Genomic DNA, 144,179 nt, shown 5'->3' with positions numbered 1-144,179 from the left:
ATGTTCTGGAGCTAGCATGGATTATTTTACTTCTTTTAATTGGATTGTCAATTATTAAATTGTGACCTATCCATCGTAAGAAGGATAAACAAAACATCCTTATACTAGATGTCACCATGGTAGTGTGGGTTTTGGTGACATGGCATTATTGTAGCTGGAGACACCATATTTTTCACCATTGTAACTAAGACTTTCAGGGAGGAAGGTTGCTGCTGATCTAATTACTGACACCTGCAATGGCTTCTGGGTAAGTCAGGAGGTTATCCAAAGGCCTTGCTGATCTTTGGCTGCACAGGCTCCCATGTCTGGGGGTTGACTGGCTTCTCTGAGCTGGTCTCCGCTGCAGCAAATGGAGTGGCTTTGCTCTTCTCCATGCATTTCTTACCCACCAGCAGCCGGCCCAGCTATGTTCTTATGATTACAAAGAGCCCCGAGAGAGCAACTGAAAACAATGCCTGTCAGGCCTGAACTTAGAACTAGCACACCTTCATTCCCCCTTGTTCCATGAGTCAAAGTAAATGTCCTGGCAAAACACAGAGTCAGAGTTGGATGGGTGGGCCCTACAAAATGATAAGCCAAAGGGTGTACATACAGGTAGAGTTGAAGAATTGGGGCCAGCACTGCAATCTACCACGCTCCAATGAGCGTGTGGTGTGCCAGAATAGTTTTGGGTTTGGAGAATATAGTGATTCACACCTGATGATCCCAGCCAGAGGTCACTGTAGATGTATACGTAGATAATTCTGCGAGGAGCTAAAATAGAGGGAAGGAGGTGTGAGTAGAGAGCTCTGAGCTGGCTGTGATCCTTTCTAATGATGAAGTATGTGGTTGGAGGTATGAGGTTGAGATTGGAGGTTGGAGACTTGGAGGGCAGAGGTTGGAGGTTGAAGGGTAGAGATTGGAGGGTAGAGGTTGGATGATGGAGGCTGTAGGTTGGAGGGTAGAGGTTAGAGGTTGGAGGCTGGAGGGTAGAGGTTGGAGGTTGGTTGGTGGACAGTGGAGGGTGGAGGTTAAAGGTATAAGAAGGCTTCCTGGAGGAGACAGGCTTTGACTTGGATACTGAAAAAGAAGGTGGACTTTCCAGTGAGAATTTGTCACAGGTGGGGATAGGAAAGGATATTTTTGGCCAAGGCTAGGTTAGGAGGTCGAGAACATGATCAGGCCGGTTGGGCCTGGAGATAATGGAACTCATGAGTGAAAACTAAGACAGGAGAGGTGCTTTCAGGGCATGTCTTAGGGGATTTGGCTGGGATGTGGATGCTGGATATTAACCTGCAGGGGACTGGAGCCCATTGGTGATTTTGAGCAGGAAGACCCTGCTGTTGGCAGGGAGGGGCAGACGGAGGAGAACAGACCAGGGAGGCGGGAGGCAAGTCGGGCAGCGGTTAAGGCGACAACAAAGGCCAGAACTCGGCATTTTTACCAGGCTCAAGAGATGTGAGCACAACGTCAGAGAGCTTGTGGTGTGTCTGGTCTGTCTGAAACCCACGGAGCATGGCCAGAAAGGAGGGAAATCCTAAGAAAGTGTCTTCACCCCAGTTACATTTTCAGATCTGTGGTAAATGTGATTTTTTTAAAGATTTTACTTATTTATTTGAGAGAGAGCAAGAGAGAGCATGAGCTGGCGGAGAGGCAGAGGGAGAGGGAGAAGCAGGCCCCCCGCTGAGCAGGGAGCCCAATGCGGGGCTCAATCCCAGCACCCTGAGATCATGACCTGAGCCAAAGACAGACGCTTCACTGACTGAGCCACCCAGGCGTCCTGTGATAAATGTGATTAAAACATTTTAAGAAAAGGTTTCTTGTAACTTTTTCATTTCCCCTGTCCATTTCTCCACCCCATGTCAGAGCCCAGAGGAACCTAAAAAACATTTGTAGGGGAAGTTGGAGAATGGGGCCCGGAAGCCTCACTGGAAAGATGCGGGGGCGCCTAGGAAAGCACGAAAGTGTGTTCAATCCCTTGACCGTGCTGGAAAATGAAGGTCTGAGAATGAAATCCACAGAATCCACAGAGCTGGCGGTCACTTCAAGGGCCCCTGTTTCTTGAGAGGCTTCAGTGTGAACAGGTTTCCCTGTACCCCTTTCCACTCTCTCCATTCTTGCCTGGACCCCTCGATGGTGGCTCAGGTCACAGGTGAAGGGATGGATATCATCATGTTTTGACCTTTGGGAAAAAAAAAGCTCTAAAACTAGCCTGCTGATGAGTTCATGCACACGAGGACTTCGAACAGTATGCACAGAGAAAACACTCCATATCTGTTAGCTATGATTATTTTTATTTAGATTTAAATGGAAATACCATCTTCCAGCTCTAAAGGTGTCTGTCCAGCTTCCCCAACCCTCCAGCCAAGACAGCCCTAGATTTGCCCTGAGAAGGCAGATGAGCCTAGAGTTACCCTGGCTGACTTAAACTCGGGATCCCTTGCACCCAGAGTCTGGGTCTGTCTGTCATGCTGTTTTGCCTGGGTGAGTGGGCTTTGACTCAGGCCTGCTCTGTGCTCAGGCCCCTTGTTTAGCAGTGATGCCCTGTTCTGACCTCCAGACCACTTGGCTTGAGCTCTGACACCTGTTTGGCCTTAACAGCCTCTCCCCACACATTGATGCCATTCCCCAAACCGGGCAGCCTGCCCAGAGGCTGACCTAGCTTGACTGCCACTCCTAGGAGACTCCCCTGTCCTCCTCGGCCCCCAGATCCGACCTCTTTAGACATTCTTTCCGGACTGGCTCAGGCGCGGTCACCATTCCTCTCTCTCTCGCTACCCTACACGAGCCCTATCCCTTCCTGGCTGCGTCCTTTCCCACCAGACCTGAGCTTCTGACCTCCCAGCCTGACCCCATTCAAGGCATGATGCTATGGAATCTCAGAATTCCAAACTCCCTGCTTTAGAGATGGGGACCTGTATTCTGGGAGGGGACGTCCATTCCCCCACGTCACACCCTGAGTGTGTGACAGATGCAGGATCAAATCCTAGCCCCTGAGAAACATTTGTCTTGGAATATTGTTACAAGTCCAAAGAACCAAGGCTTGTGTTTCCTTGGCTTGTCCTCGTGCGACCTATGAGAGAACCTCTTTCCGAGACTATACTTAGCAGGTAATTCCTTCTCACAAAAGTAGTCAAGGTCCTCAGATTGAATACCCTGGCACTCAGGACTTGTCAGAGTATCATGGTCTGCCAGTAGCCTGCCGTGGCTGAAACGGGGAAAGAGAATAATCATTGGAATCCTTGAAGCAGAAAGAAACATCAGATGCTTCCCTTGGATTTCTGTGAGCTGGCAAAAGCAGGTATAGGACCAAGGCATCCCCGTAATTGTTTCAATTGTCCGCATCGTGTTGGCTCTGTGACAGAGTCTTGTAACTGACACACTGAGGTATTTGACACATCCATAGGCATCCTCGCGGTCGCTTCCAGAGCAGGGTGGGGATTCGCCAGGCAAACATACAGAAAGCCCCTGGATTTAGCAGGTCTGTGGCCCGCTGGGGCTTGGGGGTCCTTCTGCATTCCAGCGTGTGCTGTTAGACTATGCTCTCAATCCTGGGCATTTCTATCCTTGGTTTGTTCTGCATTAGGACAAAATAAAGCACCAGAGGAATGAGTTCTTCACCTGAAATAATTTTGAGTCCCACCTCTTCCGTCGGTTGGTGTGTGGTTTCCAAAGCACATAACCATGAACTGCAGTGTCCTGCTCATAAAATTTTAAAAAATAATAGAAAATAAACTTGACACACAGAATTCAACCATCTAGGTAGACCAATTATGCGAAGATGCTTTGCACATTGCAAACATGTAACAAAAGTGTTCAACTTCCTTTCCTAATATACAAGCCAGGTCCTCTGGGGACAACAGAAAACAGAGGATGTCAGATGAGGATGGGGAGTCGGAATACACAGGCTCAAACTTCCGATTCCTTCATCGGTAAAATGGAAGCAAGAGGAATGTCACTTGATAAGGATGTTTTAGGATTCCAAAGATAATGGTGGGTATATTATGACTATTTTAAAATACAAGTCAGGTTTTAATAACAGGAACCCTAGAATATTCCTGGCTGCCCCAGCTGCCCTTGGGAGGCATTTTTGCTGCCACCCCCAGAAATGACAAGGTGAGCTCATTCCTGGATTCAGTGGTGCTTTTGAGACGATTTTCTAAAGTTCGAACAAGGTTTTCTTAAGATCTGAAGGAAAGACCTCAACCGAAGTGAATAAACAGGTAAGAAATAAGCAGAAATGCCCACTTACAAGATGAGGGGACTTCCCTCCTTCAGCTTATAGTACAGAGCAAATGAGCCTCTTCCCAGGCCCCCCCACCCCTCCCCATGAAAGAGGCTGTCTGAACCCCTGAAACTCTAAGACATCACTTGTCCTCAAAAGCTGAAACCAAAGTGGAAAGACTGAGAGGTCCCTCGCCATGCTTCCTGAGATGGAATTTTCTAGCGAAGCACAGCCTGGTCCCCAGATGATTAACACCAGGTGTGCCTCCTTCCTTTGGGGGACACTAGGCCCACCCACAGGGACAAAGGTTTACCAGATAGACCTGAAGGGGTGACGATCAACTCTCTGAGGTATAGAATATGGACACACGGTGGAGGAGAGAAAGGCAGGTTCTCCAGAAGCAGAGGGCCAGGATCACTGTTGGGTGTTTGTTATTTCCTCTGCAAGAAATAAAAGTGGCAGAAAATAACTCCTTAGGGAGAAGTCCTATGTCCCAACCAAAAAAAAAAAAAAAAAAAATACAAATGGGGAGGAACAATAATAGAACCAAACGGCTAGAGGAAAAGGAGATCAGCCCTTCTGTTTAGGTTAAGCTATGCCCCCTGAGACAGGATAGCCCATCAGTGAGGAGCAGAAGACTTTGAGAAGACAAGCTCTGTGGAAGGATTTTTCCAGAATGAGCTAGAAATCCTCGGCGTAACTTCATTTACCTGCCCTCCCTAGCCAGGCTGGTCCCCATCTATGCGTGTGTGTATACATGTGTATGTAGGTCTGTCTTTTCTGCTAAGACAAGATAAAGGGAGAAAAGCGCTCCTGCCACAGAGCTTCACCTGCATAACATTCATAATAAAGACCCTGTCACTCATCAAAGAGGGCCTCCCTAGGCTCTCTGATCCAGCAGCGAGCTCAGGCTATAATTGCAAACACCCTGCCCCCGGGACGTGTCAGCTGATGTGAAGACACTCGGGTCTGCTGGTGTCTGTAAATGCAAGTTCAAGGGGACTTTTTAACATCAGAAGCAAAAATATGAGAGTCAAGAGACAAGTCCCCTGCGCCCTGTAGAGGATCACAGTCGAGATAAGAAGTAGGAGGCAATTGCTCTGAAGGTGGGAAAAATAATTTGAAGACAGCAGAACAGACACGAGGTAATTACCACTCAAACACAGCACAGGCAAGAGGCCCTTGGTTTTAGGAAAACAAGAAGGGAATCGAGCGAGGTGGGAGGAAAGGCCTGACTCTCCGGCGGAGGGTGTCTTCCTGATAGGAAGACAGGGAGCTTTGAACAATGACCCCCCCCCCCAGATGCCCTGTCATATTTAATGATTGTGTGAGCCAAGTTGGAGAAGACTTTTTCTCATTGTTCTTAACTTCTCTATTCTGTTTCAGAGGGATGGCACGTGTGTTTTGAGATGATAGAGGGGACATGAAGATTTGGGGGAAAGGGAACAAGAAAAAGACATCTAATGGGCTACATTCGGTCTGAACCCAACTACATGAGATTCTAGAAAAGACAAAGCTATGGAAATAGGGAAAAGATGAGTGGTTGCGGGGGCTTCGGGAGAGGGAGGGAAGGATGAACAGGTGGAGTCCCAGGGATCTTAGGGCAGTGGACCTCTCCGTATGAGACTGTAATGATGACCACTTGCCACCATACAATCATCAAATCCATGTAGCTACAACACCAAGAGCAAACCCTCGTGCAAACCATGAGCTGTAGTTATTGTAGTGATATATGAATAGTGGTTCATCAGCTGTAACAGGCGTGCCATACCAGTGCAAGGTGTTAGTGAGAAGAGAAACCCTGCGTGGCAGGGGAGAAGGAGGGTTTGAGAACTCTCGGCTTTCTGCTCCATTTTTCTGTCAACCTAAAACTATCCTAAAAAACAAAGTTTATAAATTAAAAAAAAGAGAGAGAGAGAAGACTATGTAGGTAAGAATGTGGGCTGAAACCTTTAAATAGTCCCTTCCCATTCCCACAAAAACTTGGTGGTTTTGTAACCAGAGGAAAATCAGATATTAGGGTCCAGGAAACGCCCTTGAAGTGACAAACTGAGAGTATCCGAAACTCAACTTCATTGTAATCTGATTTCATGAAAATCCAGAAGAGAGTTAAAATCATTCTACCCAGCAAAGAAAAAGAGGGGAACTTCACAGAGTATATTCCTGAAATCTCTCCGGTGAAGGGCTGGTTTCATGTGGTTGTTGTTTATTTTTTTTTTCATACCAACCCATTACTATCCAATATTTTAGTAAAATAAAAAAAAATTAGTTACTAGAGGAGATGGAGAATACACTTGGATATCAAATTCTTACTAAGGTTTATGAATACTTATTCTCAGTCTCTGTACTTGCCTCACAAAGGGCTGGTAACGAAAGTCTATGGACAAACCTCCATCACAAATAAGTTACACATTAAAATGCACTGCATCAGAGGAGAATAAATATACCCAAGGCCCAGGCACCCCACAAACCCAAGCCATTGGCAAACAGAAAGAAATCCAGCCAGGAAATATGGTTAGTAGTTATCAGCAAGGTCTCTTGAAAGCCAAGGGCACCATCTCTTGTCTGGACCATCATGTCATCCTCTAGCCATGTTCTCTTCCAATTCCGTTTCTCACTGCCATAAAATAAATCATTCCAAAATGCAAACACGATGTGGACTTTCTTACCTGACCTCAGGTTAGTGTTTCTGATTTCCCAGGATGCCCTGGGCACTCATTAGTACCTCATTCATAGCAAACTGGTTCCTACTTGCCTCAGTACTGCATGCCCCAATGAAGGGCCCAACTGAGCTGCTCGTAGTGAGCAGGAGACCTGACTCTGACCCACGGAGTCACGCCCAAAAGTCAGCTCCCCAGTCCACTAATATATATGACCAGATGTGTGTAGGTAAGTCTGATTTAAAAGCATAGAGTCAAGGACAGTTTCTTAAGGGGGTGGGAGGAGGGCAGTAGGGGTAGTAAGAAGAATCTGGGATTGTTCACCAAAGGAATTTCCTTTGAGATAAATGAAGGCATTCCAGGTAGAGGGACCAACAAAGGCAGAGAGCCTTTGGGCTATTCAGGAAATCTCAAGAAACTCTATATATTTCACATCAGGGAAGAGCCCCAAATCTTCTTTCAGGAAAGGGAATGGCAATAATTAATGTAGAAAGCCTCAATGTTTACTTTCTCTAAGCATCTGGAATGAAGATAAGCTCTTCGGCCTCAGATTGGAACAGTCAGAAGATATTGAATTCTAAGAACTTGCCAGAGACTAGGGGAAATTAACTGAGGAAAGAGAAGCCAAATATTCTGAGCTCCCTGGGCAAGGAGATTTAATCTTCACATCGATCCAGTGCTGTGGGCTTTCTCCTCCCTTTACAGATGAGAAGACTGAGGCTCAGAAAGGACAAGTCATCTCAGCCAGTCACAAAAATGGTATGCAACATCACTGAGCTTCCAACCAAGGTCTACCTGCCACTAGATACTCTGCACTTTGCACACAGTCAGCCTTGTTTGTGCTCCTGAGTGTGAGGAGCAGGTGGTTATGAAGAGGAAAGCAAAAGGCAGAAGGCAAAAAAGCAGAACATTTTAATCCAACATTTGCAAATATATATTAAAATCAAGCTACTTCATAAGAATTGGCTTCACCAAGTGTTTGGCATATCAGACACCGTCAGGTGATTTGTATGCATCATATGCTTAATTCCTACTGTAATTCTGCAAGGGGCTGTGGCAGATTGCACTCTTTCTCAACTATACACTCTCCCACTGTCAAGTAAATCATGGTGCTTCTTTGTAGACAGAATATACTTTCCTGTCCCAATAAGAAGGTGGTCCACATGACTTGCTTGGGTCAATGAGAACAGGTCTCCAGTTTAGGAAGTCTATGAAGCTCTAAGAGGCTTGCAGATTTCTGCCTTCTCTCTTGCCTCTGTCCCAAGAACAGCTGGTATGCTTACAGCCTGGGTCCTGGGATCATGGAGCAGAACCATAGCAGTCTACCTACAGCGGAGGAACAAATAAAAGTTTGTGGTAAGTCAATGAGATCTTGGAGATGTTTGTTACTGCATCCCAGCTGACTGATACAGTGGTGTTTTACAAATGAGGAACTGAAGCTGGGAGACACATCTCTCCCCAGCTCATACAACTCCTAATGGTGAGTCTTAGATTTAGACCCATTTTTATTGGATTTAAAAGTCTGTTCCCTCTTGCAAAGCCCAAAGAGTTTAATATAGCTCATATGGGGCTACCACCCATACAGGAACAGAGCACTGTCTCTAGAGTCCCGATTCTTTCCATGGTTCCCATGGCTTCTCAATCCTTCAAAGCCCTGCCAGGGGGTCTACACTCTTGGTGACGTTCATTTGGGCTTCTACCAGATCAGTGTCCCTTCCCTCTTCTCACCTCCTTAGTGCTTTTATTTCATGCCCCTCATTTCAAAGCCTGATAACTAATGCCTGTGTTTAGAAAACAGACCCAAACCAATGTGGTATTATACACAAGAGAACCACCCAATAAACAGGCAATTAATTGAGCAGGAGAGAAATGAGTCTTTGAACTTAGGAACAGATTTCAGCTTGCAACATCGACTTAGTTACTTTCCTAGTCTATTGAGTGCGAATACAATCTCTGAGCCTACCACCTCTTCTAAGCCACCATTATCTCTTCCCTAGCATTCTAGAACAACTTTATGGATGGTCTACCTGCTCCTGCTGTTCCCCCACAGATCCTTCCTTCTCCACCCTGCACTTAAGGAGGGCTTCTAAAAATGATCATGACATTCCCTGGTGGAAAACCTTCTGGTGGATGCTCACAGCTCTCAGAATCAAATCCTAAATGACCTGTCATAATTCATCTCATGGTGCTCTCCTCCTTGCTTGTTAGGTGCCAGACATAATGGCATCCTTTTCATCAACAAATAGGCCAAACGGCTTTCCCCAGCTTACAGCCTTTCCATGTGGGTTTCTTTCTATCTTGAAAGTTCTTCCATCTCATATTTATCTTCTCAGTTCAAATGTCAAAAGTGATGCTATGAATTACGTTTACCAAATCCTTTCTCCTAGGCCTCTTCTGGATCATCCAGGGAATGGCTTTCCAGGCTGCTTGTCATTACGTGTTCTTACGTGTCATTACGTGACCATGTGACTAACACTGGGCCAATGAAATGGAAAATGGAAGTGATGTGTGTTAAGCAATCTGGGCTGTACCACCTCTAGCCTCCTGCAGATCCTGACCACACCATCCATTTACATCTCTACCATGGCACTGTCTCTGCATCATTTGTAACATTTGTACCATCTGAAATTATCTTCGAAATTTACAGTTACCAGATCATTTCCTATCTTCCATGCAAGACTTCAAGATCTAAGAGGGCAGGACCCTTGTGCATTTTGTCCATAGTTGCACCCAGTACTCAGTGTAGTGTCAACCTATAATAGATGCTCAATTAGTATTTCTGAAATATATACACATACGAGCAAATAAATGGATAGAGCTCTTATATAAATAAAATGAGCTAATTGATAAAGGCAGTTAGCACCGTGCTTGATAGGGTATAAGCACTCAACAAATATACCTAATTAGAGGATAAAAAATTGAGTCCAAAGGCCTTTCCTTTTGTTTTTGTTTTTTTACCGTGGAGACGAAAGGAATAGAGAGGAGGTTAGGGCTTGAGACCAATGGTCCATAAGAGGCAGTCTCAGCCTTGAACATCAAAATCCCCCAGGCAGGCAGAATAGAAATTTGGAGAGGAGTCACAGGGGAGAGGTGGCCTGAGGGGGAGAATGGGCTCCACTCCACGAGTCCGAACTTTTCTTCCTAATAACAGCATGACCCTAGAATTGTTAGTAAGATCTGCGGTGGCGGGGCCAAGACATCACCCACGACCTGCATCAGCAGCACAAAGCCCTTGGAAGGAAGTACACCATACAACCCGAATGCACTTCTTGGGCTTAGAATCTGTGCCAGATTTTGGCTGGGTCCTGCAATTAAGAAATAAATACATCACCATCCCTGCTTTCAAGGATCCAGAGGGAGAGACAGACATGCATTCAAATAATTTAAAATAAAATATAATCAGTAGAATGAGAGAGGCATGGACAAGAGGAGGCTGGTGTAGAGAACACAAAAGGAGCACCTGTATCTAAGCACTCACGACGGCTGAGGAGACAACCTCTCCATTGGACCTAAAAAATGTCCAAGGTTCCCAGGAAGACATAGTCAGAAGGGCATTCTAGTCAGAGGGAACAGCATATGCAAGGCATGAAATCAAGAAAAACCTTCAATGATCTTGGGAAGAGCAAGAAGTCCTGGTGACTGAAGCGTAAGGTGAGTACATCTTGTATGTATTAGAATGTCTTGCCTTTTGCATTTAAATGACATGTGGGAAAGAGACACAATAAAAAAAAAATTGTAGACACAGAAAAAATTAATCTGCTGAAAAAAAAAGATTTACTAATTGTTTTTGGACATTTTGTTTTGTTTGTTTGTTTGTTCAAGCTGAAAATAGAGCTAATTTCTGAACTCCTATCTTCTTCTGGGTTCTTTTTAAAATGTATTGCTCAAGCAATGTAGTGCCAACGAAACAGAAAACTCAAAATTAGAAAAGAATGGCCCAGAATACCACTTCCCTAATAACCACGTGTTCATATTCCCATGTTCCTTCAAGGCTTTCCTTTGATTGGCCCATCCCCCTCTCAGGGGACGGAACAAATGGAAACAGGATCGGACTGCATTCTAATCATGGCAGAACACCGCAGGGCCCCCTGAAGGAGATGCATGGAATTCCTATCCCTGGAGAACTTAGACCAGAGATTGATTATGTATAAGCCTGCCTGAAAGAGGGCTGGCCATTGTCCACTCTTCAAGACATATATTTCCAGAATATGGAGAGTCAGTGTTAAGTCTCTAGTTCATAGATTTTCAGATCTTGGATCCCCCAAGACATATGATGCTCCCAGTCCATTGCAGTTGGGAGCGGGGGTCCCTAGAGGGTCTTCAGGAATCCAGGAGTCACCTGAAATTGTACACCAAAATTTTTGTAAGTACATAGGTGCATTTTCCAAGGAGAGGGTACCCTGCTTCTCAGAGAGTTGGTGTGTGATTTAAGTCTGACTTGGTGTGTGATTTAAGTCTGACTTTTTGCGTGGTTATTCCCCACACCACAGTGGATCAACACATTTCTAACTTACTGTTCTGGGATCTGAATAAAGTTGGCTCCTGGTTCTTGGCACAGGATTGAGCTCTTTTCTACACATTCCTTCAGAAAATCCAGGTGTCTCCACTTCCAAAACACACCTCAAACTTGACATGTGTCTCCATCCCCAACACCTAACCCTGGCCAGGCCACCATCACTGTCTCCCACCAGAACAAAGGTGACAGACATCAAGCAGGTTTCCCTGGCTGCAACCTAATTTTCATAGAGTCTCTCTCAAGTGCCTTATTTTTTTTTTAAAGAATAAAATTATGTCGGTGCCATACTGAAAAATCTCCAATGGTTTCTTATTTGCCTTCAGTATAATCCAGTTTCCTCAGCATGGCTCATAAAAAGCCCTACATGAACCATCTCCTTTCCACTTCTACAACCCCATCTGATGCCACCTTCCCCCACTCTCACTAGGACCTAACTGGGAGAAATTAAATTCTGCTCCTGAACTTACCCAACTATTTCTCACCCCAGGACCCACACCCACATTGTTCAATTTTCTGGAATGGTCTTTTCCTCTCTTCACATGGTTAGCTCCTTGCCATCACACAGGCAGGCCTCAGCTTAAAAATATCTCATCTAGATCTTTACTGACCATCCTTTCTTGGTGGATTACTATCTTCATCACATTAATTTTTCTATTATCAAATTTTATTCAATTGTCGTTAATAGTTACTTTTATTTTATTAAATTTTTTTATGTTATGTTAATCACCATACATTACATCATTAGTTTTTGATGTAGTGTTCCATGATTCATTGTTTGCGTATAACACCCAGTGTTCCATTCAATACGTGTCCTCTTTAATACCCATCACCAGGCTAACCCATCCCCCCACCCACCTCCCCTCTAGAACCCTCAGTTTGTTTCTCAGAGTCCATAGTCTCTCATGGTTTGTCTCCCCCTCCGATTTCCCCCCCTTAATAGTTACTTTTAGATTGAATTTTATTCTTGTGTATTTTTTTGTCTGCTTTCCCAACTAGACTCTAAGCTCCATGGGGGCACAGGCATTGACTCTCTTCTTCACAGATGCGTGCCCAGTCCTTGACACATATCTGCCAAATGGTAAGACTAAATGGTTGGATGGATAGAGCACTAGATGAATGAATGAATGAATGAATGATTGCCTTCCAAGCATCTTCATGCTCCATCCTTATGCATAGAACTAGTCAACGCTTTAGTACGCTATGTCCTCAGCTACGCAGGGATGGCCACAGCAGCCTCTAGGGATGTGAGTCAGTGCTCACAGAGCCAAGGAGGAGTGCTGGGAACAGTTAGAGGCTATCCATCACAGGTTGTGCCCTCAGTCCAAACCACCTGATCCTCAGGAGCTTGCTGTACCTGGGCTTAATTCAAAGCACCTTCTATAGCTCAGGGGACTCAGGGAAGGAGGCTGAAGCAAGAAGGAGAGCTTACAGACCTAGTGTAGCACACTAAAGTTTGAGAAGGGAAATTCGGAAGGTCTTCAGGGGACTTCCTTTGATAAGCCTCAGAGTAGTTTTAGAAGAGAAAAGAGGAGGAGTAGGGTGGGGTGGGAGTGGTGATGATCTGATATTTACCTAGGGCTCACCTCAAATGGCACAGGAATGAGTGGGTAAACTTTTCCTTTTCTTCTCCCCAACCTGACAAACCCACATGCCTCACAGTGGGACCCATGAGGCTCTCCCTCCCCCTCCTTTCTCCTTACTTCCTCCCTGCCCATTCCCATCAGTGTCAGCCTCAAATTCCCAACTCTGTCTGCCTAGCCCCTGTGTTCTGAAAACTGAAAGGCATGTTTGTCTGAGGTCCCGGGCTCCCTTAGCCCAGCTTGACCCATGCTCCCATCTTTAGTTCTCCCTCAAGGTGGGAAGTTTCTGTAATCCAGACTCTGACCCTTGGAGTCAAACCATCTTCAACCTGTGACCCAAAACCTAGTCAGTTCTGAGCAGTTCTGAAGGGAGGAATTGGGAGGCCTGTTCTTATTAATTTTTATAACTTTATACTTAGGGAGACAGTATAGCTCAGTGCTTAAAACCACGGGCTCTCGACCCATGGGTCATGCTCTTAACTCAAACCCCAGCGACTCTCCTGAAGTGCAACTTCAACCAAAGTGACTTCTCTCCAAACCCCAGTCTCCTATCTATAAAATGGGTATGAAGAGTTCCTTCCTCCTTGGGTTGCCATAAGGATGACGTGTGGTGACGCCATTGGTGCTCCACCCAGCCCCTTGGAGCTTTCAAGAGCTCAAGTGGATTTCTAGCTCCCACAACCTGCATCTACATACCTGAGGGTCAGGTTGCTTGTTTTTAAAATTTGGCCAAAACAGCAGAAAGTTTCACTGCGTGTGTGTGTGTGTGTGTGTGTGCACGCGGGCGCACATACAGGCACACGGAAGCCTGGAAATGCTACGGACTTGCACCTCCAGGAGCAGGCTTCAGCCAGAGACCTTGGTTCCCGGTGTGTAAATACCCCAGCTCCCTGACTCCTCAGGGGGGATGATTGTGGAGCACGTGTATCACACAGTGTTCCCAGAGCATCGCCGTGGGAGGAAGCGCCAGCCACCCACTCCGACAGCTGACACCGTCCCATACTTATTGCTGCCTTCTTTTCATACATCATTCCCCCATTTCGTCTGTGTTCAACTTCCCAAATAAGCTCCGTGTACTGGAATCTTGGTCTTGGGGCCTGCTTCTGGGAGAACCCATGCCGAGACCAAATTCTCAGCACAGGGCCAGGCTCTTGGTAAACCTTCAGTATTAAATGGCTCAGTCATTCTCGCTACAGAAGTTTACACCTCCGCTCAGTGGGAGAGACCTCACTCCATGCCACCCAAACACCCACCAAGGGGCCATGCCGCTCATCAGAGTGAATAATCAGCCCGGGCCTGCCAGCACATCACTCCTGTCTGCATGGATCACTGGCCAGGCTACCTCCTCATGCTGTGAGCTCAGCGCCTGCTCAGGGAGACCACCAAGGTGCTCCTCCCTGGCGCAACCCTCCAGCCTCCAGGGAAGCTGACTGCAGGCCTGTGAATAAACCTGTCTCTTCAGGTGAGGCAAGAAGCTTCCCTGACCCGCCCTGACTGGCCAGAACAGGTCTGGCCAGGTGCCGCTCCTTTGGTCCAGAAGCCAATGAAAGGCAATGCCAGGGCACTTTGTCCACCACTTGTATTAAGAGCCTCAGCTGGGCACAAACGACTCCTGTGAATGTGTCTGTACATCTCTCTTTGCCTCTTGTCCATTTTGCATCCTCAGAAGTCACTCCCTATAACTCTGTTGCCCATAAAGAGAACTGTAGGAGGTATCACCACCAAAGACCCTGTAATTTCGCAGACAGGTTGCAAACTCTGCTAACTGTGAGCCCAGCCCAGCCATCCTGGATGCACACTCTTTATTCCTCTGACAAGCCCTAAGGCTGGTTCTGGGCTGAGCACAAGCACACACAGGCTTTGCAGAAACACATAGGTTCTTGGCAAACTCCAGCCTCAGATCTTATGTACTCTCCCAGCGATCGCAGAGACAGCCACAAACCCTTTGGGCCGACCAGCTGGTTCCTGGCCACCATGAGTACTTTCAACTCTAAGGGCAAGGACTTTTCCACAGATTCATGCAAAGATTTAGGTCAAGAAAAACTTCAGTTCCTCTATGGTCTGCAGGCGTCTCAGCTTTCATTCTGAATGTGAAAACATTCCCGACGGCACATGCTCCCCATTCCCAGCCTGACTCCAGATTCTTCCCAGTCTTTTCATCCGTCCTGGAGAATGCTTCTTGTCCATTTCTCTGCCTGCCCTCCAAACTGATAACATGAATTAAAGTGGATCATAGTTTATTTGCATAAATGTAGCATCTAGTGCATGTTTAGCAATGCTTCAAGCGTCATAGGGTCACTAAGAGAGAAGCCTCTGCAGTCAGATTACCTGGCTTCAAATCCCTGTGCTGCTGCTTCTTCGCTCTGAAATCCTGGCCAGGTTAGTAAAACTCTCTGATACAGTTTTTAAAACATGGTACCCAGTTCTATGACCCTTCTCCCCGCTGAGAGTTGGAGACTTTGTCCCCTTCCCTCAAATCTGGGTGGACTTAAAAGGTCATACCATCTCTGCCTACTTCTCTAGGGACACTCACTCGTGGTGTCCTGGGCCGCCAGGTACAAAGGCTGACTATCCTGAGATCACCATGTGGAGTGACCATGGTAGATACTCTCATCTACACTTGCAGCTGAGCCCCGTTTCTGGCTCACCCAGCCCAAGCAGCAGGCATGGGAGTGAAGGAGACATCATAGAAGTGGATCCTCCACTCCACTGCTCCAAACCCCAGCTGTTCAGGTTACCCCAGCCCCCCCACCCCCCACCCTATGAAACCCCAGCCCAAGCCCCAGACATCAGAGAACAAGGGAAAACTGCCTTGCTGGGCCCTTTTCAAATTCCTGATCCACAATATCTGTGAGCTTCCCAAAATGGACGTTGTGTTACACTGTTAAGTTGTGTGATAGTTTGCTGTGTAGCAACAGCTAATCAGAACATTCCCTAAACCTCTCTTCCCGCATCTGTAAAATGGTGCCATGAATAGTGGCTACCTTATCGAGTTTAATGAGAAGTAAATGGCTGCCACAACCTGGCACCCTGTGAACGCTCAAATACTGTGATGATGATGATGATGATGGTCATTGTCACCTACCCTGTTCCCCTTAATTGAAGCACATATCGGTCACATATGAAGATCCCCCAATTATTCTTTGTGCAAACTGTCTCTTCTAATTAGAGGAATGCAAGATATTCAGAGAAAAAATGCTCCCAACTTTCAGCGAAAAATAATTTGCAAGGTTGCAGAATGTTATTCGTCCCTTCCAAGGTGCTAATATGGATTTGGTAAATGTATTTGTGGTGTGTGTTGGGGGGGTTAGTATCTGTGTGAATCTGGGACTTCACATTTGTTTCACATTCTCCGCAGGCAGAAGCTTACAACCTGGTGGGCACAGAGCTAAGCAGAGGCAGAAGGGTCATAAGGACTGACGCACATGCACACACAAGAGCTACGGGCAGGGCGCCTGGGTGGCTCAGTTGGTTAAGCGACTGCCTTCGGCTCAGGTCATGATCCTGGAGTCCCGGGATCGAGTCCCGCATCGGGCTCCCTGCTCGGCGGGGAGTCTGCTTCTCCCTCTGACCCTCCCCCATCTCATGCTCTCTCTCTCTCAAATAAATAAATAAAATCTTTAAAAAAAAAAAAAAAGAGCTACGGGCAGTGGGTGAATGCCCAAAGCAGTAACTGACACTCCCATTAGTGGACTTCAGGTTCCCTTCCAAGACTAAAAGCTTCTATTTTCTTGTGCACAAATCAATACGGCTGGTAGGGAAGTGTCTGTTGCAGCATCAGAACAGTGAGACTCTCGCGGGTAAGGGGGCCTCGGCCCCTCCTGGGGGCCCTGGGGCCCGGGCCTACTTGAGGAGGTGTCTGAGATGCGGGCCAGGCCCCACTTGAGCATCCAGCCGTCAGCGCACAAAATCAGATCTGATCGAGCCCGCGGAAGATAAATGAGCTGGAGTCCCCCAGCCCCAGATTTGGTCATCTCTTTATGAGCTCTGAAGGGCCTATTAGCAGCTCTGATGAGTTCTGGGGGAGATGAAGTGGGCCTCGAACAACGTTAGCTGGCAGAATCAAATCACTCCCGATGCCCCTAGGGAGAAGGACCAGCTGCCTTGCAGACACCGCGGCCTCCCATCTTGAGCGCCCAGAAGGTTTATATGAACACTCAGTGGGGAAAAAAAAAATGGTAAGCACTTTTTTTTCCCCCAGCAGAATCGCCTAAGAATTTGCTCATATATATAATAGCTTCTCCTCGGGCAATTTGATGTCCCTGCTTAGACAGGTGTGCTCGCGTTTCCCCCTCTCGGGCTCCCTTGCTTGGGAGGGTTTGTCACCATCCAGAGCAGACAGCGGAAGCCGGTCCCCTGGGCACCCTGTCCGAGCCCTTGTCCCACCTCAATCAGCCCTCTGGGTGCCAAGGCCTGCAGGTGTGGGGGCCCAGGACAGCTCTTCGTGCTGGACACCACGGGCCATCAACCCTCTCCGGCCTCAGTTAACTCCCATGTGAAACAGGACAGCCCGTGCCACCCCAATATGGTTGTAGTGAGGACGAAAGTGGATCACATGTGTACAGGTTGAGGAAGGAGCCTCCCAGTCCTCTGCTCTCGTCCAGCCTGTAGGCTGCACCTGAGAAAGGGGCTTCTGGAAGAGGCATCCGCCACCTCGAGGGTTTCTGCAACTAATCAAAGAGATAAAGAAGTGGTTCCATCTAGATCCCTGTGGGGAGAAGGAAACACCTCCCTGAAGAAAAGAAAACTGCAGGTGGATTAATACCTACTTTGCTGCTACCCCACATCTGCGGAGGGTCACGTGACAGAGACCAAGGAAGACGGACTTACCAGCTGTGGGACCATGGCCTGGTCACTCACCCTCTCTGATCCTCAGTGTCTTTCTCTATTGTAATTAAGAGTAATATCCGTGTTGAAAGGCTGTTGCGCAGAAAGTCTGTAACATACCTGATGGGGAGCTGGCACCTAGTGCGTGCTCCATCAATATCAGTCACCTTCTTCCTTCTTCCCCTACTTCTGTCTGTGCCATGTGGAAATGTTTGCCACCTGCCTTTCTCCGCGCTCTTGCTTCTCACTGTGTGTCTGTCCCTTTGACACTTGCTTTATTTTTCACCCGTTCTGGGGCCACCCTGAATCTGGCAGCCTTCTTGCTCAGTAATCCCACCAGTCCCCCGTTATTCAGACACACACCTGTCGCGTCTGATGTTGTGCTTGTGTGTCAGTCTGTCCCCTACTCGACTATGAGCTCCTTGAGGTCGGAAGCTCTTACCGATTAAATAACGATTTATTGAGAGGTCTTAAATGTTTGCCTTTAAAATCAAGAGACAGCTATGTACCAAGCACCATGCCAAGGAATGGAGAGAGCAAAGAATGAGACAGACGGGACCTGGCCTCTTAGGGGGTAAATTCAAGGCAGGGAGGGAAAGAGAAACCAAAACAAAATACAAAGTAAACAGTAAGATAATGAATATCTGTAATATGTCCTTCCAAGGACGGAGACCAAAAGATTGAGGCAAGAGAAACTGAAAGTAGATGTATTGGGTGGGAAAAACTTTCAAAAGAGGCTCCATTCAATGAGGATGTCCCATAAGCCACTAAGGATGGCATCTGAAGTGCTCTCATATGACCTTAAATAATGAAGAACCGTCTCTGTCAAATGGCAGGAGAAGAGAATTTCTTCAGGCAGAGGCAATAGGATATGCAAAGGTCCTGAGGCAGGAAAGAGCTTGGTGGTTCTTGGAATGGGGGAAGTTATTGTACTGGAGTGGAATGAATGGTAGGGAGAGCCATGTATGGGAAACACAATGAAGGAGGCAGGAAACGGGTTACAAGGGCTCAGTAGGACAAAGTAAGGTATTTTGATTCGAGGTCAGCAAACTGTGGTCCCTGCGCCAAGACTGGCCTGCTATCTGTTTTTATAAATAAAGTTTTATTAGTACACACATAACATACATTAGAATACATGTATTGTCTATGGCTGCTTCAAGCTACAACATCAGAGTTGAGCAGTTGGGATGGACCCCTCACAGCCCACAAAGCAGAAAATATACACTGTCTGGCCCTTTACAGAGAAAGCTGGAAGGCCCCTAGTTTGGATTATACAAAAAGATGCCGGTTTGAAGGGTTTTTAACTGAGGGGGGATGTGGTCTGATCAGATGCTCAGAAGAGTGCCTCGTGCAGACTAGATTCTCAAATGTGCTTGTTGAATGAATGAGTGGATACTTAGATAAATAATGCTTCATTATCCACAACCATATAATATTATCCCCTCTGGTAGCACAAATAATCGGGGGTTTACGGGACTGAGCAGGAGCCCCCCATCCATCCGGGCAGACTACGTTTTTCACAGTGCTAACAGCTGACAGATACTTAGAAAATTGAATGTTTTATGCAGCTTCAGATTGAAAATAGCAGTGTGGTTTTCACCACAGGGAACCCTCTTAATGTAAATCCAACCCAATTACGCACACACAGGGAGGTGCCGAAATTTGCAGCAAGGCTGAGTTTTGCCCAGCAGCAAATGAGGCACAGCTCGGGAGAGGGAAGGAAAGCCTGATGGGGAGGGCGCACCTCCACCCTGGGGGCCGCTGTGTGTGACTCATGTGTGGGGGTGCCGGGTGGCTTGCAGAGCCCGAAAGGAAAAGGATAAAGTGGCTTATGCAAATGCACAGGAGACTGCACTCTACAATTGCAAAATCGTGAATAGGGGAAATTGCTCGAAAACCATAACTAACTTCTGGCTCCTCTGGCCAGTTACAGATGACCAAAGTCTTGGAGGAAGTTAGAGACTGGGACTTTTTTTCCCCTCAATCATTGGCAACAAGCTTTGTGAGATTCATGCAAGATCAGACATGTAGAGTGCTGGGTGTTCTCATGCCGAGGTAGACTGCACACAGGGATCGGGTGCATTAGACATCTGTGCTGTGGCTGGTGTCCTTAGAAAGGCAGTGCCTCTCCAAGCACCGGAGGGCCCGCCACTCAACACCCCCTTCTGAAATAGAGACATGGGACCCTTGCTTCCACCTGCTAAGTATGTAGGGGGTCAAGGAGGTTGTATTCGTTTGTTAGGTCTGCCATAACAAATCATCATAAACTGGATGGCTTAAAACAGTAGAAATTCATTTTCTCCCAATTCTGGAAATGAAGTCTAACATCACAGTGTAGGCAGTGCCATGATTTTTGTCAAGACTCTAAGGGAGGATTGTCCTTATCTCTTCCCAGCTTCTGGTGGTGGCTGGCTTGATATTCCTTGGCTTATAGCTGCATCCAATCTCTGTTTTCTTTGTTAGCTGGCATTCTCATGTGGGTCTCTGTGCCTCTTTGTACAAGGGTACCAGTCTTTGGATCAGGATCCACCCTAATCCAATAGGACCCCCAAATGAACTTGATTATATCTGCAAAGACCCTATTTCCTAATAAAGTCATGTTCACAGGTGCCAGTGACTAGGACTTGAACATATCTTTTGGGGAGACACAATTCTACCCATAATAGATCTGTAAATTGAGATCTTATGGAAAGACCTTATGGTAGGAATAACCCACGCATGGGTTAGGAGTTATCCCCACTGACTAGAGACAACACTGGGGAAGGAAGTCATGTTCCCACTTCTGTGAAGGCTCTGGGTGTGGGTCATCTCAAGTGGCCACTTATAATAAAGACCAGAGCATAGAAGACTGGAACTCCAACCCAACATATGTGCTAGGCACCCAAATCCTCCTTTTCTCAGAGGCTTTTTTTTTTCTCAGCCCTTTCTCTCAAGAGCATCTCCCAAACAGACACCTCACTCTCTACCTCTTGCCAACTCTGGATCTCTGGCATTCAGACTCTGCCCTCTACTCTCCCGTCCTCCCCACCCTCTCTGCCTCTTACCCCCATCAAAGGTCAATTCTCTTCTTTTCCTTCTGTGGTCTTTGGTGGCCCATGGAAAAGCCAGATGATGCTCCAAACATGAGCCCAAACTGGTTCCCCTTCATCAAAAGTTAAGAAGGCCTCCAGCATTTTCTTAAGTCATAGAAATAAAAATAGCCATAAACTCGGACTGATCCATCTTCCTGGAGTGAAGACATTTTTTTTCCATCTTAGGGAAAGCATCTTTCTACCCAAGACATGTATGATCAACAATTTCTAAGGCAGCAAAGGAAAACAGATTGAGAATCACAGCAGTGAAGGTTGGAAGTTCCTTGCCCCTGCAAACCTTTGGCTAACAGTGTTCTAGGCACCTAACCTCAGAAATGTTATGCAGGCAGGTAACTCCCTGAAAGGCCTGTAACCTAATTTTAAATGGAAACGTCCACTCAAAGCTAAGGGATTGGAAAAAGAAAAAGCCATCTGCATCAGCATGTCTCAGTCTGTAATGTGCATACAGATCACCTGGGGATCTTGTTAAAATGCAGATTCTGATTTAGTAGGTCTGGGCTGGGGCCTGAGAGTCTACGTTCCTAACAAGATCCTGGATGAATATGAAATCACTCCCTGACCACACCTTAGTGTTAAGGATCTATATAAGCCCCTGGGAAAGGGATGATCCTTTTTATAATTGCTCACCCTAAAGCATGTGTGTTCAAGTCAGGAGGAGTCCAATTGTCATGCTGATCCCCCTTAGTCAATGCACGAAATTATCCAAGAAAAATGAAAATGCACTCCCCAGCCCCCACGGCATTCTCTAAAGCTATCTTCATCTTAAATATCGGGTAGGGTTTGTCAATATGTTTATGTTCTCCTAAACTGGCGCCTATGCCAACCAAGTTTCTGCCACGATATCTATATATCTATCTATAGAAACCTTTATAAAATCCTACCATTCTAGGAGAAATAAAGATTTTGTAATTGCACACTGAACCTGATTTTGGCAGGAAGTAGAAGAAAGTTTTCATATTGAGTTTGTGGACATGCGTTTGCATTTATCCCTCACTAAAACCAGCCAGGAAAGGTGAAGAAACAGAGGCCCAGGGAAGCTAAATCCAAAATTGGCTCTAAATGCCAAAAATTATTTCACTGGAATGTGTTGGCCCTCACAGTCTCTGAGGATTGGTTCCTTGTTGGTTTCCCCTCACTGACGCTCAGGCCTGGTTTCTCCTTGTGTGGACCCAATGTTGAGTCAGACAGAACCAAGTTTGCCTCCCTGCTCTCCCAAACCTCAGCTTGCTCACGTTAAAAAATGGGGATATCTGGGGGCACCTGAGTGGCTCAGTCAGTTAAGCATCAGATTCTTGATTTCAGCTCAGGTCATGATCTCAGGGTCGTGAGACCAAGCTCCAAGTCGGGCTCCGCACTCAGCTCAGAGTCTGCTTGGGATTCTCTCTCTCCCTCTTCCTCTGCCCCTCCCCCTGCTGGCAAGCACGCCTGCTCTCTTTCTAAAATAAAAATCAATCAATCAATCAATCAACTGCCCTGCATGGACCCCGAACAGAGGGATGTTGAATGCCTACTCTCCTCCCCTCCACACCACCATGGAGTCAGAAGGAAGGGAAGGGCAGGAGCCCACATCACTGTTCCTGGGGTCCCAGAAATCCACTGCGCAGTCATTTCCTGCATGTGCTAACTTCCTCTCCACAGCACCCAGTTACAGGGCTCCTCACCCATGACAACAGAACCGGGAGTGGCCAGGGCTGAAGCAAATCATGACTAACTTCTGAATAAACCATGGGGATGCCAGGATGAGGATCTCCACCCCCATCCCATATCTCCCTGACCTTTTCTGAGTGGGGGTGGAGGGCAAACCCCCCTGTGTCTGGGGTAACTGAACGTGCCTATCCCTTCTAAATTTGCACCTGCTTTGTTTTACTGGGGAAAACCTCAGCTCTGCAGCCTGGCAGGGAATCCGGGTGCAGGTGCATGACTTGGGGCAAAGTAATCAGCCTTTCTCTGTTCCGTTTTCTCATCTGTAAACTTCATAAAGTTGTAGTAAAGGGCACATGAATTAACCCACGTACTGCACTTACTTAAATCCTGGCTCAGGTGAGCGCTCAGTAGTAACAACAACTGATCTCATTTTTGCTCCATTATTATCATTGGCAGCCCTCCCTGGTGATACAGGCAATAACCTTTCCCTGTAACTCCTGTCTTTTTCACAGTCTGGGGTTTAGAGAAGCAAACTCTTCTTGAAACTATCATTTTCTTTTTGCCTTCTTTCCTCCAGTAAATGTAGTCAGGGCCCAGAGTTTTCTTTTTTTTTTTATGTATTTTATACTTATTTTAATTTGGCAGAAGACAAATACTATTTTCCCAGCTTTATTGAGACACAATTGACATATATCATCATGTAATTTAAGATATGAGACAATGATTTTATATAGATATAGACATAGATCTCCAGAGTTTTCAGATGGAATGGCCACTGGAAATAAATTCCTTTGACTTCTGGAATAGGTTAATCTTGAACAAAATAACAAGCAAATCTGGGGCGCCTGGGTGGCTCAGTCGTTAAGCATCTGCCTTCAGCTCAGGTCATGATCCCGGGGTCCTGGGAACAAGCCCCGCATCGGGCTCCCTGCTCCGCGGGAAGCCTGTTTCTCCCTCTCCCACTCCCCCTGCTTGTGTTCCCTCTCTCGCTGTGTCTCTCTCTGTCAAATAAATAAATAAAATCTAAAAAAAAACAAGCAAATCTGATCTTAAATGCTAAATCTTATAGGAAGGTGGTATGTTCCAGAAACATGGTGTTGAGAAAGATTCTGGGGTTTTACTTGAGATGAATGGCAAAAAAAAAAAAAAAAAGACAAAGAATATTAAAATTAAAATAATTAACTGGCGATGTCCAATATGGCTACAGAAAGGAGAAATTAGCAACAAAGCAAACGTGCTACTCATTTTGCTTTCCATGTGTTGCAGAAGACAGAGAACCAACCTTGGAGTCAAAATTATTGATTCAAATCCTGACTTTGTCCCTTCACAGATGGTGTGGCTTTGGACAACTTAGCTGACATTCCAGAGTTCGATTCTTAATTTTTATAAACAGGGGCTTCTCTGAATGTTCTATGATGATAATGCACATAATTTCATTTTAGACACAGAATGACAGTGGTATCTAGTCTCTCCCTCTCCCCCCTTTCCCCCCTCCTTCTTTCTTTTTCTCTTTATACTTTAACACTGACTAGTTCTCCCCATCCTTTCCCCATTGACCCATCTCCACACAATTTCCACTTGAGCAGGAATATTTCAGTCTTTCCCCCAGAGCATGTGTTGACCCCCAGTTCTAAACCTACAAGATGGGGAATCTTATCCCATTGCCGATAGCATGCCCTCAGCAGCCTTGCACAAAATGAGTAGTGCTGGTAAAGCTTAACCCCTCAATGTCCCTGCTAGTTGTTCTGGAAAACAGACAAGCCATTCAATCATTGATTGATTAAGCCCCTACATGCCAGCCCTGCTTTTGTCATTGGGGATACAGAAATGAAAGAGATCATCTTGTGATAGACATGCCAAGCAACTAAATTATCTTAGGGGCTGAAGGCAGGATTCCTAGAGGAGGTCACTGCTGAACCAGATCTTAAATTTATTTTAGCAGAGCAGGGAGAGGACATCAAAGGTGTGGGGACTCCCAAGCATAAAAGGATAGAATCCCTGGAAGTGTGTGCATTCCCCTTGGAGTGTCTTCTCCTCACTCCCAAGACCATCCTGCCCCCCACCCCCACGCCATTTCCTAGAATTCCCTCTATGCCTCCATCCAGGCTCACACCTCTGGTCCCTGGTCACCTCTGCCAGCATGAGTTACTACATCTGTGTTCCAGGCTCTCTGGCCTAACTGCCAAAGGGTGACCAAAGGGAACACCCACATCAGAATCTCCTCAAGAGCTTATGAAAAATGCAGTGTCTGGGACTCCAGCCATGACTGACTGAATCAGAGGAGCAGGACGAGACCTGAATGACAGACAGAAGTTTGCATTTTCTCAAGATCTCCCAATGACTCCACTGCACATCCAAGATTAGGAACCACGGACTCCATCCTTGCTAAGGGGACACTAGTCTATAACAGCTTATCTCTCCAAAAAGAATCTATTGAGCACCTTCTATAAGCCAGGCCTTCTGTGGGGAGCGTCCACTTACATCATCTCTTTAAAAGTGATCATGCCATTAATTTGTGCCCTGCTTTGAGCCAGGTTCAAACATCATTCACATTTAATTTTCTCAACAACTTCCTTGACAACGGCATGGAATAAGAGTGAACTCTCTAAGTCATCTCTTCCTCCTGGAAAGTTTGAAGCTGGAAAGCAACATGGATACTTCTGTGTCCCAGAGACTGACCATGTGAATCCACCCAGTCTGGGCAAAGAGCAGAGAAGAAGGGAAGGCAAAGCGATGTGGGTTGGGCAGGCACAAAAGGACTCAGACATTGTCCCCTACATGTTCTTTTCAGCCCGTGTTCCTGCATCTTTGACAAATGAAATAGATAATGGCAGGGAATATTCTTGGGAACCATCTGCCCATGCATGTAGCATGTGGGGTATCTGGTATAGGGTTCTTAGGAAAAGAGACTTGGGTTTAAAAACAGGCTCTGTCACTGCCTATCTGTGAGACCATGAGTGAGTCTGGTGAGATCTGTATGACACTGGATTTAATTTACCCCAAAGGGTTTGAGGAGGATTCAAGTCAATAATATATACAATGTATCCAGCACACTCCAGGGTTTCAACACACGCCATCACGAGGATGATGGTGGGCTTCATGGCCCCTCACGCTAACATTTCCCATCTGGCTACATTTCTGCCTGTGCTCAGAGAATCCCTACACTGAGACACCATTTGCCCATTTGCAGATCCCAGTGGTCTGCTTTCTCTTCTCTTTGTTTTCCCCGGAAGCTCAGACTTGCTGGGCAGGAAGGTGAACGGCCAGACAAGAGGCCCTCATTGCTTGGGGATCAGCATTAACTGAGAGAAATCCCAGAGGAGTACTGGCACGGCATTCAGTGGGCCTCAAGAGCTGGAGACAGAATGAGGTATGATGGGAACCAGCTCTCACTACCTGGTTCCCTTCAGCCTGGCTTTATAGAAATTGCAGTGCTGAGCCTCACGGGTGTTGACAAGAGTGCTGGTTAAAAGTGCATGGGTTGGGGAGGGTTTCAGCTGCTTCCAAGGGGCATGGCCAGCCTGATGAGATGGAAGTAGAGCCGAGAGACGTGCTAGGAAGGCAGAAAGAGCTCCTGCCGTTTGCCAGGAAAGCACACTGCTCCACCCCTGAGGCTCCAGCGTACACATGCACCGCTGTAGGTTATGAGGGTGGCTCTTCTCCACGATGGCAGGGAGCCTGTCCACCTGGTTTGCCATTCTAACCAGCTCAAAGAATGGTAGTTGAATGAATGAATGAATCCAAAGAACCAGAGGGATGCTCAGCCCTCGTTTCCGAAAGATCCTCCCAGTTCTAAAATGTCCTTGTTGAAGGGAAGAGAAGAATGTTGATGCCTCTGAGTGCCAAGCACTCCACTGGGAGATTTCCATACATTCCCTCACTTAATCTCCTCCTAACAGCATTACTAGGTGTACATCCCCACATTCATTGCACTCAGAGGAGGCTCACCTGCTTCTGAGAAGCAGCTACGAGTGCATGATGCTCTCCCTCCCAGGCTGGTACTTTCCCCACCCACCACCTCAAGGCATTGGAGACCCCTATGAACAGGTCACCAGTCAGGGGGATTCATTTTGCCCTTCTCATCTATTTATGCCCTAGAGAGAGCTCAAAGGATCTTTTTTTGTCTTTGTCTTATTGGACCATTTTCACCTAGTTAAACCCTAGATCAGTTCTATCCAATAGAAATACAATGCCAGCAAGTTAGGCTAGGTTAAATTTTTTAGGGGCTCCGTTAAAAAGACATCAAACAGCAAACAGGTAAAGTCCATTTTAATAATAGATTTTATTTAATCTAACGTAGCCAAAGTATTGTCAGCTCAACATGTAACCAATAAGGGACATTATTAACATTACTTATTTTGTACTAAGGTTTTGAAATTCAGTGTGTAACTTTATATTTGTAGCACATCTCCAGTGGAATGAGCCACCTTTCAAGTGCTCAAAAAGCCCATGTGCCTCGTGGCTGCCGTGTGGAACAGAGAATCTGGAAGTAGATTAGACAGAGGATCGGTCAGCGTTTAGGATCGAACGGAGAACAGCAAGGAGCCCGCAGCACTGTCGCTGGGAGTTCTGGTCTCAGGGAAGCTGCTACTGGTGGCCTTGGGTAAAGCCTGGTAGGTGCTGCAGGACCGCCCATTTCCCCACTGGAGTTTCTAAATCAGCCCAAGAGGTCTGTAATCCCAGCTGAGCTCCTTCCCTGGAGGGCAGGGTTTGTCCCTGTGGGCCTTTCCTTCTTCCCATCTGGGAAGCCACAGCCCCCTCTGCACCCCCCCGCAAGACACACACAGTGAATCCAGCTATATGGGCAGTCAAATGGCCCAGACCAGCAGGAGGGCTGTGAACTGGGGATCCTGGGCCCAAGCTAGCAAGGCAAGAATCCCTTCCTCCCCCGACTCCCCTCCGCACACACACACTGTCACTGCTGGAGCTTCCTGGCAGTGCTCAGCCCCGCCCTCCACACTGGAAGCTTTGGCTCACTCCTATCTCAGGCCTGGCTGGGCCTCTTTCTTGAGCCTCCATAGCTAGAGATGGGAAGATGCCAGGCTAAGCCCGGCCTGGCCAAGGAGCCTGGAAGCAGCCTGTCCCTTTGTTGGAGAGAGGAAGCACTTCAGGCTCATTTGCTGAGCTGCCATCCACGTCCTCCAGGCACCTGGCAGCTAATAGATTAATAACAACAACTGGATAATGTTTCCTGAGCACTTACTATAGTCTGGCTCTGGAGCAAAGTCCGTGACACGGATTACCTCACTTAATCCATTCCCTCTGTGGAAGCCTGAAGCTTTCTGAAACACAAAACTGATCATACAGCCCCTTAGCTGAAAGCACTTCAGTGAATTCCCAGTGTGCTTAGGATAAGGACCCAAACCCTTAGCCCCGCCTGCACCCCTGCCTGGCCCACTCTCCTCTCCTCCCTGCACTCCATGGACCACCCTTGCGGCTGCCGGGGGCCTTGGCAGGGCTGGGGGTGGGGTTGTGCTCACTCGGAGCCCACGGCAGAAGTTTGTGGGCTGTTTCGCATATTGACTGGCTGTCCCCACCTCCTTGCTTGTCACCCAGGGTGGAAAACACGAAGCGACCAATTATTATTCACTGTGACTTCACACACCGAACACCAGCACAGACACACGCCCGAACACTCAGCTTTTAAGCATCTTCAACGTGGCTCATCCTGTAACTCGCCAGAAATTCCCAGTGGGTTCTCCCAATTAGTATAGATCCCCTCTATAGGCATCACCGCCTTGCTCGCTGACAGAAGCACCCCACCCCCACCCCCGAATGAAAGGGACGCTTGCTGCCAGGGCCCCAGAGGCAACTTGCTCTCCACCTCCTCTCACCTGTGTGGAAAATGCTTTCACCTTCCCCTCCACCAGCCCCACAAGGCAGCCACGCCAATCCACAGTCCATTATTATGCCCGCTTCACAGATAAGGAACCCAGAGTTCAGAGAAATAAAGCAACCCACTCATAGGGTCAAGAAGCAAGGGAACCTGCACTTTGAACGTGTGTCAGCCTTGCAAGGTAAGGTGGGTTGTGCTTTGAAGGGTCTGGCTGGAGACGCTGTGCTAGGGGAGTGAGCCTGCTCGCCGAGCCCTGCCCTCCCGCGAGCTTCAGGGGCTGCGCTGTGCACTTGAGGGATTGCCTCCCAGCCCTTGCTGAGTAAGGGAGAGCAGGTTCAACCCTTTCTCCTGGCAACTCTGTGTCGCCTTGTATGGTTCTCAACTCCTTCTGTGCCCCAAGTTTTGAGCATAAGGTCCTTGCTTTCTCACCAAAGACCTCCCAGGTGACCCTGGGGTTCTGAGTGATTCATTGAAAAGACCCATTTCCAGGGTCAGTCCCTCAGAGGCCCCCACAAAGCCACAACCACCACGTGCTATCCACTCCATCTTCAAGGTGTTTCCAGTTAGTCTGCCCAAGACCTTGCCTGGTGCCCTACCCAGTCTGTGGGGTCTTCGAGCTGAGCTAGGGTCCCAGCCCCCCCTGGCCTCCCAGTCTCCAGCCTGGCCCCAGCCAGGCCAGCCAGGCCCCCTCTGTGCAGAGCTGGGACCGTGTGCACGGTCCGAGGCCCGGCTGATGCACAAGGTGGCGGATGCGGCCCCGCGAGCTGGACTCCCAGGATCTGGATGATTTGGGTCTCTCTTCCATGACTTACTCATTGAGCAAATTACTTTCTGGGACTCAGTTTCTTTGCCTATTAATTGAGAATAACTCTCTATTTTTTTTTTAATTAGAGTGGTTATGAGAATTAAATGGGTTAATAAGTCCTTAGAATAATGTCAGGTACTTAGTATGAGCTATTTTTTTTATCTCCCCTCCTAAAGCCTCCAGGCTGCTACTATAGTCCCATCATGCAGAAATTGCTCCTGATGATTGCTCCTCGCGCCCCCCTCCCCACATTCCTCTCCGCTCCAGCTCGTGTCTCACCACTGAAACCCCCGGAACGGAATCTCTCTGCCCAGCACCTGGTGATTCCTAACAGAGTTGTGATCACCCGTCTGGGGTTCTTATTCCGGGGCTCCCCCAACTCGCTGTTTCTCAGATGACCCCCTCAAGCGCTCTCATGCTAGCATACCCCACGCCCAGGATCCTGAGACCCCAGACCCTGCTCCTGCACCTGAGGGGAGGGAACCGCCCGAGCCCAAGCCCTGCATTCACTCTCCCTCACCTGTATCTCTGCTCTCCAGGGCTGCCTCTGACCACCTGCATGATGTCATCCAGGAGCTGGCAGAAAAGGTAGATTCCTGAGCCCCACTCTAGGGTGCTACATTTTTAACAAACTCACCAAGCAATCTGCAAGCCCATGGAGCCTGAGACCCCTAACCCACAAGCCCCTGTCATGGGATGCCACCCGATGCACGTGGTGGCTGGGTCCAACCTTGTTCCCCAACCTTGTTCCCCACCCTCATCTGCCCCACACACCCACGAAACACCACTTGAGCCCTCTGCCCAGGAGCCCATTCCTCTGTCTTCTGGGGAATGCCTGTCCTTCGTCCCAGGTACAGCTCCCTTGCCACCCCTTCTAGGACGACTCTCTGGCTCCACAAAGCCAAGCCCGTGCCTTCCTCTGTATATTTCACAGTTTGTCTATCATTGCATGATGTGCCCACATTCCTCACTGGGCCTGGACATCTGGAGCCACCCAGGCTGGGTCCCCTTCAGATCAGACAGGAGCGTAGGAAGATGTCAAGACAGTGACCTGAACAGAGGTGGCCTTTTCTGAGCAGCCATTATGCATATTTGCATCTTCTGATGGCTTCGATCCTTCTTTCTAAAGCTGAGGTAGGTGCTGTCCCTCAGAATTTGCAGACAAGGGCACTGGAGCTTGCAAAAGCAGAATGCAGAGCCTGCACTGCTGCTTAGTGGCCGAGGGACCTGCAGGGACAGTGAGGACGTTACTCGGAGCTGGTGTCATAAAACAGCTGATATAAAACCGGCCAAAGACCTTGAGTCTTCTGCTGTGCATGTTCAGTGCCCGAGGACCCACCTTTGCCTGCAGCACATCCGTGGCTCTGCGCCAGCCCTTAACCCAGGGTGACCCTGGTTGAACCCCAGCGTCATCATCACAAGTGTGGGACCCGCCCACCACCCGGAGTGAGAGGCTGGCTTCATACTCCTATAGAAATGCAGTGAGAAATGACCCTCGCAGCCGGCATCCATCAGAAACCTGGGTGACTTCCCTCTATCTTACAGGGACAGAGGGGTTGGCCAGAGAGGCGGAGGGCAGAGGCGGAGGAGAAATTGACTTGATGTCAGGTTTCCATTGCAGCACTGTTAATCTCAGTGACGATGTACCCTTGGACATACGGCTTTCCAAAAATTAGAAATATCCTCTTTTTCCAAAAGGCTGTTGGAGAGGAGATAATTACCCCAATACAATCTGTGCTTATTCTCATAGTTGTTTTTTTTTTTTTTTTTTGGTTTTTTTTTTTAACACGACAACATTTCCTACATGTGTTCAGTGAAGCTGAAAATGCTATTTTGATAATGGGCCCACAGAACGTTTAACAGGCCTGGATGACAATGTGAGACTTTCTTAAGGAAAGAGAAGGCAATGAAAAGCTATTATAGGAGTCATTAATGGGAACTGGGAGGTCTGCCGGAGACATCACTGCAATTCTCAGTTTTGCTGCTTTCTTAATAAGGCTCTTTGGAGATCAGATCTGAAGTGTGATCTATACAAAATCCGGAACCACTGGCCCTGTCCTTGCTCAGCCTGACCCTCCCCATTACCAAGATTGAACTTCCCTCCCTCACATCCCCTCCCCAATCACCATTTGATGAAAATTGACTGAGTAGCTATTCTGGGCCCATTTACCTATCATGTGCAGGCGTTAAGTTAAAAATTATCTTTGTCCCTGCACTTCACAGCCTTGAGGAAGGCAGACAAGAAAGGAGAACAGTGTGATGGGTTCTAGGATGGGGCAGCACAGCACTCTGTGGGAGTAGAGAGTGGGGAACAACTCCTAGTTCCTGGTCTCAAAAGATGAGTAAGACTTACCCAGTGTGAGAAACTGAGCCTTCTCGTCTGGCTTTAGTCCTGATCCAACCTTGAACCTGAGGCCGGAAATACGGGAGACATTCTGATTGGCCACATGGTCCCATGTCCTTCCTTGGAAATGAGAAGGAAGTCAACCCTTGGGAAGCTCATTGACTGAGTACAGGGGAAGAGTAGTTCCCCAAAGAATGTTGTGGTCCTATTACCAGAAGTAGGGGGAATGGATGCCAAACGGGCTGAAGGAACAGCCGTCCACTAAGCAGGTAGCCATTTCTTAGCCCCAACAGAAGTCATACCATCTTCCATGTTCAGTGGATATAGGAACCCACACCTCCAGGAACTTGTCCCCAGAGGGAGTTACTATCAGGCAAGCCAGCCTCAATAAAGCTCAGTCCTGAGCCGAAGGTCCTGATTCTCCCTGGGATCAAGGAGATCTTGCATCTCTGAGATTCATGGGCTTGGTTGTTCTTCCAGAGGGAAGAGAGGTGAAAATTACTTTGCCATTCTTTCTGATTTCCTACAATAATTAAACAGAGTTGAGTTTCTCAAGAAACTTTCCAGTCACACTAATAATTATAACCCAGCCAGGAAATAATACTCTGAAGTGTATACTCTTACTCTTGAAGCCTCGAGAAAAGAGTGATAAACTTTGCCATGAAATGAGTGAGGAGTCAAGTAAACTTACAGAGAAGAAGTCTTGCTAGGAGCCAGAATGTAATCCTTACAGAAATGAATTGTGATAAATGGGCCCAGGTTGGAAGAACTGATAAATGGCTGTTTATGCTTGGGGGTATCCAGAAACTCTCACACCCATGACTTCACTTAATGCTCCAAAGAAGCTTGAGAAGTGGGCAAGATTTCTACTTGAGCAAACTTGTAGCCCCAAGAAATAAAGTAAATTCCGAATTAGTTATGGGGGAGGGTAATGGAAACCATAACCGAGGGGATCCATTCGTGTCTATTGTATTGAAAGGATTGTAATGAGGTAGAAACCATTGCTATCCAACCAGTGGGAGTGAGAATTCCTTGGAGGGAAGTAACTATCTCTGTGTGGGAAAATCCTTGCTAAGTTCCTTGCAGGCTTGGACAACCCTAAGGTGGGGAGTTTGTTCTGCTTGAGGCAAGGGGGGTATGTATTAACTTTTCTTACAGCATGGAGGAGGGAGGGAGGGTAACGGGAGAAGGCAGAGTGTGGGGGGAGGAGGAGGGAAGAGGCAGCCTGAAGGATCCCAAAGAATTTGGGGAATGGAGCTTCTCTTATCCCTTTAAATTTGTTCTTGTTCCTGGGATGGAAACACTTCCTCTTCAGTTTGACCCAAGCACATGCCTGGGTGTTTGTTGTGGTTGTTTGGGTTTGTGTGTCCATGGATTTTGTTTGGTAAGAAGAAGTGAAGGAGGCTTGTCTGACGTAGAAATCAATATGGTTGGGAATGAAGACTGCAGATTTCGGAGCAGGAGGCCGTGAGTCAAAACGATTATGAGAACTGTGGGAGGCCCCAGAGAGAGCCATGGAAGTGGGATTTGAGGCCACCTTATCCCAGCCCCAAGGGGCTGGCTGACACCCAGGTTACAGAAATCAAAACAGAAGAAATGAAAGAACGACTATTTGTTCAAGGTCCTTTCCATTGTAACATATGGTATCTCCTGATAAAGCCAGGGAGCTTTTCTCTTCCCCCCCCCCCCCATATCAGGCTTCCTAGTATATAAACTCCCCACAGGTAACCAGGCCCTCCAGGCTCCCTCTTTACCTGGACAGACAATTCTTTCTGTCTTGTCCTGTTCTGCTTTCCATCCTGCTGGGCTTGCTATGGCAGCATCTGCCCCCAGACTTCCCGGAACACCTCTGCCCCCCTCACACATTCTCTTCGCCTTGCAGAACTGCAGAAAATCAGGAAGACGGAGGAGCCACAAGAGACTCAGGAGGATCCCAGGAAGGCTTCCATCTCCCAGGGTCAGAATGTGACCGCCCAGCCCCGAGCTCCACAAAGGCAGGAATCCTAGGTGTCTTGTCTTGAAATCTGAGACTCTGATGCCCCCCACACCTAGGAGAGGGGCTGCTGAAATGCAGAGCACTCGATACATGTTTCTCCAATGAATAAAGGAATGGACCACCTCCTCAGAGCCCCATGAATTAAGCTTTATGACTCATAGAGGCAAAGAAATTGAGGGGAGGTGGGTTTCCTCCAAGTCACAGAGCCCTGGGGCCAGGAGAGGAATTCAAGTGGGTTTGCCTGCAAAGCCTGTCTTGTGTCCCGTCTCCCATGCTACCCTTTCTTCCATTTTAAAGAGTCGTGCTTCCTGTTGCCCTGGCCCCCAACTTGCTGTTGGCAGTGAGCTCACCCTCAGCCCATTGCAACACTTACAGGGGTGGCTGGCCACCATTAGAAGGCCTTAGAGTCGCACGGAGAGTGGACAGACATGCAGGTGTCTGGGCTCCACCCCCAGAAATACCAGTGCCATCGTCTGTCTGAGAGCAGGGAATCTGCAGGTTTACCCTGGGTCCCGTGACATGACTATTCCCTTCATAGAAGAACCATTTGGGTGGTGCAGCCAGATCCTGGTCTGATCCCCTCTTATTGTTTATGGGTACCCCCCTTGGCTTCTGTGGTTCTTTTTTTCAGGGCACCACCCTTGGGCTGCATGAGCCCCCTCTTCCCACATACAGAGAAAGCTGGAAGTTCCTAGGAAACGCTGTCCCCCTGGGAAACTTGACACTGTGGTGGGAAGTTGTATGAAACCCTAACCCCCTTACTTCCAGTCAGGATGCCTCTGAGGCTTAACTATTGCTCCAGTGTGGTTGTGGGCTCAAGTCAAAGTCAATCTCTGCAAGACTTCGTCTGAGAACACACCCTCGCTTGGTTCCCTACCCTTTCCTCTCTGACTTCCCCCCCCTTACCAATTTCCCTTCGTCAGTCACCTACACGGGAATCCTCATCTCTGGGTCTCCTCTTGGCATAAGACCTAAGACATACTTCCTGCCCTTATCAGTTCTTTGTTGCTTATGCCCTGCCCATGGCCCTTCTCAGAGCTTGGTCTTCTCAGAGTTTGGTCTTCTCAGAGCTTGGTCTTACAGGAAGTTGAATACACAAAAACTCAACCCCAAATCAACACAACTTGAAGCTTAAAAGTGGGTTCTTCCCATACTTCCTGGGTTCCACACAGATTTTTTTTTTTTTTTAGTGGACAATCCTTGTCACAGAGGGAGACAAGCTGGAGGGTGGAAGGAGATGGGCCTCTTCCAGGAAGGCAGAAATCCTAGTTTCCACCTTCGGGGTCAGAAGAGTTGGGTCTGAACCGTCACCACCCATCTCCTTCTGGGAGAGCTCCCCTTCTGTCAGGCAAACCCGAAGTGAAGCTCCTCTGCAAAGACCCCTCTAGGTTTAGCTCCTGTTTCGCTCCCTGTCCCCTGTGGGAGACATGAGCATGACCTCCTCATAAAGACCCAGTTTTATCTGTCATATTTTCTGTGCTTTCAAAAAAGAATAGAGAGAAGAAAATGTATTTCTTCATAGGGAACCGTGTGACTGAGTGACACATCTCTCTGTTGTGAAATCTGAGCTATTGTCATAAAGATCTAGAAGAAACGGGAAGAAAGGGGCAAGGTGGCCTGAAGAGGAAGCAGCACTGTCGCTATGGATTTGCATTTCTATGGAAACGGCCTGGGGCAGACATGACCTTGGTCCTCTGCGGTCAGAGGAACATGAGGTCAGGGGCCTGGCAGCTGGTCAGAAGCTGCTGTAGTGGCGGTTTGCAAGGGACGGGTTGGCACAAGGGGACAGGCTCCGAAGGCTTCCAAACCTTCAACGGACAGGAACCAGGAACTCATGGGTTTCTCCCTCCGCGTGTCCGGATGGTCTTGTGACAGTCTCCTCCTGGGTGCACTTGCAAAGAGGCCCCCCTCTTCGTCCCCTCCCTCCTTCTGAAGAGACTGTGTCAGGGCACAGGGGAAGCAGGCATCAGAGAGAGAAGATAATGGATGACCACAGGACCAGAGGATGGGAGAGGAAGAGGCAAGTGTCTCATTGGTACCCAGTGGACCAGGTAGGGTTGATTCCAGGAATGCAAGGATGGTTGCCTATTATCAGTGTCAATCATGCAGATTAGTAGGTTAAAGCCAAAGAAAAAGAGAAGACCATGGGATCACCTTGAAAACTGCTAAAAAGAGAAAAACGAAGTTAATAAGTCAATTCCTCATAGGAAAAAACAAACAAACAAATCTTATAAAAGTAAAAATAGGGGGAAATTTTGAATATGATGATGCTACTAGAGTTTTACAAAGAAATCATACCTAATGACAAAATACCAGAATCATCCCACTGATGCAATGACAAGAGAGGCTGCCACCATATCATTAAGCATCCTTCTGAAAGCCCTAGTCCCCACTATAACATAAGAGAAGAAAACAAAAACGAAAACAGAGGTTTAACTATTGGTAAGGAATGGGCAAAATTATCACTATTTGCAGATGAAGCTATTTATATAAAAAATCCAAGAGATTTGGCTAAAAAATTGACATTTAAGAAGAGTAGAAAGAGATGTGGCTTAATATAAATATATTTGATTGCCAATTTTGTGCCTTTGCAACCTGATGTCTCATTTTAATCCTACCGCAAACCAGCAAGGTGGACACAACCTTCTATTCTTACAGATGCCAAAACTCAGCCCCAGAGAGGCTTAGTATCTTAGTCAAGGTCACACAGCTTCTAACTGCAGGAATGTGAACCCAGGGATGACTCCCTCCTAACTCACATTCTTTATGTGCTAGCCCAACCTGACTTTTCTTTTTAATATAAATGTTACTATGTTAACAATATCAAAATGTTTAAAAGCTACCTTTTTGTGCTCCATTTAGTGGCCCATACACTGCACTGTAAATGATTGATCTCTGTCTCCCCAAAGACCAGCCATGGTTCCTCAGAGTTTCCATGGTCAATGTACATTTTTTTCAATAAATAAAATTTTAATGCTATCAAATTGCTCACTTTCCCTAAATGTTATTATTAGTCATGTGTAATCCATGAGCAAAGAAGTATATCATTTGGAACCAGAATGGGTCAGAAATAATGAACACACTGAAATTTATAGATGTTTCACTTGATATCCTTAAGGAATTTTCAAGACATATACTATTTGTAAAGTTCAGACCAAGGAGACTAAGAAAAATAGAACATTTTGCCCAGTATTCCGTTGTTGGAGGCAAGATTCAAACCCAGATCTGCCCACCACCTCCTGGTCACATCTCAGTCAGCATGCTTCACTAGACTTCAGGCTCCCACCCCTTCCTAGAGCAAAACTGGGCATTTGGCCCAGAGCAGATGGGAGATCCTTTCCACACCCAAACATAATTACCCCAAACCACACCATCAGGGCCAGCTGCCATCTGCGGAGCATGCACTGTGTGTCGGGCACTGTGCCTACACAGCCTCATTTCATACTGCCAGCAGCCTTGACGGGGCACGCTGTTACTCTTCCCATTTTACAGCTGAGAAAGCTGAGACTGACGGAGGACAGGTGCCCTTCCTAAGATCACACACTGGGCGGCACAACCAAGGTTCATTATCTAGAACTATCGGAAGCCAAAACCAATTCGTCTGCACTCTGCTGGGATCCTAAAGTGTGCCGGCAAATTTGCTGAAAACTAACCTCCACCCCTGCTCCCAAACCCTGCCTCATACAGATTCCTCGGACCTCCATCCAGAGGTCTGGGAAAAACCCAGAAACCTGGAGCTTTACTCACGCCCCAGGTGATGGCCATGTTCATTAGCCATGAGACCCTCCGGCCTCGGGGCCTGGATCTGCTTAGGAAGATCCATCACCAGACAAGGAGTGAGTGAAGTCTACTTTGCTTTTCTCTGGAAAGAATAGCCTTTCGAATTCCCTGTCCGAGTGTGGCCAGGACATGTGCTTTGGAGACAAGGGCAAGAATGGAATAGTTACTGTGGAAAGACCGTGCCTTGAAAGATGCTCTCTCTCAGGACCTGGAGACATGGCTTGTGCTCTCCCTGAGGAAATGGCAGTTTACTTTTCCTACTCGACTGTGATGGCCAGGGAGAGAGGGGAACAAAGGAGCCAGCCGACCCAGAGAAGGGAGGTGGGGGCGAGGGAGGAAAGAGTCCCACCTAGGGCTTGGGAGAGCTGCCATCCATCTCAAATGTGCCCTGTTTCTTTGGCAAGTTCTGCTACTCAACAACCTCGTCTGCTCTCACCCCCCCCCCCCCCCCCGCTGAAGAATCCCTCATCCGCACTGTGGACCACCCACATCCTTCCTGTAATCCACCTCCTGCGAGAAGCAGAGCTTTCTCCTGGAAGTGAAGCCCGCCTCGCCATCTTGGCTGCCAGGTTGGCATGGGAAGAGTGGAATCTTGTAAGCTGCCACCCTCCCGAGAGATGCTGCCACGTCGTGCCTTTCGCTGGGGCCGCTGTTTCCAGCAAAACAAGCTGCCAGGGCGGCTCACTGCCCTGCCTGGCATGTCCGGGAGCAGGAAGGAAGTGCCCCCCCCACCCCTGCCAGAGTCCCCTGCCCTCCTCCCCTTCCTTCTCTGGGGAATTCCAACTCACCAGGCCTGGGACCCGGCTTTCAGGAAGGCCAGGAATATTCTGTAGAAGGGGATGGTTAAGGAAAATAGGGTGCATGTTGGTGCAGAGAACCCTTTCTAGGTGCTTTCCCTTAAAAACCTAGTGAGTGCACAGTATGTCCACAGACACGTCTACACCAGCAAGTGCTTCTTGTTGAACTCTTTCTAGCTGTTGATGGTTTCCTGCTCTGCACAATTAGTCTCTCTAAAGCTAGAGAGGAAGGCAAGGCCCCAGCTCTAAAAGCTCAGCTAAAAGTCTGTCAGATGCAGCCCCCCCTACGACCGCCGAAAAAAGAAAATGCACGCAGGTACATATGTATGGCTACTTTTCTAATGACAAGCTGCTACCTGCAGCCCTCCATACCAGGTCCTACCTTCCCAAATGGGCTTTGTACTCCAAGAATAGAGGTTGATGATAAATATCAGGATGGGGGTGGAGACCAGAGAGTCTGTTTCTACAGCGAGACTCTAGTTCACTCACTCATGTATTCATGCATTCACAAAGGCAATACATATTAATGAAACATGCCAGGTGAGCAAGATGGACGTCCATTCAGCGCGGTGAGGGTGTGTTAGATGATACAGCACTGCCTTTGGACCACAGAGGCTAAGCTAGCCTAGTTGTGGAGAATCAGGTAGGCTTCCTGGAGGGGGCAAACACCTACACTGAGAGCTGAAAAATGAAAAGAGCAATGCAAAGACCGGGGGTTGGCGGGGCATTCGAGGAGCTGGAAGACATTCAAGGTGGGCACAAGGTGGCATTATAAGAAGTCTTGTTAACTCCACAGAGGAAGCTTGACATCATATTGAGCCCAATGGGGACTCACTGAGATGTTTTATAGGAATGGTATGAACCAGTTGGATGCTTAGAAAGGCCACCTGGCTGCAGAGTGGAGAATTGACAGGAAGAGTGATCCAGGTACCAGGAACCTACTGAGCAGGATTTGCAATGACCTGAGGCAAAGGTAACAGGGAGCCCAACCATCTGGGGTCTATGGATGGAGAGAACTGGATGAATTATAACTTATTTCAGAGATATAGTTTTTTTTTTTTACTCGGACATACATATTTCCATTTGTGATGGCATGGAGGGCTGAATGATGGTCCCCAATCATGTCCACATCTTAATCCCCAGAACCTGTGAATTTGTTAATTTATAAGGCAAAAGGGACTTCAAAGACCCTTAAGGATCTTGAGATTAGGAGATTGTTAGATTATCTAGTTTTGCCCAATCTAATTATAAACATCCTTAAAAGGGAAACAGAGAGGCAGGAGAATCAGAGTGTAAGAGACAGAGATTTGAAGATGCTTTTCTATTGGCTTTGAAAATGGAGGAAGGGGGCCAAGAGCCCAGGAGTGCAGGTGGTTTCTGGAAGTTAGAAAAGTCAAGGAAACTGATTCTCTCCTAGAGCTTCCAGAAGGAATGCAGCCCTACCAACTCATTTTGGGCTTCTGACATCCAGAACTATAAAATAATAAATTGTGTCATTCTAAGTCACTGAGTTTGTGAGCATTTGTTATAGCACAATAGAAAACATGCCAAAAAAGAAACAAAGGCTTTACCCCAATAGGTTCTTAGTAATTATGTATTTAATTAAGCAATAAATGGGGTTTAGGAAGGTACAGGAGATCCTTTAAAGGAACAAGGATTGGAAGCCCTCAAACTCACACTTAAAGTTTAAAATAGTCTGATTCTGGTGGTTTCTCAAGGAGGAGAAGGGAGATGTACTTTTCACTATGTAACTCATCATACTGTCTGAATTTGTTACCTATCTTTAAAAAACTAATAACCCTTGCCTTCCGTCTAGGGGATGACAGGTCTATAGATCCAAATGGAAGAGACAGTGATCAGTACCCCAACTGGCACATTCTGAATGGATGTGGATATTACAACTCGGTATTTACTCACAGCCTCAATTGTCTAATAACTATATTTGTTGTTAATATACTCAATGCACTAAATCTGAGTTCCGGAACCTACCCACGCAAGCTACTCTCTGCCCACCCCCTCTTCCTTCCCCACCAAATGTTTAGCCCCAGGAAGAGTTCACATCTATACCACCCTCCCCCTTCTTATCCTTGGGAAATTTTACCTTTATTCCACTCCAGGCAAGATGCTCAGCTGCTCATCCTCGGAGGGAATAGTCCTTCATCGGGGACAGGGCATACGTTTAAGAGACATGAAATCTAGGTTTGAAGATTTGAACCCCATCTGCCACAGTAGGATGACCGAGAAAAATGTATTTAAACTCCCTGAGCCTTGGTTTCCCCATCTATGAGATAGGCATCATGGTATATTACAGGGATTTATTCATTTGTTTTTAAGAAGAACTCAATAAAGCAATATATGTCAAGCATCTGGCGCCGTATCGGCTGATAAAGAGTAGCTCCATTTTCTTCTTGTTGACCATAATATCCTTTTTCCACAGTAGCCCAAGCTCCTATCTTAGGCCCCATCTTCTTCAAACTTTCATGGTTCACATAAGATTTGATTTCTCTTTCTCATCCTCCCACTTTTCTCTCCCATTTTATTTTTTTAATCCTATAATTTGATATACATGCATCAAGATATAGCCACAGGCCTGGTTCTGAACCCAGGTGTTTTCAATGGCCTGAACCAGCATGTGCCCCAATTCCCCTCCCCAAGGGGCCTCAATCAGGGCACCGCACCCTGTTCATCCCAGGACAGTCTTCCCCGATCACCTGCATTTCTGCATCTCTGCCCACCCCCAATTACTTCCCAACCCCAAGCCCTTCTTACTCCCTAGGACTTATTCCTCTGCTTTCTGTCCCCTCCCACCAGATGCAAGTTCCATGCCCTTGACTGTCTCATTCCCACTCTTAACACTGTGTCTGACATGTAGTAGAAGCTCAGTAAATATGGTTGATTTATAAAATGAATGAATGAACATAAGCCTCACTGGGGAATGCCAGGTGGAGCTGACAGCCCATTCTGGAGTTCACGACCTCTGAGAGTGCTCTCCCCAGAACGGTTGTGGGACTCATGTAAAAGTGTGGGTTAAAATGCACAGACACCGTGGACGGGATAGGAGAGAATTAAGATGGTTTGGCCATCTGCGTTTTATTTCTGGCTCGACTGGTGAGTGATGGGCTTCCAACAAAAAAGGCATTTTTTTTCACTTGGTGATGAACACAGCCACAGGTAGCTTCTGATCGCGGTGAGAGGTAATTTCCATAGTACTCACCTGCCATGGGCTCATGACAGTGTGGGGGCCCTGTGCGGGGTGGGCACCCAGCCAAAGCCTTGTGTGTTGTGACCTGTCAACACTGCAAAAAAAGACCTGCTGGGGGGTGGGGGGTTGGGTGCCTGGGTGACTCAGTCGGTTAGGCATCTACCTTTGGCTCAGGTCATGATCTTGGAGTCCTGGGATTGAGCCCCACTTTGGGATCCCTGCTCAGTGGGGAGTCTGCTTCTCCCTCTCCCTCTGCCCCGCTCCCCACTAAGCTGCTCGTGCACTGTCTCTTCTCTCTCAAATAAATAAATAAATAAAATATTTTTTAAAAAAGACCTATTGGAGAAGCACTGGGCCAGTAGCTGGAGCCAGGCTGCAGCCACCACACTGCCAGGGAGGAGATGGGGGACTGGAAGGCCAAGACACAGTTCCTCTCAGGTCTCTGCTCTCCATTTTGGATGGGGGAGCCTTCTATAAAACAGTGCAACTGAAGATTGTCTTGGATATTTGAGACACTTAGGGCTGGGCTCATAGGCCTATCCTTCCATCTTGAGTGGGTTGTTTAATCTCACTCAGCCTTGGTTTTAACATGGGGACAATAATACCTTCATCATTTGAGGATTATATAGGATAACATACGTAAAACACCACCAATATAGTGTTTAAAACTGAATAAGGCTTCAATAAATGTTAGTTTCTGCTGTTGTCAACATTACCCTCTTTCCATACTCTTCTCTGTTTAAGAATTATTTATATACATCTTTACCTCATATCCTTCTCCATCCACCAATCCATCCATCCATCCATCCATCCATCCATCCTTCCATCTGTTCATCCATCCATTCGTCCATCCATCTATTCATCCAGTCAGAAAGAATTTGGCCTCAGTTCTCTGGGTTGAAGTTGAATTTCTGAATTTCCATAACTATTCAGGTGAGTTAGTCTACTTATTAGGCATTAAAAGAAGCATCTTTTCACACATTATATACCATTGTTCTTATTCAATAGATCTGTAAGAGTCATTCTATGGTTTTTAAGTCACACTAAAGTGTTCTGACTTCTTCCATTCATTCAATAAATATTGCCTTTAGTCAACAACTATGGGCCAAGTGTTCTGCCATGTCCTAAGATATAGAAAAAAGAAGTGGCTTCTATCCCCAAGAAGCTAATAGTCCAGGGGGAAATGGCCTAAGAAATAGACAATGATAGTACAGTGTGAAGAAATGTTGCAAAGTGAATATATGCTGTATGTTTTATATTAACTGACAGCATGCCCCTAAAGTTTAGTTTTTGAACAACGAATTATTTGGGTTGCCTCTAAAAAGAAAAAGCTCAGATTTTGCCTTATTATGATATTGGCACATTGAATATTTAGCCACCCCCTCTTAATTCCCCTCTATACACACACATTCGCACGCACACACACACACACACACACACAGAGTTTCCTGCATGTGAGTTCAGACTTGTGTGGGTCCCTACCAGGGGCAATTTTACCCCCAACCCAGGAGATATTTGGCAACATTTGGAGGCATTTGGGGTTATTGCTACTTTGCCCGGGGAAGTCACTGGCATCTGGTGGGTAGAGGCCAGAGATGCTCCTAAATACCCTGCAATGCACCCCACCCCACCACTCACAACAGAGTTTTCCAAATGTCAGTAAGTGTCAAGGTTGAGAACCCCGTCCTAGACCCAGAGACTTATGTATGTTTATAAGTACACACATGTCCAAGCCATGGCTGGACCCAAGGTTTATCTTATTTAGCCAACTCTCTAAACTCAGCTCACGGGTGTCCAGGGACCAGTCTTATTCTAGAAATCCCTATTTTTCAACTGTTTTGACACTTACTGGACAACCCCTCATGAAGCGAACACTTTCATCTCCATTCTCTTATTCAAGGAATGTTGCGAAATCCCATTTTACTAATGAGGAAGCTGAAACTCAGAGAAGTTAAGTCATTTGCCAGAGTTACACAGCTGGTTATTGCAAAGTCAGGGTTCAAGCATGGGTTTCACTAAATCATGCTCAGACGTCTTTCTTCTGGTCACTAGCACTTCACCTTCTTTTGAGTAGTTTTGTTTGAAAGCAGTTTTTCTCTGGAGCGCCCCAAGCCAACTTGGCTGCAGGTCGGTGCTCCAAAGAGCCCTCTTGTTCATTTGGCTTCCTTAAGCTCAGAGACAGAGGGAGCCACACTAAAAGGCAGACATGTTCACTGCCACAACGGAGAAGCTTCTATCTCTCCATGTGTTTTTGTCCCATTTTATTATTTGCATTTTTTTTTTTTTTGTAGTTTCTGTACTTTGTGCTTGCACAATCTGGAACAGTCCCAAAGCTCTTTTTCTAGCCCCAGTGCCTGTGACCGTGGAAGAAACCATCAACAGACTCCTAGATTCAGGAGGAGAGAAGACTTTCCTAGGAGGGTGTACCTAGAAGGATCCCTCACCCCAGGCCCCCAACACCCCAACACCTTCTTTTCCAGAGGTGTTCTCTTAGTCTTAAACAGGACAACGCCAGGGTAGCTAAAGTGACATCAAAAGTCTGCCTGCTGGGGCGCCTGGGTGGCTCAGTTGGTCAAGCAGCTGCCTTCGGCTCAGGTCATGATCCTGGAGTCCTGGAATCGAGCCCCACGTTGGGCTCCTTGCTCAGTGAGGAGTCTGCTTCTCCCTCTCCCTCTGCCTGCCACTCCCCCTGCTTGTGCTTGCTCTCTCTCTCTCGGTCAAATAAATAAATAAAATCTTAAAAAAAAAAAAAAGTCTGCCTGCCACCAGGAGCCATGACGACTCCCAGTCCCACTGAGTAAAATCTTTAACTCTTTCCTGCCCTCTATGTGCAAGTTACATCGCCAAACACACAGGCACAGGAGAAGTGCACAGTTAATCTTGCAAATAAGGTAACAAACAATAAGTGAGGTGTATGTACATACAAATAACCTGGAAGCCTTGATATTCCTGGAGGACTCGCTTTTTAAAGCCTTTCCCTTTGTTTAGCTCATCCATTCATTCAACAAATAATCCCCAAGCTTCTGTGAAGCTCCAAGCCCCGAGCTAGACCTATCTAGGAGAAAAGAAGATGAGCATAAGCAGGCAAGGCCCTGTCCTCACAGAGCTTACACTAGGTGGTGCCTCTGAATTTCGGTCTGGTCTTTTTTAATATATAATTATGAATCATATGAAATGATCTGAGAAAGCAGCGTGGGGTCACTAAGAGTGTTTATTGGGAGAACCTCACCAGGTCTGGCCGGGGCGGGTGGGGGGCGGGCAGGGAAATGTTCCATAAGGAGGGACCTCGGACTCAAGCTTAAGGGAAGATACTCCACAGTGTGCAAATGATCAATGGAGATCATGTCAATGGGCAGAGCTGGGCTGCCCTTACAGCGGCCAGGAACAGCGCCTTACAGCAGTGATCTTCAAGCTTGCTGCTTGCTCACTCACCAAAAGACTTTGCGAAGTCTGGTCCTTCCTTGCAAAAGGAACCTTTTCTGGTATATTGTGAATATTGACCATTTTTAGACAAAACTGTAAGAAGTATCCCATAGACTCTAAAAAAAAAAAATCATACCAATTTCATAACTACCTTCATCTATTTAAAAAGATGAACAAGCTCTTGTGTAACAATTTACATTTTTCTTTTTCTCCAAGAACTGATAGTTTCATTTCACTTCCCCCACAGAACTTTAAGCTCCTGTAATATACTTTGATGCTTGAAAATCCTTTATTGATCATATTTATCCACTACAAAAATATGTACATAAATTGACTTTTAAATTTGCTTTGTAATTCCTAGGGCTACACGGTTCTAAGTATTAAAAAGTATTTCTTCTATATGGAGATATCATTTTTATTATTACCAAGCCATGCATTATAACAAGATGGATACATTACAAATTTTGATAAATATTTATTAAGCAGAAATAATACAATCGTATTGGAAATGCATCTTTTAATGAGATGGATCCATGAAGCTGTTTATGTTTCTGGGGATGATTATGACTAACTACATGAAAGAAAGAGGATTCGGTATTGATTCTATTCCTTTTGTTTGTTTGTTTATCTGTCTTTATAGACATTAAATGCTTAGAAAATTTGTCCACAGAAACAAGTATATAGAAATGGAAGGGTTTTTTTTAACCATTGCTACTCAAGTTATTATTATAACTGAGTTACCACATAATCATCTAGCATAATAAAATATTTTTAATGTTTTGATTTATCCCTTTATTTGGTGCCCTGGAAGTTTTTCATGTGAGTGCAATGCACCATAATAAGACTCTCAATGGATAAAAGGTATTTTTTTTCATTTTTCATGAGAAACAGGAGATTATGACATAAAAAGGAGAAATTCAAGGAGCCTTCTCAGTTAGACAAATATTAGAACAATTCATATGGCAGTTGATGACCCAAAAACAAATTTGTTTATGTATCTTTCGGGAAAATATTTATTTTATAAACCTTCAGAGGTATATATACTTCAGGTTAAAGACCACTGGTTTTGAGGATCCGATAACACTCCACTCAACTTCAGAGGCTAATATCCTTGGTTTCGTTCCAACCTGCTGACCTCCCAAGATAGGGAGAAAGGCCATCTGGGTGGGTGTTGCTCAACCCCCTGCCTTTTTTTAGGCTGAAGGACTTCCCACCAGGATTCTTCAGACCACGCACCAGTGCAGAGAGGGGTCCTCTGCTGGGAATTAAATACCAGGAAGGGAACAGGCAGGTGGAATGGATTGCATCACTTGACCTTGGAGGTCAAGGAAAGCTTAGCTGAAAAAATGACATCCGATCTAAGATATAACAGATGAACAGAAGTCGACTAGGCCATGAGAGGAAGTGAGAGAGGGAGAACATTTTTGGCAAACCGGTACGTGGAAATGAACTGCAGAAGGAAAGATCATGAGGGGTCTTATAAGCTAGGGGGGAGAGGGCATATTTTCTTCTCAGTGCAATGGGAAGCCATCAAATGAGGTTTTTTAAATTTTTTTAAATGTAAGTATAGTTGACACACAGTGTTACGTTAGTTTCAGGCATAAAATGTTGTGATTCAACAACTCTGTGTAATATGCTCTGCTCACCACGAGGGTAGCCACCATCTGTCCCCATACAGCGCTAGTACAATACCACCGACGATGTTCCCTATGCTGTGCCTTTTATTCCCATGACTCATTCATTCCATAACTGGAAGCCTGTATTTCCCACTCCTCTGCCCTCATTTTGCTCATCCCTCTGCCTCTTTCCCCTCTGGCAATCATAAGTTCATTCTCTGTATTTATAGCTCTGATACTGCTTTTTGTTTGTCTATTCATTTGCTTTGTTTTTTAGATTCCACATAGGAGTGAAATCCTATGGTATTTGTCTTTCTCAGTCTGACTTACTTTACTTAGCGTAATACTCTCTCTGTCCATCCATGTTGTCACAAATGGCAAGATTCATCCTTTTCATGACTGTAATATTCCTGTGTGTGTGTGTGTGTGTGTGTGTGTGTACCACATCTTCTTTATCCATTTTTCTATTGATGGACACTTAGGTCGCTTCCATATCTTGGCTATTGTAAATATTGCTGCAATAAACATAGGGGTGCATATTGAATGGTTTTAAAGGAGGGACTGACATGATCAGATTTTCACTTCACTAAGGTCACTGGAAACTGCTGGTGGCCAAGCCCCAAAAAGAAGCACAAATCCAGAAAAGAGGTAGACTGGCCAGCCCAGAGCAACAAGGGACTGTCGCCTCCTCCATTCTAGACAGCAGACCTTGTTTTATGCAACCAAGATCATTGCTTAACTCTTTGCAATCCCTTCACACTGAACCCCAGCCCCTTGCCTCCTTCTATCTCTGTATTCTTTAGTCGCTTCCCCCCAAACCTGTCTGTGAACATTTATTTGCCTTTCTGTTCCCAGAATAGGAGTTTGCTGTTATACCTGAGCCCTGAGGGAATTCCAAAACTAGAAAAGACAGCCTGGTTCTCCTTCCCCTTTCACTCTGGCCACAGACTTGCAGCCAGCTGCTGGGGCTTCTACAGATTGATTCCCAAAGCCTACTGTCTCCTCATCTACTTCTGGCCTGGGCATGGGTATCTGAGAAAACCACTTTTTATAAATTTTCCAAGCTATGAAACATTTATAATAGAAAATTAAGATTCTGAAGGTGCCTGATATGAGGAATTCTTAATCTCAGGAAACAAACTGAGGGTTGCTGGAGTGGGGGGTGGGGTGGGAGGGATGGGGTGACTGGGTGATGGACACTGGGGAGGGTATGTGTTCTGGTAAGCGCTGTGAATTGTGCAAGACTGTTGAATCTCAGATCTGTACCTCTGAAACAAATAATGCAATATATGTTAAGAAAGAAAAAAAGAAGAAGAAGAATGTAGCAGGAGGGGAAGAATGAAGGGGGGGAATCGGAGGGGGAGAAGAACCAAGAGAGACGATGGACTCTGAAAAACAAGCTGGGGGTTCTAGAGGGGAGGGGGGTGGGAGGATGGGTTAGCCTGGTGATGGGTATTGAGGAGGGCACGTTCTGCATGGAGCACTGGGTGTTATGCACAAACAATGAATCATGGAACACTATATCTAAAACTAATGATGTAATGTATGGGGATTACCATAACAATAAAAAAATTAAAAAAAAAAAAAAGATTCTGAAGGTGCCATACAGACCTCCATCTCCATATCTTTATCTCTATTCCCCTCTTTCTCTCTCTCTCTCTCTCCCTCTCTCTCTCTCCCCATCACTTGATACACACACACACGCACACACACACACACACATACCCCAGATGGGGATTTCCAGCTCCACAAGAGATAGATGAAAATGATCAAACCCCCATTGTACACCCAGAGCTCTGAAAACACCACAGCTTCCCTAGAGACCTCTGGGCTCCCATTCCCACTGAATGCTTCAGTTTGGGGGACCCCCATCCCCTTAGGGCTGTACCCCACTCGTTCTGCGTAGACCCACACAACTATTTTAAATTTCCATCTAATTAAACAGTGCAAAGTGTGTGAGTGTATAAAAATCCTTGCTGGTAATTTGGGGAAGATGGAGAGATTTACATGATAGCAACACAAACAGCTTGAAGTTGATTTTGAATTGGTCAAGTTCCTAAAAATTACTAAAATTCTAAAACCTACACATCAGGCTCTTACCTTATGCCTTATTGCTTGGCATATTTCTTATCTTGACGGATTTCTTTCCTTGTTCTCTCTTCCCAAACCAAATTATTGATCTCTTCCTTTCTTTGATGACTGTTGTGCCTGATGAGAAATATATTTGGGTCTCATCTTCTCCACAAAAGCCTTTTCCAGATCCCCTCCCTTTCTAAGCCCAGTGCTGGTGTGAGCTGTTAAAATAACAAATACTTTCTACCCATTACACATATGATCATATGGCTCGATATGGTACATATGATATACTTTGTAATGTAACATAACCTAACCTATTATCTTATGCTAATCATAATATATCCACAAGAATGATTTATAGCCCTAAGCAACTATGTACATTAATAAAAATAATTGTGAAATGTGTATTTGACTACTAAAAACTCTTTTTGGATAGAATGATGTTGTGGGTTAAACTGCTTTAGTGTTTTATAATATATGATGAGAAGATGAGAAAAATGCCAGATTTGTGGAATGTGGATTGGTATTAAGTGACAAAATAATATATTGTAGAATAAGTCTGGAATGCCTGGGGTTGGGGGTGGGAGAAACATGATTTGTTTTCTTTCCTGTAAAACTTCCTAGAGTCCTTATTTTGTCACATGAGGATGTTTACAAACGTCTTGACATGATACGCAAAATTTTCCAAACATGTCTGACCACAGAACACTTTTACTCAAAGCATATTACTCAAAGCTCGTGTTCTTCAGAACACTCCTCAGAAAACACAGTAGCTGGGGGATTGCTCAAAATGTACTTACTTCCTAATGTCCTGGGATTCCCAGCCCCCACCTAAACCTGCTAGCGAACACCCTTTCTTGGCAAGAACACCCTTCTTTCCCTCTTCTACCTTCAAGCCATCCTTTCTGGCCACTTCCAGGGTAAAAATATTTGGTCCAAGTTCCAGTGATTTATATTGATAACCTCTGTGTATCAAAAGTCCATTTAAAACATGAAGTAGACTCAGTGAATAACTTTCTAGAGAAAATTGAATTGAATTGGATAATTTGAGCTCCTTATGAGTAGGACCCAAATCTTTGTGGCCAGCTTATGGTAAGCACTTAGTACTAACAGCTGTGAAATGAACGAATAGCAACTAACACACAAACTGCCTACCCTTTCCCTAAAACAGAAAATAAGGCATTGCATGAGTTTACATAATGTCATCTGGGGACTGACCTTGCAGTATTTACTGCAAATTTTCATGGGCAACCCCAGTCTGCATACACCATCAAGCCAGTCTTGGCATCTGTGAACTTCACGGCCATGTAGGACAGCATTCCAGTACTCCCACATCTTTCTGATTTCTTAGAAGTTACATTGGCCTTTGACCTGTTTACACCCGGTTCAAGTTCTAGGTAAATGATTCAGGATATTCCTTCTCCATTTTTTTTTTCACAAGTTCTTGGTCAATTAGGATTAGGAGTTTGAGAGCTGAACTGAGGAAGTAAAAATGTAACTTGAACGTCTGAAGAAAACCACTCTAGTTTCTAAATGCATTGACTTTCTTGAGTTACAGTAAAAAGGGAGAAAAGCACATCTTGGAAACTGCTGTGGGTGCACATTTGTACTTTGGAGCCCTCCACCCCAAGAAAGTCATGCAATGCATTTCCCAGAAGAGTGAAGATAGACAGAGCAACATGAAAGGGGTCCTCCTGGGCCACTGCCATGTGCCCTCTCTTAGCTCTTCAGCTGGGCGAGTTTCTTCTCCTCCAACCTGCTTAAAAAGGCACTTCATTCTTGAACAGACAATGTCTGGACGGGGACACTCTGCCCTGACTGCTTGGTATCTGTCTTGGGGCAGAAATGGGGATCACTATCACTTCGCCAAATAGGTATCTGGGACATCCTCATCTTTTCCAATGGGTTCTTACCATCTTCTCTGGAAAGCTGAGACATGCCTTCTAATGGCGGTCCCTCTCCTTGGCCATCTTTGGGCAACTGTCTGTAGCCATGTTCATGGGAGGTTGCAGGAGGAAGAAAATATAAGTATTTCCCTGAGGACCTCAGACCTGCTTACTACCCAGAAGAGGACTATTGAGACTTGGAACTGCACTTCAGCTCCCATGAACGTTGGGTCCTTTCCCCTCTAGCTCTGTCTGAGAAGGAGAATATACAAGAACACAAAATTTGGTCAAACAGACCTTAGTTCAATGCAGGTTCCACCATCTCCCAGGAGATCCTAGAATGTTCCAGATACAGTGGTCAGCGATAAGTTTACAAAGATGAATAGACAAAGCTCTGATCTCGAAATGCTTCCAGTCTAGTGGAAAAGGAAGGGATGTGAGAAAATGTTTTATAATAACTATGATAATAACATTTCAGAGGAAGACATCAATCTAGATTAACTTCATCTGTGATACTCAGGTGATCTAGACAGAGATGGGAATGTTTTAAGTGGGTTTGAAGCTTAAGTAGGGGTTTTGGTTAGAGTTGGCTATATTTTTCTACAAGAACAAAAATCCTCTAAATATAAATGGAAAACACAATAAAAGTTTATTCCCTGCACAGTTTACTTCCTCACAGTGACCTAGGTTCCCAGGCTACATGATTTAATTGGTTCTACTGTTCCCTAGGACCTCAGAACCCTTCTTCTGCATTTTCACTGGATCCTCTCCCTCTGTACAATGAAGACACAGAGCATCTCAAGCTTTGCACAATGAAGACATAGACCTCTCAAGAGGCTTTCAGGCCTAGTCAAAAATTGCCTTAAAACCCTCCTACACTGTTGGTGGGAATGCAAGCTGGTGCAGCCACTCTGGAAAACGGTATGGAGGTTCCTCAAAAAGTTGAAAATAGAGCTACCATATGATCCAGCAATTGCACTACTGGGTATTTACCCCAAAGATACAAAAGTAGGGACCCGAAAGGCTACATGCACCCCGATGTTTATAGCAGCAATGTCCACAATAGCCAAACTGTGGAAAGAGCCAAGATGTCCATCAACAGATGAATGGATAAAGATGTGGTATATATATACAATGGAATATTACGCAGCCATCAAAAGGAATGAGATCTTGCCATTTGCAACGACGTGGATGGAACTGGAGGGTATTATGCTGAGCAAAATAAGTCAAACAGAGAAAGGCATGTATCATATGACCTCACTGATATGAGGAATTCTTAATCTCAGGAAACAAACTGAGGGTTACTGGAGTGGGGGGTGGGGTGGGAGGGATGGGGTGACTGGGTGATGGACACTGGGGAGGGTATGTGTTCTGGTAAGCGCTGTGAATTGTGCAAGACTGTTGAATCTCGGATCTGTACCTCTGAAACAAATAATGCAATATATGTTAAGAAAGAAAAAAAGAAGAAGAAGAATGTAGCAGGAGGGGAAGAATGAAGGGGGGGAAATCGGAGGGGGAGAAGAACTATGAGAGACAATGGACTCTGAAAAACAAACTGAGGGTTCTAGAGGGGAGGGGGTTGGGAGGATGGGTTAGCCTGGTGATGGGTATTGAGGAGGGCACGTTCTGCATGGAGCACTGGGTGTTATGCACAAACAATGAATCATGGAACACTATATCTAAAACTAATGATGTAATGTATGGGGATTAACATAACAATAAAAAAAAATTTTTTTTAAAAAATTGCCTTACATCACTGCTATCCACATTATGCTAGCCAGAAAGTCATGGCTCCACTTAACTGCAAAGGAAGCTGGGAAATGTAGTTCTCCTGTATGCCCAGGAGAGTAGAGAAGTGGGTCTGGTTAATTCATAGTACTGAATGTGCCAGAGTAGGAGAAGGGAGAGACATTTCGTGGGAAAGGAGTAGGGATCTAGCCCTGGCAATATCAGGTGGGTGGTCACTCAATGGAAGCACTAAGCAGAACTTTTTTTCAAGAAAAGTATATTTGGAAACCAGTCAAGAAAATTAAAGGCAGAGCTTGAGATTTTATGCAACAGGGTTGAAAAGAGTAAAATGAAAAGTTGGTCTGGGGTCAGATGGGACACAAGCTGAGATATCCAACTGGGGTCAGCTCTTCCCTAAAGAGTATACACATTTGGCCTCTATTCCCTGCACAAAGGGACAAATCCCCAGAAAAGCTCCCACAAGGATGATTTGAGCTATTTAAAAACATGACCTTTTTCTTCCTCTTTTCCTTTCATATGTATAGACAGACCACAATGCCAGAGACCCAAAGACCTTCAAGTGAGCTCAGGGCATACCCTTCAGTGCAGTGGCTTTCACTCCTGCCCTGAATCCCAGGCAAACTGCCCACACTATTGTGGCCTAAAGTATCCAGCCCATGAGTCCAAGGTACAGAGAGTTTCCAAGTGGGTCCGGGATGTTGGGTTCAGAGAAGGGAACTTTGAAGAACAATGGAGGTGTGGTCTGAGATATAGGTAAGGAGCCTGCATGGGAGAATTCTAAAAGAAGAAGCAGACTTTGGCAACCAGAGCTGATGCCTACTGTCTTCTCACCCATCTTTGGCAGGTTTTGAGACCAGATGTGCTAACGGACCCTAATTTCTTTTCTAAACAATCTGTCAAAGAGCATGTATTTTTTAAAGTTTAAATGATTTTTGACTTTAATTTGTCTTGATAAATTATTACAAAAACCACAAAATTTCATGTAATACAAAAAAATTTTTGTTACCTAAAATCTCACCACTTAAAAATTGAGCATTAAATGAACATTTTCCTAGACCTCTCTCTCTCTCTCTTTTTTTTTTAAAGATTTTATTTATCTATTTGAGAGAGAGAGAGAGAAAGCGTGAGCAGGGGGAGGAGCAGGTGGGGATGTGGGGGAAGAATCTCAAGCAAACTCCACACCAAGCATGGAGCCCAACGCAGGGCTCGATCTCATGACCCTGAGATCACGACCTGAGCTGAAACCAAGAGTTGGATGCTTAACTGACTGAGCCACCCAGGCACCCTCTAGACTTCTCTTTATACATAAAGATAGATGGATAGAAGGAAGGAAGAGAAAGAGGGGGGAGGGAGGAAGGATAAGAATATATTATAATGGGGGCACCTGGTGGCTCAGTCGGTTAAGTGTCTGCCTTCAACTCAGGTCGTGATCTTGGGGTCCTGGGATCGAGCCCCATGTCGGGCTCCCTGCTCAGTGGGGAGTTTGCTTCTCCCTCTCCTTCTAACCCTACTCCCCACTTGTGCTATCTCTCTCTCTCTCTGTCTCAAATAAATAGATAAAATATTTTTTAAAAAGAATATATTATAGTGGAACTATACATCCCAGTGTAGTACTTTCATACTTTAAAGAAAAGCAATGATATTTATTGATTATTCAAAACACACACACACACAACCTCAAAGAAACTGTTTACAACTCATCCCTCATGGTAATAAGAATTCCTCCACCTAAGAAGTCTCCTTAGCCACTGAAGCCACTGTGCTACCCATCACTCCTCAACCCTTCTTAATTTCTTCATTGACCAGACATTTATTGAGGACCTATCATGAGCCAGGCATTAGGCCAGTGCAGGGAATAAGCAGTGAGCAAGACCAACACAGTCCCCATCCCCATAGAACTTAGGTGCAGAAGAGTGTTTCTTTGAGTATGGTTCAACATCTTAGGGCATCTGGCTTCATGGTATAGTGTGAGGTCCAGGAACCTGCATTTTCAACAGCTGTCCAGGTGATTTGGATGCACTCTGCGGTTTAAAACCACTTTGCTAGTAGGGCATTGCTCAAAAAAGGCATGGCAAGTACACATGACTGGCCCAAGACAGTGATCCAGGTCAAGAGAAGGTGATGGGTCAGGCGGATGAGGCACACATTTTGGACAAACCCATGGTGTGATTATGGGTCTCACCTAACTTACGGGCAGATCAGAGTTACCACGGAAATGGGGGGACATTTTTTTTTTTTTTCACAGAAAGCATCCTCTCTGCAGGTAATGGACTTTGGCAGATGTTTAAGGCAGGTTACATCCTTTGGGTAATCTGGTGGACACGTTTTCAAGAATTTTGATGCAGAAATGTTAACCCCAATTTCTATGAATATCTGCTACCCATGACTTCTTTGTTCCCTGACAATTGTCATGAGGACTTAGAATCTTTACACAAAGATTCCCAGAGGAAGAAACAGTGAATGGCTAAGGATGAGAGTCAACATTCTGCTAAAAGCTGAGTGTCCCCCTTGAAATATGCAGTTAGAAGATTTCTTTTTCCTTCACTATTTGTCTGAAAGTTTCAGATCTACACTAAAGGTGCAAGAAAGGTTATTACACAATATGGATCCCGAGACCACGTGAAGAAAGGTCTAGGGGAGAGGAAGCTGTGCTTTCCACATTTAAATGACACTGTTTAGCACAGTGACATGAGACCAGGTGGGAATCCGCTCACAGGATTCACGCAATTATGTAAATTGAATGAATACACTATTTGGAAGATATATAATATTCAGATGGCAACATTCAATTTTTAATCACCCTCCAGCCCTTTAAAGATACGGTTTACTAAAAACTAATTATAAATATTATTTTATAAAATGCTGAAGTCATGGGGGTCTGCATAAACCTCTATTACATAATTACGTTTATTATTTCAATGAGTGAGTGAATGAATGAGAAAATAAAATTAAAAGACTGGAAATTGGCCTTCAAAAATCTCTGAAATGTTAAAATAATTATCACAAACTCAATATCTTTTTCCATGATAGCCTATAATCTTTGTGTATACATATTACCAACAAGATTTAGTGTCTCATTTTTTTTACTGACATCAGGTTAGGCAGAAGAAAAGTTTGGTGTTCTTAGACTCTGGGAAAATAAATATTAATTGCCACAGGGGGTTTAATTGATGGCCCGATAATTAGGAAAAAAAAGAAAAAAATGAAAAAACCCACAGATTTAAAATTCTAAAATCACAGATTTCTGGTGCCATTCTGTATAGAGACAAGCAACCCTGAATATCCTCAGTAGTTTTGATAATAATTAATTATTAATATTCATACCAATGACTTCAAGTTATCAAGAAGGTTTTAGGATACATCCATATATTCCAGCTCAAAAGATGGAGAGATATCTGATACAATTAACATTTCCTTCATGGTTACTTTTTAAAGTTTTGGTATTTTATGGGTTTGGCTTCCATCATGGGTAAAATTCACTTGGCCAGAAAACCTCTTTCTCCAATGACTAGGGTTGCCAGATTTAGCAAATAAAAGTACAGGATGTGCAGTTACATTTGAATTTCAGATAAACAACAATCACTTTTTGGTATAAATTCATATTGCATCCAATATTGGGGACATACTTATGTCCCATGCAATATTTGGGACACACTTATACTAAAAAAAAAATGTTGTTTACTTGGAATTTAAATTTAATTGGGTGTTTTGTGTTTTATCTGGCAACCCTACCAATGACTCAAAATGAACCCGGTGCTGCATCTCAGGGTTAGTACATTCTGGAATTGTTGCACTTGAGAAAGCCTGGCTGATTCTATGAGTCAGTTCCATCCAGCTTTTCAGAAGAAATCTGTAAACGTTAGGACAAAATAACTTCTTAGGATAATAAGCTCCCTCTGAAAGTCTCAGGTCAAGTGGGATCAAGGCTTGAGTCAGACCTGCAGGAGGTATGTAGATAAATAGAGGTAAGTTCTAGGGAAGCAGGTTTTAAGAAGTAAGTTCATTCCATAAGGCCCCTGGCAAAATCACTCCATGGAACGGAGTTCTGTGGTGAAGCCGTCAGGTTGTATTGAAGGAAGCTGCAGGAAAGGGCATCATGACCCCATTACTTTTTTTTAATTTTTTTTTTACTAACATATAATGTATTATTTGTTTCAGGGGTACAGGTCTGTGATTCATCAGTCTTACACAATTCACAGCGTTCACCATAGTACTTACCCTCCCCAATGTCCATCACCTAGCCACCCCATCCCTCCCCCCCCCACCACTCCAGCAACCCTCAGTTTGTTTCCTGAGATTAAGAGTCTCTTATGGTTTGTCTCCCTCTCTGGTTTTGTCTTGTTTCATTTTCCCCTCCCTTCCCTTATGATCCTCTGTCTTGTTTCTCAAATTCCTCATATCAGTGAGATCATATGATACTTGTCTTTCTCTGATTGACTTATTTCACTTAGCGTAATACCCTCTAGCTCTATCCATGTATCATGACCCCATTACTAAAGCTGCTACAGAATGTTGAGAATCCTCAGTCCTCTGCTTCCCTCCTTTGGGCCTGACCTGTCTGGAAGTCTTGTCTACCTCTCCTACACTTCTCCCTTCTCTGGAAGTTTCCATCTTAGACCTATCTTTGTGTTTCTGTAATGGTCTGTGTTGTTCTCTGCGATATTGTGATTTATAATAAAAGATATATACTTGGTCTTCGCCCCCATTTCTGACACAGAGCTCCTAAGACCCTTGGAATTTCCTAAGTGATGAGAGTGACAAAGGTGTCTTATGTTAATGAGGTGACTTTTGGACCTCATGGAAGGATGAGGGCTGGTTGCCAGGAGAACCATCCAGGTGACTGGAGGGATGTAACTTTCAGTCCCACCCCCAGACCTCCTGGGAGGGGAGGGGAGCTGCAGGTTGAATCGATCACTAATGGCCAATGATTTAATCCACTGTGCTTACATAATGAAGCCTCCCTAAAAACCCAAAGGACAAGGTTGGGAGAGCTTCTGGGATGGTGAACATATGGAGGCGCTGGGAGAGCGGCGCTCCTGGCGAAGGTATGGAAGTTCAGTGCCCCTTCCCCACACCACACACACACACACACACACACACACAGAATTGGGTCCAGGACCCCAAAAGTTTCTCTCCCTAGATTCTGTAAAGGATAGGGAATGTATCTTTTAACTTTATCTTCCCAGGATTGAACACTGCCTGGCCTGCAGTAAGCACACAATATGTGTTTACATGGATGGAAGAGAGGTTGGATGGATGGATGATACTGTTGAAAATATTCCACTGAGTTCTCCAAGAGGAAAAAATGAGCTCTTCTCCTTGTACAGAAATAGACATAGTCACTTGATTCATATCAGCCAAAAACTGAAAAAAGCCCCTGTGTCCCCATTATGGGTGAACACACTGTGTTGTATTAACCCAGTGGAACCCTACTTAGCAATCAAAAGTAATGAAGCTCTAAGGCACACAATAGGAATAAACTTCCAAAATATTATGCAGAGGGATAGAAAACCTACAAGAGACTACATAACATATGATTCCATTTTTGAGAAGATCCAAACAGACAAAACTAACCTAGGGCAGAAAAATACAGGAACAAAGTTTGGGAGGTGGAAAGGGTGGGGATTGACTGGGGAGGGTCATGAGAACTTTCTGGGTGATGAGGCTTCTGCATCCTGATAGTTATTCAGATGGCCTACAGCCGTAAGCCTTTGTCAAAACTCAATCAATGTACGTTTGAGATTTGTGTGTCTCATTGTAAGTAAATTTTACCTTATAAGAAGAAATACCTGTAAACAGATCTCGAAATCTAGTTACACACAAAAGTATTTAGAGGGAGTGTAATGATAGCTGCAATTTGCTTTGAAATGCATCCAAAGAGCAAAATGGATTGATGGCTGGATAGAGGAATACCCAGATGGAAGATGAAGCAGGCATAGTAAGATGTTAGCAGCAGAATCCAAGCAGTGAGCCTATAGGTGTTCACCAGAAAATCCTGTCAATTTTGCTATAGGTTTGAAATTTTTCATAATAAAATGTTGACATAAAAAGAAACTTCTGACTCACCTAACAGTCCGAGTGGTTCACACGAGAAAGAACTCTGACGTTCTCAGGATATTTGAGAAGCTTTCTTAGGTGAGCAGTTACCTCCGAGGCATTTGGGGAACTGGCCCCTCTCTAAGGAGCCCCACACATACCAGGTGGCCAAACCGGGTACAACCGGTGAGAATTCTACTCTGGTTATTTTTCATCACCTTGTCTGTTCCTGCCCTTTCTCCCCTGAAAACACTGCTCGTTTATTTCAAAATAGGAAGAAACGCACCCCCAGGGCTCCCCTTTCTCCTGCACCCAGCCTCATGGGTCTTCGCTCTTTAACCCTTTAGTGTCTGCCTCTTTCAAAAGTCCATCAGAGGCACCTGACTCCGCAGGTTCCCGGCGGCCTCAGCTGCTCCCTCCTGCAGAAGCAGTGCCTAAGGATCACTCTCCCTGACACGTTTCTGCAGCTGCTGAAGAAGAGCATTTACTGGGGTGAAATGTAAGCCCGAGGGGAACTTGAACATCATGCCCACGATTAGAAGTGACATGTGACCCAGGATTAAAAAGCTGCCTGCCAGAGAAAGGAGCGAGCTGATTCTTTTGCGGGGGTCAGATTCAGAAAAACTGCCCGTGTAGGTCCAGAGACTTCTCAGTTTGATCAGTTAAAAGAAGAAAGAGAGAGAGACAGAGAGAGAGAGATGATGATGATAAGGAATCCCTTTTAAAAACAAAAACAAAAAAAATTGTCAGAGGCACCCTGTAAAGCGAAGGGAGGAGGGTGGAGAGATCAGTTCGGCTGGAAATGTCTGTGACTTTGTGTCACCTCCTGGCTGCAGGATGTGGGAGATAAGTCACAGCTGAACGCCTCACTCTTCAACTGCAGGGTCTCCCCAGCCAGGAAGTTGCAAGAATCAAGCAGCTATGATGCTGGGTGTTCCAGCCCTCTTGTCGGGAGTTCTGGGGCCAGTGACCTACTCAGAAACAGATACAAACTCTACCCACTGATACAAGGTGAGGAAGTGTGTTCCTCATCCCTGGAGGTATTCAAACTGACACTGGACCAGATTATGAGGGATCACTAAAGACAATTAAAGGATAGAGTGCTTTTATGGGCTGAATTATGTCCCCCACTTCCAAATTCACATGTTGAATTGCCAACCCCCAATATCTCAGAACGTAACCGTATAAGGTTATTGGAAATAACCTTTAAAGAAGTAATTACATTAAGTGGTGACATTAGTGTGGGGTTCTAGTCATGACTGGTATCCTTACATGAAAAGGGGGAGACACCAGGGCCATGTGCACAGACAGATGATCAATGAAGAACTAACGAGAGGGCCGCCACCTGTACACCGAGAAGGGCCTCAGAGGAAACCAACCATGCTGACACCTTGATCTTGGACTTCCGGCCTCCAGAGCTATGAAAAAACAAATTTCAGTTATCTAAGCCCCGCAGTCTGGGTTATTTTGTTATGGCAGCTCGAACAAGCTAAGAGTAGATGGTTTTCCAACTTCCAAATCTTTGCATGTAAGCTAGGTGGTGGTGAGATCTTTGACTTGTTCACTGGAGGATTCCAAACACCTGCTACAGTCCATGATGGAGAGTAGGCCTTCTGCGAGTAATTGTTGAATGAATGAATCTTATTAGACTTTCTCAAGAGTTCTGTGTTAACTGGAAGTTCATAGCCAAGCACAGTGCCTTTTAAGCTTACACGTTGGCCCTTGCTATAGTTCTATTACATTTATTATATATAGCATGTCATATTTCTCCAGTTTGAGTTTAGAAAATGTGGGAAATACAGGCATTAAAAGAGAAAATAAAAGTCTTCTGAAATCCCAGCCCTAATATGTAACTATTGTGAACATTTGGATCACTTTTGTCATTCATAAAAATATACACATACATAAGTTTAAGACAAATTGTAAATGCAATATTTTTTCTTCTTTTCACAGAAGATTGTAGTATATTTTCCTGTCTTATTACATATTTTCTCAAATAGGATCTGTCAGGTATGCATATTATTCTACATGAGAATGGAGTATTGTTTAATCATCTAAAAACTGAGTTAAGTATAACAGAAAAAAATGAAATAAATTTACTTGTTCAAAAAAACATTAATTTTTGAAATGGCATTTAAGGAAGCAATGTATTTTCCCATATTTTAATTGGCTATTTGAACATTTTGTCCTTCTTTTATGATTTTTCTATTGTTTCATGTTTGGAAAAAATTTCCCCATGTCCAAAACAGTTAATCAATCACTTCCATTTTCTATGGGGACATTTCCGTTACCAAACCAATATATGCTCATGATACAAATTTTGAAAATACATGAGAGTTAGAAGAATAAAAAAAAGTCATCTCTAATACTCTGACCTTTTATTGTTTTCCTTCCCACCAATTTTCAATGTATATTTTTACATATTGGTTATCATATAGTACCTATAAAATTTTATATGTTAATTTAAAATTTATCTATATGATTATAAAAAACATCTGATCACTGTATAAAATCTAGAGACTACATACACAGTGTTACTTGGAGAAAATGAAAACAAGTAAATCTGATCCCCCAGGCAGAACCACTGTTAACATTTAGTATACAACATTTCCTTCCAGTTTATTGTACATATTTTTACACAATTGCAGATGTGCAATATGCACAAAATTGCACTAATTTTAATTGTTTTTTCATCTAAAATTAATACATACTCATGGTAGAAAACTGTGTATCCAAATGCATAAAATAGGAAATTAAAATCAGGAATAATGGTACCATTCAAGAGAATCACCATTAATAACTTTGCATATTACCTTACAGAATAATATTCACATGTGTTCTTTGAAAGTAACAAAAGAATATACATATAAATCATATATATGTATATGTGATACATATAAGGCAATATTCATAGGTTTGCTATGTAAGATTATAAGCTTAATAATTAGTATAAACTAATCAAGTCATTTAATGTTTGTTATTTTCATCTGTATTTTGAGAGTTCTCAACTTTGACCTCCAAGTTACTGATCTGATTTTCTGCAGAGCAGTTCTACCCTTTACTCCCGCCAATGATGATTTTAATTATCTTTTTGCAAATTCTCTTCCTATGTCAATCAGCAAGTCCCCATTTTTTTCCACTGATTTCTCTCATGGTTTTCTGCTCATCATTCAGGACTTATATGAGGACTTCGGTTTTTTTTTTTTTTGAAATTTTCTCTGGTTTATTCATTGTTGTTTCTTAATTGGACTTTTTTATTTTTGATAATTGTAGTTCACATGCAGTTTTAAGAAATAATGCAGAGACCCCATGTACAATTTCCAGGTTCCCCCAATGGTAACATCTTATAAAACTATAGTCCAATATCACAACCAGTATACTGACATTGATACGGTCAAGATACAGAACTTTTCTGTATCCTTCTTGTTCCTTATACTCACACTTATCACTGTCACACTCTCTTTGCCTCCCTTTGTCCTTAACCCCTGGCAACCATTAATCTGTTCTGCATTTCTATAATTCTGTCATTATAAGAATGTTATATAAATGACATAATGTATTACACAACTTTTTGGGGTTCGTTTTTTCACACAACATGATTTCCTGGACAGTCAACCAAATTGTTTTGTGTTTTTATGTTTTGAGACATTTACATAAATGATAAAAATTTTGGTGAACAGACCTTCATGTGGTTCCCATAATCACCACTCCCTGGTATTCATACATTTGTGTCATTCTTCTTGTGTATGAGACCTGCACCTTGCTTCTAACCCATGAAATGACATAAAAAATGATGCAATATATGTGATCATGTTTATGGGATTATGTAAGAGTGCAACGCCATCTTGTTAGAGTCTCTTTATCCCTTGCTTTGTTTTTTTTTTTAAGATTTTGTTTATTTATTTGAGAATAAGAGAGAGAGAGTGATTGAGAGCATGAGCGGGGGAGGGACAGAGGGAGAGGGAGAAGCAGACTCTGCGCTGAGCACAGAGCCCGACACAGGGCTTGATCCCAGGACCCTGAGATCATGACCTGAGCTGAAATCAACAGTCTGATGTTTAACCAACTGAGCCACCCAGATGGCCTATCCCTTGCTTTAAAGAAGCAATCTGCCATGGAGCAAGTGGCCATATGAGGAAGCTCGTGTGGCAAGCAATCTTAGATGGCTTCTCAGAGCTAAGGATGACCTCCTGACAAAACTGAAGCCTTCCATCCTGCAGCCACAAGAAAATGGATTCTACAACATTCTAAGGGAGTTTAGAAGCAACTCCTTCACCAGTAGAGCTTCTGATGAGACCACAGCCCTCACTGAGGCTAGGAACGCAGCTTGGTGACATAATGAAGCAGAGAATCCAGCTAAGCCATGCCCAGACTTCTGACCTCCACATACTGTGTGACAATAACTGTGTATTATTTTAAGCCACTGAGTTTGTGGTAAAATAAATACCATAATCTATTACAACTCACCTTTTTTCACTCAACATTGTTTTTGAGATTTGATATATCATATTATTGAATTGCTTTATAGAATTTTAACATATACAAACCACAACTTCTCATTCCACCATTAAAAAAGGATGTATCTTCACTTCTTAGACATTAAAAAACAAGTGCTATAGAGAATATCTTTATACTTCCTCAGTACATATACAACAGACTTCTCTAGAAAATGTATCTCAAAGTAAAATTTCTGGGTCAAAATATATGTGCATCTTTAACATTACTATGTATTGTCAATTTGCTCTCAAAAGTGGTTGCATAATTTTTGCACAGGAGAGTTCCTGATTCTCTACATCTTCACCAACACTTGATACGATCAGACTACATCATTTTTACTAATTTAATCTTATGAAATGACTGATTTTTGTTCCATTTCATTAATTACAGTGAGGTTGAGCTTTTCATATATTAATTGATCATTTGGGTTTTCTCTTATATGTAGATTACCTATTCATGTTCTTTGCCTATTTTTCTATTGATAAGTTTTTATTTATCTTATTGATTTGTAGGAAGCTGCTTTGCATTCTAGATTTTTATCTTTCATTAACAATGAATTGACATAAAATTCTTCTAGTTTATAAATGATCTTTCAAGTTTGTTTATGGTATTTTATTTATAAAATTCTAAGGTCAATTTTAAGGTCAAATACATCCATATTTTTCTTTATACTTTGTACATTTTGTATCCTGTAAAAATGTTTTCCCTTCCTCAAAGTCATAAAGATATTATTCTACATGGCTTCTAAATCTTTTCAGGTTTGCTTTCATAATTGTGTCATTATACACTTAGAATTTATAGTTTCATCGTGAATATTATTCAGGCATGTAAAGAGGAAAATCCTGCCACTCGCAACAACATGGATGAACCTGGAGGACATTATGCTAAGTGAAATAAACCAAATAGGAAAGACAAATATGTATGAGCTCACATATATATGGAATCTAAATACAGTTGAAGTCCCAGAAACAGAAAATAAAATGGTGGTTGCCAGGGGCAGGGGGAAATGAGGAGATGTTAGTGAAAGTGTACAAACTTTCAGTTATAAGATGAATAAGTTCTGGGTATTTAATATACAACACAGTGACTATACTGTTAATAATAATAATATGATACTGTATTGTATACTCCAAATTTGCAAAGATCATAAATCTTAAGTGTTTTCACCACCAAAACAAACAAACAAACAAACCACCAAAATGACTATGTGAGGTGATGGATGAGTTAATTAGCTTGATTATGGTAATCTTTCACAATGTCTATATATATCAAGTCATCACATTGTACACCTTAAATATACACAATTTTTATTTGTCAATCATGCCTCAGTAAAGCTGGAAAATAATGCCATTTATACCAGACATACTCCTTTGATAACTGGCGTAAAGCTATGTTGTGTGTGCATAAGAGCATAAGCTTTCTTAGAACTATTTCAACACAGCTACACAAATCTAGAGAATCCAGTGGAGTATTACACTCAGTGAATTGTTTTACATAGCATTTCACTGATTACCCTTCAACTTATTCTAAACAGTTTCCAAAGTTTGTCACCATTTTATAGATGGTAAAACAGACGAGGCATAAGTGAAAGGCATTTCAGAGTTTCCCTCACTCCTTGACCATATCGGTTCATTTCTGCTTTATTTTTTCAAAAGTCTATCTTCTTTGTGACCATGCTGAATTCTCTGATGACAGGTTAATGCTGCCAAGCTGGCAACTTGAAATGAAGTAATTTTAAAACCTGCATTCTAATAACAGGAGTCGCGCACTTTTAAGCCTATAACTAATTCAAAAGCAATTGAAGTCTCCCAAGGAGAGCCCACTGTAGTGGGTAGCAATCCCCCGGGCTCCAGAGTGAAGCTGTGAGACGGGCTAACTCCATCAGGCAAATATGCAGGCAGGCAGGCTGTCTCCTGGAAAAGAGAGAGCCCAAAATAGAATAAGGATAGAGTTGATCACACCACAGTCAGGCTACCTGATCAACTCCCTTAAAAGTCCATATTCCTACAAACAAACTAACCCTGTTGCATTGCCCTGATTGCAAGCAGGACTTGTACATTGTGCATACATTTCTCAATAAATGCTAACAGAATAGTACCATTTAAATGTGGGGCATCTGTTATGCACTGAACACTAGAAAACATAACTGCTCTATAGTTTTGAGCAGCACACAGTGGTTTCTTTGAACATGAACTGAATGACCTCAGTGTGTTTGATGCGGTGGTGGGCATGCTTCTCCTATCAGTGTTGAGATTCCATGAGGATGCACACATGTAAAATAACGATGACGACTAAATGGAAGTGTCACTGGGACACCTGGGTGGTGCAGTCAGCTAAGTGTCTGACTGTTGGTTTTGGCTCAGGTCTTGATCTCAGGGTTGTGAGATCAAGCCCTGCTTCAGGCTCTGTCCTCAGTGCAGTATCTGCTTGAGACTCTCTCATTCTCCCTCTGGCCCTCATGGTTGTGCTCTCTTTCTCTCTCAAATAAATAAATCTTTAAAATAATCAATTAATTAATTAATTAAAAGTGTCACTAACAAAGTATACAAAAAGAATGGGAAAAAATGGCTCTGTCAGAGTAAATGTGTGATGACTTAGAAAAAAGGGAGATGTTACTCAAATGGGATAATTCCCAACAGTTATGAAAAGTGGGGAAATACCAACTGATTTGGGGATTTTGTTTCTCTGCAGTCCTTCATCCACGTGGCTGGTTTACTCCCAAGAAAGGGAAGGCAGAACAGTCAATAAAACTAAAAGACAACCTACTGAACAGGAGAAGATACTTGCAAATGACATATTCAATAAAGGGTTAGTATCCAAAATATATAAAGAACTTATACAGTTCAACACCTAAAAGACAAATAATCCAATTAAAAAATGGGCAGAAGATATGAACAGATGCTCCTCCAAAGAAGACATAAAGATGGCTGACACACGAAAATATGCTCAACATCACTTGTTATCAGGGAAATGCAAATCAAAACTACAAAGAGATATCACTTCACACCTGTCAGAATGGCTAAAATCAAAACCGCAAGAAACAACAGGTGTTGGCGAGGATGTGGAGAAAGGGGAACCCTTGTGCACTGTTGGTGGGAATGCAAACTGGTGCAGCCACTGTGGAAAACGGTATGGGGTTTCCTCAAAAAATTAAAAATAGAACTACCCTGCGGGGCGCCTGGGTGGCTCAGTCGTTAGGCGTCTGCCTTCGGCTCAGGTCATGATCCCAGGGTCCTGGGATGGAGCCCCGCATCGGGCTCCCTGCTCAGCGGGAAGCCTGCTTCTCTCTCTCCCACTCCCCCTGCTTGTGTTCCCTCTCTCACTGTGTCTCTCTCTGTCAAATAAATAAATAAAATCTTTAAAAAAAAAAAAAAAAAAGAACTACCCTGCGATCCAGTAATCACACTACTGGGTATTTACCCAAAGAATACAAAAACACTAACTTGAAAAGATATATACACCCCTCTTTATTGCAGCATTATTGACAATAACCAAATTATGGAAGCAGTCCAAATGTCTAACAATAAATGAATGAATTGAGATGATGTGGTGCAGATATATATATATGTACAATGGAATATTATTCAGCCATATAAATAATGAAATCTTGCCATTTGCAACAACATGGATGGAGCTAGAGAGTATAATGCTAAGTGAACTAGTCAGAGAAAGAGATGATACTGTATGATTTCACTCATATGTGGAATTTAAGAAACAAAACAAATGAGCAAAGGGGAAAAAAGAGGGAGAGGGAGACAAATCAAGAAACAGACTCTTAACTATAGACAACAAACTGATGGTTAGCAGAGGGGGTTTGGGTGAGGGGCTGGGTAAAATAGGTGATAGCAATTAAAGAGGACACTTACCAGGATGAGCACTGAGTAATGTACAGAATTGTTGAAAAAAAGAAAAGAAAGGGAGGACAATTTTCAGTGCTTAGCTCCGAATTTCAATCTAGACTTAAAAGTCCACAGCAGGTAGTCTTGAGAGGTAGATTTCCAAAAAGAGAAAAGGATTTTCTTAGACTTCCCCAAACTAGATGTTTACATATCAGGAAGTAAAGCTTGGAAGGAATCACCATGTGGTAAATCTTGGGCAAACACAGGCATAAAAATGGTGAAGGGAACTGTCTCCACACAGGAAGGCTTAAGCCATCCCTGTGCTAGAGGAGGGCACAAGAAACTGAAGAGCACAAGATGAAAGACTAACACCTCCCTCCCCACACCTTGGAGGATGGGTAAACCCCAGTGGGCAGGAGTTGAAACATCCAGATGAGGATGCCAGATGTCATTCTCCCAATGCCACAAGGAAGCACAGATTCTCCACTATGCCCATATACTATCTTAGCAGGGAGGCAACCGGCTGGGGGGGGAGGGGGAGGAGGTGGATAATAAAACCCTGACTGCAAGGGGAAAAGAGAATGACTGAGTCATTGACCTAAAGACAGAGAGATCAGGTTTCAAATGGATGATATATCTTTGATGGGTAAGACCAAGTACTTTTCATCAAAAGAAATCCTGGCAATTTGAAAGCAAGAGAGTTCAGTTATAGAGATAGTTGTAAAGGTAGTTACATTCACTTAAAGATAAGAAATGACCAATTTAAAAGCCAAAGTAGGATGTTAGAAATATTGGTGAAATAGGGGAGCTCTTTATGGTATTATGGCAAGGGAACCTTAAAGTATCTGGATACTTAACCAATCAAAACATCCCTTCCTTTGGTTTCCCTAAAGAACAGAAGTACCCAGGATCATAACAGTAGGTGGAAAACCCATTTCTTGGCCTTAAACCACAAACCAGAATCACATTAACTGGTGCTGCGTCAGGTGGAGAATACTTTTTTTAGAGATGATTAGTTCTGATTGGTTTCACACTTAACCACATCACTGGGATAAAACAAAAGGTGACCAAAACACTAGGGAATTCCCAGGAGAGTGTGCATCAGTTCCCAGTGCCCAGGGCTGAGTTAGTCCAGGGTGGACAGAGGCAGCGACCCTTCTGGCTGTCATGTATAAGGCAGGGAGGGAGAAGGCTGTGATGGTGAGAACACATATTCTCAACAGGAGACAGTTGGGCCATAATGGAAGCCCCTGCTGCATGGAAGAGTAAGAAAGCCAAGCCCGCTCCCTATAACTCATCTAATGCACAATGACTCCATGCACCATTGTTTCCAAAGATAGCCCCTGCTCTTTTGCTAAATGAATGTGAATTTCCTCCCCATCAAGAGGTGTTTATTTTCCCTACCCCTGAGTCAGGCTGGCTTTGAGATAGCTTTGACCAATAGAATGCCTGGTAATGGGTATTAAAGAGGGCACGTACTGCATGGAGCACTGGGTGTTATACAAAAACAATGAATCATGGAACACTACATCAAAAACTAATGATGTACTATATTGACTAACATAACATAATTAAATTAAATTAAATTAAAAAAAAAAAAGAATGTCAATGGAAGTGATACCGTGCATGAGCCTGGCCCAAGCCTCAGTAGACCTTACATTTTCTGTCTTTATGCTCTTGGGACCACCATGTAGACCACCAGTCTAGCCTACTAAAGGTGAAAGTTCACATGCAAGTAAACCAGGTCATACTGGACAATAGTCAGCACCAACCGCCAGACTTAAGAATGAGGCCATGTTGCAGACCCCAGCCCCACTGAGCCCCCAGCTGAAGGCAGCCACTTGTGTGAGCTCGGCTGAAGCCAGCAGAGGAACTTCCCAGCCCACACACAGAATTATAAGAAAAAATAAATTGTTCCTGTTTTAAGTCACTAAGTTTTTTTATTGTGTAGGAATAGATAAATAAAACAAAAAGCCAACATGGTCTGTTCCTCCTCTTGGACCTGTGCGATCAGCATCTTGGATTCTGGAGGGTAATAGCCCCAGCAGAGCTAGGAAGATATATGGGGGAGGGTAAAGCAAAGCAGCCACCTCCGCCTAGGAGATCAAGCAGGGACAGATTGAGGATTAACCAATTGATGCTGATCCCCTGGGTTTTGCATTGGAACAAGCTCAAGCTTCCCTTTCACTTTGCTTGCTGATGAGTGCAAAGAGAGAGACACAAGCCTGGGTGCCAGGATCTGTGGGTTCTAATTACTCACTGTGACTTTTAGATGTATTGCTTAAGCCACCTGGGCCTCAGTGTCATCACCAGTAGAATGTCCTTAACCGCCCTGCCTATTTCACAGCAAGGGATGCTGTGAGGATCCAAAGAGAAAAGCACTCTGGAAACTCTGAAGCATGATGTCAACATGAGACATTTCTATAAATAGGATTCAATGCTATTAATTAGATCCATTGTCATTTATTGAATCCGCGGCCCCCTCAAATTATTTGATGAGATAAAAGGAAACATTTTATGGCTGGAAGTCATCACTACCATCATCTCACAAATACACGCTTTTACAAAAAGGTGTGTCCAGCACTGAAACCCAGAGCACATAGAGCAAAGTGTCCCAGAAGGATCCTTAAGAAAGGATGAATACCCAACTTTTACATCAACATGGATGGGACTGGAGGAGATTATGCTAAGTGAAATAAGTCAAGCAGAGAAAGTCAATTATCATATGGTTTCACTTATTTGTGGAACATAAGGAATAGCATGGAGGACATGAGGAGAAGGAAGGGAAAAATGAAGGGAGGGAAATCGGAGGGAGAGATGAACCATGAGATACTATGGACTCTGAGAAACAAACAGGGTTTTAGAGGGGAGGAGAGAGGGGGGATGGGTTAGCCCGGTGATGGGTATTAAGGAGGGCACGTACTGCATGGAGCTCTGGGTGTTATATGAAAACAATGGATCGTGGATCACCACATCAAAAACTAATGATGTATTGTATGGTGACTAACATAACGTAATAAAATTTAAAAAATTAAAAAAAAAAAAAAAAAAGAAGGATCCCTAAACCACAGAAAAAGAGGGAAATGCAGAGTAACATGAATCATCTCGGTCTCCTGGCCTCATTTCCAGATCTACAAAACTGGAAAACGTAGAGCACTATTTACCAAGCTCTTAACATGTTCTAGGGGTAGAAAATGAAGAGAATTAGCCATCACTCATCACCTGCCATGTGCCCGGTACTCCATGAAGATATTTTCTATGTGTACTCTTTATGATTCCTTTCAACCATCCCATGAGATACAGAAAAGGAAACTGATTTTCAAGGAGATAAGCAATATTATAAGGTACAAAGGAGGACGATGATAAGATTAAGAAAGTTTCTACTGATGACAGAGAATATGTGATAGTTTCAAAGAACAGATAAAATTTTAAGTTAAAAAAAAGGCAAAATGTGCTAGAGAAAAAACAGGTGTGAGGTATAATGTGAGAAAAGAGGATTCTTCTGGAGGTGTAGTTTGGCTGGAGCATAGCTGTGTATAGATAGTACAGGAAGATGAGATTAGAACATGGGGCTGAGACTCTCCATCAACAAGGGTTCAATCAGAACAGCAAAGCCAGTAGGATATATATGGGTTCACTACAGGGAAATTCTCACGCAATTGTGGAAGCCAGTTAAATAGTCTCCATAAGGCTGTTGTATTTGCGTCTGATGCTGGTGCTTAAAATCCACAGGGCAGGCAGTTAGGAAGAGAAGGTCAAGAGCAGGCTGGAACTTTCATAACCCAATAATACAAAGAAAACTAAGCCAATTTAAAAATGGGTAAAGTATCTGCATAGACATTTCTCCAAATAAGCTATATAGTCAATACGTACATGAAATGATGCTCAACAGCAGTAGACATTAGGGGATTTAAATCAAGACCACAGTGAGATACCCCTTCACAAACACTATGACAGCTACAATCAAAAAGACGGATAATAATAAACGCTGGCAAAGATGTAGAGAAATTAGAATCCTCGTGAATTGCTGCTGGGAATGTAAAGTGGATCGTTTGGCAGTTTTTCCAAATGAGTTACCATATGACCCAGTGATTCCACCCTTAAGTGTATATACCAAAGAGAAATGAAAACATATGTCCACAAAAAACTTGTACACAGATGTTCATAGCAGTATTGTTCATGGTAGCCAAAAGGTGGTACCAATGTAAAGGAAAAAATAAACAGAAGGTGGTACATCCATACACCAGAATATCATTCACCAGTAAAAAAAAAAAAAAGAATGAAGCACTAACACATGCTACAACATGGGTGAATCTTGAAAACATTTGCTAAAGGGAAAGAAGCAGGACACATATTGTATGTTTCCATATATATGAAAAGTCCAGAATAAGCAAATCTATAGAAACAGAAAGTAGGGCTAGAGGTGAGGGGCAGGAATATGGGAATAGGGAGTGACTGTCTTGGGTATGGAGTTTCTTTTTGGGATGATGAATATTCTACAATTAATTGTAGTGAAAGTTGTGCACCTCTGTGAATATACTAAAAAAAACAATGAATTGTACGTTCAAATGTGTGAAATGTATGGTATATGAATTATATCTCAGTAGATCTGTTAAAAAAATAAAAACCATGCATGAGCTGGAATCTGATAAGGACGGACTGAAACCCTTTTCCATTCTTATTTCTAACCTTCAAAACAAGGGAATCCTGCAGAAGCTGGGTGTCTTCATCATGGAGCTACCCTTGCATGCTTGGCTTAGGAGTCAGAGAAACTAAAGGAAGATCCAGGGGAAGGTAAAGCAATTCAGGCCCAGACACTGCTTACTGCCAGCAAGGTGAGCCAGCAGATCACTAGCAATGTGTGCACACTACAAAATGGCAGCCACTTCCCTTCTGCCCTCCAGGCCTCACGAGAGCCTCCCTGGTGGCTCATGCTAGCTGGACACAGAAGAGAAGGGACCTCTGGGAAATGTAGTTCAGCCTGGACAAGCTGAAACATTCTCAGGCCTTCAGCTTGGACTGAATTACACCGCTGGCTTTCCTGGGTCTCCAGCTTGCTGACAACAGATCGTGGGACTGCTCAGCCTCCATAATCACGTGAGCCAATTCCTCATAATAAATCTCTTTATATATATCCCATTGGTTCTCTTTCTCTGGAGAACCCTGGCTAATACAGTGATGTTTCAAGGAGTGGTAGGTAATTACTTCCAAAAAATGAAGGCAGAAGCAAAGAGAAACTGTTGTCAGAACAGCAACTAGATTGGGGCCAGAAATGCTATAGAATAAGAAGTAGATTTTTTTTTTTTTATCAAGTCTTTCATTAAAGAGTTGAGCCCCAGGTTCATAAATACAGAGTGAGTAGACAAGGTGAGCAAGGTAGAGTGTGCATTATTCCAAAAGCAAAGGAAAATATACTCCAACAGGTGATTTTGTGAGTGTTGTCCGTAACCATGGTTTCCCTGGGTGGAATTTCTGAAGGCCAGTTAAGGAGGGATCCAGATCTGGCTCTGATACCAATTGTGGCAGCAACTTTAAAGACATTTCACAGAAAACACAAGTAGCAAGACAGACAATTGCTCAGAGTTCTCAAGAGCTGCAGGGCAGTTTTGTAGGATGGAAGAGAGTTGACTATATTGGCAGCCATCAGAACGGACATCACTCAACACAGAACTGGGATGATATAGTCTCATTCTGGAAGAATGTTGTGGATCTGTCAGAGAAGCTAGTAAGATGGCAAAGATGAGGAACCCTGGGAAGATATCAGGGTCCCTGGCATTCCTGTTTGTGCTTATCACCTACCCAGAAGGTTCAAGTCACCCGCTGAACAGGAGAGCTTCGAGTCCTGTTTGCCTCAAGGGGAAGCCATTTTGCCAAGGAAGTCATTCCTCCCTGAAAATTCCTGATCCTGATTCCCTCCATTTCCCTAGAAATGACATCTTAATTGATTTTTAATTATTTTCATTTCTCAAAGTTAATTACCCTCCAAAGTTATCATCATGGCCAAATCGCTCTGCCTGCATCTGTGTACGTGTGTGATGGGGGTGTATGGGCGTGTGGTTTGTGGGGGTAAACATGTACATGGACTTAGTCATCTGTGATTGTCTTTCTTGGTCAAAGATAATTGTCACAATCTTGATATTACATGTGTGACAACAGCTGAGAACAGCCCATTGGTACAGGAGAAAACAACAACTGAGAAATGTCTTCATGCTTGTGTCCAGGATGGAATTTCACACATTTTCTCAGCTCATGACATGCTGGGTATCTCAGTAATCTTTTATTTTCATGGCAACCCTAGGCCAAAAGAAAAACCTGTTCCCTTTATTAAGTAGTTAGGCCCAAAGAACTTAATAAGTAGTTATGTCCTAACAACTTAGCAGCCATTTGAAAAAAATAATGCACATAAATGAAGGGAGGGTCCCAATCACCCCCACCATCTGCATCCTCAATCACCCCATCTTTGTTCAGCCACTCCTCCCATCCTGAAGTATCCGCCCGCCCGGTTCTCTCCCCACACACAGTTTCTGTCTTCATGAAACACTCAAGTATTACCCTACCCACCTGTCACGCCCTCCCCCCACTCTGCCGTGAGAATTGCTCACACTTTCCTCCATGCTTCCAGAGGACTCTGTCCGTGCCCTTAACACAGTATCAGTTATTCACTGGTGATAGACTGCTTATGTTAAAGTGAGGAAATGTGTTTAATTCATGGCTCCCTCTTCAGCTCCTAATGGGGTCTGCCAACTTGTAATTGCTTAATACACGTTTATTCACTGAATGAATGATCGATGTTCACAATCTCGCCAAGAAACCTGTAGGTGACACTGTGTGAGAACCCTAGGTGCCAGCCTGCATATAAATGCACAGCCCTATATATATATGTGTGTGTGTGTGTATGCAAGTCTACATACACATGTGCAAGTCTACGTATACATTTGCACTTATAATTATATATGCATTGTGCCTAAACATCCTCCTACATCCCGGCTTCCTGAATATTGATTCTGGATCCTCATTCTGGGCAGAACACAGAGAGATTAAATTACTCACTCAAGGTCACACAGCTAGTACATGGCAGAATTAGAATTTAAACCCAGGTAATTTAGCTCCATGTTCTTAACTGATACGCTCTCCTGCCTCTCATTCCTCCTGGCTGAATTCTTTCATAGGAGTACGTCTACAACAATGAAGTCTTTCCCAAAACAAGTGAAGTGAACTGCTTATATTTTGTCCCCCAAACTCACCCCTGCTGCCCACTACTTCCTCAGACACCCATCCATCATCATAAAATCTAGGAATTCAATAAATTCAGCAAACAAATAAGTAGTGCCCTAATCTGTACCAGACACTGGGGTAGAGCATGGCCCCTACCATGGCTGAAAAGAGAAAACACAAGCATCACAGACCATAAGAGGAAAATAGACAAGGTGTATAGGACTATGGAATAGGATGTAGCACCTCATGCTGTTAAGAAAATCACAAAAAGGGCACCTGGGTGGCTCAATCGGTTGGGTATCTGCCTTTGGCTCAGGTCATGATCCCGGGGTCCTGGGATCAAGCCCCACATTGGGCTCCCTGTTCAGTGGGGAGCCTACTTGTCCCTCTCCTTCTGCATCTCCCCCTGCTTGTGCTCTCTAGCTCTCTCTCTCAAATAAATAAAATCTTTTTAAAAAATCACAAAAGACCCCAGAGGAGGACACCAGGCTCCCAGAAAGTAGGGTTTCTATTCAAACCAGTCAGATTGAATTCATTCCAAAATAAATAGTCAAATTCTGAGTGAGGCTGGTGCATTTGAGGCAGCACCATGCTGCCCCAAGACAAGGAGACAAGGGAGCGTACACACTCAACTCTACTGAAGCCTTAGGCAAGCCATTCCCCAAGTCCGTGACTTGGTATCCTCCTCTGCAGGTGCTCCATGGACCAGGCTGAACTCAATAGACTATCTTTAGCTCCAAAACCTCAGCCCATCCTATATTAGGTTCCAAATATGTGATAAAATATTCATAATAGTTCTCCAAAAATAAGTAGAAAGAATAGAATTTAAAGTAGACGCAGTTATTTTAACTTTTGGCAAAATAACCTAGAGACCAATGGCCAGTGGCCGCCGAACCCATAGGGATATAGAGTCTTTCATCCCTGACCCATCATTCTTCTTGAATACCAGAGCAACAACACTCAGATCACTCTCTGCTGCCCCTCATACTCTGAAACTTGCCCTGTTGATAAGCAATATTTAATATCACTGAGCACTACCTTGTGCCCAGAATTGTACTAGACCCTCCCTGTCTATAGCCTTACTTCACCTTCTTAGCAACACTATGAAGACAGACTAGCATACTACTTTCGTGGATGAGAAAACAGACTCAGAGAAGATAAGTCATTTGCCTAAGGTCACACAGCAAAAGCCAGTTGAGAATATTATTCTACATTTAATGCCCCTTCCACTCTGTGTACATAGCTGGCTTTGACAGTGCGTAGTAGAGTAGAGGAGGCAAAATAAGAAATGATTCAATAATAAGGGATATGTTCTGAAGACAAAGCCCAGAAAACCAAAAGGTTATATTACATCAAAGTTTTCAAGGCATATTCATCCTCTGTTAAAAACACAGCATGTAAACCCTGTGAATATTTAACTTACCTAAAAAGAAGAGAACCTGTATTATTTCTTTTCCTTGCCTGTTTGCTGCTATCTTGCTTGCTCTCAGTTGCTCTCCACAACTGATTTTTGTCCCCTTCCTTTTTTCAAATTTGCTCCAGAAAATGCCTCTGCTGGATATAAACACTGAGAAGGGCAGCTCCTGGTTCCTTTGAGCATAGGATAAAGTATTCTGAACGTCACACTTACGTCCAGCCACTTGAGAGCCAAAGCAGTGTGCATCGGTTTATGACTGCTGAGAAGCAGGCACCAAGATGGAATTAGACACACAAGAGATTGGTTGGGTGAAATACCTGTAAAGATAAAAGGAAGAGAGAATGGGAGTAGATTGGAGAGAATCTTCAGACTGTAATGCATTTCTGACACCAGTGAAGAGAAGGAAGGGAAGGAAGGAGAAAGGGAGAAAGGGAGGAAGAGTGGGAAGGAGGGAGGGAGGGAGGGAGGGTGGAAGGAAGGAAGGAAGGAAGGAAGGAAGGAAGGAAGGAAGGAAGGAAGGAAGGAAGGAAGGAAGGAGGGAAGACCATCCACCAAAAGGATAGGTCTGTGGAGAATCATCATCTGCCACAAAATTCTCCATATAAAAGATACTCACTTAAATTGAGAGAATGAATGAACCATCTCCATATTTAAGCTACTAACCTATGCTTTAATGTCTCCCCTTTGAGGTCTTTCATTCAGCAAATAGATACATGCATCTACTACCTACCAGACATTATACTGGGTACTAGGGATGCTGGTATTCATGGTTCCTGCCTGCAAGAGATGAATAGTAATCAGAAATATGAGCAAATACTTATTTTTCTAAGTGCTCTAATAGCAGGATACACAAGGCACTTAGATGATTGCTATGGTTAGTATGTGTCTGTTGTAAGGAACATCAAACCCCCCAGGAACTGACTTAAATAGGATGGTTATTGCTTCCCATAATTGCTCTTACAACAAAGTTATGTTTTCCTCTCTTTCTGTGTTCAGAAAGGGTGTCTGTAACCTAAAAATTTATCTTTACGGGACCTCCATATCTATGCACTAATATCTCTATTTTTTTCTACCAAGTCCACTAAATGCTACAATCTTGATAGTCTCTTTCACAAGGTGTAAGAGGCAGCTGATTAACCAAGTGGAACCCTCTACTGTGCCCTTCATCCCATCTCAACGAATTCCACACTTGAGAGTGTTATTAACAATGCCTCAATTTCTGCTACCAAGGTCGCCATAATTTGAGATGCCTTGAGTTGTGAATAATAAAAAAAAATAATAATAATAAAATAATAAATATTTAAAAAATAATAAAAATAATAATAAAAAAATTAACTCAAAGTAGTTCCCTACAAAGAGGCTATATGGGTGAATAATGAAGATCTTGATGTAGGGAAGTGTTGGTCTGATGCGGCAGCTCCATAATATCATCACATCCATCTCTCTTCTGTTTACCATGGTGCCAGCTTCATCCACACGCAGGTTGCCCTTCATGGCTACAAGATGGCTGCCAACAGCTACCACGCTCTCTTGGACCATATCAAGAGAGAGGGGAAGGGCATTACTACTAGAAGCTCTCTGAGAAAAATGAGGAAGTGCAATCCCAGAAACACCTAGAAAACAATTCTCATTTCATTGGTCCCAGGGGACCATAAGCACAGCCCTGAATCAATCACCATGGCCAGGAAATGCGATTTTTACTAATTAAAATTGTCCTGAACCATGTGTGAGGGTTCAATCTTCTTCCCTCAAAGCACATGTATTTGAATAGGAGGGGTGTTTATATCTGAATAAAAACTGGGGTTTTTCTAAAAACAGGTACTGGGGCTACAAAAACAATTTCCTGTATGATGATCATGATGGTGGCAGCAAACATTTACTGAACCTTCTCTGCATGGGGCCTTGCTAAGTAAGCTGATGAACCCTAGAATGGACGCATCCCTGCTCACAGCATGTCTCCAAGAAATCCAGCCAGAGAAGCTTGAGCCTAACCCTTCTGAAGCAAAAACCCAGCCAGGCTCAGTTGAAACTCTGTCACCCCTTTCCCTATCTCTGAGCACCCTTATTTCACTGTTTTGTTTGCTTAAAGCCTGAGGCAGACAATTACTAAATTTAGGCAAGATCCTGACAGGACCCAAAGGTCTTTTTACTCAAACAGAAGTCATTTGTTCTGATGAGCCCCACTCATCATGTCCTGACCTTGGAGCTCAACTAATTTTTCGCAAGAAAAAGTCTGGGTGCCTCTGACTCTTGCTGTTGAATATGTTCCCATTAAGAAGGTCATCGCCTCCCTCAGCAGGGACCTGACTGGAAATTGGCTATGAGGACTCTATAACCGGGCACTGAAGGCAAGTAAGTTGGGTTTTCTGAAGCACCTGGGAAAGAAATGGAAATCAGATCCCACCTGAGCCAGAGTGGCCTCCCTGGTTCAGAATCATCCTTGTGCCACTAAAGTTTCCCAGGAATCCATAAAGAAACAAGCATCTGCCCAGAAATTCCCCTCATCACTGCCTCTCTTCCCTTGGCTGACTCCTCTTCATCCCTCAGTACTCACCTAGCTTGTCTACTCCTTGAGGAAGTCTTATAGTCTCTTCCCTCAACCTCACAGATTGTATAGCTTCCCCTTTTGACCCTTGTCACACTCATCACCCTCTTTCTCTCCACTGTACACTTCACCCATGTTAGCCAAATGGCTTGATGACTTGTCTCTGACCCCCACTAGATTATGGGTGCCTAAAGAGTAGGAATAGAGTCTATTTTCAACTATATCGTTAACCTTTATATCCTTAACTTTATCCACTATAGTGTCTGGCACACATTAGGGGTTCAATAATTATCACAGAAGGAAGGAAAGAAAGGAATAAGTAGACAGACATCCAGAGGGAAAATGTCTTGTTGATCTTCTTTTCAGTTCCACCAGCCTCATCATAGAGTCTTCTTGACTTGAACTTGGTGCTTTCTCTTTTCTAATCCTGCAAACTTTGATGGTGATGGGGTATTGTCTCTGCCTGCCTTCTCCAGCCCCAGATTCTGGGAGGTCAAGGGAGTGGTTGGCAGAACAAGCCTGAAGGGGATGGTGCAACATCAAAATTCAACTGGGAAAACCAGATCTTCTACTCTTGGAGGTGTGGAGTGCAGGTAGTGTGCCCCACTGAGAGCGAGTTCTTTCTCTCTACCTTTCCCACAGCATGAGGCATTCAGGAGGAAAAAGCAATCAATTGGAGAAACACTAGCTTAAATGGAAACAAAGGAGCTTCTTTAATGGGGAATTTCTTAGAAGTTGAATACACTGTGAGATATGAATCTGTGAGATAGGGATAGAGGATTCAATTTTTTCCCCAAATAAGTAACCACCTGATTTTTTGGGCAGGGATTAACAGTTTACTTAATTACTGTCTTGTAGAATAGTGCTTCTCAAACCATTTGTGACATAGAACAAGTTTAGGTTTATTTTTAATTTCCAATTTGCTCGGTCTTACTCTACATGACCAGAGCACAGCCCATGCCACATGCCATTCACCACATGTATTTGACAATATCTGCAATGGTTATATTTGCTTCAAGAAGACAAGTCCGTTGAACAATTGGATATTGAAGCAATGTTTAAATTCTTACTCTAAATTTCTGTATTTACTTTATTGCATACCAGTTAAAAAAAAAAAAAAAAAGAGTTCATTGAGTAGTACTGTCATTAAACACCTGCTAGATAAAATTCCTCTCTCTTGAAATCTTTCCTACCAAGTCAGATGTCCAAAAACATCTCTCTGCCCCTCTCCCTCAGAAACATAATTAGAGAGTGAGCGGATGAACCACCAGCTCTCAATTTCCCATATTAATTTCCAGGCTTCCAATTAATTGATTTTTCATCATTGAAATCCCATAGTAATAAGTAGCTTGTATATAAATTTGACAGGTATGCCGGGTGGATAAGAGTATGCCATGGACATGTAGTGGCATTATTAATGATCTTGTCATCAATAAAATTGCAATTTTTAAAAAATAAAGCCTTAAGCTTAGCTCGTGAATGTGTCTGAGACCATCTTGCATGCCTGAGAAAAGTTGCTGATCCTAAAGATTTTTTTTTCTCTTTGTGTTGCAACTTGAGCTTCTTTTGATGTTTGCCTCTTTGGATATTACTTAAATAATTAAAGCAGCTATTTTTGACCTACTTTACATACAGGAAGTTTAAATTCCATTATTGAATTAGAAAATTCTCTAAAGGCGCCTTATTAGAGAGAAGATACCAGATAGATAGACGATAGATAGATAGATAGATAGATAGATAGATAGATAGATAGATGATAGACAGGTAGATAAATAGATAGATAGATAGATAGATAGATAGATAGATAGATAGATAATAGATAGATAGATAGAATCTGGATTTTTTAAATGAAAAATGTGGATACTGTGAAATCCAGATGATCACAAAGCCCCATTGTGATTCTCTGTAGCCCCCAGGTGCAGACTTCCTGCTAACTTCAAAGGGAATTGAGGAGGAAGAAAGTAGAGTGCCTTGGGAATGCACTGCAGGCTTTTGCTACCTGGTGAGAAGGTTGTAATGTCCATGTAGTTTATTTCTACAAAAGGGCCTGATGGAAAAGTTCAATCTGCCTTCATGGGCAGCTCTTGGAGCCAGTTCTGTAGTGCAGAAGAAGCATGGCTCCAACCACGGGCCACTTTGAGCCCGGCTCTATCAATCAGCATCGACTCTGTGGAATCCTGGGCAAGTCACCTAACCTCTCTGCACCTCAGTTTCCTTATTTTTAAGATAGAGATAATAAAGCTAAATTTCTGGAGCTGTTATGGAGATTAAAAGTAAGGTTTTAAAGCTCCCATCACATAACAGATATTCAGTAAGAGGTATTTATTGTCACTATCATTACGTATGCCTGGGGATTCTCCTCTCCCCATATAAGATCCACTAGGGTCTTTCCCCTCAACCTACTTCTTCATGAAATCCAAGCTTTTACGCCGTCAACCTGTCAGCCCAGCTTCCCTGCCCATGGCAGCCTGGAAGAGACCCACACGACCATGACTCCAATGTCACTAGCAACATCACAGTGAAGATGGTCTCTTCTCACTGGCCTTACCCCTCTCTTACTAGTTTTCAAAAACATGGCCTCACTCACTCAATTTTCTTATAGCTCTCATACTTCTAGCCCTGTCGGTGACAACTTGAGGGCACCATTTCATCACCTAGATAGTACTAGAAGATGTTTAGGAGATGCAACTATGTACTGAATACATCCTTTCTCACCACTCAGAACAGAACCCAGGGAGCTCAGCCCTAACTTTTATGATGGGGGAGGGGGTACTCTACATATTCAGGCAAAAGTGGTCTTTATTCTATCTGTTCTTCAGTCCTTCCTCCTATGTCTAGAAGATCAACCATTCATCTCAAAGTCCTCCAGTTTCTCTCCCCGGATGGAACTCTGGACAGCCTGTCCTGTTATGTTATGCTCTCCTAAGTGAGAGCCTGAAACTCTCCATTCTTACTCATGCATTGATTCAACAACCCATTACTGAGGCACAGTGGTAGGACCTAAAGGAATCAATGATGAGAGAGAAATAAAAGATGCCATCTCTACCTTCACGAGAAAGGCATTCATCAAATAAATAACATTACAATTGTGTTCATGTGCTGTGCAGTAATACCTAGTACTATTAAAGGAAATAATAAGGGAAATTGACTTGGTCCAAGACATCAAGGAAGGCTTGTCTAAGGCAGTGATCTTAGCTTCAACCTGAAAGATGAGGAACATTAACTAGATGAAGTGAAGGCAGGGGTGGGTGTGAGAGGTTATTCCAGGTAAAAGAAATATATATTCGAAGGCCTGAAGCAAGAGGTTATATGGTGTGCATAATTGAATCCCCAGGGAAATGAGAATGAGACTCATGAGAGGAGCAGGCAACATCCATATTATGTAAGACTTTGTAGGACCTCTCACGGATTTTGGTCTTCTGCCCAACAGCAATGAGAAGCCACTGAAGTGATGTCAGTGGTTGGAAGATGATATGATAAAATTTGTACTTTCAGGAAGATGTTATTGGGTTTTCTGCTAATTGGACATCAACCATCTTCATAGATGTACTTCCAAGACCAACCTCTCAGCTGGCTCTGAGACAGGGAACCAGGAGGCAGCATGAGTCAGGGGCTCCCTATAATTGGATGCCTCTAATCTCTTCTGCCCTGTTGGTGATGACTTGAACGCACCATGATTTCATCACCTTCCTTATCTTGGCTTCTGGTGCCAAGGAGCTTTCAGCATATCCAGCTTCTCTCTGCCTGGAGGGCAAGAAAATCACCACCCTTGGTGCCAGCATCTTCTTCTCCACAGAGAGGGATCAAAATACTGAGTTTCAGCCTTGTTAAAGGTCAAACGCATTGATGAGTAATCCCTACTAAAAACTTTTATCATTTTGGATTATATTCTCCCTTGTTTTTATTGCCAAAAAAACAACATATTAATAATTAAACCATAAGGTCCATGAAAAACAGACCTCTTTTTCCACTGTTTTATTTCCAATTTGCTGCACAGTAGTTGCTCAATAAATATTTATCATATAAATGAACCTTAGAAATATTTTTACAAGAAGAAATTAAATAAAGAAATCACTCACCATCTTAACATTCTGAAATAACTTTCCATTTTTTTATAGAATGTTTTTGTTCTTATGTTTATAGACATATAGATTGAATTAACTTTTAAGCATGTAATCCTGGATTATATATGACTTAGACATTGCTTCCCATATGTTCTTATCATAAATATGTGAGTAAACCTCTTAATTAGCCACTTGGATCTTCCTGGCATATATGCTGATGGACACAAGTTACAAGCACGACAATATATAAAAAGGCAAGAGTGTATGTTTAAGGCTATAACCCAGTAAGTTAATTGGGGCTACTTTTCTCCACACAGAGGCAAAGAAAATGCAACATAACCTCCAGGGAAGAGAGAGAGAGAGGAAGAGAGAAGAAAGAAAGAAAGAAAGAAAGAAAGAAAGAAAGAAAGAAAGAAAGAAAGAAAGAAAGAAAGAAGGAAGGAAGGAAGGAAGAAAAAGAAGAAAGAAAGAAAGAAAGAAAGAAAGAAAGAAAGAAAGAAAGAAAGAAAGAAAGAAAGGAAGGAAGGAAGAAAGAAAGAAAGAAAGAAAGAAAGAAAGAAAGAAAGAAAGAAAGAAAAGGAGGAAGGAAGGAGGGAGGGAGGGAGGGAAGGAAGGAAGGAAAGAAAGAAAGAAAGAAAGAACGAAAGAAGAAAGAAAGAAGGAAAAGAAGGAAGGAAGGAGGGAGGGAAGGAAGGAAGGAAAGAAAGAAAGAAAAAGAAAAAGAAAGAAAGAAAGAAGGAAGGAAAAGAAGGAAGGAAGGAAAGAAAGAAAGAGAGAGAGAGAAAGAAAGAAAGAAAGAGCGAGTGAGCGAGCTAAAGTTTAGGAATCATAAATAAACTAAAGTTTAGATTTTTATATTATTTAAAGCTTTGAGGAGCATTTTTCAGGAAAAGAAATAGGATTCTAAAGATAAACTGTATTTGTCCAAGATTACAGATCTAGGGTCCACAATAGCCAAACTGTGGAAAGATCCTAGATGTCCATCGACAGAAGAATGGATAAAGAAGATGTGGTATACACACACACACACACACACACACACACACACACACACACACACACAATGGAATATTATGCAGCCATCAAAAGGAATGAAATCTTGCCATTTGCAATGACGTCGATGGAACTGGAGGGTATTATGCTGAGCGAAATAAGTCAATCAGAAAAAGACATGTATCATATGACCTCACTGATATGAGGAATTCTTTTTTTTTCCTTTTTATTGTTATGTTAATCACCATACATTACATCATCAGTTTTCGATGTAGTGTTCCATGATTCATTGTTTGTGCATAACACCCAGCGCTCCATGCAGAACGTGCCCTCCTTAATATCCATCACCAGGCCAACCCATCTTCCCACCCCCCTCCCCTCTAGAACCCTCAGTTTGTTTTTCAGAGTCCATCGTCTCTCATGGTTCATCTCCCCCTCCGATTTCCCCCCCTTCATTCTTCCCCTCCTGCTATCTTCTTTTTTTTTTCTTAACATATATTGCCTCATACCCGATATGAGGAATTCTTAATCTCAGGAAACAAACGGAGGGTTGCTGGAGTGGTGGGGGGTGGGAGGGATGGGGTGGCTGGGTGATAAACATTGGGGAGGGTATGTGCTATGGTGAGCGCTGTGAATTGTGTAAGACTGTTGAATCACAGACCTGTACCTCTGAAACAAATAATACATTATATGTTTAAAAAAAAAAAAAGAAGAAGATAGCAGGAGGGGAAGAATGAAGGGGGCAAAATCGGAGGGGGAGATGAACTATGAGAGACTCTGGACTCTGAGAAACAAACTGAGGGTTCTAGAGGGGAGGGGGTGGGGGATGGGTTAGCCTGGTGATGGGTATTAAAGAGGGCACCTTGTGCATGGAGCACTGGGTGTTATAGGCAAACAATGAATCATGGAACACTACATCAAAAACTAATGATGTATGGTGATTAACATAACATAATAATAATAAAAAAAAAAAAGATTACAGATCTAGGAATCTTCTGATCCCTGAGCCTGATCTCCTGGCCAACTCTTAGGAGCCTCTCTCACTGACATCAACAAGCAGAAATGGTCTAAAGAAATGAATAATTTTACTTAGTGTTTTTTTTAATTTTATTTTATTATGTTATGTTAGTCACCATACAATACATCATTAGCTTTTCATGTAGTGATCCACGCTTCATTGTTTTCGTATAACACCCAGTGCTTCATGCAGTACGTGCCCTCCTTAATACCCATCACCGGGCTAACCCATCCCCCCACCCCACTCCCAAAATCCTCAGTTTGTTTCTCAGAGTCCATAGTCTCTCATGGTTCGTCTCTCCCTCTGATTTTTTCCCTTCCTTCTCCTAATATCCTCCATGCTATTCCTTATGTTCCACAAATAAGTGAAACCATATGATAATTGACTCTCTCTGCTTGACTTATTTCACTTAGCATAATCTCCTCCAGGCCCATCCATGTTGATGTAAAAGTTGGGTGTTCATCCTTTTTGATGGCTGAGTAATATTCCATTGTATATATGGACCACATCTTTATCCATTCATCTGTTGAAGGGCATCTCAGCTCTTTCCACAGTTTGGTTATTGCGGACATTGCTGCTATGAGCATTGGGGTGCATATGGCCCTTCTTTTCACTATATCTGTGTCTTTGGGATAAATACCCAGGAGTGCAATTGCTGGGTCATAAGGTAGCTCCATTTTTAATTCTTTGAGGCACCTCCACACTGTTTTCCAAAGTGGCTGTACCAACTTGCATTCCCACCAACAGTGTAAGAGGGTTCCCCTTTCTCCATAACCTCTCCAACATTTGTTGTTTCTTGCCTTGTCAATTTTTGCCATTCTAACTGGTGTAAGGTGGTATCTCAATGTGGTTTTGATTTGAATTTCCCTGATGGCTAATGATGATGAACATTTTTTCATGTGTCTGTTAGACATTTGTATGTCTTCTTTGGAGAAGTGTCTGTTCATGTCTTCTGCCCATTTTTTGACTTGATGATTTGTTTCTTGGGTGTTGAGTTTGAGAAGTTCTTTATAGATCTTCACATAGTGAATATCATCCTCAATGGAGAAAAGCTGAGAGCCTTTCCCTTAAGACCAGGAACACGACAAGGATGCCCACTCTCACCACTATTGTTCAACATAGTACTAGAAGTCCTAGCAACAGCAATCAGACAACAAAAAGAAATAAAATGTATTCAAATTGGCAAAGAAGAAGTCAAACTCTCTCTCTTCGCAGATGACATGATACTTTATGGGGAAAATCCAAAAGACTCCACCCCCAAATTACTAGAACTCATACAGCAATTCAGTAATGTGGCAGGATACAAAATCAATGCACAGAAATCAGTTGCTTTCTTATACACTAACAATGCAACTGTAGAAAGAGAAATTAGAGAAACAATTTCATTTACAACAACACCAAAAACCATAAGATACCTCGGAATAAACCTAGCCAAAGAGGTAAAGGATCTATACTCTAGGAACTACAGAACACTCATGAAAGAAATTGAAGAAAACACAAAAAGATGGAAAAACATTCCATGCTCATGGATCAGAAGAATAAACATTGTTAAAATGTCTATGCTGTCCAGAGCAATCTACCTTCAAAGCCATCCCAATCAAAATTCCAATGACATTTTTCAAAGTGCTGGAACGAACAATTCTAAAATTTGTATGGAATCAGAAAAGACCCCGAATCACCAAGGAAATGTTAAAAAAGAAAAACAAAGCTGGGGGCATCACGTTGCCTGATTTCAAGCTATATTACAAAGCAGTGATCACCAAGACAGCATGGTACTGGCACAAAAACAGACATAGAGACCAATGGAACAGAATAGAGAGCCCAGATATGGACCCTCAACTCTATGGTCAAATAATCTTCGACAAAACAGGAAAAAATATACAATGGAAAAAAGACAGTCTCTTCAATAAATGGTGCTGGGAAAATTGGACAGCTATATACAGAAGAATGAAACTTGACCATTCTCTAACACCCTACACAAAGATAAACCCAAAATGGATGAAAGACCTCAATGTGAGGCAGGAATCCATCAAAATCCTAGAGGAGAACATGGGCAGTAACCTCTTTGAAATCGGCCACAGCAACTTCTTTCAAGATACATCTCCAAACTTTTGGGACTTCATCAAGATAAAAAGCTTCTGCACAGCAAAGGAAAGAGGCAACCCACAGAATGGGAGAAGATATTTACTTAGTGTTTTTATAGATTGTAATAATGCATCAGAAACTTCATTTTTTAAGAGTGGCGTCAGCCCACATTAACATCCCCGTGTGGACTAGTTCACACATTTGCAATCAAAAAGTTATGAATTATTGTGACTAAAAAGGTTGAGGAAGTGCATCTTGAGATGCAGTTAGAAGAAATATTTTGTTTTTCCACTAAAAAATAATTGGTCATCTATTTTAATAAAATTAATCTTCTGCCTATTTGTTATAGGTTCAGATAATAGTGGCTAATCTGATTGTCATAAAATCTGGGAGGTAGATGATATATCTGGAAGAGTTTGATGTAAAATATTGGCTCTGTTACTTGGGGAACAAGGGGTAATGAACATCTCAACCAGATCTACTGATCTGCTCAGGACCAACTGGAACTGAGGTCCAATGAGTGGTCCTAGGGACTGACAACCAAGGAAGACATGCTGTGCTTTATTACAGGTGCTGCGGGAAGGAAAACAAGCAATACTTTCAAATACCAACCCTAAATCTGTCGATCAGAAGTCGCAAATTTTAGGCATTAATTTTCAGTTGAGCTCTTATTGCAAGGATCTACAAAGTTCACAATGGCGGGGTTATTTTCCTAAGCCATGATGGGGAGCCTACCACAAAAAGAAATTCAGCTTTTAAAGAGAACTTTATAAATGGTAGTCATTATATGATTAGAATTCATTAGTGTATGATGAACCATATGTTTAGCAAACTGTTCATCCTGTCATAGCCTTGGACACCTGGCACTCTCAAGAGGATGAATGAATCCGGAATCTAGCGCCCCTGAGAGGTAGGAGGAATAAGAACAATCTCCTCACAGGGCTTTGCGTGCCATTAAGAGTCTAATAAAACCAGGAATTACAACAGGAAAAGGGACTGGAGATGAACATTCAAACAGCCACCCAGAATGGCCAAGAGAAGCCAAATCAGGACGAGAGGTAAGGGGGTAACATGGGAGATCTCACAGGAGCCAAAGAGAAGTTTCTAATGCCTTTCTGGTTGAACTACCTCAACCTCGGCTCAAGCCTCTGCTCTCCCCTCTTTTCTGTCCCCAACCCGCACCAGGTCCCTCTTCTTACACAGGTTCTGTTGGAAGTGTAGACAACTGATAGGATCAGAGTAAGCAGCAATACCTGAAAAGAGCGTGGATGCTAAGGGGGAAAGGCTAGGATTGGAATGAAGAAATCTGGATTTTACTCTATATTCTGACTCACTTACAACGAAGACAGATCCTTTCCCCTCTCAGAGAACATGCATTACAAAGCTTAAATGCCTCTTCAGTCCCACCGTGGAGGCTCCTGTCTCCCAAACTCCCTCTGATGTCCTGATCAGTCATTTTTCTTGGAATGCAGAGTCCTCAGCCTTGGCTCTGCCCGCACAGATGTACAGCCAACCAGCCACAGGCCCGGGCTTTCTGGTTCCTTCTCCACTTCCAGAGTTAGAAGGAACACCATCCCACATGGTGGTATCTGGCGAACTGAGCAACCAACTCCCTGCCCTGGACTGCCCACCACCCCATCTCCCCAGGCCCCAGAGAGCCTAGGGACTTTCGGAGCAGGACCCAAGGGTTGGAAGTACAGCCGCACTAGAGCTAGGCCCCAAGGCCTTCTGCAGAATCCTGGGTCTCGGGAGCACAGCGAGGCCCCAACCAACCTCTTCTGGAGCTGCTTCCAGCAACACACTCTGCTCCCTTGCATAGAACTCTGCAGGCCAGTCAAGATTCATGTGGAATTCATGAGACTTTTAGCTTGATGATGGGGCCTGAAACCACCCCCTTCCCTCCCCAATTTTTCTATGTGTTTCTTTTTAGGTAAATGGGTACATGAGGGCACATTAAGGTTTATTAAGTAAGAGGTAGAAATGCCTGCAAACTTCTACAGCTCCTCCTGGGCCTATAAACAGTTGCTCCCAATCCCCCTTTCCAAGGCAATAAAACCTGAGGGAGGTGAGCCCTGGCCCCCGGGGGTGAGGGTGGCTCTGCTCCCAGTCTAAGGCTGAAACCAGGAGGAAGCCCCAGCAGCCTCCTCCCCTGCTCCAGCCTCCATGGGAGGGCTGGTAAGGGGGAGCCCACAGGGCTGAAACTGCTAGGAGTCTAGAGAACCAGAGTCCCCTCAATGTATATGTAAAAACCTAGACAAAGGACAATCTCAGGGAGGCTGGGGCAGCATGGGGACCCAGAAGGAGCCTCCAGGAGGAGTCTTCAGAGGCTCAGCAGCCAGAAGCCTTTAGGAGCAAGAAGGTGGTAGAGCACTGGGAATGGGACGGTGGGAGGTGAGTCAGAATGCTGGGTCCTGATGCAGGTTCTGCTACTCTCTCTGCAGGGCACCCTGAGCACGTGATGCGACCTCTCTCGGCCTGTTTCCTCCTGTGTCATGAAGATAATGAGCCATCCGGATGCATGCAGGAGATGATCAATGCACATCAAGTAACAATGTGCTGAGAATATACTAAATGCTGAAGAAACGATGACAAGTCATTACGTAAAATGTGAGTTGAACATGCCTCCCAAAGGATTTGGAGCATGAAGCCACATGTGGTTAATAAGAGTGGTCACAGAGATCATCCCCTGTGTGTATGTCTTGGTGGGGGGCCTGCTGTCTCCTTGAGGAGCCCAGAGGAAGCCCCCAAGGATGTTGGCAGACATCAGTGGTGCTAAGAAGACAGGCCTGCGGGAGTAGGCATCCGAGGGGCCCACCTGTCACTGCGGCGGCTCCCAGCACAGGTGGCCCTGACGTTGCCCAGTGAGCACCGTGAGCAGAGTCCATAGGGCCCGGGCTCAGGCCTCAGAGGGACGTAGGGTGACTTGCAGCCCAGTGGCAGGCCCAACTGCACATGCTGCCCTTCATCGAGGAGGACTATAAAGACGCACATGGGATCTAAGAACCTAGCTGCAGAAAGAGAAACTGGGACCTGCGGCTGAGGTGTTAACGCCCCAAGTGAAGAGTTGGGGCTCCTGGTCGCCAGTCATTTCTTTTATGCTCCTTCCAAAAAAGTAGATTTCTTACTTTCAGTCAGTGACATTTCCATTCGTGGGGTCTGTGAATAGAACCACATCTCATCTCAAACATTCAAGGGATTCTATACCGGATCACTGGGGTGTGCTTGCTGGAACGGTTTTGTGGGTATGCACTCCACCCGACTGAAAGATGAAGCTAAAACCGGAACTCAGAAATGGTGTCAACAGGTGGCTAATGAGCACTGCAAGCAATTAAAATACAGGGAAAACTAGACCTTTATTTGAACTTGAGACCATATACCAAGGTCAAAATTAATTTTGGAAGAGTTGATACTTAATGTAAATAACAACAACAATAAAAATTCTATACCAATACTTTGTACCCACAATTCCAGAGCCCGTGAACAAAAACCGCAGATTAGAAGAGAAAAATGGGGGGATGCTAGTAGAGAAAGTAAAAGTGCACTATTAATCTTCATTCAAATGGGAAGAGCTAAATTTAAAACAGGGCATACACGTTTAAACAAAATAAGGAATATAAAGACATTAAAACACTCAACAAGAAGCAAGAGACCAAGGGAAAAATAAGGACATGTAAGAAAAAAACTAAAGATGATGGAAGAATGAGCTTAACAGTTATAATTATATGTATAAATGTGAGTTTAAAATGTGTAAAAACAGTGATGTATAGAATTGTGGAATCACTATATTATACACTTGAAACTAATATAATGCTGCATGTTAGCTATACTAGAATTTAAATTAAAAACTTAATTTAAAAAAATTAAAAAGTAAAATAAAATATTTTTCAAGAGTCAGTGAAAGAAAATAAATAAAATAAAATATATAAAAACAAAGATCCTTTAATTTAATCAGAATCCAAATTTAAACAAAGAGGCATAAGTTTTTTTAATGGATTATCAGTTTTAAATGAAATTTTAGAAAACAATAGTTAAAATGTTCCTGTCAGACAAAAGGTTAACTGGGAAAGAGAAGCCTGCTTTCTAATGACAAAAGTGCAAAAACAAAGAGAAAAAAAGAAGACCCAAGGAATAATCATCAAAAAATTAACGTGTTCATCTCCCAGTTTTTTAAATTACATGTGAGTTTTATTTTGTTATTTTGATTTATCTGCATTTTGTCTATTTTCTTTAATGTACATAAAGAGAAAACAGGTTTGTAACTCCTTCCCTTTACTACTGTCCCCATTCTCAAGGAAGCTAATGCAGTTCAAGTGTCTCCTCTTCTGGGAAGTCTCCCCGGGACATTACAAATCCCACTCCTGTTTGGACCAAATTCGGTTCCTTCTCAGGGATGCAACGAGCCTGCTCCAGCTAAAGAGCAGGGTGTGTTCACCTCTTCCTGACCCCATGTTGGTAGCCCCAACACTACGTCTTCCCAGCACCAGGTTGGTAGCTTGAAACCTGCCAAGATGGAAGTATTTACCCCAGAAATAAGCAAATGTTGCAAATTGAGGTCTCTCCCCAATGGAGAGCTGGTTGTTAACCACTGATCAGCACACCACAGTTTGTGTTCCCAGAAATCTGTGCATGGCTTTCTGTACAGTTTTTGTCATCTTGTACTGTAATGTTCCACCTGTTTTTCTCCAGCACTAACTTGTAAACAGAGGTATAAAATTTCATCATTAATCTCTAACCCATGCTACAGGACCTTGTACATTGTTGGCGGAAGGGGGAAGCAGAGGAAGAAGGAAGGGAGAGAAAGAGGAAAAATGGAAGGCAGGAAGGGACAGAGGGGAGGAAAAGAAGGATGATTGCTTTCTTTCTTCAAATGTAATGAAATTGCCTAGTTTATCCCAAAAATATCAACCATAGCCATTCCTTGGAGCATGAAGTTCTCCAACTAACTATCACCAAGAAGACCTGGGCTTCCTCATTCCTGCAGAAGAAAAAGTGCTTTGAAAAGCAGCCATTAACCTCTGGATCTTCCAGCCAGACTGGGTCAGGAAGGTGGAATACGGCCATCCTTGAAGAGACATCTCTTAATCCCAGTTAGGATGACAAATCCCAGTTTTGCTTAGCACACTTCCCAAGATGTAACAATTCTGAGTTTGTTTCCTTATTCAGCCTCTGGGAGTCATGAGAACTCTCCCTTCTGCTCACCTTCTACCATTTCACTGAGGACCAAGTATTGAGAAAGGACTTCATAAACACAAAGTACTTGAGTCGTTTACTTATTTGGTTCCTACCGCCTTTCAAAATGTCCTGGAAACTCTTCAAGAATCATTCTGCAGTCATAGCCTATTAGGTATCTTTTGGGGAGTGATCAATCCGAGTAATGTGCTCATTCTGTCAATATGCCCTAAAATATGACCATTGTTGTAAAATCCCCTTCTCCAGGAATATGTAGACCCAGGCCAGAAGAAGCTCCAAGGCCATGGAACTTGTGGAAGTTAAACAAAACAAAAGAGAAAACAGTAGCTAGCTCAACTGGTTTGGCCAGTTGTTCAAATGCATACTAGATGCATCCAACCAAGCTGTGATTTCCAACCTCCTATTCAAGTTCCTTCAGGTTGTGTGTACAGTGTGTGTGCATGGCCACTGCTGCTTACAGAAGGAAATGAAAACCACTAATTATTGAGTAGCCACTGGATTTGTTCATTGGTTCAACAAGTACCAGTTGAACGGTGTGCCAGGCACAGGTCTGGGCCCTAAGGATACAGATGAATGAGACAAACTCCAGGCATGCACAATCCATTGGAGGAAGGGGACCAAGAGAAGCAATAAAAAACAAATAAATAACATAATACAGATCATAATAAGCTCTAGTAAGGAATGAAACAAAGCCCTTGTGGTACATCATAAAGGAGAGCAATATATTCAGGAGGGTCAGGAGAGAGGATTCTCAGCAAAGGAGACCACAGAAGCAAAGAGCCTGAAGATGGAACACTCAAAGAACTTAAAGGAGGTCTGTGGCTGCAAGTGTGAGCACAACTGTAGGTGGGAGATGAAGAGGGAAGGCAGACAGGCACCAAGCATGCAGGGCATAGTAAAAAATGTAGATTTTAATGTAAATGCAACAGGGAGCCATCAAGGAATTTGAAGCCATGCAGAGACACGAGCTGGTTGTAATAGAAGTTTTCCTCTGAGTGTTGTGTTCAGAGCAGATGGGGGACACAGGGATGAAAGCAGAGAGATTAGATGAACTGCTGTGTGGACTTCCTTTCATCCCATTGAAAAGACATCTCTTAATCCCAATTAGGCAGCAGTATTTAATGCATGCTCCCTAAATCCAACACAAAGTTTTCAACATGGACCCATTTGCCCAAAGGAAACATTTGGTGTCTCCACACCTCTCTCATACTTGTAGCTGTGTAATCTTGGACAAATTACATCACCTCTCAGAACCCCAGTGTCTCCATTTGTAGAAGCAGTTTAGCTGAATCTTCCAGAGTATCCAGTAAATATAATACTCCTTGGGTTCTTGGAAAGGAAAATGACTCATATCTTCTGGAAATAGACCAGGTAGCTCCAGGCAGTTCCGTGGGTCGGGCCACAGCCAAGCTTGGGTGGATCCTGAATGGGGCCAGGGTGGAGACCCAGAAAGGCCTGGGTACCTGACCATGCAGTGCTAAGTCCCACGTCCTGGGCTGCAAACCTTCAGCTCAGGAATGTAGCATGGGTGGGGCCTGCTAGTGATGGAAACAGCAGAGACAAAACCAGGAGGCCCTGAGAAAAATAATAATACAAATGAATATTTAAATAATTGTAGCATAGGAAACATTTTTTTAATGAATTGGAAAGCAAAGGCAGAAAGCATAAAGGCAAATATTGATAGAATTTATTTTATGAAAAGCCAAGATTATCCTACAAATCAAAAATAAAATTGAGAATAAACCAATTAAAAATGGGCAAGAGACATGAATAGGCATTTCACAGAAGAATCATAGTCAATAAACCTTTGGCAAGATGTTAAAGAGTACTGATAATCAGGAAAATACAAAGCAAGGTAACTATGACCTATAATTTTATACACATTCAATTGGCGAAGATCAAAAGTTTACAGTACTAAGTTTGAAGTGGATTTAGATCTACAGACTCTCTTACTTACTCTGGTAGAGTGAAACATGGTATTACCACTTTGGAAAATAATTGAGTAGGGTCTTCTAATAATAAGTATTTATATTTTCTATGGTTCAGGGGTTCCACTCATAGGTGTAATTAAGTATGTATACCAGGACACTCAGCCAAGAAAATTTGGAGCTACATTGTTCACAATAGTGAAAACGTGGGAACCACTTAAATACCCACCAATGAGAGATGGATTAGTAATGGTATATGGATCAATAAATGGTAAAAAATGGTATATTTTTATAATGGACTATCACACAGTAGTCAAAATGAATAAGCTTATAATGACATGATATACAACCATGTGGAAAAATTTTAGCAAAATGGTATTTAATTTATAAAGTACTAAAAGATTACAAACAAGTCCTTTAGGCTCCTGGAAAAGTTCTATAACTTGGAATGGGAGGTAGTTTACATGGTAAACTACCATGGGTAAATGGGTGTTTACATGAGTAAAAAATTTTTCTTCCCCCCAAATTTATTGAACTGTATACTTAATCCTTTGTATACTTTATTGTATGTATGTTGTAAGTCAATAGTAATTGTCCTAAAAAGGATTACATACCCTTTTTATGAAATTACAAACCACAAAAATTTAAAAATCTGTCTTTTAATACTACAACTCCACTTTTATTTAATTAAACTAAATAAAAAGAGATTCTGGATGATGGTGATCTAAGACTAGAAGAGGTATGAGGATGGACTGGCAGAAGACAGCCAACCATGTTCATATGTAGCTTCTTGTCAAGTAACATACATAAATTTTGAGAGCTGAGATTCAAGCAAAGATCAGCCTGACATGAATTCACCATCCTTGATTAATATCAGGGACTTCCCAGGTCCCCAGTCCAACCAGAATTCTGCTGTTCGAGTTCTATGGGGTCCTGAATGTTTATCATTGCTCTGTTACTGTGAAGTTACTCACACCATACGTTCACCTCCCACAAAGTGCGGTGGTAGATTAAAGAAAGCCACAAATTTTCTTGACTGAGAGAGTGCTTTAGAAATGAGATTCTGGGCTTCTAGATGGCCTAAGAAGCCTTTCAGCCTCCACCTGGACTTTTTAGAATACTCTGGGAACTCCACCACCCTGTTCTGGAAAAGCCCAAGAATCCCCTTGGGAAGATCCACTTGAAGACAACTGAGTCCTCCAGATGACAATGCTTAGTTGAGTTCTGACACCAACACTTAGCCCTGTGAGTGAGCCATCTTGGAAATGAACCCTTCAGCCCCAGTTGAGCTGGCTCAACTGACAGTGTGGAGGAGAGCGGAGCTAACCCACCAACCTTACCCCAGCTGCTGATACATGAGAAAAGGAAAGGATTGCTGTTGTTTTAAGCCACTAAGTTTGGTGTGGTTTGCTATGTGGCAATAGATGACTGAAATGGTGGCTATTCTTTCTTAAGTGATGAAGAAAGGAAAGAAGGGATGGAAGGAGAAAGGGAACAAGGAAAGTGTTTGCTGCTTCATTCCATGGAGAAAATTGCATAATTTGAGTAAAATTCTCTTAGTGAGTAAATGCACCCTGGCTGCTGGGCTTCTGTGATCCCACTAGGCAGAGAGGGGTGCAGTTTTGGCTCTGTACCAGGAGGTCCCTGAACTGCTCTTTTTGTCCTCAGCAAGATCAGAATGGTAAAAAATGGAAGCTCTTGGTGCAATCCTATGCTTGTCCAAGCAACTGCAAGGGCGGTGTCTGCAGCAGAGAGACAGAAGTTTTATTTATGCACTTTCTTGTGTATCTATTTATCCTGTCAAAGGCATTTCCAAACTTGTCATTTTATCCCCATGGAATTTTTCATCCATTTTGGAATTTCAATCACCATGTCACTGAATGGTGAAGGTGATGTAGGGATGTCCAAGCTCCTTTGAGTAGCATAAATCCCATGGCCTCTGCCTCCAGGTAAGCTGGTCCCTGGTGACCTGCTGCCAAAAGCATTCAACCAAAGGAAGCTGGACCCTGGCCATGAAGTGACATTCTTGTGCAAGATGCTCGTCGGAATGGTGGCGGCTTCCTTCTTCTCCTTGAATTGTGATTAAATCCTAACAAAATCAACTCTCTTTTCAGGGTCTCTAACTTCTGGAGTGGCAAATGGTATCAAAGAGTCCATCTGGTCCAGACATCTGACACAAGGCTGAGAAATAAACAAATGTTCCAAGACACCTGGAATGTCAGTCATTTGCCTGTTTGTTCTCAGATCCATTCCCCGAACTTCCTCTCAGCTCTATGTCATACAGGGCTGAATCCTGCAAATTGCATTCCCCAAAGCCCTCAACACTGGCTTCTGATGAGGGTTGGTTAACCCTCATCAGAGGTACTAGCGGGGGATTAGAGGGAAGGAGGAAGGGAGAAGCCAGGGTACATCTCCCCATCAGTCTTTCATTCAGGCCAGTGACTAGAACTCTTCCATGGCTCCCTTTGGTGCAGGGTGGCCCTGGCTCCCAGGTTACCAGGCCCTGTCAAGTCCACATCCTCCCTTTACACATATATACCATTTCTAAGCTATCAGTGTCTTATTCCAGACGCTCTGGCATGAACACTTGTGTGTCTACCACCATTTCTTTAGCTTCTTCTATCCAGATTGAACGCTTCAAATTCCTACATCTTGAAGTTGCTGAGATATTTTACAGTGCAAAGAAGACCCTCATCATTCTACCCTTCTTCAACCTAGTACAATCATGCATTCTCCCCATCAGTGAGCCCAGCTCTTCCATTGACACAAATTAGATCTGCAGGGCTTGGACCTGAATTCTTTCAGGCACTATTGTTTAGTTCTTGAAGTGTCCTGTTTTAGAGGGTAATTCTCCTTCTGTGGGTAAGCGACTTCAGGTCAATTTACATAAGTTCTTGAAGGTTTTGGACTGTGCTGCATATGTATTCCTATCACACTAGTACCCTGTCATTATCAGAAATCTAGTATTGAAGACAGAAAAGCATAGCAGGAAAGTCCTGGCCCCGTACATTCTTCCCCTTTCCATCCATCTATCCATCCACTGTCCAATCCATCACTGATTCAAATGAGTTTATGGATTAAGTGTAGAGAATTTGGAATCTGAAAAAAGGAGAATTAAAATACAACTTCAACACTTTTTTTTAACTATGTGCTTTTCACAAACCATTTGCTTTTCTGAGCCTTAGTTCATTTTCTGTGAAATAAGAGTACAAATATCTATCTCATAGAATTGTTGTAGGGATTAAAAATTATGATGTATAATGTATCTATGATGATAAAAGGAAATCATTCTGTTATTCTAATCAACGGTTACTCACTGAGTGTCTCATGCATACCTGGCTCTGTGCTAGATGGTGAAGGCTTAGATTTTCTCAAGTTGACCTGGGACCATTTAGACTGTCAACAATCAGAATGAAATAAATCATTTATCATGCTATGTCTCAGTTTTCTACCCTGTAAAATGAGATTGGTAACGACAACTACTGTTGGTAGGTGTTGTGAGAAGTAAGTCAAGCAGGCCCTCTGAAGTGCCTAGCACAGGACCAGGAATATAGCTAGCACTAGATAAGTTTGTGTTAATTATAAAGGAAGAAGAGAAGGAGGAGGAGGAAGGGGGACAAAGAGGAGGACAAGGAGGAGGAGCAAGGAGGAGAAGGAGGAGGAAGGGGAGGAGCAAGGAGGAGGAAAGGAAGGGAGAGAAGGAGGAGGAGGAAGGAGAAAGAGGAGAAGAAAATGAAAATGAAGGAATCCCACTGAAGTTATGTTTGAAAAGCTCTACAAATGTGAACCTCGGATAAATAAATTTAAATTAAAAAAAAAAAAAGAAAAGAAAATGATGATCCTGTTCCCAGGAGCAATTCATAGGTGCCTCTGTCTGGAAATGAGTCCAGATAAACTCTTTACAAAGCCTTGGAAATTCACACGAAGCAGTCTGCCCAGGTCCTCTGGCGCGAGCAATGTCAAAGGCCCATGGAAAGCAGAATTCGTGATGACAGACCTGGCCTGATTTCCACAGAGAACAAAGTCATACAAGGTGGAACAAGTCACTGATGGACCAGTAGGGGATGCCAACCCTTTGTATGATGGGTGCCAAGACTAGCCCTCTGTGAACATGAGCTTGTGAAAAGACAAGGATACCACAGGCTTAGACCCGACTTACTGTAACACAGCAGGACTGGATTAGATAACGTCTACAAAGTACTTTGGGCTCCTTGGAGAATGGCCATCTATAAATAGCAGGTGGTGGTATTATTATTAATCAGGTAACTTCAGCTTCTCATTGAAGCTAATTGCTACTGAGGCCGATGGGACATTCACTTGGGTGTAGCATAAGAATCAAGCTTTACAGCCGCGATCCATGATTTATTCATCATTAGATTAGTGGCCAAGAAAGAAATGCATCTCATAAAGAGCAGTGGTATGTATTGTCTAACAAAGGCCCAAAAGGGGAAAAAAAAAAAATTCTGTTTTTCTGGTCATAAAGATTTGTGTTCCAGTCCCATTTCCACCCCTGATTGGGTACATGAATAAAATGACACTTCACTTTTCTGAGCCTCAGTTTCCTTATCTGTAAAAGAGAAATAATAGTTCTTATCTCTGGCAGGGGTGTGAAGATGAAATGAAGGAGTGAATGTTTCATCCCAAGCCTACCATCAGGCAGGTAGCTTATAAGATCCATTTCAAATGCTTGGGGCTTATCATTGTCACCATAAAGTTCTAAGCTGTCTTGTCTACACCACCCTTTGCCTTATCAAGTCTGGACTTGATAAGTGGGCCCAGTTTTCAAGTCAAAGAAATGGGCCTAGTTTTCAGGTCAAAGAAAAAGTAGAGAGAGATATCTCAACAGAAAGCAAACAAAAGACATGCATTGTGTCCCTATGCCTTACTCTTCCTGGAATAAGACTGAATATCCCTGCCCAGTGATGGCTCCAATCAGTAAGGAATGACTTTTCTGCTGCCTGAAGTCTAGGCAATAGCTGCCTTCTCCACTCACTCCTTGCTTGCTAGCAAATGGAGAAGAAATTGCCTTACATGCTTGGACTGACTGGTGAGTGAGAGACAAAAACCACTCTGTGGCTGCCTTCGAGGTCTGCAGAAACCATAAGGCTGCCCCCAGTAAACACAAGTGGCCCATCCTGTGGGAGGAACTGAGGATCGCTACATCAATGCACTGTGTTACAAGATCCCTGGAGCTCAGCAGAGCACAACTAACAAAAAAAAAAAAGGAGGAGGAGGTGGAGGAAGAGGAGACTGGGGTGGGGTTGGGGGGGGGAGAGAAGGAGAAAGAAAGGCAAGGAAAGGGAAAGAAGGAAAAGAAAAAGAAAAGAAACAACCAAACCAGAAGACCACTGCATTAGTTCTCTATTGCTGTTGAAACAACCTCAAACTTAGTGACTTAAAACAACTCAAATTGAACATCTCACATATAGTTCTATAGGTTAGAAGTCAAACACAGGTCTCACTGGGCTACAGTCAAGGTGTCAGTTGGGTTGTGTTCCATTCTAGAAGCTCTATGGGAGAATCCATTCCCTTCTCTTTTCCAGTTTCTGGAGGCCACCCATCTTCTGTGTCTCATGGGACACTTAATTTGTCTTCAAAACTAGTAATGTTGGGGTACCTGGGTGGCTCAGTCAATTAAGGCTTGTCCAACTCTTGATTTCAGCTCAGATCATGATCTCAGGGTCCAGGGATCAAGCCCCGTGTCAGGCACCTCACTCAATGCAGAGTCTGCTTGGGATTCTCACTCTTCCTCTCCCTCTGCCCCTCTCCTTGCTTGTGCTCTCTCTCTCTCTAAAATAAATAAATAAAATCTTTTTTTAAAATTAAAAATAAATAAATAAACAGTAATATCACATTTCTCTGACACCTCTTCCATTTTCCCATCCCTCTCTGACCACAGCCAGGAAAGCATCTCCATTTTTTAAGCACACATGTAATAAAATTGGGCTCACCCATTAATCCAGGATAATCTCCCCATCTCAAGGTCAGCTCATTAGCAACCTTAATTGTATCCTCAACCTTAATTCCCTTTACCATGTAAAGCAACATTTTCACAGGTTCCTGAGATTGGCACATGGGTGTCTTTGGAGGGTCATTATTCTGACTATTACAACCACTCAGCCAGTTGTTCCCAAATTGTAGTCCCTGGGCTATTTTTATTTGAATCACCAAGGGAGGTTGATAAACATGGATAGTCAAAAGCCACACCCAAGACCTTCAGAATTTGACTCCTTTAGGGGTGGAGCCCAGGCATGGCAGGATTTAACAAGTTCCCAAGCATTTCCTTTCTTTTTTTTTAAGTTCAGTACCTGAATTGTGTACATTTTATTTTATTTTATTTTTATTAGTTTCAGAGGTAGAATTTAGTGATTCATCAGTTGCATATAATACCCAGTGCTCATTACATCACATGTCCTCCTTAATGCCCATCACCCAGTTACCCCATTCCCCGATTCACCTCCCCTCCAGCACCCCTCAGCTGGTTTCTTAGATGAATGGATAAAGAATATATATATATATATATATATATATATATATATATATATATATATGAATATTACTCAGCCATCAAAAAGAATGAAATCTCACCATTTGCAACAACATGGATGGAACTAGAGGATATCATGCTAAGCCAAATAAGTCAGTCAGAGAAAGACAAATACCATATGATCCCACTCGTATGTGAAACTTAAGAAACAAAACAGATGAACATAGGAGAAGGGAAGGAAAAATAATATAAGATGAAAATTGAGAGGGAGGCAAACCGTAAGAGATGCTGATCCCCAGGTATTTCTAAGGCACAGTCAAGTTTAAGAACCTCTGCTCCAAATAGTCCTCCAATAAGGCCATTATCTCCCATTGACAAAATTGGGAAGTTTCTGCAATTATTTTTTGCTTTGTTTGAAATTTGCTTCTATCAATTCATGAGGCTGCTTGTGTTTAGAACAAAAGATTCCAATTTTAGATTGTCTAATAATGTATCGAGTAGCTAAAGTATATACTCTGAAGAAGATGGCACTAATTTTAGTCCAATAAATGTATCATCATATCACCTAAGAGTTTTCTTGTTTGTTTCTTCATACTTCAAACAATCATTTATCCAGACCTTTGTGTGGGGTAAATCCTGTGTTTGCTGATGGGACACTTAGACCATTCTGTAGCCTATGGTAAAAAGCCCAGACTCTACTAAATGGACTCACATGCCCCTTGGCCTGAGTCTTTGAACTCTCGCAAAGAGTTCTATTTCTTTCCTCGATCCAGTGTCAATCCATTTAGAACATCCAGTGCACAGAGTTCTCCATTTCCAAGAACGAAGTGTCCTGTGTGCCCAATCCCCCTTATCCAGTTTCCCTGACAGTAACTGGAACATCAGGACATCTGGGTCAAGGATACAAGGTGAGCAAACAGTGTTGCATCTCAGCCTATGCAACCTCAGCCTCACCCTCAAGGCTAAAGCTGCCTTCAGGCTCACTTATGACTACAGTAAATGGAAGAGGGTCACAAGAAAATAAAAGCACACAATGTCCTTGTGGTTCTGCTATGCTGGCTCTTCCCATATCGCTTTATTTAGTTGTCACAATTCTGGAAAGTGGAGCTGTGTAAATATACCCATGGGGAAACAGAATCAGAGAGGTAACATTGTGCTCATTAACAGCTATTAAGATAGGCCCATCTGGGATTCAGTAAAAACTTCTCTCTCTCTCCCAGTTGTGGGACATGCCTTGCACATGTCTGAACCCTGATGGTCATCAGTGCTCCACTCTGGCCATGTTTGTGAAAACCAAAACTACAACTCAGACCTAGTTGACAGGAGAATTGGGGAAGGCAAGATGCTTTGTTGAAATACCTAGATTTGGGGAGAGAGAATTCTTTATTTCCCTTTTATAAACAAAGAATTGGCTTAAGTCAGAGAAAGGTGTGTAATTCTGAATACTTATGCAACTCTCAACACTTAAGAATATGTACAGTCAAGAAAATAGATGGTAAAATCATAAGTGGCTGTCTCTCAATTAATTAATCAGTCTAATTAAATTTCAAAAGAAAATTTTGAGTTTCTACCATTTGCCAGACACTGGTAGGCACTATATATCTTATAGAGCTTAGAGTCTAGGGCCGAGTGGTCATCAAACAGTCATTTGTTTGAGTCCTATGAAATTGCTAACATTTGATTAACTCACCTACAGAAATGGCATTTCATATAGTTCAACCTATAATCACACAATTGACTGTGTTGGAATTGTGATTAGAGCTAGGGACACTCTAAAATAGGAGGGGATATTACATTTAAAAACTGAAAGACAAGCCCTGTGTCTGGAGCACAAGAAGTCTTAGAGAGAGATTAGTACAAGATGCATCCATAGAGGAGTGCAAGGAGATTGGACAGGGTTCTAGGGACCAAGGTGAGGTAATTCTGGTGTAACGGTAGCTGTTAAAGAAAATTTTCCCAACATTTTATTATGAAATTTTTCATAGAAAAACGTAGTCAGAGTTGAACAATGAATCCTCATATGCCCACTACCTAGATTCTACAATTAGCATTTTGCTACATTTGCTTTGTAACTTATTGTCCATCAAGCCATCCTTCCGTCCACCCATCCATCCATCTTATTTTTTGACACATTTCATGGTAAGTGGAAGTCACTTACATGAACATTTTATCCAAATATTGCATGCATGTCATTAATTGGAGTTCAATAATCGTACACAATTCTCAAGGAATATTTCCATGGCGTGAAGCCATGAATCTTAGGTGTGTCATTCAAGAACATTAAAAGATTTTTAACCAGAGGGGTAACTTAACCAGAAAGGCATCTTTTCAAGATTACTCCAGCTTGGGGTAGTTAGTGTCTAGGGAGTATGAAGAAAGGAGATTGATGAGAGAAATCAGTTGAGAGCTATGAAAATGGTTTTGTGGGGACAGATGGTGAGGGACCCAGTGGTGGCTGAGACAAATGGATAGATTTAGGAGATGTTTTAAGGGTAAAATGGACAGAACTTAGTGATGGGTTTGTTTTGGGGTCATGAGGGACAGGCAGGGTCAGATCGACTCCCAGGTTTCTGAGTGGTGGTGCTGCCATTTTCTGAAATGAGCCAGGCATTGGTATTGGGACTGGGGGCGGAAATCATGAGTGCAGGTTTGGACATGGACATTCAGGTGCAGCTTTTAATTGGAAAACCATTAACACCAAATGTGGAACTACCTTCCCAGTCAAAAAAAACGCTTCTTTGGAGGATTCCCCTCCTAGTGAGCATTTCCATATGCACACCTAGGGAAGGCCCCACCCTTTGCTGGGGTTCAGAATACAGAATTTTTGAGCAATTATCTGAGGTCACACTCAGCTACTTTGGAATCATCTGGAATCTCATCTTTTTATCTTTCAAATAGGCACCTCCGTTCACTTCTGGAAGGGCTGGGGGTTGACGAGACCCAGCCTGGCAACTCTCAGATGCTCTTCAAGAAGCAAGACCACAAACCTGAGGCATCTTAATGGAAGCCAGTGGCTCTAGGCTGAGCAGCCTGAGCTCAGGGGTTCCCAGAGGTCAGGCAGGTCCTGGAATGTGAAGACCACTCCTTTCTGTCGCCCAGTGCCCTGTTTACCCAACTCTCACACTCCATCACTTTTGTTCTCCTCTCATTCTCTGTAATAAGCAACAGCAAAATGTAGCAGAAAGGTAAGAGGCTGTGGGTTTGAATCCCAGTCCTGTCTTTTAGAGTGTGTGTGAGGTTGGGCAAATGAAGTCTTTGAAAGGAGGTTGATAACCCCTGTCTCACACGGTGGTTGTCAGCATGGGGTGAAGTAATAGACGCTCAAGGCAGGTGATAACAACAGCAGATCTCCATTGGGTCCCTACTGGCTACTTGTCATGACTTTCCCATTGACTCCTGACAGCAGGCAGATACATAGATGCCATCATTTACTTCGCCTTACAAGGGAGGAAGCCAAGGCCAGGGGGTGGGCTCGCTTGATAGAGACGGTATCCTAGTCCAGGCAGGCTGATGCCGGAAACAAAATGCCTCACAGCTAAGTCACAGCCCCTTCTTGTCCTCAGAAGCTCGTAATGATTTGTGGGTCTTGGAACCTTCTGAGAATCAGTTTCTGTCCCAGAAAAATGTTCATGCATTTTGTACACAAGGTCAGTGGGTCCCCAGAGACCCCAAAGCCCATCTGTGGACTCCAAACGTATAGCCCTTGGGACACCAACCACCAGGCCACACTGTGTAGAACTCGCCTGCAGCCTCCACCCAGGTGAGGAGGAAGTCGAGAAAGAACCAGAAAAGTGGCCCAGGGAAGGTGCGTCCAACTTGCCCAGACTAGTAGAAGCTGGAGTGTGCCAGGGGACGGAAAAGGCACGGAGCAGCCTGCCCAGGAGGAGAAGGAGGAGGACACGTCTGATGACAACCTGAGGCAGGGTGAGGCAGACTGGCTCTGAGCCAGAGGAGCACCTCCTAGGAGCCCAGAGCATCTGACTCAGGGGTCACTGAGGCCGTAGGGCTGCCAGGAAAGCACAGGAGAGAGGCCCATAGGAGCCGGAGCTGTGTGCAGGCGGCAGCCACAATGGGGCCCGGCCTGGGCGGCAGGGCAGGGTGGTGCTGGGACAGTCCAGCCATGTGTCTGCAACCTGGACCAGCCCCGGCCTGGGGAGGCTTTGGGAGGACCCTGCGGGACCCCCTTCCAAGGGAGGAGGCTAACCAGGACAGGCTCCCCGGAGGCCTGGGAGGGGGTTGGGCCAGGCCAGACGGGGCTACTTCCCAACAGCCTGTGGGGATGGGGTTCCCAGGCTGCCCTTGGAGGATTCATTCAGCCCAACTTGGGCTGCGGGTTGTAGGGATAGCCTTCTTCTACCTTCCAGAAATGCCCATAGGGGTTATTATTTCTGGCAGAGGTTTCAAGTATTTATGAAGTTGTTTGGTTTTTCAGCTTTTTCTTTGGAAATTATTATAGGCTCACCAGAAGTTCCGTAATAATAACAGTAATAACAGCACGGGGCACAGGGAGAGCCTTGAACCCATTGCCCAGCTTCCCCCAGTGGTGGCAACTTATACCTGTCACACAACAGCAGAAGCCGAAAATGGGCCCTGGTAAAATGCTGTTAACTAGACTGCAGCCCTCATTCAGTTTTCAAATGGGCATGAATGCAATGGTTTGCGTTTACAGGATGGCGTCTCGGCGCTAAGCCGCCTCCCGGGGCTGAGCCCTCGAAGTCAGGTTGGTGTTGGTTTGATTAGGAGGCCGGGCAGGAGGCAGACAGGGTGTTGGGAGAGAAAAAGAGAGACACAGGCTTCCGTCATTCCTCAGAAAAGGGGTTTTTGTAGATATAATTAAGTTAAAGACCTTGAGATGAGATCATCTTGGATCATCCTCGTGGGCCTTGAATCCAGTAGCCAGGATCCAGATAGGAGAGAAAAGCACAGAGAGAAGAGAAGGTCTCCAGACAAAGGTGGGGGTTGAGGGGCGCAGCCACAAGGAACCCCAGGAGCCCCTGGAAACTGGAAGAGACAGTGAAGGATTCTGCCCTGGAGCCTCCCTAGAGTGCCCAGCCCTGCTGACACCTTGATTTCAGACTTCCAGCCTCCAGAACGGGGACAGAAGATATTTCTGCTGTTTTAAGCCCCCAGGTTTGTGGGCCTTTGTTCAGGCAGCCCCAGGAAACTCATACGCTCTGTAATACAAACGACCTTTGCCTTCACAAAGCAGGTGGACAGACGTTATCCCATTGCTTTCTGACCTGGGCAGGAATTCTGATCCCAGTTTACCAACAGGGAAACGGAGGCACAGAGCAGTCCCCTCACTTGCCCGAGGATGCACAGCTGCTAACAGGTTGTGCTGTGACCCAAACCCATCTCTGGCCCACTCCCAAACCCACCATCCTACCTAAGATCCGTGAGGGCCTCGCAGAGGGACAGCCGGTTGCCTGTTGGAGCACGTTTTTGTTCTAAAGCTCTCTCGATTTAAAAAACAAACCAACAGTTCTTACGAATCCGAAAAAGGACATTTCCTCGGTTATCCGCCGGCTCGCTGAGCCTCCACGTGAGACGGGAGGCGAGAGGAGTTGCCGAGGACAGGAGTGGGGGCACCTGTCACCGCAGACTGCAGGACAGGAAGGTGGGCCTGCGTTCCCTAACAGAACATCCGCTGGCTTCCACTGCACCTGCGGACAACAGCTCTCTCCTGAAGGACCCCTGGAGGGCCCCCGGAAAGCCAAGTTCTAAACCAGCCAGTCCCCTCTCTGCCGAAGACCAAGTCAGGCCAAATTATCCTCCCAGCCCAGTCCTGGCCTGTTGGAGCCTGTTCGCCCAGCACACTGCACATTTTCCCTCGGAGTCCAAAGACTTTATTTTTTTTTCCTATTTTTTTGGAAAAGGCATTACATATACATAGGAGGGGAAAAAATTGAACCGTTCAAAAAGTTAACATAGGAAACATTTGCTTCCCACCCAAGACGACTGAATTCTCCTCCCCAGAGAATAATTGTAACTAGTTTCTTGGGTGAGCCAGGTCTCTAGGCAAGCATGGACAGCTAAACACAGCCTTCTTTTATTCAAAAGAGAGGATCCCATCTGCATCATCCTGTGTCTTTTTCCATTTGATGTAGCTTGAGGATTTTCCCACAACACTGCATGTTCTTGTTCCCAGCTACCATAGTATTCTCTTGCGTAAACAAACCATAATTTCCATAACCTGCCCCCTGCGAAGCAACACTTGGGGCGTTTCCAATATTTTCTCCCCATAAACAGTGCTGGGACACTGACCTTCACGCATAGGTACGAGTGTATCTGCAGGATCAATTTCTGAGAGACGAATTGTTACCTCGATGGGTACATACATTTTAAAACTTAACAGATACTCCAACATTGCCCCTCAAAGGGGTTGTATGAACTTCTACACCCAGCCAAGGGTCAGGATCTGATTCCTTGGGATTGTGCCCTAATGGTGTGTGATCAGGTTATTGCCCTTTGCAAAGCAGGTAAGTAACAACAAACATGAGGGCCACCAGGGAGCTGGAGATATGATAGGAATGTGCATATATGTATGCATATGTCAAAATCATTGAATCATACACTTAAAATTACTGTGTTTCTGGTACTTTATTGTATGTATTTATATGTATGGTATACCTCCATAAGAAAGGAAACAAAACAATAGGAAGGAAATGCAGGATGCCAAGATTAAAGAATGATCGGTATCCTCCTCCAATAGGGTGGTCTTGAAATGCCTCCCTGAAGCCCCAAGGACGGTGAGGATCCCACACAGGAGTCAAACACGTGAAAGAGGGCTTTAGACACAAGGAAGGGCATAGTCAAAGGACAGGGAAGGAGCCTGACTTATTTGAGGAAGTGAAAACAGCAAGCTAGGGAGACTGGTCCCAGATGAGGTCCAAGAGGTTATCAGGGGCCAGATCAAATAGGGTCTCTTAGGCAAGAAGCTTGGGTTATTTTTCTTAGCAATGGGAAGCCATTGAAGGAGTCAAAGCACGTGAGTGGCATGACCCACCCCATCTTTAAAGAAAAAAAAGATCACATGGAGAGTGGATTTTAGGTAGGCAGAAAGGGAAGTGCAGAAACCATTTAGAGGGCCGCTGCCTTCAAGCTGAGACATGGTGGTGGCTTGGACCAACACAGTAATGAAAATAGGCAGAGGTGGGCGGATTGCAGACATGAGTAAGAGGAATGACCTGTGGGACGTCTGTATGGATGATCCATAGGGTGAGTATTAACGGGGGCGATGGGAGAGAGGGTACAGTCCAAAGACACTGCTAGCTTTCTGGCCAAGTGGCTGGGCCATGGCACCATGTTCCAGAACTGGAAGAAGGCTTAAGCAGGTCTTGGTTGAGACCATGGGGAGAAGAATAAAATGTCTGGTCTTAATCATATTAAATTGTGGGTATCTAACAGGTAAGAGACATCAAATAGGAATCACCCAGGAGGGAGTCCTTGAGAATTGTGAACCCCCTGCCTGCACATATACTTGCCGATAGATCCAAACCACCACCGTCGCCCCTGCCTTAGGTTAAACCTCAGGATTTGTGGGCATCGTATTTTTTGTAGCTATGGCATCAGATACTTCTGTTTCATGGGCATAGCCCTCCTCTCCATGATTTGACTCTAGCTCTTCAAGGGCAGAGACTAAGTGTTAAGCCTCCTAAGACGCCAGGACCATAGCACCTACTCCCAAAAATGGGCACGTGGCTAAATTGACGGTTCTTCACATATTTAGTTCAAGGAATCTCAGAAGATAGTAATCAGCTAAGCTCAGATCATAACCCAACAGGGGCAACATGGAGCCGGCCATTGTCAAGAAGAGAGAAGAAAGTCCTCTCAAGCACCTGAACCAGCTGGAAGCAGAAGATCCCAGTGGCATTGCTTCGGGCATCCAGGTGACCAGACCGAGAAGAGGTCATGGTCAATGGTGATGGGCCAAGTGCCACCTTCACCAAATGGAAACATTAGAAGATTTGCGCAATCCCACAGAAGTCCTGACCCATCTTTTTTTGGAGCCAAACCCTACCAGCACCCCATCAAATGCATGTCAAATGTGCCCTCAAGAAGGTCAATGTTTCCTGACTAAGGCTTCTTCTGTCCGTCCTTACAATGAGCCATTACCTTCATTCCCTCTCCCGCCCCCCCTCCCCTCACCACCACCCGCTCCAAGTTTAGTTCTTTCAATCCACCCCGTGCACGGATGCTAGCACACAGATCTGATCAGTCTACCTCCCTCTTTAAAAAAGCCTTTGGTGGTTCCCATCGATTTTAAGGTAAAGCCCAAAGTCCTTACCCAGCCACACATGGCCTTTTACAATCTGGCCTTCTGCCAACTTTTCCACCATCTTTTCCATCCTTATGCCTTGAGTTCCAGACTCAGACTTTCTTCCTGTTCCCCAAACATTCCAGGACCCACCACCTTGTCTCCTGGCTCTTTTCTTGAAAGGGTTAGTTCTTATTTAAAAGGAAAAATATGGGAAGATGTTAATCCTTATCAGGGCACAGGGGAACATAAATCAAAAAAGGATCGTCTTTTCTACCAATAAATTGGTAAACATTTAAAAGATTTAGAATATAAAATGGTGAAAGAGGGAAAGTTGTGCATTATTCTGCTGGTAATAACATATCAACATTTAGAAGGCATTTATGCTTTGACTCCTGCCATCAGACTTCCATTTGAAGCACTCAGACAAATATAAGTGTAAAGCATGTTTACTGCAGCCTTATTTGTCACAGAAAAAGTAAGAGACAATTTAAATACCACCCTCTTCTCCCCCACCCCCCAAAAAATCAAGACCAGACAAGTCATTTATGGCATATCCAAACTGTTGACTTCTATGAAGTTGTTAAAAAGAATGAAATAGATTCGTATGTACTGATTTGGAAAGATGAGCATGACATTTTGTTAATGCCAAGAAAAGATTGTAAAATAGGATAATATGATCCCAGTTTAGGCAAAAGCTAAGAGAGGGATAAAAAGAGAGCTCTGGTATAGGACACATCATTTCTGCTGCTGGTGGTTTCCCCTAGGCGGTGGGAAGGCGGAATTGTGAGCAAATAGGAAAGACTTTCACTTGTAGTTGCTCTATGATTCGCATATTTTCCCACAAGCATCCACTCCTTTTGAAATTAAAAGAAGGTAGATATAATAAAAATAAAAAATAATTAATACAACTCTTTAAAGAGCTCCAGGGCAAAGAGCAGTGACAGTTGTTGCCGATAGTTGGTGAAGAATCAAGCCTCGAACATGTGAGATCATTCTGGAAGAGGGTGGCGCGGGGGGAGGCAGAGGAGGGCCATTTGCATGGGGCCTCAATCCAAAGAAGCCTGTAGGTTTCTAGCAGCACTTCCAGCAGCATGTTTGTGCAAAGGAACAGCAAGATGTCACAGAATTGACTGAGATCAAAATGTGAACAGGGTCTGGGCCCTCGTGAGGATCTCTCAGGACAGCCCGTCTCCCAGAACCCGTCATCTGGCCATTGCTGAGAGCTCTCAGCTCTGTCCCTGGCTCTGCTGGAGCCAAACCTTGTCCCTGCGCCTTGACCTGCTGGGAGCATCCCGCAGACATGGAAGTTCAAGATGAGCACCTGGGGAGAGAAGCAACACCAAAGGAAAACGAGAGGGAGTTACAGAGAAGAGTGTGGTGTGTGGACCTCAAATCCCCCCCCCCCCGAGTCCCACCCCCGAGTCTCCTGCCCAAGTCGTAGCGTGAGGAGGGGGAGAAGAACAGGAATGGAGGGGGTGCTGACCATGCTCTGTGTCATGATCTGGGTGCTGGTCACAGCAGTGTGGTCAGCTTGAGAAAAATCAGCAGCTGGACACTTAGGACATGTGCATGTTTATATTCTACTTCAATGGAAATTATTTATAAAATAAACTCAGTAAAATAGAAAGAGGTGTATCAATTAAAAACACACACAGAGAGAAGACAGAGAGGACCTAGGAGGGAGGATTCTTTAGACCCTTGGAGAGCAAAAGGAGAGGAACCTGAGCGTCCTGGGGGTCCCAGCATCAGCGGAGGCCACAGTGAGGGTGGTGCTCCTGAGCGGCATCTGTAAACGCACAGATGGACTCACAGACATAGCTGCACAGGCAGACACAGGCGCAGACTGAGACACAGGGGCATTGTACTCATATATTTGATGTTGATAAAAAAGTTCTGGAAGGGCACGCACTCAACTAAGGACAGTGGTTGGTTACCCTGAGTGAGTCATTTTTATGTTGTATTTTATTTATGTCTTCATCAGCTAGTTACTTGTCCAGCAAACGTGTTTTAAAATTGACTCTACAACACTGTAAAGCATCTTCTCTTCTTGCTTGTTGACAAACACTTGTACATCCTTTAAGAGTGTAGTACTGTCCCTGTGACATTTTCTCTGACTCCGTGGTATCGATCTTCTTAGAGTGTTGCCCTCCCACCCCCGATCCCCTGTCCCAGAATCGACTGGGGAGGATGGTTAAGTATGCATATTCTTGGACCCCCTTCCCAGATTTTCTGAGGTCACATACCTGGGGCCCGTAAAGCTATTGTATCTTAAGGTGATTCTGTTGTTCACCGTAGTTTGATAATTCAGGATCAAATGGCAAATTTCTCTCTTTTGGGGATGCCCTGGCCTCCTTATTACGTTCGTGCTGTGGCCCAGGGTATATTTTGGTCCTGTCTCTGCTTCCTCCAATAGACTGCCCCCGCCCCTTGAAAGAAATGATTACATCCAATCCAACTCAGTTTCCTCAGAGTCAAAACACAGGACCATGACATGAGGTGATCAATAAAGATGTGCTGAAAGAACGAATCAATCAATCAATCAAACAAACAATCTCGAGCATCACACAACCAACGAGTTCCCGAAGATGAGACTGTCCTGGTGTGCCCAGGGCAGACACACACCTGGGCTTGGTTCAGGTATGTTTTTGTCACTCTGAGAAACTCTCACCTGTGACCCGAGGCGAGGCTGTTCTAGGTAAAGACAAGGCAGACTTGGCAACACAATAGGGAAACCCCAAAACCAGTGGAGCCAGCACAGGAGTGACCCATTTATCCAGATGATGGGGTTCAGCTTCTATGAGCCGGGCTCTGCCTTCATTCACCCTAAAGGGACTGTGGCATAAATCATAAGCTACACGGTTCTCAAAGTTTGGGATCCCAAAGACCAGAAAGGCCAACCGCCCCTAACAGTATAGAAACTTGCACCGCGAGGCCAGTGACCTGGGTTCAATTCCTCGCTCACTTTCTAACTGCAGGTTTGGGGTTGGCTCCACGAGGAGCCTCAGTCTGTAAAATGAGAAATTTGTAAAATGAGAAAAACAACACTTAACTCAAAGGGTTGTTGTGTCAGGTTAGAGAATGCGTGCAACAAATATTCCTTAAGCCTCTCCTGTGTGCCTGGTGCTGTTCCAAGTGCTAAGGAGACCATAGCAAACAAAACGGGCAAAAAAAATAAAATAAAATACCCTGTCTTTGAGGGGGTTAATTCGTATAAAGCTGAGTCCCTCACACAAAACAGCCGCTCCAGATGGCCACAGGAGACTTTACAAGAGACCTGCCATAAACAGGAGGCTTGAACCGACTCTCAGCTCCTGGAGCTAGGAAGCAAGACACTCAGGAAAGAGGTTAGCAAAGGTCACCCCCGGATCCTTGGCAATGGCCAAAGGGGTCTTGTCAATGTCCAATAAACAGAAGCTTTAAAACTGGCAACTCGATTCGGCTCAGCTCACCCTGGTGGCACCCAGAGATGGGGAGAAACAGGAGAAACGGGGCTGTATAAACAGAGCCCCGAGAGACAGAGCCCGATGCCAAAATGTGCCCAAGCCGCAGCAGCGAGGGTTCGGCGAACTCCCCTGGCTCCGCTTCTTGGAAATAAGCATTTCCCCGCTGCCAGAAGAAAATAAACTCAAACAGGAAAGTGCTTCATGATTCAGTCACTCGGGGGCCTTGGAGGTGCAAGTGGGTTTGAGTACACAACTGTGGCTTTGCACGCACCCAGCACGTGGGGGAGAAGCAGGGCTTCCTGGAAGTGAGCGTGGGCTGGTGTGTGCGTGTTTATGCCTGGGTCCTGTTACGTGTGCATACGTTCACGCGTGCCTCTGGACGTGTGTACACGCGTGCACGGGCGTGTCCATGTTCGTCTCACGTGTGTGCTCACGTGTCGGGCTGCGGGTGTCTGTGCCTCTGTGTGCTTTGCCTTGACTTCTGAGGATCTGTGTTTGCAACGGCTCCAGGCGTCCGTGTGCCTTTGCGTCTGTGAGCGTGGCCGTGGGCAGCTGATGCGTGTGTGTCTGTGAAGGTGTGCTCGAGGGAGGGGCAGGGAGAGGAGGGGACACGGAGATGCGAGGACAGGGTGCGGTCCAGAGCCTGCCGGGAAATGGGGGTGTGTGCCCGGCAGGGACTTGAGTTCCTGTCACTGCCAGGGTTGTGGTGAGGAAACAGAGCCACAGGGCGTCCAGACAGGGCCTCCGGAAAGGGCCTTTGGGCTCGCTCAGACCGGGCGGCTGCTCCGGCCTCAGGGACTACGAAAGCCCAGGGAGGTGTCCAAGGGGCTCTCTATGGCCCCACCCAGGGGACCTGGCCCAGCGAGTCCCCAACACAAGCACTTAGAGTCAGGGGAATCGTGAGACTACTTGTCCACCCCTGACTGTGGGCACTAAGACTCTCGAATAGGGGAACAGAGATGCCCCCAACTCCCGGGCACTGATCAGGGCACCGAGGAAAAGAATAGGCCCTCGAGCCCAGCCTGTCCCTTGGGTCCTCGTGGTGGGTCATTAGCAGGGAAACTGTGTGGGTGACACTGTGCATGCTCCAGGACCCCCCACCCACACACCCAAGAGAGCTGCACCCAGGCTTAACAAGCAAGAAGTTATTCCCATGCAGGAACTACAATGCTGGAAGGGCTGCTGTCAGCTGAGGGAACCAGGCCGCCCGGGGAAGAGCTTCTGGAGAAGTGTGGCATCGGGGTGACCACAGACAGAGACAGGATACCTGCCAGGTGAGAAAGAACATCCCCCGAGAGGATGTGTAGGCAGCCGGGACCCTGCCATCTGGGGAAGCATGTGGGATTTCAATCAAAGAATACGTGTCCCCTCTGATGGAGGCAAGTGTCCTGGGACTGTCACCCAAGCCCAAGCCAGGAGGGCCTGCAAAGCAGTTTGAGAGGACGGTGGCCCTATGTCCCCAACGGCTTGCTTCCTGGGGGCTAAGAGGCCCCATGTTGTGGCTTCCTCGGATCAGTTTCTTCTGAGGCCTCCCTGAGCCTCCAGCACGTGCACCCCAACCCAGCAACCCAGAGCTGCCTGGGGAGAAAGGGTCTGCCTGCCTTTGGTCCTGAGCTCAAGCATGTAGGAGGAGTTCTGATCCTGAGACTGACAGCTCTCCACCCCCAGCCTGGGATTTTCTGATGGGACTCCGCCATGGTGTCTGTTTTCAGTGAGAAGGGCCAGCCCAGGGCCTTAAATGTCAAGGTGGGTATGGGAAAAGCTGGCCATCTGCCCACCTGCAGAGAAGGGCACTCAGCACGTATGGGGTGAGGATCGAGGCTCCAACTTGTCCAGGAACACCCAGACCACGCTAGCCAGTGGAAGCCCACGGAGCTCACCCCTCGCCCCGCCACCTCAGCCCCCCTGCCAATGCCATGACCCATCCTCAGCCAAGATACCCCTTTCCTTCCGACTGGCCGATTCTGTTCTAGGGCCCCGGGAAGCCCCATGCGTGTCTGCCTAGGATTCCGAGCTCAGAGAGAATTGGAACTCAAGCCTGGACCAGAGATGGTCCAGTGCTTCGATTTCTCCTCTACGTGAGTCCTTCTAGAAAACACCTTTAGAGAGAGCCTAAGGCTAGGGACATGGTCATTTGACTCTCACTGCATACCAATTACAGTCATCAGGAAAAGAGAGAGCGAGCGCTGCGCCCTGGCACTGAGACGGGTGAAGGGTGGGGAGCATGAATTATGTATTACACGAGCAAGAGAGATAAGAGTGGAATGGGGGAAATCATAACCCTATTAATAATGGAAGTGCAGTTTGTAAACTCTCCACCAGGAATAATTTGCATTGCAATATAAACAGGGGGTATAACACAGAGCAGCCAGCAATGGAGCTCTGGTAAAATGTAAAAGCCACCATTTCAAACATTAAAAGTCATGATTAAATTATAAGAATTTGTTCAGCGATTGTACAAGGAGAGGGCACGTGCTCTGACTCCACCGGAGTGCAGGGTCGGCCCTGCCTCCCCGCGTCTGCCGGGAGTGTGAACCAAGGGCTCGGGTCCTTGAGACCTGGATGGGTATTATTACTAATCCTTCGCCGCTGCTGGTGTTGATGAGGACTTTGGATGCTCATCGTTCAGAGCCTGTCACGTGTAATTGTTCATTGATTCTGGAAGCAGCCCTGGGAGGGAGCCTCGACAGCAATTCCATGATGAAAATGAGAAACCCAAAGCCCACGGAAGTTAAATGACTTGCACTGGGCCGCACCGTTGGGACATTGGACGTGTTGTGGTTGATGTGAACCCAGACATGGTGACCTCTGTGCTAAGCCTCCACTGCTCCTCTATCTCTTTTGTAGCCACTCAGGTGCCCCTTCGTGTGCATCTCAAACAGGCCTGGTGGGATGGAAAATTGGAACCATCCTTTTAAAAAATTTGGTGGCAAGTCTGGAGCTTGGTTGACCTTTGATTGAGCCGCCCTCCGTTCCTAGGAAACTCTCTGAAAAAAAAATATATATATATATCATTATGATCTTTATTAGGTATTGAAGTATGTTGTGATTATTAGCCATTTATATACAAAATCTTTGGGTACAAAGATCATTTTTATTTCCATGTTATCATGTGGAAAATGTGGAAACAGCCCAAATGTCCAATAATCATCAAATGGATGAGCAAGCCTCGGTGAATTGCTCTGCATCCCAAAGGAGGGCAGTTAATAAAGAATTCGTAATAACATGGAAAACGCACTTGTGAAGTGAAATGAGCAAGATCTAAAAGGATACACTCACTATGAACTCAATTGGGTAAAACAATCCATAGGAAAGTATGGACTGGTACACATAAGATTAATAATCTTCATCCCTTTATGTCAAAAGTATGGCTAGTTTCTTTTTCTCATTTATATATTTGCAAGGTATCTACAATAAGCATGCCACTTTTAGAATGGAAAGACTGTGTGTGTGTGTGTGTGTGTGTGTGTGTGTGTGTGTACATATACATATATGTCGTGTCCATTTGAAGGAGAAGTCGCCACCTCAACTGTAGACACCAAACAGAATGGGAACAGCCCTCTGTGTCCCCACCTTGTCATCCCCATCCCACAAATTCCTATGGTCCCCACTATCCCAGAAGCTTCTTGCCCTCTGTGATCAGCTCCCTCACTAACCTGCCAGGTCAGAGCCTCCTGGACCAGAGGATGGGGCACTGGTCCTCCACACTGCTCCATTTCTAGAAACATTACCAATGGGCAAGCACCTGCCATCACATGTCTGCAGAGCTAGAATTTGCAATCAGTGCTGACTCCAGGCAGACAGGCAAGCAGCCTTCCCTAGGAGCTGGAGCTCGGTGTGCCTGCCCTCGTGGTGCAAAGACACAGTGCTGGCTCTACACGAACCACCTGGCTCTGGGATCCCAAGTAAGTCACCTGAGCTCCCTGCACTGCAGTTGCCCCGCCTATCAAATGAGAGTTTGGAACATGTTAAAGCCCCCTTCCTACCACCAGCCTGTATAAACAGAGGCTCGTGTGAATGTGAACTATTTTAATGCAGTTCCAGAGCATGCGAGTGCGTGGTGACGGAGGGCCCAGCTGCCTGGGCCAGCTCTGCGGCTGACTGCAGAAAGTGGGGGCAGCTGAGCTGGGGCAAGATGGCACAGCAGTGGGAGAGGATGGAGAGGCTCGGGCAGGGCGGCGGGGCTCCCAGCCCCCAGACTGACCAAACTGTTACCATCTGGAGCAGACTCAGCTGAACTTTCTCACCAAGGGTTGCTGCCCCACCCAATGTCCTGGGAGAAAGGGAGACCCTAGCAATGGGTGGGTCATGCCTCGCCTTGGTGGCTGGCGGAAGCAGTGAAGGTCGCTTGGCTCGCCAGGATGGGAGAATCAGGATGCCACAGGCCTGGGGACCTAGGAGCCCCCAAACTGCCAGGAGGGCTCAGAGATTCTGAGCCCAGTTTGGGGGGGGTGTGCTGGCAGCCAACTTCACTCCCCCACTGTCCTCAGCACATTATTGACATTCCAGAGAGGAGAGGCAGAGAATTAATTTCATGCTGACTTCCTCCCCCCACACCCATACCTCCCCTGCCCACGCAATCCCCAGCCAAGTCCAAATGAGGGTCTGCGTCTTGCGAGAAGACAAATGATCACAATTAGGAAAAGGCTTCGAGGCCCCCACATTCCATTCCTCCATCCATTCCTCCCCAGCATCCCAGTGACACCGTGTCCCCAAGGGCCAGACACGGGCATGCAGTCGGTGCCCAGTAAATGTGTGTTGGCTCTGAGTCACATGGGTGTTCTCTTAGCTCTGCTTCCCTGAGCCTCAGTCAAGAGAACCTCTCCTTCCATTCCTGACTCCCATCCCTTGACTTCACCCATCCTTTTTTATCCTGTTTGTCACATCCTAAATGGTTGTAAGAAACATTAAGAGGAGATTTTAAAGGTTTTTCTCATCACTTAACATCAGTCATTCAAATAACTATCTCTACTGGCTGGCTTCGGAAGGATAAAAGCATAGTCTTTATGTTTAAGAGCTTTGATACCTGAATGAGAAAGAAAAATGATCAGAAGTTGTGTGAGGAGGATCGAGGAAAGAGAAAACATTTACCAAGTGCTCATGATGTCCCAAGCACTACGCATTGCATATTATTTTATTTATCCATAATAATAAGCTCAGCATTGTCCCCCTGTGACATATAAGGAGACTGAGGCTCAGAGAATTGACGTCCACTTACCAAGTGTAGATTTCCTTCTCCCTGCCTGGCAATGAATACTGGACCTTGGACTAGGGTAATCTAGAGCCTTGCTACTCAGAGTGTGGTCCATGGACCAGCACCAGCCTCATCTGGGAGCTTGTTAGAAATGCAGAATCTCAGAGCACAGCCTAAACATATTGAATCAGATTCTGCATTTTTTTAAAGATTTTATTTATTTATTTGACAGAGAGAGAGCAAGCGGGAGCAGGGGGAGGGGCAGAGGGAGAGGGAGAAGCAGGCTCCCCGCTGAGCTAGGAGTCCGATGCAGGGCTCGATCCCAGGACCCTGGGAACATGACCGGAGCCGAAGGCAGATGCTTAACAGACTGAGCCACCCAGGTGCCCCTGATTCTGCATTTTAATAGATTCTTAAGTGATCTGTTTGAGAAGCACTGGTCTACAGCATGGTTCTCTGTCTTCAGAGTGCATTCGTGTCCCCTGGAGGTGACACCGGTAGAGAGTTTCCAACTCAGGAGGTCTGGGGTAGAAACCTGAGAATTTGCATTTCTACCTGGTCGCTAGCAGCTGCTGCCTCATGGAACCAGGGATGGCAATGTGAGAAGCCTGGATCTAGAAACATCCCTCATAGCTCCAACCATTCACCCTTTCTTCCATGCATTTAATGGGCTCGTGTTGAGGTCCTGCTTTGCACCACTTGGCACCATTACTGAGTCACTGGGGGTTCAGACGTGAGAGAGGGTCCCAGCTCCTGCTCCAGCAGAGGAGATAGACAGGATAGGCACTAAGCGTAAGCCGTCCCTCCGTGCTGATGGAATCTGGGTGCTATGGAAGCTCTAAGAAGAAGATGCCAGGGGAGTCTGGGGGCTGAGGAGAGAAGGCACCACGGGAAGCGTTTGCACTTAGGTCACAAAGAAGCTGGAGGATCTCTTTCCTGAAAGTTCATGAGAGGGTAGAGTTGTTTTACCCACCGGGCATTACAAACTCCGTGCTTGTGGGATTATTCAAGGGCCTCCAAAAACATTAGGACTTTTCAAAATACGGCTCCAATATTCTTAGAAAAAAATTAAAACAAATAAATGTGCATTAAATGCCTGTGAAATGCTCCAAATGGCCACTAGTGAAAGCAGCTCAATAATCTGAGACGTGAGTGCATTTTTAAAATGTTTTTGATGATGTAGGAAGGGACCTCCAAAAGTTGGAGACTCTCAAACCTACAAATACCCTCAACTTATCCCACAGGAGGTGGCGGCCTCAGGAGGGAGGGAGGGCCTGCCACCAACTCCACGCTGCCTCGCCTGTGAAGGTCTCCTGCTGACAGTGTCCCAGGGGCTCCCAGTGGCAGGAGGCCCGGGGGGCTTTCCTCCAGCTGCCTTCAGCATCTCCTTCTGCTTTCAGCCCCACTGTACTCATGACTGATGCTGTTTGTCACTCATCACCCAGGGGTCATGGAGAAAGCTTGCCCAGGTGCCTGTCAGAGTCCAGGGACGGCCATAGGTGCTGACACCTTGTCACAGTGTCACTGCGACCTGATTTTATTGGCCTTTACATGCCGCTGCCCAAGGAGACGTCAGGAGACATTGGTGGCCAAGAAAGAGGGTCCCAGGAGCCCTGGCTCGAATCCTTCTATCGGTGGCAGGCAGGAGGGTAGTCACGGGAAAGCAGGGAGGCAAGGGCACAGCATGGCAGGCCCAGCTCCTGGGACAATGAGGGCAACCGGGACAGGAGCAAAAGTCAGGGGACAGGGTCTGTCCTGATAGGAATCACACAAAAATCCCCCCTTGGGGAACTCAATTATAAAGAAATAATCAAGCATGGGGCCAAAGGTTTCTGTCCAACAAGGGGCATTTCGGCGCCCTTTAGAAGAGGAGGAAACTGGAAATGCCTCATTGCGCGGGCCACCCGGGGCAAGACCTGGGCTCTACGAGCCTCAGTGGCATCAGCTATAAAACGGGAAAAATAACAACGGTCACTTCACGAACCCCCTGCAAAGATTAAATGAGATAATGTGTGGAATGTGCTTTGCACAGCACTTGCCACCGAGAAAAGGTTCACTAAATAGCCAATGCTAAAATTATATCCAAAAATAATAAAATAAATAAATAAATCGGTGGTGTGCCAAAGAGCATGAAACACCATAGGACTGCAATTCAAGGTGGTTTTCTTTCCAAAAAGATTTATGATAAGGGGGACAAACTTATGGTATAAGGCACAAAATATTTTTCTTTTTCTGTATAAAAATGTGCATATTTTATCACAGAGGAGCGGATTTTATGTTTCTTATTGGAACTTCAGAGTGGTGATGAGGCTGTCTCTGGCGGTTTCACTCCTGGGGGCCAAAATCTCAGGACTGCAGGCGGGAGGGGCCCAGGAAGCCAGGTGTTTTGCCTGAACAGCTGATTTCCAACTCTGAGAAACATTTTCTGGTTCTCCCACACTGACTTAGTCTCGTGTGTGTGTGTGTGTGTGTGTGTGTGTGTGTGTGTCCCACTGCACATGGATTCCCCAGAGCAGTATTTCCCATTGTTTTCCACCACCCAGGGACTTGTGCAAAATGCAGCTTCAAACTCCAGATGCCTGATCCAAATCTCCTGGGAGTGAGCACGGAGGGCATGCTGCACTCTGAATGTGCGGCTGAGCCCACAAGGGATTTGCATGCCCAGCGTACAAAGAGTTTGGTAACTTAGCAGAGAGGGATCTTATGCTGCTCACTTTCAATCCCCGGTGCCCAGCACAGGCCCTAGTTCATAAGAGGCTCAACAGATGATTGTTCAATGAATGGATGAATCAATTAACTGACATATCCTTCTGGCTTTGGGGAAAATTCACACATCCTGAGCTGTAAGTCCCCAAGGATGGGAACCAAGAACACCCTGGACGTGGCAATGTAAATGTTCAATAAATTTACTGAATCAATAAATTCATTTTTACCAATATGGATGAAAAAAAATAAGACTCTCCTTTGCCTAGAAAAGCTGTCTTCCTTTTTTTTAAGATTTTATTTATTTTTTTGACAGAGAGAGAGAGGGAGAGCACAAGCAGGGGAGTGGCAGGCAAAGGGAGAGGGAGAAGCAGACTCCCTGCTGAGCAGAGAGCCCCATGCGGGGCTCAATCCCAGGACCCTGGGATCGTGACCTGAGCCGAAGGCAGACACTTCACCGACTGGGCCACCCAGGCACCCAAGGCTATCTTCCTTAATGCGAGAGCAGCTCACAGTCACAGAGGAAATGCATAGAACAGGGAAGCAGTGTTGGCGGAACCCACCTGTATGCGTGCAAACTCTGGGACCCTGGGCAATGAGCCCCGATGCAGGAGGATAAGCACCCGTGAGATCGTGACCTTCACAGGAAAAGACCAAAGAAGAAAACAGAACAGGCAATCGAAGCTGCAGCTACCTGTCCCATGTGCTTGGTTCTCCAGAGTTAACAAGGTGCTTCAGCTCACTTGAGCTTTGCCATGCCACGCTGGGGTGAGTCCCATGAGCAGAGATAAGAAAATCAAGTGCCGAGTCCAAGTGTCTTCAGCTACTCTGTGGCATCCCCAGGCCACATGAACCCTGGTGATCAAACTCCGATTTCAGGATTCTTTGCTAATACAATGATGGAAGACCGTCATTCTCTTTTGCTTGCTCTTTTCAGCCCAACCACGGGCAGACCCAACTGCAGGAAGCAGCCAGCTAAATGTGTCGGCTGTGCGCCTCCAAAGATTTCGGCAACAAAAGATGATTTCACAGGTGCCTCTGAATCACCCACTTTAAACAGCTTGACTGGTTCAGCTTGTTTTGCACACAAATGCAAAAGCCATTAGGAAGCCCGAGTCTCCATACTGTGGATTTTGTTGCGAGTACCAATGTCCCAGAATGGTTCCCATTACTTATCCGGAATTTCAAAATCGTGCATCGAATGTAAGTTACTGAGAAGATTTAAAAAAAAAAAAAAAAAAAAAGGAGAAGAAGAAGAACAATGCCAGAGAGGGAAACAGAAAGAAAGACAATATTTTTCAAATATTTTCCCAACTGTCATTTTAATAATGGTCTAACAACGGAGTATGCTAATTTCCCTCCACAGATACCTGTGAATGCAAATGCTAAACAAATAGTAATTAATGTCTTGGTGTGAAAATCAAGCAATTGGTATTAATTTTGCATCAGACCTGAGATTATGCACGTTCAAAATCATGATCTGTTTTCAACAGCAACAGTGACAATCATAAAGACAAAATGGTGAGGGGGAGGCTTTGGGGTTAATAGAATCCACATAGCCACCCTGGTGTGACCTCTCCCTCCAAAATACACATGAACATTCCCAGAACTAAGAATCACAATCAACTGAGTCTCAAGTTCTGAGGGGAAGTTTACTACATCTGTGGGAGGGAACCGATAAAATCAAGTCATCCCTGATGGCACATCCTGACTTTTGAAGCGAAGTGTCAAGGCCGGTAGGCACAGTAAAACCCCAATTCAAAAGCCGAGACCCCAGATCTTTGCCAGTTAAAAACAACAACAACAACAACACAGACACCCTGTAGTGAGCTCAGAGAGCTTTCTAAAGTCGTTTTCCCTGAAATCACCAGGAACAATCTTCCAGTTCCAGCAAGATACTATCACATGACTTCATAGTGGAGGAAAGAGAAAGGGGTCCAAGGTGGGGTGTTAGGTAGGCCAAGGCATAAAAGGAAGCCCAGAAGTTACGCTTCCTCAAGGTTGTGAGTTTTCAGATATCATTTCTAGAAAAGGAGAGAAACAGACTATCTCAGAATGTCCAGAAATGAATTATCTGCTTCATAATCAGAGAACCAGGGGGAAAAAAAATCTCAGGACAGCCCAGCAAAGCACCCTACAGTCAATGCATGCCAGAAAACAGAAATCCACCAGAGCTGTGCTCTTCTTTATGATAGGTACTAGTTCTAGGTGGCTATTTTGATCTCAATTAATTTCCATTAAATAAAACGAAAGATTCAGTTCGTAAGCCCATGGACACATTCTCAGTGCTCCGTAGCCACATGCAGCTAGGGGCTAGTGGATTAGACAACATAGGTAAGGAACATTTCCATCCTTGTAGAAAGTTCTATAGGACAGCTCTGATCTCAAGCCTGTGAACATAAACTCCAAGTGCTGGATGTCTCTCACTTACTCATCCTTCCCACTCTCTGCTGTGCCCCCAGGAGGCAGTAAAAGAATTCTTTGTCCTCTGGTTTCTGGTTGACTTCAACCACTGAGAGGCCCCAGCATAGTACCTTAGGACAAGAGACGAAGGTCAGGTTGCTTTTACTCTGGCTTCCTCCCTACTGGTCACTGTGACTTAGATGCATGTCTCCAGTGAAAGCCACAACTCCAGTCAGGCAACCCCCCATATGGCTCTCCTCTCTGGGTTCCTATTCACCCCCCCCTCCTCTCTGGGTTCCTATTCACCCCCCACTCCCCTGACACCTTCAGGCCTAGGGTAGGTAAAGGTGCCTCAAAGGTGCTAAACCTAGGGTACTACTTCATCCCTTTTTACATCCCTGAACTCTTCCCACACCTTTGGAAATAGTCCCTTAATAAATATCTTATCAACAGCCAGAATGAGTAGGTTATCTCTGTCCTGTGAGTAATCTGATGGTAAACTCTGCTCTGACTTAAATTGGAGAGAATGACTTTATTAACCTACAGAGGCAATGGGATCTAGAGCCTTCTGGGGTCAAACAATGGATTTAGAAATATCTCTCTTCATGTGACAATGATTAAACAGAGGAGAATAGGATGAGGGTTGGCAAACTTTTTCCCCAAAAAGGCCAGATAGCAATATTTTAGATTTTGTGGGCCATACTGTCTCTGTCATAATTACATTGCACTGTGAAAGAAAGCAGTCACAGACAATATATGAATGAGTGAGTATAGATGTGTTCCAATAAAACTTTATTTACAAAAACAGGGAATGGGCCAGTTTGGGCCCATGCACCATTAGCCCACAGGACCATGGATCATGGTTTACCATATATTGCTCTGGTGCATTTCCCTAAAGACACAGAGAAAAGACATGCCTCTAACTTTGTTTACTAAAAAAATAGAAGATTTTAGAAACTACATTTATTTTTTCCCCAATAAATTACAGGAAAGCATGGCTTCTAGAGGAGGAAAGGAGATGAAAAACGAGACAAAATACAAAAGGAAGATGCAGGTTAAGATGAAGGAAAGTCTGGCCAAGATCCCAAAGCCAGCAAAGAAACTATAAATGCACTCTTAGAATCACAGTTTATATTAGAAGTAATGAAGAGCAGAATTTATGCTGCAGGAAACTGAGTTTCAGAGAAACAGTAACTTTGCAATATATCTTTTAGAATCTAGAGTTGAAAATAATGAGCAAACAGATGGCATATGTGAAGAACAGAGAAAAGTGATCCAATTTACAAAAAGAAAAAAGATGTGTTTCTTAAAAAGTCTTCAAAAAAGTAATGATACTGAAACACCAATCAAATCTATAGTAGGACATTCTTGAACTGAAGGAAATTATCTAAAAATGCAAAACAAAATGATATATGCTGCACCAAGCATGACTGATAAAAAAGAAACCCACAGCTTGACGTCAAGAAAAATAAATAAATTACAAGTATCCCAGGCAGAAAAGAAAACAAAGCAAGGCAAAAATAATAGAAGACACGTTGTTTGCAAATGAGTTTTTTTAAAAGAACAACAGCAGGTTGGGCTGGCCTCAGAACTCGCCTTGATAAAAAATTGAAAATGAATAAAGTAGCCCAGAGCATGGAGTGGTTCGTGCACTGACATGCAACCACATGTTAGAATATTATGCGACTATCGGAAGAAATGTAGAGCAGGTGTTTTTAATGAGATTAGAAAATGTTTATGGTAAAACGTTAGAAATAAAGTCAGACAGGGGCGGCTGGGGGGCTCAGTCGGTTAAGCATCTGCCTTCGGCTCAGGTCATGATCTCAGGGTCCTGGGATCGAGCCCCACATCGGGCTCCCTGCTCCGCGGGGAGTCTGCTTCTCCCTCTGCCACTTCCCCTACTTGTGTTCTCTCTCTCGCTGTGTCTCTCTCTGTCAAATAAATAAATAAAATCTTTAAAACAAATAAAAAAGCAAAATCAGACACTAAAAACGTACATAATATGCACGTAGGTGTGTTAACATAACTAGCAGTATTTCCTTCCATCGTTTCATCTACCTGCAGACACAAGTAGAAAAATACCCTGAGTGCTATCTAGGAGCCAGATATTTCACATCTTTTACCACCTTTATCATCGTTTAATTCTCTCAAGAGATCCAGGAGATAAGTAATATGATGTCCACAGCCCAGTGAAGGACACTAATGTCAGAGAGGTCTATGGGCTTATCCAAATCATCTGGTCAGTGGGATAACCAAGATTCCATTCAAAATCTAAAAGGGCATTTGTCCATGAGGATGGAGACTGAGCCCTGGGTGAAGGAACAGACAGGAGGGCCCCGAGGAACCTAAGCCGTGAGGAAAAGGCCCTGGGGTCTGGAGAGCTATCAACAATAGCAAGGCTGGCCACACAGGACAGGACTACTATTCCTTTACCCAACACAGCCTTTGAGATTTCCCCCTTCAGAACGTCAGTAGCGACCCATCTCGCTCGCTCTGGTCCTGATCACCCCCTGAAAGGCTAGAACAATCAACAGAATTTGACAGAACCCCCGGGACTGGCCAGGTCTAATGATTGATGTCTTAGCAATTTGTGGAGATGTGCATTTAACATTCCTTGTCTGTCCCTGATAATTCTGTATTCTAAACTCCCTTCTGCTCTAAGTAAGCAAATGCCTAGGAAGAGCACCACTGTTCCGGGAAAACAGATCAGGAGCCAGCTACAGAGCTCTGACCCAGCTCTGAAATGTCCACCTCTTCTGAAGGAACATTTTATAAAGTCAAATTTCTATGCGGGGCTTGCTGATGGCCTTAAGTCTTTGGGGAGTGTTACAGACAGACATTGACAGGGCAGCCCAAAAGAAGGGGGAGGGAATATTTGTTCTGGACTTTCAAGTTCCTCATGAGGTGGAGAGCCTTTGTTCTTCTGTTCATTCATTCATTTACCCCAAACATTGTTACACAGCAACAGATACAATGTTAGACTCACAGGTCGCAAAGAGGTAGAAGCAGTGGGAAGGGGTCAGGGGAGCAGTGAAAAAGGAAAGGGAGTCACATGACCTGACATGCAGTTTAGAAAGCTTACTCTGAGAAATAAGCAAGGGGCAGAACTTTCTTACATTGTGAAACCATGTATTTAAAAAAAAAAAGAACACATCCAAAGCAAATGTTATACACATATGTAAACATATAAAGACATATGCTATGTATCATATTTATGATATGCGGCTGCCTCTGGGGAAGGAAATAGAATTAGAACAGAGGACTTCACATTTATCTTTAAAAATGTCTTGCTGGGGGGCACCTGGGTGGCTCAGTCGGCTAAGCATCTGCCTTTGGCTCAGGTCATGATCCTGGAATCCTGGGATGGAGCCCCACATTGGCTCCCTGCTCAGCATAGAGTCTGCTTCTCCCTCTCCCTCTGCTGCTTCCCCAGCTTGTGACCTCTCTCAAATAAATAAATAAAATATTTAAATAATAATAATGTCTTTCCAAAAAGAGAAATTCAAAATAAATACAACACACAAAGAGCACACATTGAGTGACGACATGTGAAATTCAAAAAGAGGCAAACTCCAGAGGGGTTAGAGGTGGGGGATGGGCAGAATGGGCAAAGGGGAGTGGAAGATACTGTCTTCCAGTTAGGGAATGAGTAAGTCATGGGAATAAAAGGCAGAGCATAAGGAATATAGCCAATAGCATAAGGAATATAGTCAGCGATAATGTAATACCCACGTATCGGGACAGATGGTAGCCATACTTGTGCAGAACGTAGCATAATGTATAAACTTGTTGAATCACTGTTACACACCTGAAACTAATGTAACATTGTGTGTCAACTACATTCAAAAAAAAAAAAAAAAAAAGAGGGACGCCTGGGTGGCTCAGTTGGTTAAGTAGCTGCCTTCGGCTCAGGTCATGATCCCAAGGGTCCTGGGATCGAGCCCCGCATGGGGCTCCCTGCTCGGCAGGGAGCCTGCTTCTCCCTCTCCCTCTGCCTGCCTCTCTGCCTACTTGCTCTCTCTCTATCTCTCTGTCAAATAAATAAATAAAATCTTTAAAAAAAAAAAAAGAGAGAGAGAGAAAATCAGTAAAGAAAAAGAAAGGCAAACCAACCCATGCTATAACCTAAGGATGGCAGTTCCCTTTTGTGGGGGTGGGGGAAATGGCATGACCAGCAGGAGGCAAACGGAGGCTGGTAATGTTCTGTTTCTTTCTGTGGTGCTGGTTACAAGACTCTGTTCACTTTGAAAATTCAACAGCCACACAATGGCTTGCATGTTTCCATATGTCTGCTGTGTTTTAATAAAGGATGGATAGATGATCATGATGAAGATATGTGATAGACAGATGATAGATAGATGATAGATAGATAGATAGATAGATAGATAGATAGATAGATGACAGATAGATAGATGATAGGTAGATGATAGATAGATAGACAATAGATAGATGATAGATGATAGATAGATGACAGATAGATGATAGATAGATAGATAGATAGATAGATAGATAGATAGATGATAGATAGATGACAGATAAAATATGGCAGAGAGTTAGCATGTGCTGATTTGGAATGGCAAATATTTGGGCATCAGCTATAATATCTATGCACTTTTCTGTATCATTATCATTAATAGTATTATTATTATTTTAGAGAGAGATGGCACATAAGCAGGGAGGGGCAGAGGGAGAGGCAAAGAGAGAATCTTAAGCAGGCTCCACACTCAGTGGGGAGCCCGACAAGGGGCTCGATCTCATGACCCTGAGATCAAGACCTGAGCCAAAATCAAGAGTTGGATGCTTGGGGCGCCTGGGTGACTCAGTCAGTTAAGCGTCTGCCTTCAGCTCAGGTCATGTTCCCAGGGTCCTGGGATCAAACCCCATATCAGGCTTCCTGATTAGTGGGGAGCCGGCTTCTCCCTCTCCCTCTGCTGTCCTCCCCCTGTTTGTTCTCTCTCTCTCTCTCTCAAGTAAATTAAAAAAAAAAATTTTTAAAAGAGTTGGATGCTTAACCAACTGAGCCACCCAGGTGCCCCTCTATTTTTTTTTATATTTTTTCTGATTATGTAAATAATGAAAAATAGAAAAGACCACTCTAGCTGCAGTATCTAAGGGAGTAGAGACTGGAGAGTCAGGCTAACAAGCCAGGAAGTCATTGCAAGAGCCAAGTTGGAGAAGAGAAGACTGGAGCCAAGAGAATGGCAGCCTGGGTGGGGAGAACAGGCTGGTAGAGAACCTACAGCATTTGGTGACCACAGTCTGCCTTGCTCTGCAGACTTCGTGTGATCTACACTTTGCAGACTCCACATGATCAACACCACTATTGTCTCAGCCATCCTTGAACGTGAAAGAGCCCCTTGTCATCTGTGGGGTGAGGGGAGTTTGGCCCTGAAATCCCCTTCCCCAAAAGCCTCCCCGTAGCCCACCCTCCCTTGATCCTGACCACCACCCCCACCCAAGTCATTTCCCTGGAACCATTTTATGGCTTTAAACATTCAACTGGAGATTCCCTGTGAGGGGTGATCCATTATTGAACTAGGCCTAATCAGCATGATTAGTTCATCTGATTAACAAGATTCACTACCCGTTAGCCCCTCTCCGAGAGGAGGTCATGCAGGGCTCTGGCAGCAGGTGGCCAGGGCTTGGGGCTTGGCGCTTCAGGCAGGGGGAGGGGGACACTGCAGGAGGTGACTCAGAGTCATAGGGGCACCAAGCCCACGGCAGCATTTGTTCATGGAACTAAGAATGAGCAAAAGAACAAGAAAGCCAGCCTTTACCAGCCACCCTGCAAACTTCCACCTGGCGGGATCCTGTGGGGCCATGGACATCCCACAGAAGCGTCTGTGAGCTGGGGACACCTTAAGCCCACAGGCAGAGGGTTTCTGCTTCCCCTCCTCAGCATGGGCATGAGCACTGCTCTTCTCCCCATCCTCACTACCCCCATCCTGTGGGAAGTAAAATGTGTGATCTGATGGGTGGATGGGAAGAGTCCAACCCTGCACCATATTTCATGGAGCAGGATTACTATTCTCAATCAGGAGGGTCTCTGCCCCTCTCTTCCTCTTGCATTCTCAATAAGAAGGAGCCCACTTCTCTGCATCCTGCCTCTAGAAGACCAAATTGGTCTGTGATCTCTTCACTCTTCCTTCTCAGCCTACGTCTGGTTGAATAAACGCAACCAGCTCACCCCAGAGGCCTGGGGAAAAGCAGACCCTTTTTAGTCTCATGCTCCTTGTGATCGATGGTGCTATTGTTCCCAATCTCTACCCCTTCCCAGATCTGTGCCCTTTGTATGTGCCTTTGGCGTATTTCCCATTGAAGACACAGTATGTTTCCCCACGCCACTGAGGTTGGGCTTGTCCATAGGCTTTGCTTTGGCCAACAGAATGTGGATGGAAGTGACGGAGTGCCAGATCTAAGCCTTAGTGTTAGATGGCAGCTCATGTTTCCACTCATGCACCATGTCCCTGAGGTCAGCATGTCCCATTTGGTCCATGGGTCCATGAAAAAAGAGAGACATGTGAAACGGAGCTGAACCCATCCTGTAGCTTGGATTCAAGCCCAGCCGGGATTACCTGATCTACAGAGAGATATGTGAGAAGAGCTGATTGTCGCTATCAGACACAGTGTTCAGCAGTTTGTTACACAGCATGGCTGTAAGCATGGAGCTTACTGATATATCCCATCATACTTTGTTCTCCGGTTCAGTGGAGAAAACAACTACTCTAGATTATAATCTAATATTTTGCCCAATCTGGCTGAATTCTTTGTGTTTTTACTCTATCAGCCAGATCCACGAAGGAAATTTCAGCAAATTATAGAATTAAAGCACTGAGTCTAGAGTAATCATATGTCCCAGTGAGCCTGAACAGTCCTGATTTACACCTGTTATCCCACTAAAAAAAAAATGCATCCTGATTTGGATGATTAAATTATGGGTGATTAAGTTCTATAGTCACCCTCTCTAAACCCAGGAAGACCCGTCATGCACCACGGCCTCCCTACAGTGACCCCAGGCACCCCTTCGTGGTCAGTAGACACTACAGAAATCATTTCTGAAGCCATGCTCTGGAAGTCAGGGAGCCTGGACAATGATTCTTACGGCAGCAGGTGAGGTAAAAATAATTCCTCTCCTAAACGCAGTCTCTCTATGTAAGGTTTTATAAAAGTGCTATGGGGTATTTTCTGAGAAATAAACTCCTTAATATGACTTCATGGTAAGAGTTCTATTTCCTTTATTCTCTGGAGTCCTGGGAAAGAAAAATATGCCCCCTGGCAGTGTTCCATAAAACTAATGATGTGGGGGAATACGTGAATAATTGCCTGAATCACGGGGCTACATATCTGCAGGAAATCTCTTGGCAGTATGAGGAAGGGGCTTAGGACAGGTAATTGGAGTCAAGTGAAAGAAGCCCCTGCTGCATCAGCTATAGACACTCTGGTGGGTCAAGAGGACTGTGGCAGCCATCTCCATCACTGGAGAAAGTTGGACCTCTAAATAGTCTCTGTGCACAGCAACGGGGTCCTGCAGAGAGAGCTGGAAGAAGGAATGATTAAGGCAGGGACAAGACTTTGCAGAGATGGAAGGACATAATCAAACAAGGCAGAGAGGGCAGTCTCTGGGCTAGCGGATCAGAAGCTCGGAGCAGTGCCCCAAGCACTAGTTCTAAGTGATGGAGAGGACGGATGTGGCCCCTGAAAGGGGTCCAAGGGCTCTCAGCTCAGTGACAGACAACTTCCCCGACTAAGGAGCATCATGTTTGCTTCCTCTGGATCATCTGTCCCCAGTCATGGGCACTCTAGAGGCCTTAGGTGCCCATAGGTAAGAGAAAGTACCCGAGAGGGAAGTACTTGAGAAGACAGAGAGCAACCAACCCTCACCTCGTGCCAGTGTGTGATTCGGTAGTAACTAATTTCCTGAACCGAGGTACCTGGTGGCTGTCTGTGGGAAATGACACAAGATAATGTGCATCATCAATTAGAAAAAAATCTGTCAGGGCTTAATAGACGTTTGATGAGTGCATAATTGAATTAATACATTCTACAAATATGTATTGAGCACTCTTTCTGTGCCAGGCATTGCCTGAAACACTGGGAGTGTGGCAGAAGTGAAAGAGACGTGGCCTCTGCTCTCGTGGAACCTTAAGTCTCAGCCCAAGCCACATGTGAGTGTCACTTGGAGAGCTTTAACAAAGCACCAGTGCTGGGCCTCGCCCAAGATGAATTACATGAGACACTTCAACACCAGTTCCAAACCACTCGACTGACACAGAAGTAGATAAGACGAGCGAATGAATTCTAAGTGCCAGGTTTCTCCTTCTGCAATGTTGATATTGTGCTTCAGAATATCGCATTTCCAAAATTACTAGAGTGGAAGGAAATAAAGCCCTTGGAGAACACCAGGTGAAGACATCAAAGATCCAAAAAACAAGAAGTTCCATTTCTGTAAAAGATGATTGGCCCAACTCCCTTCTCATCCACTCCACACCCAGCTGCCAGAAGAGGACTCATATTCAAAGCACCAGAGACCATCCAGAAGAATATTTTCAGTCATTCTTCCAGAGTCATATGAAGGTGTGGATGAAAGATCTCGAATTTTAATAAGGTAGACAACCAGCTTGTGCAACCCAGGACACCAATCCATGCCCTTTATCAACACAACTTTGTAAATCATATTTCTTCCTCCTTCTCATCCATCTGCCTTCAAAGTAGACTCAGGAATTGACTCAATAGGGCCATGAAACTCTCCATCTCCCAAGTCACCCATATGGACCCTATGTTAATTTTTTCTCCAGCATTGCACCTGAACTACTTCAAACCATCCACCCGGATGGTTGAGCAAACCAGGCGTCTCAGATTCACCATTATTACCGCCTCTCCTTCACCCCCCAACCCTGGTCAGCTCTTCCTTCCAAATCTCTCAGGAATCCCTCTAGATCTTCCAGCCCAAAGCCTGCCCCACTCTCACCCAGGTCCCCATCCATGTTCCCTGGCTGATGGGGGAGCCTCCTAGTTGCCTCTCTGATGGGGTCTAAATCCATCCTACACACAGCAACCACAGTGAACTTGCCAAAACAAAACTTTGCCCATGTTGATCCCCTAGAAACCCATCAATGGCCTCATGCTGTCTTTAGGGGGAAATCCAAATCCCTTGGGAGGCTCTGTACAATCTGGCCTCTGCTTACTCCCCCAATCCACCTCTCACCTGGCTCCCTGACTCTGACTCTGGGTGTGACATCCTCAGTCCCTTCTGGCTCCTTGTTTTCCCTCACTTCCTATTGGTGAACTTCCTCTTCATCCAGTCCTATCTTTACCCAGCCAGCATTCCTTCACTCCCCAGGTCTGGGTGAGGCATCTTACTCTATCCTCCAGGACAGGATCCCCAAATCCCCCTAACTGATTGCCTGCAAAGCAGTGTAGGGTTAACTCAACCAATTCCCTATCCTCTCCTTGCCTGAAAGATCAGAAAAGACAGAGCCAGCTCAATCTTGTTTGGGATTGTATTTCCAGCACCTAGTTCAGTTCCTGCCACAGAGCAGGTGTTTCAGAAAGACTTTTGGAACGTTGACTACATGCATGAGCTGAAGATGACTATTCATTCAACACGTATTAACTGAGGGCTTGCTGTGTGTTGGGCACAGTTCCCCACGTGTGGGACACATCAGTAAACAATAGTAAAGTTTGCCCTGGTGGAGTTTACTTTCTAGAAAGAGAGAGACATTATGTATTCAACAAACATTGGTTGGGCCCAGAATCATAGTACACACACACACACACACACACACACATGCACACACACAAACCAGGGTGGCCTAGCTGGACATGGATGTGGCAGGTCAGTGTGCAAATATTTTGCTTGTTTTTAGTTTCTTCCTCAATGAAAAACTCTCATTATTTCAGTATTACAGTCCTGGGATCTGCCCGTCTCTTCTTCTTCTTCTTCTTTTTTATTTTTTTTGCATAACGTTTCACAGAGCTCCAAACCGCCTAATACAAGGAGTAACACATGCGGTTTGTGCTTAGTCGAGGCTTGTGGGACACACAAGTAAATAAGGATCTCTTGGAGCTCATTCGACCGCAAATCTCGCAAACAGGTGAGAAGATGAGTCTTGTGAGAAGCCCATTCAAAGCCAAAGAAGGAGAGACTAAGCATTTTTAGAATGGCCAGAAAAGGGGAAAAAGTTTTGCAAAATTCAGAAAAGCGGGAGCACTGGCTGATCTTTATGATCCGGGGGAAAAAAACAAAAACACAAAGACTGAGCAAATGACAGCCTGTCCCAGATTTTAATATAAGGTTATTTACATAGTTGCCTAATTACTATGTCTCAGTAGAAGGGGCAAAAGCAAGTGTTTTTCTGCTCTCTATTTGCCTTAAAGCTTGGAGTATAATAAACTATTAGTTTTATTCTTAATTGGTAGACACTTCTTATTTCTTTTCTTAAAAAAAAAAAAAATCAATACATGGTTTGTGATACCTTTCATGGAGAGGAAAGAACTGTGGCTAGATTTATTATCCTTATTTATCGAGATAATCTGTCAGCATTTATCCCTTAAAGGGGCCTTGAGTCAGGCAGTCAGACCCCTGGTCAGGTCTTTGCAGCAAGTGTCTGGCCATTTCTAAAGTTAAAATGCTGTGAAAAGTATAACCACTTCAGACTTTATCTGGATAAAACTCACTGCCTCTCTTGCAAAAACCCTGGGCTGTGGGTCTGGTCTGCCGAGGCGGGGCTCCCAAGATCTTGGAAACGTCGTGCTGGGTCACTGCCCACTGACCTGGCGGCGCTCCTGCCCCCACCGAGCTTCGGGAAGTGGCCACTGCCGTTCCCAGCGAGTCTGGCCAGAGGCAGAGGCCGCTGGTAACCTTAACCCCACGTGGGCAGGCCTTCATCAGAGCCTCCCCTCCAACCCTAACATTAGCTGGCAAGTTTTTGGGAAGGGGAGGTAGACAGAAAAGTGTGGGGCCATGGTTGTTCTACGGAACCCAAAGGAAACAGGATTCTGACAACTGGCTCCTTGGAGCTGACAAACTGTAATTGTTGAATGTGTTCAGGCATGGAAACAGAGCTTCCCTCCCTGCTCTGCAGGGCAGGCCCTGGGTGGGGGCTGGGGAGGGTGGGGGGCGTTGTGCTGGTGTAAGCAGGGTCCCGCACTCTCTGAAGGATGTGGCGTGGATGGGATGTCCCTCTGGGAAGGAAGAGGGTTGAGCCTGGGAAAGTCTAAAATCCATCAGTAACCAAGTACGTGACAGAGGCTGGGTCCAGGCCCTGCATGTGAATCTAACGCACGTTCCCTTGCACCCTCATTGTGTCCATGTGGACCAGTGTGCCTCGATTTACCCTGTGCAAAAATTATATGATGTGGGCATATCTATTCCCGTTTTGTAAATAAGGACATCAAGGCTCAGAGAGGTTAGTTAACCTTCTCAAGGCCGCACAGGCAAGGGGCAGGGTTCAGCTCCACCAGCAGTCTGTTCCAAGTCTCATGTTATCCTTACTATGCCAAACACCACTAGCAAAGAAGACAGAGTGAGAAATGTTGAAGAGCATGGGCTCTCGAGCTAGATGGCCTGGGTTCCAATCCTGCCCCTTCGTAGCTGTGTGACCTTGTCAAGTTACTTACTCTCTCTGCGCCATAGTTTTCTCATCTGTGAAACAGGGACAATAGTTGTATCTTTTTCATTGGGTAATTAGGGCAATTTAATGTGTTAATATTTATCAAGTACTTAGAAGGCTACATAGTACATAACAAAGACTGTTTATATGTATCATGTTTATTAAAAAAATAAATGAAGAGGGGCACCTGGATGGTTCAGTCCTTGGGCCTCTGCCTTCGGCTCGGGTCGTGATCCCAAGGTCCTGGGATCCAGCCCCGCATCGGGCTCCCTGCTCAGTGGGAAGCCTGCTTCTCCCTCTCCCACTCCCCCTGCTTGTGTTCCCTCTCTCACTGTCTCTCTCTCTGTCAAATAAATAAATAAAATCTTTAAAAAAATAAATAATAAATAAATGAAGAGAGGGATCTTTTTTTAAGCTTATTTATTTATTTATTTGAGTAATCTCTACCCCCCATATGAGGCTCGAGCTCATGACCCAAGACCAAGAGTCCCATGCTCTATGGACGGAGGCAGCCAGGTGCCCCAAGAAAGGGATCTTTTTATTCTTACTACCATAGGGCTCATTTTCCAATATCCGAACGCAGAACATGCCTTACATTCTCCTAACATCATGTTGTCTGCAAAGTGCTTTTGCTGCAATGAATTCATCTTATTGTCACTACAGCTGTCCAGAAAGGAAGGGAAGATTGTACCCATGCTACAGAAGAATACTCTAAAACCTGGCCATGTGAGGACTTTCCAAGATCGTTCAGCAGGTGAGTAACGAGCAAGGACTCCAGCCCAATCTTTCGGACCTTGAATCCTGTGCTGTGCACACACACCCAATAAAAAGTATGAACTCCATGGATTTGTGGAGGAAAGCTTGGCACTGTCTCCCCCAGGACCTCGGGGCGGACTCCTGCAGCCATTTCGCCCTGGCTCCCTGATGGCACACGCTCTGGTAAAATGGCTCAACCCTCCACACGAAATCAGTGACCTCTGGTGTCAAATGCTGCTGTGAACCCTCCCACTCCATCTCTCCTCTGGACTGAGAAGATGGAAGTTTCTCTAGCACCGACACATTCTTGCTCACTGTGTACCAAAGACAATGGAGCATTCCCTTTCTGCACACAGAACAAACGGAAGCTTCAAGAGTGTGAGTGATTTGTTCAAAAGTCACATGAGTTCAGTGAGTAGGAAACTGCATCAAGAGAAAGAGTTTCCAGTTAATTTTATGAACATTGTATGTATTGCCCAATATGAGTGTTCAACCCTATGGTTCCCTGTTTTTTATGCAATCAATGACCCAAATCTAAGGAAGTTGGGGTAGGGCAAGGGGGAGATAAGGAAAAGTAATAGAAAACACATGTACTCAGTTCCTTTGAAGGAGAAGGGAGGAAGCTGGAAGCAGAAGGAGGAGGTTTAGGGGACTGGGGAAGTCAAGAGTGCCTAGGTCCTCGGGAAGAACCGAAGCCAGAATTTTCTGGGACACGAAAAAGTGGCTGGTAGCAACGCTCGTGAAGAACTAACAGCAACCACCAATCTTGAACTTGGAGATCAACACTGGCGTCTTAATGCTGATTATTGTTCCAAAGGAAAGTGTCAGTATCCATATGTGTACCATTCCTCTGATGGGGAAACTGAGGACCAAGGAGATGTGCGAATTCCAGAGCCCACCCTTGCAAGACCTTTAGATCCCAAGCCAAGGGCCATTACACTCATTCCGGGTCCCCCTCCAAGGGGCTGCCTAACCTCCCCATCCTCCAAATCAGGTCAGGACCCTAGTCTGCCACTCGAGGGACTGACAGTAAAAATGCCCACGTTTCAAATACGTGCATGCTACAATTTTCTGATTGTAAAATCAATACAGGCTTATTTGAAGAGAACTTGGATCTGCTGGCATATGCATATACCCTGCAATGAATCAAAAGGATTTATTATCAGTGGTTTCATTTGGGAGGCTTGTGGATGAGAAGGAAGACTTTCAGTTTTGTTTTTGTACCTTTTTTGTACAGTTCTAAACTGAGAACTAGGCTTATGTGTCACTCTGTGTGTGTGTGTGTACAAAAGATACCTGGGATATGGGATATTGTGGGCCATTTTGTGTTTTTGTTGTCATTTACTTCTCTATGTTGGGGAGGGGAGGGGAGAAGCAAGTTAATAATGATCTATTTTGAATCATTTGAAAACTAACAAAAACATTCCCATCTACAGCAATCGCACCATCGAGATACGGACATTTGTCATGTTAGCGTGTGTCCTTCATGCTTTAATAATGAGGACTACTCTATGTCTAAATTCTAAATTCTGGGTTTTGTCTATTCTTATTTTCAGTTTATACCATGAATACTTTTGCATATTTCAATATTCTTCAAAATCATTCTCTCAGTAGTTACATAAGAGCCTTTCTATAAAATAATTTTTCAAAATCCATGAAAGCTCACATTCCCTGAGCAAGCACTTGAGAGGGCCTTCTGGCTCACACGGCTTCCACTTGGAGGATTAGGAGGGTCCACACACACAAAGCAGTTAGCACCGTGACAGAGTGTGAGCCAGAGGAGTTCTTGCCGGAGACTATGTCCTTCCAGAAGCAGCATGATTTCTTTAGTCAACTTTCTTTTGTAGAATATGGATATTATTCTCGATTTATCACTATTAGATAATCCTATGATGAATATCTCTGCCCGTAAATCTTTATGTTTCTGACTATTTCCTTGAGTGGAAACTCTTAGCAAAAGTACTGTTTGATCCATAAGAATACAATTTTAAAGCTCTAGGTGCATTTCCCTGAATGATTCACTTACACCTCTGCAGCAGAGTTTAAGAGAGCAGAAGGGAGATCTCATGTTCATTTACTTGTAACTTATTTTATTACACGTAAGATGACTTTTCCCATTTGTTCGCCATTTCCACTTCTTCCTAGTCAACATAGTGTTGCATAAAACCCTCCTCCCTGATACAGTAATAAATGTGATGTTCCTTTTAGGTGTGAGAAGTGTCTTTAAAAATCAACGATACTCTCGTCTGCAGAACTGAGTTGTTATTTTTGAGAATGCGGATGCACTTCAGGGTTGTGTTGGTGAAGGTCCCGGGAAGAAAGAGATGGCCCGCTCAATGTGGGTAACTGAGGAGCGTGTATTAAAGGGGCATGCCCAGCGCTGGGAGCCGGGGTCAGGAGCCCCAGAAGACTGGTGCAGCGTCCTGGGGCTAGCACCCCTGAGGAGCCACTACTTCCCCAGCCCACAGGGGAAGGAGCACTTGCAGGGACCTGGGGACAGCTGTGGCTGGAAGAGAGGACCACTGGGCAGGAGCCAAGCTGGAGGGAGGCAGCCAGTCCTCAGAGGCCCTGCAGGGAGCAAGCCAGGGCATCAGTGATCCCTCTGATCCCCTGACCAGGCCACCCACTGGCCCATGGAAACAGCAGGGGTGGTAGCCCTGGGAGCTGACAGCTGGCCTCCTGGAGCCCCAGGTAGGGTGGGGAAGGGTGGAGCGGATTTGGGAAACATGTGCTCTCTTCAGTTTCTGATCTTTCCGTTGCTACACAGACCCCCACAGAATTGAAACTCCACAAAGGAAGGCCCTTAGTTGGCCTCAGTCACCATGGTATCTTGCCACCAGGACCAATACTGGCACCTAACAGCTGTCCGATAAATGCTGATGGGTAAGGACAGCGTGCGTGCACACATGCACAAACGAATGAGTGAACTCCAAATCAGTCCTGCTCTTTCTTGAAGCGTTTATCAGAGCAAGCTCCTTGTAGAAAGCTGCAGACGTCCATAGAGAAGGAAGACAAAACCCTGTTACTTGTCCCCTAATGATTGTCTGGTGATAGGAGCTGGATGGGCCACCTCCCCACCCCTCACCACCCCCCACCAGTCCTCAGTCTCAGAGTAAGAGGAGCTCAGAGCTCCTTCCCACCACCTCCTCCCCTCTCCTCCCCTAGGAAGGCCCAACCTGGGGATACATTTTGGCCATCTCCTCCAGGCAGGACACTCACCGTGACTGGCGAGGGCTTCGGGGTTGCTCCCACCCACCTTTTGGCCTGACTGAGAACCGGCTCCCTTAGAACCATAGGGGAACTTGTGAACAACACGGATTCTGGGATTCTGCTCCCAGACATTCCTCCTCAGGAGGTCAGAGTAGGGTCTGACGGTCAGCATTGTTTTCCAAAGACACGAAGGTCATTCAGACCGTCAGCCCTGCTTCCAGAGTGACCAACTACCCCAATTTACATGGGACTTCCAGTGCTAAAAGCAGGGATGTCCCAAGGAAGCCGGGCTGAGTGGGTCACCCTCCCTGCCCCTGCAGTGGGCCAAGGGACCCCTCCTGTGCTGTCTCTTCCTTACAGCTGGGGGCCGTGGCCTTATCATGGTAAAGTGATGATGTCTGAGAGCCAGCCTCATGTTAGCAGGAGGGGAGACCACGGAGGCGTCTATTTGGAGCAAAACTCATGCTCCATGTGCGTGCTCCCAGGAGACCCACATTGCCATGCAGGGCCAAAGCTGTAGTCCATTCAGCACGGCTCTGATGAACTCTGTCTCCCCAGCGCATTCTCCTCTGTGTTCTTGAAGAAAAGGGCTGGCTGGGGAGGGTGGGGAGAGGGACAGGACTCAGGCGTTCAGCAGCACGATTTTTAGGAAAGGCAAATTGCTACGTGGTTTTGGGCAACTCTCCCTCCCCCCTCATTGGACAACTTCAATGGCCCCCTCAGACCACCTCCACAGGGCACGGGACAGCAGCATCAGTCCCCACCAACAGAGACCCGAGGGAGCCAGAGGAGGAATCCCAGCCTGCGTCCCAAGACTGCCTGCCCGAGCACCCAGGAAAATCCTCTCCTGCTGCAGAGTAAGTCTCCCTGAGCCCTTGGCACAGATGAAGGAGGTCAGCGAGTTCCCCATAAGCAAGTCATCAGACTTCACTTTTGAAGTGGCTTAGGGGTCTGTCCCCGTCTCTTTGACGGATCATAGGCAGTATTGTGTAACTGCTTCTATTCACTGGGTCGCAGCCTAGGGCCAGGCACTGAGCCAACCATTTCATTGTCATCACATTTCAACAAGGCAGGGACTGTGTTGATCCCCATCTTACAGAAGAGGAAACTAAGACACGGAGAGGTCCCAACTTGCTCAAGTTCATCCAGCGAGGGAGCGGGGGAGTGGGGAGGGGGGGAGTGGGGAGCGGGGGAGTGGGGGAGCTGGATGTCAAAACCCCAAATCCTTCACATGGAACCATGATGTCCTCCACTCTGGGGGACATCACACAGTCCTGGATCCCAGACCTGGTCTGGCCTCGGACTCCTCCCCTATTAAAAGAAAGTCATTTTTTAAAGCTACTGGTGGTGTTAATGCTCCCTAGGCTGTTGTAAACGTTACGGGGCCCTCCATGATCACATGACTGTAGCTTGTTTGTTCAGACCTCTGCTCACCTCCCCGCTGAGAAGGCTTCCCCGGTGACCCCCAACTAAAAGAGCCAAGTCCCCCCCTCCCTGCCCCACCACCCAGATGTGCTCCTTGCTCTATCTTTGTGTCCACAGCAGTAGCCCTAGCTGGGCCCACTAGAGAGACTGCGTGTGCACACACGCGGGTGAATGTGTGCACATGGGCACCTTCTCCTTGTTTTACTTGTTGTGGTAAGGACACTTACCCTAGGATCTACCCTCCTGACAGAGTTCTAAATGTGCGACACAGGACTGTTGTCTACAGGTACAATGTTGTAGAGCGGATCTCTCGAATGGACCCATCTTAGAAAAATGAAATTCTGTACCCGTTGATGGGCAGCCCTCCATTCCAGCCACTGGCAAACACCGCTCTATCCTTGGCGACTATAAATCTGACTCATATAAGCAGAATCATGTGGTATTTTACTTTACCTGACTCTGAATCCCAGGTGATTTGTAATAAGAGCTCAGATAAAATAAAAGTTTTTTCAAAGACCTACCCAAAACAAAAGATAAAAACAAGGATGTAGAGGGTGAAGAGAGTAAAAGTATTTCAAGCACTTTTTTTTTTTATAAAAGTTAGAACAACTAAGTACAGATTCGGTTTATGAGCATCTTAGTAGCCAAGGCAAAGCGATGAGATGCCACGATTCTCTCATCTGCAGAGAGCGGCACACTTTCAGCCAACCCCGGCATCCCGCTGAGTGCCTAGGATGAGCAGGTCTGACTCCTGCAGATCTGCTCGAAAGAAATGACCCAGCATTTCACTTCTGCTCTGGGTGGCCACTCAGTCCACTGTCTCTTTTTTCCCTCTCTGCAACCCATCAAGCACTCCTTAGAAGGAGGAATATGCCTGGCTTCATAGTTTTCGATTCTATAGCAGCCGCACTGAATGGGGTGGGATAAATGCCCATTTCCGGAGTGGGCCGGACACCTCTGAGCTCACAATGAGATTTCCTGGGAGGAGGCAGTTTACTAATGCAACATGCCCATCCAGACTGCAAGAACTCTGAGGAAAATATGCGTTCGGAGCACCAGAGAATGTAGAGACAGGAAAGACCACAACCAGGGCAACCTTCCAGAGGCAGGGGCCGTGTCCCTTCAGAAACAGCAAACTTACTCAAACTAGAAAGCTCCGTGAGGGTGTGCATGAATGTCGACAGATTGGCTGCTAAGTATAGACAATAGGAGGCAGGGGCTGCCCAGAAGCTGGGGAGGGCTCAGAAGAGAAGCTTCACTGACTTGCTGTCGAACCGCCTCTAGGAGGTGCCCCAGTGCAGTGGGAGGACCCTTGGAGTCCACTGAACTTGGATTCAAATCCACCCTTCCTACCCATTCCCGTGCACGGCATGCCCTTCAACAAATGATTTTACTTCTCTCCACACAATTTTTCCTCCATCTGCAGAACGAGTGTGTTACCATCCTCCCTGTACAGTGTAGGAGTTAAGAATGTGGGTCTGATTTTTCCAAAGAAGACATCCAAATGGCCAACAGACACATGAAAAAGTGCTCAACATCGCTCGGCATCAGGGAAATCCAAATCAAAACCTCAATGAGATACCACCTCACACCAGTCAGAATGGCTAAAATTAACAAGTCAGGAAATGACAGATGTTGGCGGGGATGCAGAGAAAGGGGAGCCCTCCTACACTGTTGGTGGGAATGCAAGCTGGTGCAGCCACTCTGGAAAACAGTAGGGAGGTTCCTCAAAAAGTTGAAAATAGAGCTACCATATGATCCAGCAATTGCACTACTGGGTATTTACCCCAAAGATACAAATGTAGGGATCCAAAGGGGTACATGCACCCCGATGTTTATAGCAGCAATGTCCACAATAGCCAAACTGTGGAAAGAGCCAAGATGTCCATCAACAGATGAATGGATAAAGAAGATGTGGTATATATATACAATGGAATATTATGCAGCCATCAAAAGGAATGAGATCTTGCCATTTGCAACGACATGGATGGAACTGGAGGGTATTATGCTGAGCGAAATAAGTCAATCAGAGAAAGACATGTATCATATGACCTCACTGATATGAGGAATTCTTAATCTCAGGAAACAAACAGAGGGTTACTGGAGTGGTGGGGGGTGGGAGGGATGGGGTGGCTGGGTGATAGACATTGGGGAGGGTATGTGCTATGGTGAGCGCTGTGAATTGTGTAAGACTGTTGAATCACAAACTTGTACCTCTGAAACAAATAATACATTATATGTTAAAAAAAAAAAAAAGAAGAAGAAGAAGAAGATAGCAGGAGGGGAAGAATGAAGGAGGGGAAATCGGAGGGGGAGATGAACCATGAGAGACTATGGACTCTGAAAAAAAACTGAGGGTTCTAGACGGGAGGGGTTGGGAGGGATGGGTTAGTCTGGTGATGGGTATTAAAGAGGGCACGTTCTGCATGGAGCACTGGGTGGTATAGGCAAACAATGAATCATGGAACACTACATCAAAAACTAATGATGTAATGTATGGTGATTAACATAACATAATAAAAAAAAAAAAAAAGAATGTGGGTCTGGGGCCAGGCTGCCTGGGTTGAACTTTGGGCTTACTGATGGGATGCCCTTGGGCAAGTTCCTTTATGCTTTTGTCTTGATTTTCTCATCTATAAAATGGGTGTAGGAATAAGATCTACATCCTATGACTTTGGGATGGACTATGTGCAATAAAACATGGAGAGCCATTAAGACAGTGTCCAGTATACATGAAGTGCATAATAGATGTTACTTTTTTTGGACTCATGCTTTGGACTCATCATGAGGCTTGCATAGAAGAATGTGTGAATACACACCACAGTACCTAACACCCGTCTCTCAGAGAAAGTTAGACCCTGAGTCTAAGTGCACCTTGGGAGGTAGGGTCCCTGCCCAAATCCCCAAACGGGCCCCTGGGGAAGCATGCTGAGGGATGCTGGGGCCAAGATTTTTTGCTTGCACGCAGCAGTGAGAAGAGAAAGCACTGGGAAGGGATTGGCAACACCTGCCCCCCAGGGAGTCATAGGAACAGAAATAGGAAGCCCCAGGCTGGTGTTTACAGTAAGTCCTCAGCCTCTGACCACATTGTCTTGTCTGTGGTGCATTTATTTTGGGGACGAGCCCTGAAGTCATTGCTGCCCGAAAGTGCTCCAGGCAGGCCCGCCTCATCTCCACTTTCCCAGGAGACCCTGGGGCGAGGGAACCAGACCCACAGGCAGGCTGGGAGGTGCCCCACAGCTGGCAGGCCGACCACAGGCCCGGCTCAGGCCCCTGCTTCCAGAGGTGCTCGCAGCACGAAGGTCAGAGGAAGAGGTGGGGGGAGGTAGCAGCCCCATCCCACCCACTCCTGCCCTGGGTCTCACTTTCCTTTTCCTCTCAGGGCTGCCTCAGCCTGCCTTCCTGGCTCTTAGGACTCTTCTCCATTTCTTATAACTCAGCAGGAAAAGGGAAAGTGGATTCTTCAAAGCCTCTCCTGGGCCTTGATGGGCAAATCCACTGTCTGAGACGCGGGCTCGAGCCTAGGCAGGACTCGAGGAGCTGCTCCCAGCACTGAAGGACAGACTCGATTCCGGAGACTGTTGGTTGGCAGGGACCACAGAGCTTCCCCAGAGGGGAGTCAAAGTCTCTGCCTGCAGCAGGGTGGTCCTTCCTGGGAGGCTGCCCTGGCCAGAGCCTTCCCTTTCTGCCCTGGCACTGACAGGTGGGGATGGAGATGTACGTGCCTGTCCTACCCCCCACCCTGCAGGCCAAAGAATCTTGGGTTTTGGTGCCAGCTCTGCTCCATTCTCACAATGTAGCATTAGCTCCCTGGTTGTACAACGGGGAGGTTGAATAGGGTACCAGCTTGTACCTCTCTTTATCCTTAAAGAAAACCTTCCACAGAACCTCACTTTGTACCACAGGGCTTAATCTGAAGGCAAATTAGAGGCTGTAGCTACATCTCCTTGCCTGCATCCCTACTCTCCGAACAAAATCAACTTTCGGGAATCCCTGACATAGACCCTCCATAGACAGTTGTGCGGGTTACACACTGCATAACTTCAGGAGATGCCATTCACATTGTAGTCCATGGGGATGGCTCCTCCTCCTAGAAGTGTTCAGGGCATAACCAAACATGGTGGCCCCATCTGTAAGGCATCACAATGCAGAATTTTAAAACCACTGGACTAAGACCATCACCTTGCAAGCTTGCAAGCTTGGAAAGCTGACCCTCCTCTATCATGTTAGCATAAGCTACCCCTTCACTAATTCTTTCTAAGGTATAAGTTCTCAAGGGCTTTATCAACTGATATCCCTTAGGGGTCCCTGTATGTTTACTGAACACAAAACCTTTTTAATACCTACATTTAAAGGGCATTGTTGGAGAATTCTGGGAATTGTCTAAAGCAGGAAAATGATGCTGAAGGTCCAGGAGTCTTCTTTGTACCTGGCAATTTATTTCAGAACACAAATGTCTTGCCTTATCTATGACTGTGACTTTCTTAGGGCCAAGAATTATGCCTTTGGGGCATTTTTACTTCCCCAGAAGACAATGTCATTTTTACTAAACCAAGGAGAGGAAGAAACAGATTTATCCACCACCTACTTTTAGCCCGAAATTGGGTTAGCAGTTTGACCCATATCATCTCATTTATTTTCCCTACTGCTCCTCTAGTTTTTTATTCTTACTTTTTAAGAGCAAGGAATGTGAGGCTAAGAGCAATCAAGTATATTGCTCCAAATCACAAAATGATTAGGAAGCAAACCCATGATTCAGTCCCATGTCTGTATAAGCCCAAAGCCTGTCTTTATTCCCCATCGCATGGAACCTCACCTGTGTGCTGGGCATCAGAATCCCCTGGAGGGTGTGTTGAAATGTGTGTTCAACTCAAAATCTGAATTTCTGGAGGGGAATCCCCCAGTCATTTCCATTTAATCCCCCAGAGGACTCTGATGGATAGCCTGGTTTGGAGACTGTTTCAGAGTCTTTGGTAGTAGAAATGATCTCACATACATAGCCGGCCTTCCACACCTTTGTTTACACATTCTCCTCTGTCTAAGAGGATGTCTTCTGTCTTCCAATCCTCATCCATCCTTCTCCAAGAAGCCTTCCGGGACTGCTTATCCAGCGTGTGGTCTCTCCTCTGTTTCCTGCAATCATCTCCTTGTGCCTCCCTAGTGCCCTATCCCCCAGCACCCCCTGTGCAGGAGATCTGCATGCTTCCGCCTCATAGATCTGAAATGCATCCTGGACAAATCTTGAGTCTTGCATACTGGTCTCCATTCACCCCTGTCCCCACGAGAGACACCAGCTCCCTGGACAGAGCCCTAGATGTGAATCAGACAGCTTTTACTGAATTTAGTTGGGTTGGATCCAGTGACCAAGACACTTCATTAAAAACCAGTTTATATGTGGCCAGACTGCAGACCTCCCAAAACACTTGACTGTCTGGGGCTCTTTTGCCTTTTATGTCCCACATCCCTTGACCAGAAATTCTCTCCAACCTGTTGAATTTCTCTGGCTACTTCAACCCTCGTCTCTTTTGCAAAATCATGCCCACCCAACGCAACAGTTATTACACCTGCCCCTGTGAAACTCAGCTGGGACAGGACCTACCACAAGTATTGTATATTTTCTCGTAGCCACTGGGCTACACAGCTCCCAAGAGCAGGATCAGGTTTTCTTCATTTTGTAGAAATGTAGGTCTTAGCATTTGAACAGACACCTATTAGAGGCTCCTGTGAAGATTGAATGAATGAAGTGAGCTGATGAATGGACGAGACACTAACTTGGTACCAGGTCTGAGAAACACCGCTTGCTCATCAGACAGGTGATCCTTCTCC

Source organism: Phoca vitulina, unplaced genomic scaffold, assembly GCF_004348235.1.
Source record: "Phoca vitulina isolate PV1807 unplaced genomic scaffold, GSC_HSeal_1.0 scaffold22, whole genome shotgun sequence".
In the NCBI taxonomy this organism is placed as follows: Eukaryota; Metazoa; Chordata; class Mammalia; order Carnivora; family Phocidae; genus Phoca; species Phoca vitulina.
This window is presented reverse-complemented; position numbering follows the sequence as displayed.